The sequence below is a fragment of the Triturus cristatus genome, chromosome 8 (assembly GCF_964204655.1).
Source record: "Triturus cristatus chromosome 8, aTriCri1.1, whole genome shotgun sequence".
NCBI lineage: Eukaryota > Metazoa > Chordata > Amphibia > Caudata > Salamandridae > Triturus > Triturus cristatus.
The window spans coordinates 574646896-574791074 of NC_140591.1; positions in this window are offsets into that span (position 1 = coordinate 574646896).

Consider the following 144179-nt stretch of genomic DNA (forward strand, 5'->3'; position numbering starts at 1 on the left):
CGTGTAAAACGAAATGCAGTATTTCACTATTAGGACATGTAAAACACACCACTACATGTCCGACCTTAAACATACACTGCACCTTGCCCATGGGGTACCTTGGGCCTAGCTGAGGAATGCCTTACATGTAAGAAAAAGGAAAGCTTGGGCCTGGCAAGTGGGTTCACTTTAATTAAACTGCACTCCAGTTCATGTATTGAGGTTCTCATGTTTTTGCTCAACCCCTTCAACCCACACACAATGTCCTTTGAATATATAGCACATCTTACACTAAATCAAGCAGATTCTAAAGTCTATACAACTGAGGAGGCTGAATCCATTTACTCTCTTATTTAAGATGTCAGAACTTTTAACCCACCCCTGGAACAGTTAATCAAATGCTAAATAAATTGGAATAGATCATGCAGAAGGAAATCAACCAAAGACCACATGCCACAACTCTCATACAATACCACTAAGTACAATGCATCCCGAGAGGTCTAAGAATTGCCCTGAAACCGATGCTCTTTAAATTCATCAAACAATTTATGACAAAATGGTACGCAATCCTGAATAAATGCTCCTTAGATCATATCCTTTGAATCATTGAGGAATTATCCAGCATTTTGAGAGATTTATCCGCAGAGATTGCGGATCTCAAGACGGAAATAGAAAAAAGAATGGAGGCACATAACTGGACAAAAATACTAAACAAAATCAACGCAATACTAGACGATCATGCAAAAGAGGTTCACAAGCGAAAACTCAGGAAATTTAAAAGGGACACTATAGACTAAAAACTGAGCGAAGTCTATAAGTGGGCAGAGGCTTATGCCCAAAAATGAGCTTTTCGCAAACCAGGCACCTCAACCGCTGAGGGAAAGTGTAGTTACTGACCAAGACATGACATTATCAAGGACCCCAATTCCACCTACCAGCGGGAGTTCAGATAAACCAGCAGAGGCTGGTCCATCAACAGTTACAATCAAAGAGTTTTTTATAGCCCAGGACCAAACTTCCAACCATTCACCAGAAGAGAAGGAAATGGCACAAGGAAACTAACCAGGAGGGTACAAAAGAAAAATCGCGGAGCACTCTTGGACCATCAAGAATCTCAAGAAGACCTAATCATGAGCATTTCACAGAGACTATTTAACCATGAAAAGATGACAGTGTTAAATAAAGGAATGTCATTTGTACACACGTACAATTCAAACATTCAAGTTCATGAGGAAACTACGGTTACGCCGGTTCTTTCAAAGCTTGTCCTTCCCTGAACACACAACTAATGAGAGCGTTTCTGAAAAATTCAGACCCAAGAGTACATTCATGGCACCTTTATCCCATAAATTGCTGGATACTTATGAGATGTTGGTCAAGAAAGACCTACTACAATTGGAATACCAGCCGGCAAGACAAAATAATTTATCAACGAAGGATACTGAGGCAACTACGTAATGACAACACTGTCATGTTTCAACCAGCGGATAAAGGGGGAGCCCTTGTCGTCATGGACAGTATTCTATGAACAGAAGGTAGATTCATATGTCTTGAAAAGGTATTATCCGTCTTATTGGACAGAGCACTATATTTGGATGGATCGCTGAGAACTTCAGAAAATTCCTATATTCAGAATTTCCTCAGAGACCACATATATATATGATACCGAAAATACATAAGGACGCCAGAAAACCCCATTTTGACCCATCGTGGCAGGATGTGGTTCGATGCATGAACCAATTGAAAGATTTCTAGACCAACACTTGCAACCTTTGGTCCAATCTTAGGTCACATACATAAAAGACACAACTGATTGTCTCAAAAAATTCAATAGCATCCAACAGGAGATTTCAAGCGATATATTGCTATGCACACTAGATGTGGACGCATTATAAAAGTCAATCCCTCATGGCCAAGGGTTAGAAGCGGTTTAATGGATGCTCCTGAACAACGACCAAGGACAAACTGACAATATATTTCTGATGGAACTACTTCATTTCAGCGATTTATTTCACAGTTATTTTGTCTGGAAAAATGAATTCTTTTTGCAAAGAACGGGCACTTCAATGAGCTTTCCCGGGCCACCAACCTATGCAAATATTTTCATGGCTAAATCTGAGGACACGTACATTTTACATAATGCGGCCTGGACAAGAAATCTATATAATCTATATAATATATAATATAACTACTCCTAAACTGTGAAAAATCCTAACTTTAAGACTTTCGGTATACACAGAAGGCATTTAGGAGTCCTAAAGTTAGGACTCCTAACTTCTGTGAATACCGAAATGAGTAAGTGCCTTCTGTGAATACCAAAATGAGTAAGTGCCTTTTGTGAATACCCAAATGGTAAGTTTAGGATTTTGTCTTAAGTTAGTTCTGTGAATCGGGCCTGTGTGCCTGGGGGGGGGGGTGTATGTGTGGCTGTGAAACTCCCCCCTGTGTGTGGTGACTTCCTCTTCCCCTTGTGCATTGGAGCGGATGGATCGGTGGGGAAGAGGCCAAGGTCACAGAGGAAGAGCTGCTTGGAAGGGGGTGTTGCAAGTGAGACAGGGGAAGTGCTTTTGGAGGGAGAGGCATCTGAGGTCTGTGGAGTGCTTGTGGATGCATGTTTGCTTGTCTGTGACCCATCCCCTGTGTGTGTGCCATCAGTCCCCGGAGTGTGCGTGCCTGTGGCTTTTGATTTTGACTTGAGTGGCTGTGTGCTGCTTGGGTCTGTCGTGGTGCATGTCGGTGGCGGTGTGTGTGTGCGTTGGACACGTAGGGTAGTGGGGACTGTGGATGTGGCAGAGGTAGGAGGGGTGAGGGACTGTTGGAGGTGGGACACTGTTGTTGTCTGTATGGAGACCATGGACTGAATGGTCCGATGTAGGGTAGAGATGTTGGATGAGATGCCCTCCATGAAGGACACCAGTTGAATCAACAGTGTGGTGTGGGAATGGAGAACACTCTGCATCGCTGTGTGCCCTACATGGATCTTCTTCAGTAAGTCCACAGACTCCAAACTAAGGGCAGCAGGGGAGACAGGGGCAAGGGGTGTGGTGCCTAGAACAAAGGAGACATACTACCTCACATGGGGGCCTCCACAGACATCTGGGATGGGAGCAGATGGTAATGTGGAGATGGTGGTGGTGGCAGGGACCGACTCGCTAGGTGTTGGCTGGGGTCTGCTGACACCCGCCTCCACAAGGGAGTCCTCACTGGAGTTGCTGTGTTCCTCAGCCAAGGTGGTCGTAGCTGAGGTATCCTCCGTGTGACTCCCCTCACCCTCTGTGCCACCTGGTCCCTCCAACTACTCTGAAGCAGACCCAGTCTAGCTCTGCGTCTCTTCTTGGTCCGAAGAGCTGTCTCCTCCCATAGCCGTAGACGTATCTGCAATCAATCGGGGTAAACAGATCCACATCAGTCACCTGTTTCACCTGACAAATCACAGTTAGAACAGCACATCACAGAGGACACCTTTGCATTAAATGGCAGATATTGCAAAAAGGGCAGACATTTCTTGGAAATGACACCTGTCAGTCTGCCAGTCAACCATGCCCCTCATATCCTGCCGCTCCATGTTCCCATCTCTCTGGTGCATGTAGTATGCCACTTCCCATATGTGGGCACATGCACCACATAGACATGTCTCAGAACTGCATAAATTGTGATTGAAATCTGCCAGTACACACACACACCCCATCTCATGCCACTGACTCAGTACATGTGTCAGGATTAGGGATGGCCAAAATCATTGTCAGTGAAATGGATATGCTTCATTCACAAGACCGGTCCTAGGAAGCTTGTTTCCGGTCCAGGGAAGACATGGCTTGGCAGTTCGGGCTGGACTGTTCCCATGAGGCACAGGGTCAGACTGATTTGCATATGGCCATGTCTGAACTGGGGTGGCAGAGTGGGCTAAAGAACGGTGATGGATTAAACCCAGATCAGTTGACTGGGGGTGAGTGCTTGCAATGTTCAACACCCCGTCCATCATTTCCTTTGGTTTTTGCTTTGTTCGCCACAAGTTGGCAGGGTATGCTCAGACGTGAGTCCCTTGCTCACTTTGCCACTGGATTCAAGCAAGCCTAGCTGAAGACGGCTGAAATGCCAGAAACCGGTCCTAGGAAGCTTGTTTCCGGTCCAGGGAAGACATGGCTTGGCAGTTCGAGCTGGACTGTTCCCATGAGGCACAGGGTCAGACTGATTTGCATATGGCCATGTCTGAACTGGGGTGGCAGAGTGGGCTAAAGAACGGTGATGGATTAAACCCAGATCAGTTGACTGGGGGTGAGTGCTTGCAATGTTCAACACTCCGTCCATCATTTCCTTTGGTTTTTGCTTCATTCACAAGACACCATGAGGTGCTCATGTCTTGATAATCAATGCAACAATAGAGTGCATGCTGTACAATTGAACTTACTGCGGGATACACATCAGCAAGTGGGATACCATGCTACGGCCCAGTATGGGTAAGCAGCCATCACTGGCTTCAGTCTCAGGGGCAGTGCATCCGTCTGCACTGTGTCACAATCATTTACATTTATGAGAATATAAGCCCTGCAGCTGTCAAGTGCACAGGTACCCACATTGCTCCCCACATCTACAGGCATCTGATGATCACACGTAATACAAATGCAACAGTTGAGTGACTGCAAGCACCAATATGTAAGCATGATGACGTCACAGCATGATGGGAACGAGTTGAGGCTGCCCGCACTGTGATATATAATTCAACATTATGCACTGTCAAGTGATTACAAACCTATGCATTGACCCATTGTGATGATCCATTAGCCACACCTCATCTAGCTGCACAGACCAAAATGACCAACACCACAGGAGTCTAAGAGGGTAGGCCACTCCATAATGAAACCGAGGAAGACACCATATTGCACATTTCACAATGCCCAAAATGTAGGCTGACACACAGGAGTAGAAGAACAGAGTGTACTTCATGTCCGGAGTAGGCATACCTGACCAGGAACATGTGCAACATGTGATTACCCTGGACACCAGGCATGTGTTCATGCATGTGTGAAACACATGATGTACATTCTTCTGATGCCCCTTAGATGTTGTACCTGCTGCATGGCTGTGCGGCAAATACCCCTGGCACATATGGTGTGCCAAAACATCAATTGGAACACATATCAATTGCCCACACAGAGTACATGTCTGTTTGCTGGCAATGTGCTGCCACATGGGAATCATTAGCCTCACTTATTAAGACAAAACAAAGCACCGGTAGCCGATGCTGTTCACAACCTTAAGTTTGGACAACAGCAGGGACACACAACCCAAGTTACACAAGTCACAGTCTGGAAGGGGCACACCTGTGTATCAGATGAGGATGGCCCATGACCTAATTTGGGCACATGACTCCTGTACAAGCAGACAGGAGATCGGTGGAAGTGTAACCAGGATGAAGGAGTGCAAAGAGCATGTGAGACAAGGTACACAGAGAATGCATACACTTACCCCTCCTTGCTGCTGTCTGGCCTTCAACTGCCCATCCAGGTCTGGGAAGACCACCGCCAGAATCCAGAGCATGTGGGGGGTCAGTTTACGTCGTCCGCCCCTTCTGCAAGGCGGTGACAGCTTCAGCTGGACTCTGGCAATCCTCTGGGTCCAGCCACGAAGGTCCTGCCACCTCGTCTGGTAGTTGCGGATGCGGCGTCTGTAGACCCCCCCAGAATGAACAGCCCGGGCAATGGTCAGCCAGATCTCCTGCTTCTGATGGGCATCAACCTGTGAGGATGACAAGGATAAAAAAGTCCATTACCACACATGCCACATGTTTGTGCATCACACAGTTGGATATACATGCCTTTCTTGCAAGGGCATATGATGGACACAGGTATTGCAAATATGGTGATTGATAGTTGTCCTGCATTGTTCAAAATGGAAACAGTATTACAACCGTGTGAAAAGTGCTCTTTTCATGCACAGAACCTGTCCAGTACAGGTACCTACACACCTTGGGGGTAACAACTACTCAGTGTTAGACCTGGCCCTTGTGACATAGCCATACCTGACCCCTGCACCTCACACCGCCCCTGAGCCCACGACCTAGCCGACCCTTCCCCCCAGAACACACACACCCGACCCAGACTTTCCCGTCCGTGGCCTTCCTCCTTTCGGCCACACCGGGCCCGCGTGCCCACTTCATGCACCAAGATGGCCGCCTGGCCCCAGCACGACCCTGGCCTAGAGACGCCACTCCGGCTGGAGGACATCGCGCTCGCCTTGGGATGAGAGAGGGAGGAGCAGTTTCTATCACACCTCTGCGCTTCCCTGGGAAGGTGGGTTTCGATCGGCCCGCCGGCCTCCCCGAGGGCTGGCTCCACGCCTGCTGGGTGTCTGGGACTCCTCCCAACCCGGCCCTGAAAGGATCAAAAGACAATGGCAGGAAATCCCGACAAGCGACCCCCAGGTGACAAGACCCCTGCCTGCACAGACTCCGGACATCAAAGAGGAGTCGCCCTATAACAAGGGGTGCTCTGGGACTGTCCGGCAGATTCGCCTTTGGTAACACCTGAGCCCTGCTGAGTGACTCGCGGCTCCCTGAAGATCGTAAGGCCTCCGAACTTGTGCTTGAGCCCTGCTGAGTGACTCGCGGCTCCCTGAAGATCGTAAGACCTCCGAACTCGTGCTTGAGCCCTGCTGAGTGACTCACGGCTCCCTGAAGATCGTAAGACCTCCGAACCTGTACCTGAGCCCTGCTGAGTGACTCGCGGCTCCCACAGACTCTCTTGGTCCCGCCGGACCCCACGACGACAAGCGTATCCCCCAGCTCGAGGATTGTGAGCTGTGCGCCAGGTACGCTCCTGCATTTGATCCATATCCCCCAAAAACTGTCCCGCTACTTCTTACCCCCCTCAAAGACTCTGTGAGCTCGCGCTCCACTTGTATACATTTGCCGTGCTGATCATAAAGATCCTACAACTCTGACCTGATAAAGATTGAGTCTTAAGACCTCCCGGTGTGGTGTCTCTTTGTGGTGTGTTGCCGAGTGTACGATCCTAGATACGAGATTCCTCCCCTGAGGAGTCTCCCGCCAGTGCCCGGCTACGATACCTCGAGGGTTGGTCTCAGGATAGTCAGGGTCTCCTCCGGGCTCCTCTGAGGTCGCCTTCTAACATTGGTGGCAAGCGACGGGATTCGGGCCCATAATCTAGAGATCGTACCGTGAACGGCTGACGCACTACCGACAAAGATGGCAGAAGGAAACGCCGTGGTTCTCACCGAAAACGACACCAGTACCGTGTTCCAGGCGGAACAACTGGAAGAGTACACTCACAAAGAATTGAAGCAATTCTGCAAGGAACTCAAAATCGCTACCACTGGTCTCAACACCAAAGAAGATATGCAAAAGGCACTGAAAGCTTGGGTGGATTCTGGAGCCCCCCGCACAGAAGGAGCGGTGGAGCCCCACGACGAAGCTGGACCCTCCCAAGGAGAACGCAGCAGCAACCAGGCGCGAAGCTTCGTACCAGACGGGGGCCTATCCCCGGAGGAACTTGCAGACAGAGAAAGAAGTCGCCATCACAAACTCGAATTAGCCAAACTCAAAATTGAGGGCGAGTTGAAATTAGCCGAGAAAAAGCTAGCAGTGGAACAGATGCGGGTGCAAGGAGAACTAGAAGAGAAGAAACTCCAACGGGAACACAAAGGAAGGAGACTTCAACTGGAACATGAACGCAGCTTGAAGGAAATGGAGCTAAAAGCGAAAAGCGAAGAAGCGCGGCCCCCGGGGAACCGAGGGGCGGCCTCCCCAGCGGAGCAGAAGGTCCACATCCCAAAGGATGTGGTCAAAGAATACTACAAAACGATGACATTCAACAGTGGTTCCGGGCCTACGAGGTCGCCATGGCCTCCCATCGGGTCCCGCAGAAGAATTGGGGGGCCGGGTTGTGGGGACGATTCCTGAGCGAAGGGAGAGACACCCTGCTCAACCTACCAACCTCCATGCAGACCTCCTATGACCACATGAAGGAGGCCCTCCTCACACGGTACGGCCTCACCCCGGAGATGTACCGCCAGCGGTTCCGGGACTGCAGGAAGATCCCGGGTACCACCTGGGTGGAATATGTGAACTTTTTCAGCCACGCATTCGATGGGTGGATCAAGGGCAGCAAGGTAACCACCCTGGAAGAACTAACAGACCTTATGTTGTGGGAACACCTGGCTGCAAACTGCTTTGTGGAACTACGCCAGCATCTGCTCGACAGCAAGCTCACGGATCCGAGAAAGCTGGCTGTCGAGGCGGATCGCTGGACCAACACCCGGGTCTCCCGGGGCCCTGTAGGAGAGTACCCCCGAGCCAGTCACGGACCACCCCGCCCGAGAGGGGGGGGAAACCAGTCTAGTTCCCCGAAGGCCCAACCTCCGCCTTTCCCGGCACCCCCACCAGCTGTATCCGGCCCCCCCCTGAGACGGGGGCACCGGGTGACCATCACTTGTTTCCGTTGTCAGAAGCCTGGGCATTACGCCAACGACCCTGAATGCCCCATGGCCCCACACCCCACACAGGCAGCACCCCCCGCTAGACAGATAGTCAATGTAGCACTGGGGGAGGAGGTTGAGGAGACCGAAGAGTGGGAACCCGCAGCCATGGCCCTAGTATCCTTAAGAGATAGAGAAATGGTCCCTGGAAGCCTTCTGCCCTCCAACACGAAGAAATATGGGCAGCTCGTAACGATCAATGGCCACCAAGTAGAAGCCCTCCGTGACACCGGGGCCTGCATCACCGGTGTCCTCAGTCATTTAGTCCACGAAGACCAGGTCCTCCCCAACGTCTTTTGCCCGGTCATTTCCGCTGACAACACTGAAAGTCTGTGTAAAGTAGCCCTGGTGCCTTTTGAGTGGGATGGGGTGGTCGGTAAACTGAAGGTCGCAGTGAGAACCTCCCAGCCAGTCGACTGTCTCCTGGGGAACGACCTGGAAAGTTCCCCCTGGAAACAAGTCGAGCGCAAGACCCACCTAGGGATGATGGGCCTCCCTGAGTGGGTGTGCGCCACCACCCGATCCATGGCAGCCCGACTGACCCCCCTGGGGGAAGCCGACGACGCCCCGACCACTGAAGATAGGATGGTCCCCGCCGAGGGTCCCCACATTCCCCCCCAAGAAGGGTCGGTCGCCAGTGACGAACCCCCACCTTCCGACTCCGCCCAGGTCACCGACTTAGGCGATCTGCCCGAACTGGCCCAATGGCGCCACGAAGGGGGCCCCTCCCGAGAGGAGTTCTGCGGTGAGCAGGCTACCTGTCCTTCCCTGGTCGGACCACGGCAACAGGCAGAGGCCCAGGCCGCGGGCGACCAGACTGGGACGCACCGGGTGTATTGGGAGGATGACCTTTTGTACAGCGAGCAGAAGTCGGTGGAACTAGGATCTGGCCGGGTGCTGGTGGTACCCCTATGCTTCCGAAACCTCCTCCTAGGCTTGGCCCACGACGTTCCCCTCGCAGGCCACTTGGGCCAGGACAAAACCTACAGTCGCCTCGTGACTCACTTCTACTGGCCCAGAATGAAAGCCGATGTAGAAGCCCACTGCAAGTCCTGTCCCACGTGCCAGGCCAGTGGGAAGAGCGGAGGAAAGCACAAGGCTCCCCTCCAACCCTTCCCTGTCGTCAGTACCCCTTTTGAGCGGGTCGGGATCGACATCGTGGGGCCTCTGGACACCCCAACCTCCCAAGGGCATCGCTTTATCCTCGTCCTGGTGGATCATGCCACCCGATACCCTGAAGCCATCCCCCTGTGCACAGTCACAGCCCCCGTGGTGGGCCGGGCGTTGATGGGAATCTTCTCCCGCATGGGTTTTCCCCGCGAGGTCGTGAGCGATCGCGGGACCACCTTCATCTCCAGATACATGACGTCCTTGTGGCAACAATGCGGGGTGTCCTATAAATTCACCACCCCATACCACCCCCAAGGGAACGGCCTGGTAGAGCGGTTTAACCGGACTCTGAAGGGGATGATCGTGGGCCTGGAAGAGCCCCTCCGGCGTAAGTGGGACGTCCTGCTCCCCTGCCTCCTATTCGCCTACCGAGAAGTTCCCCAGAAATCCTTGGGGTTCAGCCCTTTTGAGTTGCTCTACGGGCACCCCGTCAGGGGGCCCCTCAGCCTGGTCAAGGAAGGGTGGGAGGCGGCGCCCCGAGGCCCCCCCCGAGATGTGTTCCGGTACGTCCTGACCCTTCGAAACCAGACTCGGAAGTTCCGAGAGATGGCCGAGGCCAACATGGAGGCGAGCCAGGAGGAGATGAAGCGCTGGTACGGCCAGAATGCCACTCTGGTCGAGTTTCAGCCGGGCCAGCAGGTATGGGTCATGGCCCCCGTGAAACCCTGCGCCCTCCAGGATAAATGGACCGGGCCCTTCAAAGTGGTTGAACGGAAGAGCCAGGTCACGTACTTGGTGGACGTCCAGTCACCACGAGACCCTCTCCGGGTCCTCCACGTGAACCGCCTCAAGCCCCACTTTGTGCGGACAGAGCTGAGCCTCCTACTGGCCACTGATGACGGGTCCGAGGAGGAGTCGGATCCTCTCCCTGATCTCCTGTGCACCAAAGAGAAGGACGGCTCCGTAGAGGGAGTGAACCTCTCCCCGTCCCTCACTTCCCAGACACGTGAGGAGTGCCGCCAGCTCCTAGGGCAGTTTTCTGACCTCTTCTCCCTGGTCCCCAGAGTCACCGACTGGTGTGTCCATGACGTGGACACCGGGGACAGCCCACCGGTGAAACACCGAGCCTACCGAGTCCCTGATCGGGTCCGGTCCTGCATTCAGGCCGAGGTCTCGAAGATGTTGACCTTGGGAGTAATCGAACCCTCGGACAGTCCCTGGGCCAGCCCAATGGTCCTGGTCCCAAAAGCTGCTGCCCCCGGTGTCGCCCCAGAACTCCGCTTCTGCGTGGACTACCGAGGACTCAATGAAGTCACCCGAGCCGATGCCCACCCCATTCCCCGAGCCGACGAGCTCATTGACCGACTCGGGGCTGCTCGGTTCCTCAGCACCTTCGATCTCACCTGCGGCTACTGGCAAATTGCGCTCACAGAAGGAGCCAAGGAGCGGTCCGCCTTCTCCACCCCGGATGGGCACTATCGCTTTCGCGTGATGCCCTTCGGGATGAAAAATGCCCCGGCCACCTTCCAGCGACTGGTAAATAGAGTCCTGGCCGGGCTAGAAAAATTCAGCGCTGCATATCTCGACGATATTGCAGTTTTTAGTTCCGAGTGGAGTGAGCACCTCCAGCACCTCCGGAGGGTGCTAACCGCCCTGCGCCAGGCAGGCCTCACCGTGAAAGCCAGCAAATGCCAGATTGGGCAAGGTTCGGTACCTACCTGGGGCACCAGGTCGGAAGCGGTCAGGTCGCTTCTCTACAGCCCAAAATCGACGCCATCCTAGCCTGGGAACCCCCCACTACCCAAACGGAGGTCCGAGCCTTTCTGGGCCTCACGGGCTACTATCGGAGATTCATCCGGAATTACGGCAGCCTGGTCGGTCCCCTCACGGGACTCACGTCTAAGAAACAGCCCAAGAAAGTGCAGTGGACCCCTGCCTGCCAGGAGGCGTTCGATGTCCTGAAAGCGGCCATGTGCTACAGCGCTGACCCCAAGGAGAAGGTGATGGCAGCCCTACACTTTTTTGCCACCGGTACTTTCCATCACACTGTTGCTACTGCTGGTGGGATGTCACAGACTATGATCAGCCGTGTGCTTAGGGATGTGTTGGAGGCGATGTTGCATTTCCTCAACTAGTACATCCATTTCCCCAAAGCACAACAACTCCCTAACATCAAGGGGGACTTCTATGCCCTGGGCAGGATGCAATATGTCATTGGCTCTATCGATGGGACACATGAGGCTTTGTTACCACCGCAGGCACATGAGCAGACGTACCGGAATAGGAAGCATTTCCACTCTATAAATGCTCTTGTGGTTTGTTTGGCGGATATGACCATTTCCCATGTGTGTGCAAGGTTCCTGGGCTCAGCGCACGACACCTGCATAATGAGGAGTAGTCGCATCCCAACGATGATGGCACAGATGCAGTACCATCGTTCCTGGCTTGTGGGTGTGTACTGACTGTTTCGCATTGTGGCTGTTTGTTAAAGTTGATTAGCACACTATTTTCACATTGTACTAATGTGCAATTGTCTCTCTGCAGGAGACTCTGGATACCCCAAAATGCAGTGCTTGCTGACACCCCTCAGGAACCCTGTGACACTGGCGGAGATGCGCTACAATGAAGCACATGGCCGGACCAGGAGGGTGATCGAGCGGACATTTGGCCTCCTGAAAAGCAGATTCCGCTGCCTGGACAAGACAGGAGGGGGCCCTCCCATATACACCTGCGAAGGTATGAAGGATCATCATAGTGTGTTGCATGCTACACAACCTGGCAGTGCGGAAGCGGTTGCCTCTCATCCAGGATGGCGATGACCAACCTCCACCAGCTGTGGAGGATCCTGCCCTGGGGCATGATGCCACTGATGATGAGGGTGATGGTGATGTTCGGAGCCAGCTGATCCAGAACTTCTTCACATGAATGTCAGTATACAGGTATGTGTTGTGTTGTTCACAGGGTACTTTGGATGCTGTATGGTTTGGTCTGAACCCCAAGACCCAATCCTTGTTCCAGAGTGCAAGTACTCGTTGTCCCAAACAATGATGTGCCACACACACCTGTACTTCCATCATTCACCACATGTTTAATATTCAGCTCACTATCAGGTGAGGTTAACGTGCATCAGTTTTGTAATTCTCACATTGTGAATATTTAATAAACCTGCCCTTCACTTTGGGATGTGCTCCCTGTGTGTCCACACATCCAACAGTAATTCACATCCTGTACCTGTGGGCTGCTTGCCACTGACCCAGGATGGGTGTTGTGTGTGATTTTATGTCCAAACATGTGTAAGAATGGTGAATTTGAAGTGCTGTACAATGTGATGGTAATCCAAAGTTCACAGGTGAGTTGGTAGTCTTGGGAGTTGAAATGTCCAGAGTAGAATCCACAGTCATTTGGTGCATTGTAACAACTTTGACCCTCCATGTCAAGTGGGTGATTTGGATGTAGGTCGACAAGGTCAACTGGTTTGCACACAAAGGACGATATCAGGAGCTGGTGTTGGGTGCCTGGGGGATATGCATGGCCATCAGCTTCTCAATTGCCCTTCTTCGGACAACCCATCTTCTTTCTTGGGGGACGCTCATGTGCAGGCTGCTGCGGTGACGAGGACTTTCCACCAGAGATCTCCTCCCTCACTGTGGCTGTTGCAGATGTTGTGGCAACAGATGTTGTGGGCACACAGGGAAATGTTGTCAGGTTGGTGCTGATCTGGCGGAGGCATGTCAGTATGTCCCTATGCACCGCTGTTAGCTCATCCAATTTGTCCTACTTGGACTCCACCCAGGCCATGTGGGAGTGCAAGCGGACATGATGGGCAGCCTGCTGTTCTTTGAGTTCCTTGAGGAGCCCCACGACCTGTCCAAACCCTCTGGTGCTTTCCTGGTACACATGTATGATGCGTTCCAGGTTTGGCTCATCATGCAGTCCAGCCCCCTCGGCAGGCCGTGTCTTCTGCCTGCCCACCCTTCCACCGCCGACCCACATCAGCAGGACCTGCCGTGGCTGGCACAGGTGACACTGGACCCCCTTGAGTGTTTGCGCCGGTGGTGTTGTCCCTTGATCCTGGGGTGCCCTGTGTACCTGTTCCATTGTTGTTCTGTGGCCTGGGCCTGTCTCTGTCGGCATGGGAACTCTGTCTGGTGTCAGATGTGGCAGGAGTAGTTGTCGGGGGTGCTGATGTTACTGCTGCTGGGGCTGCACAATGGCTCACGCCGGAGGTGCCAGGTCGGTCATGGTCATTGTCCAAAGAGGACGGTGAGTGATCCACGCCAAGGAGCTCTGGGCCCGCCAGAGTCTGGGACTGGGACTCTTCCTCAGGTCCTGCTGTGTCCCCAGCATCCCCTGTGTTTGGAGGAGACACACAATGTATGTTATGTTTCTACCAACCTCAACGTTTCACACACATGACATTTGCCACTGGACCTCATTATGAGAACTGTACATTGCATTGCCCTAATTTGTGACAGACAGGGGTTGATATTGTTGAAGCACTTTGTAATGGCAACCTGGAGCATCACGTCAAGCTGTGTGCATGACCATCTCATGTATTGAACAATTGTCTGTGGTTGGCCATTGGCACTCACATTCCACAACATGCCTGACACAGCTGTTTTATCCCTGTCCACATTTGTACTTTAACAATGCCAGACGTACAATTGCATTTGGGATATGTAGCAAGCTTGGGACATGTGTTGTGTGATTCTTTTCTTTCCTGTATGCCTGAGTTCCAATGTGAGATACTATTTTGTTGTCTGTGTTCCTAGTTCACTTCTCTTTTCATACAAGTCATGGTGTTTGCGTAGCTAATGAAGTTGTTGCTGAGTTTTGGAGGTGGTAACTCCTTCTATCTTGTTAAATTCCTCCATAGTGAGAGGGATTGGGCACAGAAGCTCTCTTGCTTTTCCATGCTCATGACAGTGATGGGCAGAGGTGTGTGTTACAGTTCAGCTGCTGTGAGTTGCATGCCTCCTCAGGTGCAGTCCATGTTAGTCATTGTGTTTTGGGTGTCCATGACAGTGTATGATGTGTTGTGTGAATGATGCATACAACGCCGACTGATGTGGGATTGAAATGTAGCTCACAACTGCACATTTTGTGAATGACACCATGCTACAGTGTCAGCTGTATGTGAGTGTCCATTCTAGTCACTGTCAGGTGTCCACTGTCAATGATGTATAGGTGACATTCTGTGTGTTTGGTGCTATGTACTATGTCTACATCTCCCCAATTGTCATCTACGAGACACACCTTCATAGCCAGGTCAGGGGACACCACAGGGACACTGCATCTCCAGAGAGTGGGACGATACCTACAGTTCATATGGCTGTGAGTGTAGATGTGTTTGAGTTGGCCAGTGCATGGGTGTGACTTGCAGCCAATTCATACATCATGACCATGTGTCAGCCATCTTCCCAAGGTATTTACTTTTGGAGTGATTGGTCCCAAGGGTGCACTTTGTTGCAGCTGAGAAGGTGTGCTTTGAGGCTGCATTGATGGCATTTTGAGTCATTGCAGGACCTCCTTCAAACACAGAGGCCAGATAATACCCATGTGTCATGTTTACATTGCAGGGAGTCACAATTAACGTTCAGGCTGTCAGGCATTGGTGTCCTGTTGATTGTTAGAGCCCAAGGGCCAGCTGGGCCTTGCGCTCCCCACAGCAGGGCCTAGTGTCAGCCATCTTGGCAGTACTTTTGCACTCCCTGTGAGGTGAGCATGGTTCAGTGTGAGCTTGCAGGGACATGTGGGTGGTGGACTGGTGGCTGCCACTGCAACTCCCATCATGCTTTTGGCTCCACCCACCTTTCCACAATGCCTGAGCTTCCTTCCTGTGACTCTGCTTCCATGTGAGTTATTGAGACAGCAATGGGAAGATGACTGACAGTGGTATCCAGTTGTTTGTTTGTGCACAATTTCAAAGCAGGGCCTTGTGCTCCCCACGGCGGAGCACATTGTCAGGGTTCTTGGTAGGGAGTTTTCACTGACTATCTTGTGAAGCATGATCCCAGGTGTGTATTTTGGTGTAGATGGGAGGGGTGTGTGCGACAGGGGCTGCTGGTAGATGTAGTCAGAGCAGGCAGTCCTCCTCCCCCAGTCCCGACATCCCACCATGCAGCATGCTTCCATTGCAGGGAGTAGTAGTCACCTTTCAGGCTGTCAGGCATTGATGTCCTGTTGTCAGTTAGAGCCCATGGCTCAGCTGGGCCGTGTGCTCCCCACAGCAGGGCCTAGTGTCAGCCATCTTGGCAGTACTTTTGTACTCCCTGTGAGGTGAGCATGGTTCAGTGTGAGCTTGCAGGGACATGTGGGTGGGGGACTGGTGGCTGCGACTGCAAATCCCATCATGCTTTTGGCTCCACCCACCTTCCTACAATACCTGAGCTTCCTTCCTGTGAATTGTTTTCCCTATGTGGTGGTGTGCCTGTGCTGACAGGTTCGCAGGCAGTGGTGTCCTGGTGTTTGTTTGTACTCATGTCCCGACAAGCCCACGTCCTTTACACAGCAGAACCCAGTGTGATAAATCGTAGTGGGATATTTATTTGGATTCAGAGGGGATGCATTAGTCCAGGTGGGTTGGGTGTGGTTTGTGTTGAGGGGTGTGTGTGTGTGGGAGTGCCCGCTGATAGTTGTAGTCAGAGCTGGCAGTCCTCCTCCCCCAGTCCCAACATTCCCCAATGCAGAATGCTTCCATTGCAGGGAGTAGAAGTCACCTTTCAGGCTGTCTGGCATTGGTGTCCTGTTGTCAGTTAGAGCCCAAAGCCCAGCTGGGCCTTGTACTCCCCACAGCAGGGCCTATTGTCAGCTCTTGGCAGTACTTTTGCACTCCCTGTGAGGTGGGCATGGTTCAGTGTGAGCTTGCAGGGACATGTGGGTGGGGTACTGGTAGCTGCGACTGCAACTCCCATCATGCTTTTGGCTCCACCCACCTTCCTACAATACCTGAGCTTCCTTCCGGTGAATCTTGTTCCCTATGTGGTGGTGTGCTTATGCTGACAGGTTGGCAGGCAGTGGTATCCTGGTGTTTGTTTTCACTCAAGTCCCAACAAGCCCATGTCCTTCACACTGCAGAACCCAGTGTGGTAAATCTTAGTGGGATATTTATTTGGATTCAGAGGGGATGCATTAGTCCAGGTGGGTTGGGTGTGGTTTGTGTTGAGGGGTGTGTGTGTGCAAGTGCCTGCTGGTAGTTGTAGTCAGAGCTGGCAGTCATGCTCCCCAGTCCCAACATCCCACCATGCAGCATGCTTCCAATGCTGGGAGTAGTAGTCACCTTTCAGGCTGCCTGGCATTGGTGTCCTGTTGTGAGTTAGAGCCCAAGGCCCAGCTGGGCCTTGTGCTCCCCACAGCAGGGCCTTGTGTCAGTCATCTTGGCAGTACTTTTGCACTCCCTGTGAGGTGGGCATGGTTCAGTGTGAGCTTGCAGGGACATGCATGTGTTTGGGGGACTGTTGGCTGTGAATGCAACTTCCATCATGCTTTCTGCTACATGCACATTCCCAGGAGCCCAACCTTCCTTCATTTTGACTCAGCGTTCCTGTGAGGTGTTGTGACAGAGGTGGCAAAATGGATGACAGTGTTTGTTGGTTATTTATGGTCATGCCTTGCAGTATTAGTCTTTAGGTTTCTACATGTTAGGACGTAGTTCCATATTACTGTGGGATGGCAGGTATTGTGTTTGTGTAACTGATATACACATCACAGGATACTTGCCTTTCCATTGCTATGGCTTTGCTGTTGGTAATTGGTTTCACAGTGCCCTTGCGAGTTCTATATGTGTGTTGCCAGACAATTTTGCCTAAATTAGTTGTGTACTCACAAGGCTCTGGTATTCCTTTTAATCCATGGATGCTCTCCGGCGGTAGGATGGCCCGCACCTTCTCCTCCCAGGACGTGAAGTGCGTTGGTTTTGCAGGAGGGCCACCGCTAATCTGCCTGCTCAGGGTGTGTTCCCTGTCGATGAGCTTTTTGACCCTCCTGCGCACATCGTAATACCTGTTCTGTATGTCGTCCTTTGTGCGCAAACAAGGTGCTTGTGCATTGACCTTGTCGACAATCCTCTCCCACATCTTGGTTTTCTGTGACATGGGGGTCTGTTGGACCAATGTGCCAAACAACTGTGGCTCTACCCTGAGTTTTCATCAATCATGACTTCCAACTCACTATCTGTGAACTTTGAATTCTTCTTGGGGGGCATGGTGCTGGGTGGTTGTGGGTATTGATGTGTGGGGGGTATATGTGTGTGTGGTGGGTGTGAGTTTGTCTGTGAATATGTTATTTAGTTTTTGAGTGGTACAAATGGTGTAGTGGTTGTGTGTTGTGTGAGTTGTGCTGTGTCTCTGCAGTGTGGTGGTGGTGTCTGCTGTCCTATGCCTGTAATTTGCAAAGGATCATGGTAGGGATTTCTTGCCTTTATATAGGTGGAGTTGTGGGTGTGTCTTTCTTCCTTTTTTTTATTTGTATTTATTGAGTTTGTAATTTGTTTTTGCGTGCTTCTTTTGTGACGTTTCTTTTGCTTTTGTTGTGCATGATAGAGACATTCGTTTGACCGTGTCGGATGCTGCCAGTGGCTCACGCGGTCTAATCCGAGTCTGTCACACTGACATTCTGCTGTTTTTTGACATTGGCGTACGCATCGGACGAAGAGGGGTCTGTTGTTTGCTAGTCACTATTTGCTGTGCGACTTGGTTTTCATGATCGTGCTCTGTGCGAATCGGTCTCAATTCACACGCATTGCATCGTACTGTGTGGCTCGTGCATCGCTGGTACGTTTCGGTCACGTCAATTCCTGATTTCGTGTTGGTCGGCACGATTCCCGGTCATTTTATGGGCGACTCAATGATTTGCGTGCGGTTCGGTCGGGCGGCTCGTTTTCAGTGCGAGTGGGTTGTAATTCACACGCGTTGCATCGTATTGCGCGGGTCGTACGGCGCAGGTCCGTGTCGGTCAGTCTCCGTTCCCGTTCCATGTTGGCCGGTACATTTTACGGCCAGAATCGGAATCGACACCTTTGTGTTGACCGACTGGATCCATAGTTCCCAGATCTTGACGTACTTCTTGAGGGCGCCAACAACGTTATATACTAGTTTCTCCACTTAATTTCATCCAATTCCTCTTTATTCTACCACCAGATGCCTCCTGCCCCTTTATCTCACTATTTCAGGTTGCTACATTTTCTGTTTGTTATGTTACAGGCACTGGGTACATACACTCTGGTACTGTATACTTGGGACTTATATGTAGGTTAAATATATCAATCAGGAGTGTAGCCAATTGTGATATGTTTGAAGGGTCAGAGCACATGTGGCTTGATTAGCAATGCCCCAGTGTGTAGAGTCAAATAACCAGAGGCTAGTCAGCAGCTTGTTAAACACTAGTATGACCAAAAGGCAACCTTGGTGAAATATCACACAGGTCAGAAAGTGTGGGTAGTTGAGCCTTTTGGTCACATGGCCATTAAGGACAAATGGACTGGGCCGTACACGGTCCTGGAGAAAATGGGTGAGATCAACTACTTGAAGCTATATTATGAATACAGAACACTTTCCCTTTTAATGCCATGGCATACAAGAGCAGCCATATTAGAAAGAATGCACTGGTCCCAGGGTCAGCCATGAACTTGCGCTGCCATAATATGGTACAGGCACAGAGGCAAACTGATTCCCTAGTTTGCAGTAGCCCACAACCCTATGCAAATGAGGGAACGCCCTCATGATAGCGCTGGTGCAACATGTGCGCAGGTGCTATATGTATTATAGAAGGGGATGCACAAGCATCTGCGGCCACCTCTGTAATACCATTGTGCCCTGAGGTTGCACAAAGCGGGCACAAGTGCCCGTTGTGCCTCTGGGGCACAATATATAATACGCCCCGGTGGACCCCATGCAGTGTGATACATGTCAACCATTGAAGCCCCACTTTAACAGGCTAACATGACCATGCTCATGGACACAGATGGACAGGAGGAAGACTCATTTTTTCCGGATTGATGCTGCAATTCTTTCGACTCTGCGCATTTGAGACACAGTTAACCAGGCACCAGTGCATGTTCTCCGGCCTCTTAAAAATGTCAATATCAGCAACAATCATGATTAGCATGTTTATCTGACTTATAAGGGTAGTATATAGTACCAAAGTGTACCATAGGCCTGTAAGTTAAATGTTACTAGTGAACTGAAGCACATAGTGTACCACATTTTTTTATTTAAAGAAAACATAGTGTACAATCAGTGACAAGGCAATGCATGTCCCCGGGCCTGTCCCTAAGCCTCTGTAAGCATTTTTAAAACTTCCAATTTGACTTTGGAAAATAAACCTTTGCCAGGTCAAACCTTCTCTTTTAATACCTATAATCCATCCCTAAAGTAGGCCCTATATACCATAAGTGCAGGATGCATGATATTTAAAACGTAGGGTATGTGTACTTATGTTTTACATGCCCTGTCAGTGAAAAATCTCCAAACTCATGGTAAGGCTGGCTCTCACATAGAAAAGAACTGAGTTACATTATAACACCTTTTAATGCATAACTTTAGTTGGGAATTATCTAGATAATTATTCTGGACTCATTTAAATAATTCAACATCCAACTTAATGGTTAAATTAATTTTACATTACTAATTTGAAAATTACACTTTTAAAAAGTTGTCATTTTCTTGCCTGTCACAAATGTTCCTTTCTGCCAGTGTTCTGTGTCACCTGATTTTAAATGTCCCTCCTGTAGTGAGATGTGTATTTCTCCCAGATAGTGGACAAAGGGCTTGGGTGTTTAGAGATGTCTTTCTCCCTTAGCAGAAAGTCCTAGGGGCAGTGTTCGGCACCTTCCTTAGCATGAAAGGAAGCCTACCCTGTTACTGACAGATGTGGATTTTACCTAATTCTGCCTCCTTTTTTCCCGTAGCCAGTCTGCCTTCAAACTCAGTTGGAGGGGAGCTATCCCAGAGCTGGTTTGAAGTGACCACAAGAGGTGGTTTGCCCATTGTCATTGCTACACCCCTGAGTGGGCACAGGGAGCTCTGCACAGGGGAAGAAATCTGTTGTCATGTTAGTTTTCGGTAGAGAGGGGCACTGTGGGATAATTTACAGTTCAGCAAGGAGGAACTGCTGCTAATGTGTGTAGGGTCACCACTAGGAACTTTCACCCCAATGGGTGGGGAGCTGCCAGGAGTTTCTAAGTTCCTTTCCACAGGATGACACTTGACAGAAATGTGGCACCCTAGCACACTCTTCAGAACCCCTCTAAACCTGTGGAATAGAGAAGAAAGACTGCACCTGCTATTGTGACGTGTGGAGACCCCACTCCCATTTATACGGGGAACTAAAAAGTGGACTCCAAGGGTCAGTTGACTGACCTTCTGTTAAGCAACAGGGACATAAAAGCTGCAAGAATCCCACTTTCCTGAAGAGCCAACCTAACCAGTTCAAACTGGACCTGTTGGCAGCTTCAACCAGAGTAAGTACTGTCCCATAAGTGATACTACTTCCGACTAACCTGTAAAGCTGAGACAGTTAAACTTTTTCAAGTATCTTTGCCCAGAGAACCGAACCAAGACAGGGACCACCTGCAAAGTCAGTCTGGCAGTGGTGTGTTGCTGCTTGGCCAATGTTTCAGGTTGCTCCCTCTCAGAGTTTTTCCACATTAACCAATCCATTTCAGCGGGACATTGTGCAGAAGGTATCCAGCCTCATAGAGCGCTGTTCTGCTAACCTGGGCAGCCCTGCCTCTCTGGAGGAATCACAGCTTCAAAAAACTGACCGAAGTCCAAAGATAGAAATCTTCACCAGGCGAAAGCACCAAAAGCATCTGGTTGATAAGGGACCTCCCTTGGTCCAGCTCACAGAACCCATCTTGGTTGCAGCTTGCTGCCTTTCCCCACTGAGGATTTTTGATTGCCATTTCACAGACTAAGGGCTTGATTACGAGTTTGCCGATGTGGGGGTGGGCTTCCATGCCACTGACCTGTACCCACACCAACAAACTCGACCACCGACTACATGCCAGATTAGGAGTTTTTTCCTGGTCTGATGGGCGGTCCTTTGACAATCTCATGGCGGTGCTGTGCTAAGGCTCGTATGTGAACCTTAGCAAACCTAACAAACAGGTAATGCATGCACAAAGGGGGGCACACCGTGTGCCCACTGCATGTACCCACAGGCCTTAAAGAAAGAGGTGGCCCTGTAGGGTCCCCTCTGTTCCCATACCGCCACACTTTTCATGGCAGGGTCACCGCCTTGAAAAATAAGGCGGTGAGGAAACTCATAATATGCTTGGCAGTGCCGCAGGGGCACCGCCAGCATATTGCGAGGCTCTGTCTGCCGCGCCACTTCCAAGGGATCACGGATCCCCAGCAGTTGCGGTGGTACAATGGCGGTCAGACCATCGGCGCGGTGTCTTCCATACAGCCAAACTCACAATCAGGCCTTAAATCAGAAGGTAAAACTTCCTGGTGCCTGTATCCGGCCTGAGTTCCATCTCAATCGGCCTTAAACTTACTCTTGTTCCGGTCTAATGCAACCAGTTGCCCGTGGTTGGTGCTTTGCACTTTTTGACAACTAATATCTCCAGTTGCTCTTAATGATTTTTTGATGCTTAGGTCTCATTTTGTTCATTAAATTATTCTCTATTTTTATAAATTGGATTGGGATCTTTATTGTGTTGTTTTTACAGAGCTTCAACTGTTTTTGCACACATTTTTTAAAGTTAAGACTGTCTGCTGTGTGCGTCAGCTAAAAGGGATTGAGCTCAAATTTATTTTTTGGAAACTTTTCCTGGATATACCAAGGATAGTGTCATTGATGTACTTCATTGATGTAGTGTCATTGATGTTCCTGGCATATTGTTAGTGAAAATTACTTTAATAACTTTTAGCAATTGAACATGAAATGAGAAGTCAGTCTATGTATTACAGTAGCACATTTGAATCCTTGATGAAGCATGTGAGTAACTTGTTTGGTAAAGATAAAAAGTGGATATTTTAGGACAAAAACGTGTTTTGCATGAATCACAAGACTTTTGTGTGTGGCGTGTGTAGTATTCCTGTGCTATGATTCTTTCTCTATGTTACCATGTCCTAGCTGCTCAGCCTGTTTGTCTGTGTTCTGTGTGGAATGTTGGTGAATTTGCCGTGAGTGAAATGCCTGTGTGACTGGATGAGTAATGACAATTGGTGGATGGGGCTGAGCAGCTAGCAGGCTGCTCCTGGTGGGGCTGTTGATAAAGACTTACTGAGGATTTATACTACCTCTTTATCTACCTGAATAAACCTACTTGGATTACAACGTACCAGCGAGTCATCATTACTACATTAATTTTAGCGACGAGTTGGAGAGCTCCCCACGCACTACAGTTGGTATAAGTAGCCTGAAGAGACTTCAAGATGCCTTCTACAACATGTTGGGATGAAGCTACAACAGGGAGAAGACGTCAGGCGCAGACTACAGGAACAAGACGCAAAAAGCAGGAGCCACAAGATGAAATACAGAAACTTAGTGGGCCACAAAGGCAACATAAAGAGCACGCCAGTCAGCCCCAATAGTGTCCATTACAACGGACAGCCCCTACTCAAGCGTGCTGTTCCCAGTCTCAAGTGATAACTAAATCAAGTTCAGAGACTTCAAATAATCAGAAGGTAAAACTTCCTGGTGCCTGTATCCTGCCCGAGTTCCATCTCAATCGGCCTTAAACTTACCCTTGTTCTGGTCTAATGCAACCAGTTGCCCGTGGTTGGGGCTTTGCACTTTTTGACAACTCATATCTCCAGTTGCTCTTAATGGTTTTTTGATGCTTAGGTCTGATTTTGTTCATTAAAATATTCTCTATTTTTATAAATTGGAGTGGGATCTTTATTGTGTTGTTTTTACAGAGATTGAACTGTTTTTGCACACATTTTTTAAAGTTAAGACTGTCTGCTGTGTGCGTCAGCCTAAAGGGGTTGAGCTCAAATTTATTTTTTGGAAACCTTTACTGGATATACCAAGGATAGTGTCATTGATGTACTTCATTGATGTAGTGTCATTGATGTTTCTGGCATATTGGTGGTGAAAATTACTTTCATAAATTATAGCAATTGAATATGAAATGAGAAGTCAGTCTATGTATTACAGTAGCACATGTGAATCCTTGATGAAGCATGTGAGTAACTTGTTTGGTAAAGATAAAAAGTGGATATTTTAGGACAAAAACCTATTTTACATGAATCACATGTGTGGAGTGTGTAGTATTCCTGCGCTATGATTCTTTCTCTATCTTACCATGTCCTAGCTGCCCAGCCTGTGTGTTTGTGTTCTGTATGTAATGTTGGTGAACGGGCCATGAGTGGAATGGCTGTGTGACTGGATGAGTGATGACAGTTGGTGGATGGTGCTGAGCAGCTAGCAGGCTGCTCCTGGTGGGGCTGTTGATAAGGACTTACTGAGGCTTTATACTACCTGTTTATCTACCTGAATAAACCTACTTGGATTACAATGCACCAGCGTGTCAATGTTACTACAGAGTAGGGCTGGGAGCAGAGGATTCCCCTTATTTATTCTGAAGGAAAGGTTTGTATTTGGTAGCAAAATGTGTGAATTCAAAAATCAGCAAGACCCTGCTAGTGGAAAAAAGGATCGTATTTTCACAAATGTGTTTAAATCTGATAGTCTTATGATAAGTCAGCCTGCGTTGGAAGGTTCATTTTCAATATGGCTTTGTTGGTAGCACAGGCTCTTACCAGGATAAGTGTTGTTTCATTAGAGCATCGGTATTGGTAAAGCTTTCTATGACAGTATTGCTCTGTCTCTCACTGAGTAAGCTTTCTGCAGTCTGCTCCTGTAAGGCCTTTGCAAATTTAGTGGTAGGACAGATGTAAGATGTTACATACGTTTTTCCAGTTATGTTTATGGCTTCTGAGAGTAAGTTTCGTTTGAACTCTGGAGCTTGGAAGAGACAGAAAGGAAGAATCTAAAGAAATGAAATGTAGAGGTGAAAAAAGATGCTACATACATTTTGAAAAATAATTTTCTACATAAAATAGGACACTATGAGTTTTTAGCTACCTACAATACCTGCACATATTTAAATGATTTTTTTTAAATTGACCTGAAAAATATATGATTTTGCCAATATCTCTTGGGAAGGTAAAACTTGTTTTGCCCGCCACGAAAGTACTGACGTGTTTAATTATTGCTTCACCGGAGATCCTTTGCTAAAATTGTTCTAGGAAATGCAGAATTCTTGGCCCGTGTTAGACGTTAGACGTTTTGCCTTTCCCCTGTATTTTTTCTGACCTGTTGATGGTGGTTTTATGACTCTGGGCACTTTATCACAGCGGATCAGTGCTAAAGTGCATGTGCAAAACACCTGTTTGGCATATTTAATTTACCTATCAGTCCCTTGTATAGTGGTATCTCATATACCCAGGGCCAGTAAATTCAATGATACTGGTGGGTTTGCAGCACGGCTTGAGCCACCCACCAAAGTAGCCTTTCAAACCTGTCTTAGGCCTCTGTCACTGCAGGGCCTGGGCACGCAGTTTACTGCCGCTGTGACATGGCACATAAAGAAGCTGCCACGTCTGTGACTCCCCTTTTACTACATATAAGCCACCCCTAAGGTAGACCCTAGCCAGCCCTCTGGGCAGGGTGCAGTGTAGGTAAAAGGTAGGACATGTGCCTTAACTGTGTGGCGTGTCCTGGCAGTAACAAATAACTTAGTTGGTTCCTCACTGCTGTGAGGCTGCCCTCTTTTAGGGATGAATTCAGGATTTCCTGATATGTGCTTCAGTGGTAATTCCTGACATGAGAGGAGTAGTGTGATCAAGTGTGGTATGTTTAGAATAGTGGTGATAAATGCTGCGTATTTGTGTTAGTGAATTTATTATCACTATTTTAGAAATGCTACTTTTAGAAGTAGGCATTTCTGAGTGCTATGTGTCTTTGTGCCTGCCTGTTGGATATTGACTGTCTGGCCTTGGAGTGACAGGGGCTGGGAAGGTGCAGTGTCTCCAGAGAGTCTGGATGAGTCAGCGCTAGGCTGAATAGGCCTGTTTTGCATTTGGAGTGGTGGAAGGAGTAGCACCTGCACCTGAATAGGGCTGTGCCTGCCTTCCACAATGATGGCTCCACCCCACTGTGGTGTATCCGGGGCCAGGGCTTACACTTACAATGGGGTGTGTTGTGCACTGTTAGGAGATTTTTAAGTGCCTCCCAGAGCTGGTTTGGACTGGGCTCAGAACCCTGGGCATGGGGAGAGCAAAGACATATGCCCTATAAGTACTGGAGCTGAGAACCCATGTATGGTGAACTGTACTGAAGCTTGATTGGAATTGGGGAAGAAACTGCGCTGGCAGGGAACCGCCACTGGGACTTTGCCTGGGGAGCTGCTGGCTGAAGGGAATGCCCTATGCCCAGGAACCATGTCTTCTGGCCTGCTGCCTGTGTTCTTAAACTGAGTGCCCCTTTTTCTCAAAAAGGAGCCCAGTGGGAGAGGAGTGCAGCCAGCTCCCCGTTTTGGGTCTCCATGGTGGAGACAGGTTGAGGGCTTAATTTTTCATTGTCCTCTGGGTCCAGCGCTTGGTGAGCGCTCTTCCTCTGGGGCCTGGTAGGGGCATTGTGCTAGAGCAGAGTGGGGAGAAAACTGGGGAGTGCTGTGTTTCTCACCCTGTGGTTTTTTAGCAGGGCAAGGGAAGCGCTGGAGGGTGCGTCCCTCATCTTTCTCAGTGCCTGGGAGTGAAGCACTGCAGCTTGGAGATCATGAAGCGTACAACCCCGGTGGCTGGGCCTAGCCGACAGAGACTTCACTCTGTACCACACCTGAGGCCACCTGAGACCAGGAGAGGTCTCCAACATGTGTCCCTATTCCATGTGGGGATATGGTGCTGCTGCTGGAGTTGCGTGGAGCCTGATCGCGGCCCCAGCACATTATCTTTGTAGCAAGGGAGCTACCAAGAGGGTTAGCCCTGCCCAAGTGTGGGTAGAACAATACCAGTGCAGAGGCGGCAACCGACTCCAGAGGCTCCCTGCACTGGACGGCACCGCCTGCCCAGACCGCCAGAGTCTCCCGAAGTAGCAGGGAGAGAAGCAGCCTTCCCCTGTCCTGCCCACCAAGAATGGAGGTGAGCACCTTAGCGGAGACAGAGGGAAGTTCGAGGTGAGCAATTTGCCGCTTCCTCACCGGGACAACGTGCCCTGCCTAACTTGGAAATCAGTAGGCCGAGCAGGGTTGAATCCTCAACGGAGGTCCTGCTCGGCCGCATTGGTTGACCATACCTTTGGGGGGCCTTGCTTTTCCCCCATGATCATTGCTGAGCGAGCCCAGGACAGGCCCCCGTGTGATTGGCTCGGTAGCTGTGCCACGTGTCTATGTTCGGCTGTCCCCCACAATTGATGGTGTTTCCTTGCTGTACAGAGCTGGCTGGATAGGTCCAGCAGGTAGGCTCTATATGTATTTTGGGAATCCTGAGTAAAGGGTTGTAGGAGCGTAGGTGTATTGGCGCCCTACACCTGGTATTGGTGATTAGTGTGCGTTCACCCCCCATCCCCAAGACACAGAACTTGCCCTAATACGATGGTGCTGTTCTAATCTGTTGTAGAAGTGCAGGTGTGCTGCCTCCAAGGTGGTTGGAGCAGTACTCTTACTCCTCACCTGCTGCAGGTGGGCGCTAATATTTTGGTGGTATCTGCTATTTTCCTTGGTTTCACACCACCTGCTGTGATGTTATGAGTTATGTTTTTTCCCTCATCACGTGGTTCATGTATTCATGGCCATAGCAGGGGATGAGGTGTCTCATGACGCATTGGTGTTCTCATAACGTGCACAGATTACAAGTTTGCACTATGGTGCACTGCTGCTGATGTTGTCGATGCATAATGTGTTATGTTGAAAGGAGATCCTACCAGTAGTTACTGGTTGTCCTATATATGTGATGTTTCTGACAGTGGCTCGATTGGCCTAACTGATTTATATAATACCTGAGAAGTCCAGACAAGCGCCTGGTGGCACAGTGCATATATGTGATGGTGTTCTAATGTGCTTTATGGATAATACAAAGGCTATTTTTATATAACCTTGTGTGGAGTTTCTTTTGTGGTGTGCCTAGTGTGTCACTGCTGTGTGAGTGTATTGCGCAAACGCTTTACACATTGCCTCTGGGATAAGCCTGACTGCTCTGCCAAGCTACCAAGGGGGTGAGCAGGGGTTATCTTCAGCGTGTAACCCCCTTGTCCTGACCAGAGTGGTGGGTTCTGCCTGGCTTAGGTGTATACCTAGACAACCAAAAAACCCATTTCTAACAGCCCCCTAATCCAAAAAGTGCTCTGGGGAAAGATTCCAGACATCCCCTGCAAAATAGCTCGATCCAATTCGATGCAGGTTTTTATGCACCAACATTTTCAGACTTCACCAGCTACCACTGTACGTCACTCCATTAATAATTATTTGTGTGTTATCACAGCTTCACACGTCACATAGGAACAACCGGAGATGTGCATTGAAGCCAGCAGAGCGCTCCTCTGCTCAAGATAAGTACCGGTAATTTGGAAGCACAAATGCTGACAAGGTGAAAACGTGAATATCGGTGCATACTGTACCTGTACATGCGAGATGTAAGTCCCGTCAACCTTGAAATAGCTTTATTCAAAATGTTCATGGCTGGAAGACCGTCTTTGCAACTAACGTCAATGTACCTCACCCTTCAAAATTATTCCCAGAATCACTCTAGCCAGCATTGCATGAATGCATCAGGAACTCCCTTGTGCTAAGTGTTCATATTTCAGTGCATGTGACATTTTCAATGTCTTTTGAGCTATCTGCAATTGAACAGTTTATTTACACCGCTCAGCAGTATGCCGCATGCTTGCCCATGCAGGCTGGCTGTCGTGGATAGATGACGGTATGTTAATGCGACAGACCTCATGGATTCGAGTTTCTGCTTTTGATAGTTTTCTAGGTTCCACATTTTAAAATGTGATAAACGTTCAGTTACTTATCAAAGAATGCAGCGGAATCAGCTTTTTTTTCTGTGTAAACGCCTGGCTCAGAGTTTTTGGCATGAAGGCATGTTTTAGGGAAGAGAAATAAAATCCACTCGTTTAAGATGTGATAATTCTCCCTCCGTTTGCTGCAGTCTCTCAAAATCACACAATGACATAAAAGAGCAGTCATGGAGTATACGTAAGCAAAACATGTCCACCCTTCTTTCCTGTTTTTTTAAGATCACGTGTTTGTGATTGGTTCATTTTCTTTAATTCAAGATAAAAGATAAAAACAATATTTGCGTTTCTTCGTGTCTTCTTGATAGAGAGAAACGTGGTATAATAGGGTTGTGCTTCTTTCTAAGGCTCTTCTTGCTTACTCACATACTGGCGGATCCCTGTGTTCAGGACAGATGAAAACACTTGCTTGACATCTAATAAATCTGTAAATTCCATGAGGCAATCAGTCTAGGATGTGTTGATGACTGGCAACGGCCATTATGTTATTTTAAGTTCCTAAATCGAGGCAACACGTTTCAAATGGCCATATGGTCTACATAGGTTGAAAAATCAGTATTGTCGCCAATTTACCACGCAGATTGGACTGATCCTGATGAAGGTGTAAATGGGAACAAAGCACAGATAAGTCGATTGGAGAAATCTACAAAATCCTATCATAATGCACATACATACAAGTGAGAAAGCTACTTCTTTTTTTTTATCTCTAGATGATTTTTTCAGTGTGTGGATCAGGCCTACTTAGGGGCATATTATCAAGACAGGCGATAAAATTATCGCCGCTTTATGAAGGACATCTAACCTGAGCTTCAATTTGAATTCCATAGAGCATGTTATCAAGCCCATTATCGCCGTTTTAGCGGTAGTTTTCTGCCGCTAAAGCGGCGATAATTTTATCGCCTGTCTTGATAATATGCCCCTTGATCGTTCATCGTGGCAGAGGCGACACTAAGACTGTTTTTTGGAAATATTTACCAAGAAACAATGGGCTCAGAGGTTGGCAGTTAATTACACTAAGTTCTATATAGTATGTAAATAGCAACAAGTGCGTCACAGCTGTATATTTCCGCTTAGCACGAGCGGCTACCCCACGGCTAAACACGAGAAAATGCATGTGGCCTAGGTCTTGGATTAAAATTGCTTACACATATAGATGGGAACAATTCATAATGCGTGACAGACCTTTTACAAATATCGCTCATCCGCTTAGAAATAATTTTGGAAACTAACGGGCATATCAACAACGATTAGAGATAAACATCGCTAAGCCCGTTTAGCGATGTTTATCCTATCGCTGGATTTCATCGCCGTGGTAGCGCTGTATCAACAACGCTTTTCACAACGGCGATAAGAAATCTGGCGATAGAGGGGAAATCGCCGTTTTGCAGGGAACATCGCTGGTTTTCCAGCGATGTTCCCTGCAAAACAGAGATAACCTTGCTGATACGACCCTGTGGTCGTATCAGCATAATCCACCCCCTATGTTAAGCATAGGTAAGTCATGATTTTAGCAGACGTTAGTTTTTGGCGAAAACCGCAGTTTTCGCCAAAATCTAATGTGTGCTAAAATCCTGTGGGCTGCCTTGTAAATATCGCAATGTGAACATCAGCGATATTTTACAAGGTAGTCCATCCGGGGTACGCCAAGTGACGCCCACTTTGCATCTCATTAGAGATGCAAAGGGAGGTGTTGGGAAAAAGGGTGCTAACATGCGATTATGCATGGTAGCACCCTCTTGTAAATAGGGTGATAGAAAGCCCTTGTTAATATACCCCTATATTACGAATGTGACATTGTTGTGGGGTCTTTGGTGTGGAGTATTTTCTATAACTCGCCCTGTTCCAAACCATAAACCTACAAAAACAAGCAATGGCAAAGCCAATAAGTGTAACCTGCATTTTGAGTCCTGACTGATATATTTCTTGTTCAAAAACAGTCTGCTGCAGTGCAAAAACAAACAAAAAAACAAACGATTGCTTCTTTTAACCCCTTCGCCGCGGCAGGAATTCCGCCGCGGCGCTGGGGGGGGTTTGGGGGCACTGCGGTGGCGCCGTGCTCATGACGGAACCACTCCGTCATGAGTCACGGTTGAGCTGTGCTCATGACGGAGTGGTTCCGTCATGACTCTGCCCACGGCGCTAATCGCCCGCACAGGCGAGGAATTAGCGCCGTGTGGGCGGAGCAGCCGCCAACGGCTGCAGCATGACGGAACCACTCCGTCATGAGCACACGGCACCCGTGGCTCATGACGGAGTGGTTCCGTCATGAGCAGGGAAGGGGTTAAAAGGCATATATGAATCAAGTAATGTCATATGGTATTATTTAATGTATTTTTTTGTTTTGACATATTTTATTGGATTTTACAATGAAAATACATCAAAAGAATAATGATGAGGAGGCAGTAATAAATAGTGAATAAATAAATGAGAAATTCTATAAAAATAAAAAGTAATGATAAATACATGACATTTGTTGATGAATAAAAGCATATAAATATGGAGCAAATAAATAGGCATGTTGTGAATAAACAGTTAAATAATTGAATAGATAAATAGAGAAATAGTGATAAAACAGAGAAGGAGAAGATAAAAGTAAGGGGAGGGGAGGAGAATGCAAGAAGAGCAATAATTAATGGATATGTAAATGGCATAAATAAGAGCTTGAAATAGCATATATTATTAATTGTTTAAATATAAATAGATCAAATATAAATATGATTTAGTGACTGTATATGAAACCATCATAATAATGATAGAGAAAGGTGTTATCATATGAAAAAAACTCATCTTGCATAACGTTTAAGACAATGTAGATTTGGGAGAGAATAGTAAAATAGTGTAAGTAAGAAAAAAGGAGAGAAGAATAAAATATGAAGGATAATGTGGAGAGTTTGAGCCAGGGTACGGAGAGCTGGGAGAAAAAATGTAAATAGTCGCTTGTTTTGCTAAGCAGTCGCTCGATAGAAAAGGAACTATCTACCACACATCCAACAGTGTAAGATGAGACAGAGATGCTCCCGTTGGCGGAGCCAAAGTCCACCCTTTGTATATTTTAAAGAACTTCTAGTCCTAACAGTAGGTATTGCAGACAGCTGCACTGTCGAGCCAGAGCAAGATGAGCCCATGTATGTCCACATCGTCACCATTACAGAGGCGTTTCATAAGTGAAGTGTAATGGCACATAAGCTTTGATCATATATAAACAACAACTTCATTTGGACATACAGTGATGTGACACATCTAAATCAATTGTCAACACATGACATTTGCTTTGCAGTATTGAGCATAACAATTGCAGGCATGGGAACGGCCATTATACCTAAGCGGCCCCTCCTCCTGTTGAAGGAGTGTATTAGGAGAAAAGTTTTTGCATGCACATTTCTTTGTTTTTGAAAGCATTAAATTCATGTGTCTAAGGTCTCGAATGATCTTCTGGCATACAATTCTTCCTTGAGAGCATCGAGGGAATGTCTAGTCTACTAGCTTATTTGAACATTTCAGAGACATTAGTGGCATCGTACTAATTTAGCAGTATGATTACAGGGATGTTTCACAGACACACTGAGATTATATGCAGTGTTTTTTTCTGCAAATTCGTTTTATTGTACTAGAAAGCTTATGCAATTTTCTTTCAATATCATGCATTCATTTTTGCCTAAGATTACATCGTTTCTGCTCATATTGCAAGCATAAGAAAATGAAAGTGTTCTCCACATTAAAGTGCTGGCTTTTAGTCTCAATTGCAGCATCCGTGAGCCCCTAATCTGAGAAGAGAGAGGCACCCCTTCTCTCCCATGTTTGATTGGCTTTCCTATACTGTGTCACACAGACAATATATCATTACTTACCACAAGTCCACCCTTCTTAAACTTTATCCTAACAACTGACCATTCTACTCTTCCTCTGCCTCCCTGGAGACACTGACCTCCAACCTCATGACTTTATACTTCTCTTGCCCTCCTCTGTATATTGTCTCTCTGCAAGCAATGGATCCCTAACACTTCATCTTCATCCATACAACTTTCCGAACCATGACCTCATGTCAAGCTCTTTTGCTCCATTACGGGCCTGTCAGCCTTCAAACTATCTCACTTTGTCTCTTAGACAACAGATGCAACTGCTTTGAAGCTCCATTCATCAGTGATTTCTTTGAGTTGTGGGTGCACACACACACATATACACAAATGAGTTCATAGCTCTTAGTGATACATGTATTGAGCCCACCTTCCCATCAGTAAACTAACCTCATTAACTTCTCTCACTCAGCCCATTTTTTTTACATATGGGAGAAACAGTTTTCTCATTTACCAAATGCTCCCTTGTCTCTACTCCACTATGAATTTTCCATTTACAACACACATACATCATACCTCACTCATATGGCAGTTCCTTTTTTTTGTTTTTAGGAAAAAGGACCGACAGCAAATTATTGGCTTAATCATCGGACCTCCTGGGACGTATACTCCATTCTACCAATAAAGCCCAAACCTTCTCCCGGCATCTGGGATCACAAGCCATGTCAAACTGGCTTGTACTGATTATATTTTTAATACAGTCAGAGAGACAGGGTATGGCAGTTCTTTTGATCTCTCATCAAATTATATCCTCCCAGACCACTTATATGTTACCCTAAGCCCATATCTTTGTTCACTTCTCTATCAACATATTACTCCAACCTTAAGTCAACACATTCTAGATGAAAAATCCACTGAGTCCATCCCCTACTATGTTGACAATATTCATAAACTCAAGCTACTTCACAATATTGAATTCCTTTATCTCCTCCACAACTTATCCTCAGCTGTCATCTGTTCTCAGCTCTCTACCACACCCTGAATCTAGTTGATAAAGACTCTAACACAGATATTTGAAATCACACAAACTCAAACTTGGAGCAGTCAAAAAACACTTTCAGACCCCAATCCCGCCCTTTTCATGGTCAAACTCAATATTTCCAATTCTTCTCCTGGTCTGCTTAAAAAGCTCTCAAATGCCTATCTTATATGGTCAATTACCTACCCAATCACTTGAAGCACCAAACAATCACCCAATCTATTCAGAAACGCTGGTGTCACTTTTTTCACACAATTAATTCCTCTCCCTAAAACTACAAGTCTCTCCTGGTAACCTCCCACTTCTTTATATCCTTATATCAACAACGCAGTTGCTCTCTCCGCTAGCATCTTATCCTCATTCTCTAAGTTACTAAACCACAAACATTCTACTTCAGCCTCCCATGCTATGACCACTCTGGTAGCTGACCAACATTTTATCCCAATGTCAGTTTATTGGTCGGCTAATCTGGTGTGATCTTTCCATCCCTTGGATTCTCTTATCATCTATATGCAAATGAAACACTCTCCTTATTCCCATCATCCATCACCCAGCTCCACAGCCAGAAATCCAGCTACCTGATTGCTGTCTGTCTTTGCAGAGCCCTACAATATCCCATTTTTGGTGCATCCATTTTTTAGAATTGTCTGATCCTACTCCTTTACCAATCACAAATTCCTGTACCCCCAAAATAAAAGCCTTCCGCTTTTAGCTGGCAACTCTGGAGCACACTTTGATGCTTAGGTGAGTGTAGAATTGCTCTTAGCTTCAACAATAACTGCATCTAGATTCTAGCTTCTAGCACAAACCTGCAAATCACGCATTCAATTCCTCAAAGCCAAAGCACTAACTGAAACATCTATTTGGGGCTAGCTTGAATAATCCAATAGCCCAATTAAAAGTCTCCTTTAATGTTCCTTGTTTCACAATCTATGGTCTTCTTTTATTTGTGTACATGATTGTTTATGCTGTCTCTGCCGTATTCACTAGAGGGAGCAATAGCATCCTCATTTGATCCAAGACATCTTGATATAAAGGTGGAAGACAAGGCATTAGGGGCCAGATGTACGACCCTATGTTGCATGCGCAAACGAGTCTGCTGAACCCAGCAGGCCACCATAACTGGGAGGGCAAGCCATTCCTAATGGGGCCACAAATTGCGAGTGCCTCATTAATATGCATGAGGCATGCAATTTGCAACCCCATTAGGAATCGCTAACAGTGTCTCAGACACTGCTGTACATGTCATTTAGCGACTCGCAAATTGCGACTCACAATTGAGCACAATTTGCGAGTCGCTAAACGACATGGTCGTATATGCGGCCCTATTTCTTGTCAACAGGATGATTATACGCGAGAGATAAGAAATCCATTTTGTTTTCCTCAACACTTGGGATTTTTCTCACTATGGGATTCACTATTGTTCAAAAATCATATTAGCTCTCTCGCTTAGAGACAGAGGAATATAATACCTGGGTGGGTTTTTAAGAATGAATCTGTGCCGTCATGGTTATGTTCTAAATCATGAATCGTTATAACCAGAATTAATAATTTGCATTCTTTCTAGAAGAAACAGTAGCAGAATTAATTTATTGTAGGGACAATTTGTTTTCCAAACTGCTCACTCCAGTCTGACATTTAGCATTGGTAGCGCCCGTTGCATTATTCTCTGTTTGCACCCCCACCCCACACACTAAACAATGCAATTGTTTCCTTTGCTGTTGTCCCTCCTTCCACAGCTGTGACCCTGTTTCACTTTCCATATAATCATAATTTCAATCGGGCTATATGTCACCATCGTTGTCTCCAGAGCTCTTAGTCATGCAGTCGGGGCATTCTCCTTATTGTCTCCCTAACAAGGAGGGCAGTGGAGATGGGATGGATGATGACGGAGTGCAGGATGAGGAGGAAACACACAGGGAACGAACAGGGAAGGGTGAAAACATTGGGCCACATGTGACAAAAGCCTTCAGTTGCTCTGCAGACTGGACGAGCGTTTAGGCTGAATAGTTTCTGACCCAGTGATATGAACTGTGAAAAACATGCACTGCATTCAGTCTCACCTTCAGAGCTTTCTCAGTCATGCCCCATTCTTAACATTCATTCACACTTTGAACTCACACAGACACCCAGCGATGACTCATAAACAGTAAGCCCTACGCAAAACTCATGTGTTGTATGAAAATCAAAACTATAGAAACACAACATCAGGGAAAGGGGAGAACTCACATACCATACGGCATTAACTAAAATACGTGAAACATAACGAGAGACTGCATCACTGAATTGGATTACTTTAAGGCGAATTGGATTACTTTAAGGTGAATTGGATTACTTTAAGGGTTCTTGCTCTCATTGCCAAGAAACAGGTTACACGTTTTCATTTATAAAGGGCTTGAATGTAGGCCCAGTAGAGACATGTTTCAGTGTCAGCTTATAATTACTGCCGGTTTTGACCACTTGCAGGACCATTCCCCACAAAAGTAAATGCTTCCTTTAAATATTAATTTACCTGAATCTATGTTGTCCCCTTTCTCCCCCAATCTCAGAACGTTGAGTGGAAGGGAAATGGTGGGGGTGTCCAAAAGGGGCATGGCCAAAGAACTATAAATAGGAATGTTTTATGAAAAGTGTGGCCTATTTAATTAAAGGGGTGGCTATAAACATTTCAACTAGAATCCTGATCTTTCCATTCAAGTGCCATCTGATCAGTATTTCTGTGCCTCCGTGAGTTTTCTGTAATTGCATCCAGACATATCACAAAGCAACAAAGGCGTCTAAAACAAGCAAGACATATTACCTTTGCCAATGCTTAGTTTTAGTATTATATAAATTAGTAACACTATTGATAATGTTGTGAATAGTTAGGCGCAAAATCGTTTCAATCCTGAAGATATGAAACTGAATTAAATTTCACAAAGCTGTGTGGAAGGGGTCACTTCAGAGTTAATCATTTACTCCAGTTCTTTCAGTTTTACTTTCTTTTGCATTCTCTCATTCTGCTGTAAACCTATATTTTCTAAAATCCTCCGTCTGCATATCTCACAAACTATCTCCTTCTCCATCATCACTGTCATGATGAAGACCTTTTGCATGCATTTCCTTGCGTCATTTCCACTTTATCATGCCCTCGTACACCCACACACAAACTCTCCGCACTTCTAAACACAGAAGAGCACTTTTTGTGACGCACAGGTGGCATAAAATATGTACCACACTGAGACATATTTACAAAGTGACGCATCTAAGCAGGTGCATCACTTTGTAAACCACTGCGCTAAATTATACCTGTGTCAAGTATATTGTAAGCAGAGTGGGCGTTCCCCCGCAAAAAAGGCTCATAGAAGTGTCGCAGTGAAATATATGAGATTTAACTACGACACTTTTAGGGCGCCACTGTGTCAAATCCTTATACCTGCCTCACAGCAGGCGTAAGACTGGTGAACTGATGCAGGCCTTTTCACATGGGGCTTGCCCCATGTGAATGAACACATTGCTGGAGTTGCGTCTTTTATCATACAAACCCCAGCAATGCACCAGTTTTGCACCTACAGGTACGTCGGAAGTACTGACGTATCTGTAAATCCTTGCAACATGGAGCGCCGTACAGTAAATATGGCACATCAATGGTGTCACAAGGAGGGAGCACTGAAAAGTGTTGCATTGCTGTTTTCACACAGCGATGCAACACTTTTCATAAATGAGGCCCAGAGCAACTTTCTGCACCTTTGTACATTCTTCACACACTTTTACACAAACACCTAATAACAATTGAAATCCAAGTAAACACTGCTCTAGTGAGGTAAGGATTGTATGAACATGTAGACTGCATGCCTGTATCACCCACTGACAGGTACTCTGATTAACAAACACTTCCTTTAGCATCAGTTTTGGAGCTCCGAATTGTGGTCTATCACTAACACCCATCTGCACCCTGAAATCACTCAGGCACCTAGAAGTGTATCAGTTCAGCATAAGCTATACACAGAATTCATATGTTGCATGAAAAAACTACAGAAACATAACATCTATAAAGTGCAAACATTCTTAGCGGCAGTATGATGAAGTTAAGTAAGTAAAATGTAAAGAGGGACTGTCCTGTTGACATGCATCACATTAGTGTTATTACTGTATTGATGATAAATCAATGGGTGCTTTTAAGTTAAAAATCATTGACATGAACATAGGGCCTAGTAAGGACCATTTCAAAGTACAACTTTTATTATTGTTGTGACTCTCCTGACGGTAATGGTGTAGCATGAGGCTTTCGCAAGGGCCTCTTGATCCTATTACAGACCAATGACACCTCCTGCCCCATTGGATTCCTCTGCCTCACATCAATAGAAAGTCCAACTTTGAAGCTGCTCGTCTTTTTAAATGATGAGCAACTGCAGCTGTCATAGCCTTTCTCCTGTTGATTGAGTCATGTGACCACTCCCACGCAGTTTCTTAGGCACAGCAAAAAGCAATGTGCGCACACAGGTGCACCTAGCAGGGAACATAGATTTCCAACTTCCTCCCTTTCTGCAGGATCACCTCAGATATTTTACCCTTAGTGCCCTATTTTTCCAGAACCTGTTTTTATTCACTTTAGGACTCGGTGTTCTTTACTCCTGCTAACCAGTGGTAAAGTGCTGGCGCTCTCCTTCTAAACATGGTAGAATTGGTATACACATATTTGGCACATTTATTTGAAATATAAGTCTCTAGTAAATGGTATTACATGGCCTGAGGGCCTGTAAATTAAATGCTACTAGGGGCCTGCATCACTCATCGTGTCACTTACTGAAGTAGGGTGTAAAACAAGTCTCTGGCTTGCCACAACAGCCTGTAATGCAGATAATAACTGCCATTTAATCCTGAAAAAATAAACCTTTCTCTATTCCTAAACCTTTGGTTTTACTATGTAAATGTCATGCAAAAGGTAGGCCTCAAAGGTTCCTAGGGAATGGTTCATGATATTTAGGAACTAAAATGTGCATTTAAGTTTTACTTGTCCTTGCAGTGACAAAATCTAAAAGTCATTTTTCACTGTGTCAAGGCTAGCCCCCCCAGAGACTAACACTGGGTTACCTTTTTGTAATTAATAAGTGAAAATGTCAGTTTGAGAACAGCTAGAGAAATACTTCTTACACTCATTGGAATTACAATTTAAAATCCTCTTTAATGGTAAAGTTGGATCTTAAATTACTTTTTGGGAAATGCCACTTTTAGAAAGCTGGCATTTTTATGCATAAACCAAATGTGACATTCTGCCAGCTTCCAAGGTCACATGACTATTAAACGATGTGTATTCCTTCCAGGCAGTTGACAAAAGGGTTTTGGGTGTGCATATGGTATTCCTTTCTGAAGCAGGATGGCATGCGGGTTGTACCCAGCCTCTTCCTGAGCTTGAAAGGGTAGCCTGAGGGCTGTACTCTGCCTTGTTCTGACTTCAGAAGATGCCTGGCTTGTCAATAGCAAATGCAGCTTACACCTGTGCTTGCCTGCCTCTAACTTACCTAGCCAAGCTGGAGTCAGACCCAGGTTAAAGAGAAGAACTGACAATAACCTGTTTAGGGTTAGACAAAAGGGGGTGTCCCCTCATCTACAGGCTTCAACTGGCCATAAAAGTGGCACCCCACATCCTCTCATCAGAATGTTTCTGGCCCATTGTAAACTCAGAAGAAGGACTGCTTTGCTATGTGAATTCTAACCAAGGACTAGACTTGTTTGGCTTGAACCCAGGACCCCAGAAGGGACTCCAAAGGTTAGCTGGCTGAGCTCCTGTTTGAGCTAATGGGAGACCAAAAGCTTTCAGAGGCCTTTCCCTGTACCTGCCCAGCTGAGCAGTACCAACTGGACCTGGATGAATCCAGCTACTGGCCTCTGATAGAGTTATTTCGTACCTCAAAGAGGTGCCCCCCATGTCCTCAACCGTTGACTTGTGTTAGAGTGTACTGCTCCAACCCCAAAACTGCAAGAACTGAATTTCAGTTTAAAAAGAAGAGGCTCTAGGATCTTTTCATTGAAAGAAAACTTACTCTGGGCTTCTCACAAACACAAGCAGATTCACTGAGGCCAGCGTAGGACATGCATCCAACTGCTATATCAAATTTCTGGGGTTCTTGTCTCCTTTCATAAACTGCTATTGAAAGGGAAAAGTCAGATTTGCCAGTGTTTATGAACAGTTCTCTTATATCAGAGCTACAGCATTGACTTGAAACCTGGCATGTTAAGTTGGCAGGGCCAAAATTGAAATTACATTGGCATAATTTGGGGAATTTTGCAGTATGACTTGTTGGAAAGTGACATTTTTGTATGGTCACGCCCCATTTTTTGCTACAGTGCGGATGGTTATGATTCTGAAAGTGCTCTGGAACCTGCTGCCCAGACCCTAGGGACAGTGTTCTCTCCCTAAAACTTATACTTGTGAATGGGGCGTGGCTTGCGCGCCGCTGCGAAATGGCGGATCGCGCTTGAGCTCCGTGAAGAGAGAGGACCGACGGGAGTATTGCTGACGCTCAATATTGCCCCGCTCTGCGCAGAAGATGTTATCTTTCATGGGAAACTGCCGTGCACGCTACGAGGGAGGTCTCTGGTGGTGAGGAGCGGCCAGAGTTCATTTATCGGCATTTTTAAGTGACGCTTCAGGCTTTCATGAGCGGCCGCCATTTTGTTTCTTCTGTGAGGGAGTTTTTCTCTCGCTTCTACAAGACGACGCTACTGGTCTATCCTGTCAGGAATGGTGGCATTCAGGAGCTGGTGACGTTTTTTCACTTTTCTTGAGCTTATTTTGTGCTTTTTTCTATCGCCTATTGCTGAGAGACCCACTGTGTGAACTTTTTGTGGTTTCTGGTTTTTTTCTCGTCGTCAAACGCACTGCCACTTCCTTATGTGAGGTTTTTTTATTCTTGGCTTGATCCTGGTGGTTTTCGTAGTCGGTGCTTGACTTCTGGCGCCTGTAGCACATGCTTCTTTTCGTGAGGTGTTTTTCTGACTGGGATCGTCTGGGCTATTTTCTGCCCGGCTCTTTCTGATGCAAGTGCATGATTCCTTCCTGCCCATTTTTCCTCTCACACATTGAGGGTTTTACAACCCCTGGCATTCCTTGTTCTCACTCTATCTGAGGAGGTGTATTTTGTTTCTGCTGAGGTGGTCTGCCCTATGGCTGAAAATATGGCCCCTTCACCGAATGCCAAAGACGTTAAGGAATCAAAAACATCTCTTAAGAGGTCCAAACAGGTATCCCCAACACCTGAGTCTGCTCCTAAAGACACTAATTCGACTCTTGAGTCCATTCTGACGCGCCTTAATGAGGTTTATGAGATTGCGCAGTCTACTAAGACTAATACAGATTTACTGCAAGTGGAGGTGTTAGCCATCAGGAATGATTTCAAGGCCCTTTCCCTTCGTGTCTCAGGTACAGAAGCACGGATTAGTGGCGCAGAGGATACCATGCAAAAGCACTCTAGATCTCTCACGCAGATAGAACGTTCTATGGCAGCATTGAGGAAAGACCTCACTGAACAAGAGGATCATAATCGTAGATCCAATCTGCGTATTTTTGGTCTTCCTGAAGATGTTGAGAAAGATGCATCTTCCATGATTGAGTTTCTTTATCAATGGATTCCGTCAACACTACAAATTTCTTTCCACAAAGAGTTTGAACTGGAACGGGCACACCGTGTCCCCTCTTTTCGCCCCAAGTCTGCTACGCAACCAAGAGCGATAATCTTTAAGCCGCTGCGTCACCAACATACAGAGCAGATTTTGGCGCATATGCGGAAGGTTAGAGCTGTCTCTTGGAATGGCCATCGTATTTCAATTTCTCAGGACTTTGCCAGAGACACGGTGTTGAGGAGGAAAGGCTTTCTTAATCTCCGGAAGCGTTTGTCTGAAATGAATATCCCCTTCTCCTTTGCTGGTCCCTCAAAATTCCGCATTACTTTCAAGGGTCGTGTCAGAATTTTTGACGAACCTGCGGATTTGGCCTCGTTTCTGGATAATCAAATGGAGCTACAGATGGATCTTCAAACGGGGGCTTCACATGCTCCTGGTTCTTCTGGCACCTGAGGCGGCTATACATAATGCATTGTCTTTAGTCTCTGTCAGATCTATTAGGTCTAGCTGCTTTTAGATCTGCGTAGTGGTCTTTATGTCCATTGGTCTTGACGTATTTTTGTCGTCTTTGGTGCTCCCTTAGTATCGTTATGGCGTTTTGGTCTTTAGTGTTGTTAGTTTTAGTGTATAAACTTTTCAATTTTTTGTGGTAACTTCTCTTGTTGGCGTGACTTCACTTTTGTCCGCGTAGCGTCCTGTTATTCATTGCCTCCCCAGTTTGTCTTTTCGACGTATTAGGTCACGGTCCTTTTCCTTCCAGGGGTGTGTCTTCGGTATGTGCGTCGATTTTTGTGGGAAATTTTGTTTATCGTATTTTGTTGTGGTCGTTCCTTTTGCTTCATGTTTGTTTTTTGTTATTTCGTACTTTATGGAGTAGGTCATTGCTTGTTCCTTTGCTTTCTCATCGTGTTGTTGCTTGGTCTGTCTAGGTGTTTTATTCATATATGTTTATTAAGTGTTTATTTATGGCTATACTTAGAGTCAATATAGGTTGTTCATATAGTTGCTAGTTATACCTACTTTATAGTTTTTTTTCATTGAGTGATTTGTTTACATTGTGTTACTATTTGTTTTTCTTTCGAGTAGTTTAGTTTTTTATAGATGCATTGTACTTGGCAGTCATATGCCCCTCTTACCTACATGTTCACTTTCTTAGGCATGCATATTTATCTTGCCTGTTGTGTGTATATGGCTTTAATCATTCATGGCCAGTTATCTTTAAGTTTGTATATAGATTTTACATATTTATACATAGTATTAGGTCTCTTATCTAGCTGCCATAAGGGTTTCTCTGACTGTTATATGATAAGATGCTACCTACCGTTTTTTATTATGTTTCACTTATTTTTCCCATATTGTTTCATATAGATACCTCCTTTATTGACTTTCTCATTGCGTGATTTGATTACATTGTCTCCTTAACTGTTTTTTTTTCGAGTAGGTTAGTTTGTTTTAGAGATGCTTTGTTCTTGATAGATTTATGCCTCTCTTATCTACATGTTTACTTACTCAGCCAAGCATTTTTATTCTATCAGTTTGCGTGTATATGGCCTTATGTATTCATGCCAAGTCATCTATGAGTTTGTATATAGACTCTACATGTTTATATATAGTATTAGGCCTCTTATTTAATTGCCAGAGGGATTCACTGATTGCTATATTGATAAGATGCTATTTACCGTTTTTTATTATATTTCACGTATTTTTCCCATATTATATCATACAGTATGCTTTAGAGTGTATTTCTTCTTTTCTCTTCATTATGGCCCTTTCTCTTTTGTTGGAGTCCGCTCTTGTCTGGTTCTACCTAATATTATTGTTCTCTCTTAGTTCTCTTTCCACCAGCTCTTAATGCCTGATCGTGCTTTCTTTTTCTCTCTTTTCCGCTCCTACCGTTCTCTATGATTTATTTTAGTTGTTATATATGCATTAGTTTGGTCAAATGTGTTGCCTTTACAGTTTCTCATTTCGCTCTGTCTTCTAATATGTGATAATTATCTCCGGTTCTTAGCTTTTAGATAGTGTTCTCCTTTTAAATGTATATCCGGTTATGCACTGCTCTGGGGCTTTTTATGCTGTTGTTGTTATTTCTCCTGTGGGTCCCTCTCTCTTTCTTCCATGTCCCCCCTTGTATGAATTTGGTCTTTTTCAGACCTGCCGGTTTGGCTCTTCTCGCTCTCTTTCTCTGTACTCTCCTGCTTTCTTTTTTCTCTTCTTTCCTTTCTTCTCTTCGGATTTCCTCTTTGGTCTCACCCTGTGTTGTGCTGGCTGTTGATGTCTGCTGGTTAGCCCTCCTGGTTGTTGTGCTTCATTTGCCACATATGGAATATCTTTTTTTCCTGATAATGGTTCTATGTCTGGACTAAATATACTTTCCCTTAATGTTAAGGGGTTAAATCATCCAGTCAAAAGGTCAAAGATTTTGGATTACTGTAAATCTCTTTCTTCGGATCTTGCCCTTTTTCAGGAGACAAAGCTCTCTGCCAAGGAGGCGTTGTTTCTGAAGAAAGAGTGGGTCTTTGATGTTGCTTGTTCAGATGCTTGTGGTAAAAGGAATGGAGTAATTACCTTAGTTTCTAGACACTCTGGCTTATCTATCGTTTCCTCTGAACAGGATACGGAGGGGCGTTGGTTACTATCTAAGTTGTCCGATGGTACTGCTGACTTATTTGTCATGAATATTTATGCCCCCAATAAGGATGACCCGGCCTTTTGGAATGCGATTACCAAAAAGCTCGAGGATACTCCTCACTCTGGTAATCTTATTGTAGGTGGTGACTTTAACTTGCCAATGGATCCTATCTTGGATAGGAATTCTGCCTTTAACTTTCGTCCCCCTAAAGCACACAAACAAATGATTAATATGTGCTCTCTTACCCATCTTCAGGATGTATGGCGTCTTCATAATCCCACTGGTAGTGACTTTTCCTTTTTTTCTTCCCCTCATTCGTCCTTTTCACGCATTGACTATCTTTTGGTTCATTCTTCTCTGGTTCAATTTTCTTCTTCTCCGCTTATTCACCCTATTTTAGTTTCTGACCACGCCGCAGTCACATTCACTCTTACCTCCTTTGTCCCTAGGGCACGAGCTCGCTCGTGGAGACTCAACACAGAAATTTTACATGATGAGTCCTTGGTGCGAGAGTTTTCCAATGACATTGAGACTTTTTTTATTGAGAATGTTGGGTCAGTCAGCTCCCCTGTTGTTCTCTGGGACTCTTTTAAATGTACTTTCCGTGGTCAGGTCATTAAATGTATGTCAAAGAGAAACGCAGCCATTAAAAAGGAACTCACGGATTTAGCAGATGAGATCAAACGTCAGGAATCCCTTTTCCGCCACTCTCAGAACAAGTCCTGCCTCCAATCTATTAAAAATCTAAAATATTCATACAATACCATAGTCACTAAGAGAGCTCATATTGGCCTGCAGGCTCAGAAATCTAAGAGACTGCTGTTAAAAAATCGTGCGGGCAAGATTCTTGCTGCCACTTTAAAGTTCCAGGAATCTTCTTGTAACACTTTCCAAATTCCTTCTATTACTGACCAGCTTGGTAGGAAAAAATTTCAAACTACAGAAATCCTTGAGGTGTTCCGCGATTTTTATAACAATTTATATACCCCGTCGGCTCAAGCTTCTTTTGAACAATGTCAGGAGTTCTTGAAGTCGGTTCCTTTGAAAGTTGTTTCGGAGGAGGATAATCAATCATTAAATTGCCCGATTACTGCTGATGAAATCATTTCCGCGATTAAAGCTACTCGGTCTGGTAAAGCTCCTGGTCCTGATGGATATCCTATTGCGTTCTATAAAACCTTTATTCCCGTGATTGTCCCGAAACTCCAAGCCGTTTTTGATGCGTTTATTAAGGATGGCTCTGTGTCTGGTTCTGCGGCGGATGCTACTATTGTAGTTATCCCCAAAGAAGGGAAGGATCACGCAGATCCCAAAAATTTTCGTCCCATAGCCCTCCTTAACATGGAAGCCAAGATCTGTGCTAAAATTTTAGCTAAACGATTAGAGTCCTTTATTCCTCACTTGGTTCATCCCTCCCAAACAGATTTCGTAAAGGGACGTCTTGCACGGGATAATATACGTACTTTTTGTCATATTCTTGGCGCCGCTAAACGATCTAATCTTCCGGCGGCAGCCTTGGCCCTTGATGCTGAAAAGGCCTTTGATAAGGTCTCTTGGCCTTTTCTACGAGCGGTTCTATGTGCACATAATCTTGGTGATCCCTTTATTCGTATGGTTATGTCTCTTTACTCCCGACCTAGAGCTAATATACGGGTGAACGGTGCTACGTCTTCCTTTTTTAACCTGTGTCAGGGCACTAGACAAGGTTGTCCTTTGTCCCCTCTCCTATTTTTGTTGTCCATTGATCCTCTCCTCAGAATGATTGACTCGCATCCAGATATTAAAGGGTTCTCTTTTGGGTCTCACCAGATAAAAACTGCGGCATATGCAGATGATGTTCTCATTTTTTCTGACGATATTGCTCTGGCCATCCCTGCTATTTCGGACACGATTGCTCTTTTTTCAAAAGTTTCAGGATACACTCTGAACAAAGATAAGACAGAGATGTTTCCTCTAAATGCTTACTGCTTCTCCTCTCATATGGGCTCGGCGGGCTTTAAATGGCAATCCCAACACTTAAAGTATCTGGGTATCTATTTTTGTTCCACCCTATATGCTACGGCTTCTTATAATGAATCCCAAACTATTCTTAAGGTGAGACGTCTTTTAGACAATTGGTCTCCGAAGCATATTTCTTGGTGGGGCCGTATGCAGACTCTAAAAATGATGATCACTCCTATTATTAATTTTGTTTCCTCTATGCTTCCAGTAAGGCTTTCTGATTCCTTCTTCCATGAACTTGATCTGCTCACTTCTAAATTTTTATGGAATGATAGAAGGGCTAGGATTGCTTATAAATTTTTACGGAAATCTTATGATATGGGGGGCTGTAATTTTCCTGATTGGGGGAAATATCAAACTGCTTTTCTGGCGTCCCAGGGTGCCCTTTGGTTTTCTTCCCCATCTATTCATGCTCCAGCTTGGTTGACAATAGAACAGGAACTGGCCTCCCCTCTTCCGACTGCATCTTTTTTGACCACAAACACCCTTTCTATTCCATTTTCTCGCTCTATTATTTTAGACACTATTGCTGCGGTTCGTAAGGTTGATAAGAGGGTAGCAGTTCCAATATATAAAACTAGATGGTCGTCTATTTGGCGCAATTCTAAAATCAAAATTAATATTGACCCTGAGTTGATGTCTTACTGGGCTGGGAAAGGTGTCTCACTTGTTAAACATCTCTATGATTCCAACAATGATCCTTCCCCTTTCTCATCCCTTGCTCAACATTTTTCTTTATCTAATTTAGATTTTTATACTTTTCTTAAGATTAAGGTTGCACTTGCTAAAGTACACCTTCATCCTGCTTCCCCGCTGATTACGCTCTTTCAGCTTTGGATCAGGACTGGTCATGTTGCGTCTCGGATTTATAAATTTTTATCGTCCTCTACACTCCCTTCCCATACTGTCACACAGCAAAAATGGTTACATCATTTTGATCATACTGTTACTGCCCATATCTCTTCTGATACCTGGCAAGATATTGGTAAATTTTCTCTTCGTAACAAAATTGCCCCCTCTCTAACGCAGTCTAAGTATTTCTCTATTAATCTTCTTCATTGGACTCCCAGTCGTCTGTATTCACTTAATCTCAAAGATGACAATTTATGCTGGAGTTGTGGGCTTCTACCAGGTGATTTTCAACATATGTTCCTTGATTGTTCCCTTCTCCAACCCTTTTGGGATTTAGTTCACAAACACCTTATGCTCATCTTTAACATCAAATTCCAACTGTCTCTTCCATTAATTCTCCTAGGTCCGTTGGCGGCCCCAGTCCCTCCGCCTTTAGATCCCATGGAGCTCCAGTTGCTGGACCTCTTGTTAACTATTGCAGTCAAGATAATTCTCATGGAGTGGAAATCCTTTTCGTCTGTCTCTTACCATACTTGGTGGGCCTGGGTTTCCTTTCTACAAAGTGCTCATACGTCAGTGGATCATGCTCATCTTTCTCCTTCTATTTCCTCTGGTGTATGGGAAGCCCTAGATTCATACATGAAGTTGGCCTCTGAAGGGGTGGTGGAACAATATCCCTTTGATTTGTCTGGTTAGTGTTGTCTTGGGTGTTGGGTGATTCCTCTGGAAATCCTCTCTTCTTCCTTTCCTTCTCTCTGTCTCTCCTTTTCTTTCCTCTTCTCTTTCCTATTCTTTCCGTCTTTTCTTTCTTCCCTTCTTCTCTTTTCTCTTCTCCCTAATTTGCCATCTGTAGGTGATACTTTTGAAATATATCTTTGCCAGACATCATTTTGGGTCTTCCCTCCTTAACTATTTATTTATCTGATGTTTGCAGATTAATGAATGACAATGAATTGCTCTCCTACCAATTAATTTTATATTAATGTATTTATTATCTTATTGTCTGATATCAATTGTATCACTTTGGTTTATATCTTATGTGTCATATTTGCGCTTTTAAAATAATAAAATTCTTTTGAAATGAAAAAAAAAAAAAACTTATACTTGTGAATTGATAACCCCAGTTGGCAAGGACTTTAACCCCCTTATAACTCCCTAGTATATGGTATCAATAGTACCCAGGGCAAGGGTGTTAAAAGCGGCACCAGGGCGTGAAGCACTGTACGAGGCAAACTGAATGACCCAAGTAAACAGATAACAGCAGTCCTGCCATTGCAGACTGCAGGAGCAATGCAAACAGCTCAAACTCCACTTTGCTCTCACCATGTAAGGCAAAGCCAATGCACCATTTTTAATATATGCCAGTCACCCCAAAGGAAGGCCTACTGAGCCCAGGAGGCAGGGTGCATTATTATAAAGGCGAGGACACATAAGTGCAAGCTGTTATGTCCCCATAGTGGCCTTTTCTATTAAAGGCTACAATAAATGATAAGCAGTCTGTAGGATAACATGGTCTGACACCTGGGCAAACTGCTAAAATACATCATGTATGGTATCAAACAACGTGACTCATTACCCTTGACACAAATCTCTTGTCAAGGATGATGTGGCATGCAATCAGGTGGCTACCTTAGAGGTTGCCCACCTGGTTGCCCCAGCCTTTTTCTGTGCTCTGCCTTCCAGCCTGCAGATGCTACTGCCAAGAATCTGATCCCCTGCCAGGAGGTATGAACTCTCCCAAGAGTCAGAAACAATGGCCTGGACGGAAAGGCCAGTGAAGTGGCACATCATAGCGGTGAGCTCCAAAGCCTTCACCACCTGTGATATGCAACCAGGCTGCCTTCCAAAGGGGAAAACAGCCTTTCCTCTGCCTCAGGTGCATTTGCTCCCAGGCAGGTGGGAAAATTAGGTATTCAGGAAGTGTACATCCCCAGAAGGTTAACCACACCTCTAGAGTAGGCTACCTGATCAGTACAGCTAAGGAAGGTTTCTGTCCTTTTTAAAAGTGGCAGAAATTAGGGTTTTGTGTGGAAAAAGTGACACACACTCCTGTTGTGGTTACCTCAGGGGTGAATTAACCACTGGGGCTAGTAGTAGATTTGGCCAAATCCAAGATCTATGGGTTACCCCTGACATCAGAACCTCAGTTCTGATCTGATTTGCAACACACAACACAGAAGAGACTTACGTCTGTGACAACAGGAGCTGCACAAACCAAACACATGCGATTTTGCACGTGTGGCAACCTGCCAGAAACTGCATGACTGTGACTCGTCCCAGACCATAGACTGGTTCTCAAAGACAAAGGGACCCTTTTGAGAGCCAAAGGCAACTCAATACTCCCCTGGGATAGTGGTATGTTCCCCTGCACACCGCTGGTAAAAATACCATACTGGAACCAAAGAATCAATGCCCATTGGGCCCTCTGAGGGATCGTCCCAAAAAAATGGTCCAGTCCATTGTAAGACATGTAGTCCTGATGTCCAGCAAGTTTCAGGTGACTATCGTTTTTCCTCAGCCCTCCAGAAGTCAAAATAACTTTTTCTGAGCTTACCGCTGCCAATGATTATTGGTGTTCAAACTGGAACCACCACACAGTTGCAGCTCGAGGGAACACCCCAACACCTTCATACAACATCAGCAGTTCTCACTGTTGGCTTTTTGCACCTGTCTCCTCAAGCACCAAGTAAGCAGCAGTCATGGTCCGTGCAGGTATGCGCAGTGGGTCAGGGGCGGGGATTGGGGGGGAGTTGACATACGATGCAAACACAGAGATGGTGGACGGAGCGCTGAAAGTTTTCAGACACTCGCCCGCAGTCACTGATTTGTGTTGAAACCATCCTGATTCTTTAGTTCACTTCACCACCCCACTTAAGACACAGCTATATGCAAATCAGTCTTGACCCTGTACCTCATGGGAACAGTCCAGCCCAAACTGCCAAGCCATGTCTTCCCTGGACCGGAAACAAACATCCTGGGACTGGTTTCGGGCTAGCAGCCCTCATCAACCAGGCTAGCTTAAATCCAGTGGCAAAGTGAGCAAGGGACCCACGTCTAGGCTTACCCTGCCAACTTAGGGCGAACATAGGAAACACAAGGAGATGATGGACGGAGCGCTTAAACTTTTCAGACACTCTCCCCGAGTCACAGATCTGGGTTGAATCCATCATGGTTCTTTAGCTCACTTCGCCACCCCAGTTCAGATACAGCTATATGCAAATCAGTCTTGACCCTGTGCCTCATGGAAACAGTCCAGCCCGAACTGCCAAGCCATATCTTCCCTGGACCGGAAACAAGCATCCTGGGACCAGTTTCGGGCTAACAGCCCTCATCAGCCAGGTTAGCTTGAATCCAGTGCCAAAGTGAGCAAGGGACCCACGTCTGGGCATACCCTGCCATATAGCTGGGTGTGAACTGAGGTGGCGAAGTGAGCTAAAGAATGATGATGGTTTCAACCCAGATCTGTGACTGGGGCTGAGTGTCTGAAAAGTTTCAGAGCTCCGTCCATAGTGTATGGGGAGTTAACATACGACAGGATAGTGAACATAAAATTAATAAATAAAACCACTTAAATTGTGAGTGCAGCATCGCGACTCGGCGATGCGGCAAGCACAAGGTAAGTGGTTTTATTTGTTTATTTATTTTATGTTCACTATCCCATCGTATGTTGACTTTCAACCCTCTGCCCCGCCCCATCGCGCTTACCTGCACGGGCCCCAACTGGTAAGTGGTAAAACCAACTCCCCACGTCTCCTGCTTCAGCACCTAGGACATCCAGGACAGTTCTGCACCTGGGCTTCTTCAGCAAGGTAGAAATAAACTGACTGTTGCAGCTAGGTCCAGTATTACCTTTAGCTTCCATGGGCTCCAACTTGATCTGCAAATGACCGATTGTCACCAGTGCTTTTTTCCCCACTGACCGCAATTATAAGGTTTGAAATACTCTTTTGCACTTCTTTAAATTTGTTTCTAAAGTCCATAACTTCAGTTATACATATCAGATTGACTTCATTTTGGTGTCTTAATATAAATACAAATCTGCTTCATTTATATAAATTGGTGTTGGTTTTTCTTTGAGTCGTGTTAATTACTTATCGGCCATGTTTGGACTCTGAAATGCTTAACACATGTTCCTCTAGGAAAGCCTGACTTCTCTTTGCCACTTTACCAGGAATGAGCTAAGGATGTATTATTGTGAATCCAAGGACCATCTTTGTGGTTTTATGAGAGTATTGCATAGTGAAGCCTCACCACCATCACTACATAATACTCCACCTTCCTACTTGTTTCTTGTACACAATTCCTGAAGAGACATCATTATACCACATCACATTATTATGCAGCATGGAAACAACATGAACAACCAGAATGCAAGCTGTAGTTGTTCTTGAATATTATTTAATAATTTTTTTAGAGTGACATGCATCCTTGCATCAAAAAATAATACGAGAACATATTTCACACTAAAATATAGTGGTAAATGACACTAGTTGTGCACAATTTTCTTCAATTTTCCCAAAATATTGTGTAATTTTATGAAAGCAAATTGCGTGATTTTTACACACCACTAACTAACATGTAGAAGCACAATGGAGGCAAAAGAGTGCAATCTGGATATACATATCACTGTAGCAAAGCACACACATAAAGAGGGAGTGTGTACTGTTCCTCCTCTTCATTTAGTAGCACCTGGAAACATTTCTCCAGTACAATTGCTGTGTAAACTGATAGGTGACACAGTTTCCAGCCCACGAAGTACTTTCAGCTACAATTATTATTTCTAAGAGTAGCCTGCTGTGCTAGGATAGGAAACGACATTTAAGCAAGTACACAGTATCTCTTCACACAACACCGATCCATTTAACTATAGTCTTTGCCTTCCAAGCATGAACTCAAGTTTAGTTTCAAAGATGTTTGCCATAAAATCATTAAACATCAATGTTCATCAAATAATGCCAGGTATCATTTTAACTTGGGCTCTATATTTAACACCCTGAGCTGGAACATGACATCCAGTAAAGTATCAACATCCTAGAAACAGAAACAACATTCCTGAAGACACAAGCAGAACCGAATTAAACTGCCAAAGTATTATAACAACATAATTTGGCATTGGACATGGTGCATCACAGGATTCATTCAGCCACGTTCTGAAACAGGTGATCCATGACATATTAAGGAATGTAAAGTAACACTTAACATTCCCCTAAGAAAGATATGATACGTAAACTGTTAAAATCTGTTTATATTATTCTTCTGGCCTAAAAGTGTTCCCCATGTTACTGATGCTACCAAAAGCCAGATTCCGGTTCAGCAAAAGGAAGATGACCTATACTGGAGGTGGAAACTTAAAATAAAGCCTCATAGAAATATTATTAAATGAAATTAAATATTTCAAATCGCTAGCTAGTCTTAATTACAAAGATTCATGGCAATCGCATAGGACTAACTTCCCACATGCTCTTGGGTATGTATTTGTGGAATAATCTGTTCCTGCAGTAATTACCTCATTATAGTTAAATAGTAATATATTTAATTCTCCATCATACCAATTGCATTGCATGCATTCATTCATAAAACTGTGATAAGCATAGATCATGATACTTTTTTTATAACAATGCCCCATCCCTTTAGAATAATGCTCCGATTGAAAGAAATCATGAGGAATTTTGCATTTGCACTTTTTTTTCTCCAAACAGAATATTTTACCTGTAGAAAAACTCTCTTCCTACACTCAGTGGTTTCGGGTATTGAGAGCGGGAGCGGTTTCCGGTATCGAGCACAGCAGCAGCAAGGAGCAAGCTGAGGCAGGGCCGAGCAGAGCGGAGGGGACTGCAGCAGAGTTTGGTGCGGGGAGAACAGCACGGGCCACGGCAAGAGTGGCAGGTTCAGCACGACGGCTGGTGACTGTAGCGTTTCAATTAGTGCTCATTTGCATACTAGCGCGCTTGCGCTAAAGAAACACAGGAGCCGGTGATCTGGTTCATACACGCGGCTCCGACTGCCCGCCGAGGCCACGCCTCTTTATTTTATATCCGCTAGCATCTGACGTCACGCGTCAGTGCTAGCGCACTCCGGCAGCGCGGTAGGATAGAACGCCTCATCGCGCGCCGGACATTACACTCCTTCCCAACTTTATCAAAACAGCAAACAATAAACAAGATATGCAAATAAACGATGGATCTGTTACCAGTCCGCCAGTCCTTGCGAGTTACACCAGATAGTCAGCCAGCTGGGAGGATGGTGCTGGATTCCTCCGCAAACCATAGTAGGATTGGTCTGCTCTGTACCGGGTCACCTCCGGTGTCCTGCACCTTGGGGTGTTGTGCTCATCCTGGGGCGAGGAGCAGCCCGGCAGGTTACCCCCGGGCGTGGCTGGCATGGACTGGGGGTCACAGTTCCTGGGATCGTAGTCGTCCTCCGGCGCTTCCTCCTCCTCCTGGTCTCCGCACAGTTGGCTCGGGCTCCGTCCTTCTGGCTCAAACCCGGGACATGGAGGTGTTCCAGGATGGGCTTTCTTGAAGAATGACACATCCCTGGTGACAGTTTCAGCTCCTCTCTGGGCGGTCACCGTCGTGCCGGTCCGGCGGGTGACAGTCCATGGTCGTGGTTCAAAAGGAAGTCGAAATTTGCTTCCAGGGTATCGGTCCTTAACATACACGCGATCTTGTATCTGGATCGGTGACTCCTTAGCTCCTCTCCGCCGGCTGGCTTGATCATTTGAGCGAGTCCGATTGGCCAGAGTTTTCTCGTTGCTGGCCTGTGCCGGAACCCAAGTCGGGTGGTGGGGAAGCGTGTCACTCACTATTCGGCCCATGGTGGCCGTTCCTGGCGCTGCCTCCGTTGTGATGTGGGGGGTCATCCTGTATTCCCTCAGAAAACTATAAATCGCCCTTTCCAAAGGAGATCCATCCACCATGGCTATGCGTATTGTCTTATTTAGGGTGCGCATAAATCGTTCCACCTCGCCGTTGGCTTGGGGCCAGCGTGGCGTCACCTTGCGGTGATGGATCCCCCAGCTCCTGAGGTACTCTGCAAACTCTTGCCCTTGAAAAGGGGGCCCATTGTCGGTCTTAACCACCTCAAATATGCCATGAGTGGCGATGGTTTTCTCAAACTTTGCAATCACCTCTGTGGCAGTTTGGCTCCCCATTATTTCGACCCCTGGATACTTTGTGAAATCGTCGATGATAACTAGTGCATGACGTCCATCTGGGAGGTGCCCGAAGTCAGCACTAACACATTCCCACGGCCTCTGGGGGTTTTCTTCTGTCACCACTGGGTGAGGGCGATCCGGCTGTCCTGTCGCTTGGCACCAATTGCAGGTTTTCACCGTTTGCTCTACCATTGTGTCCATGCCAGGGAACCACACCTTGGCTCTGAGCCTGCCCTTGGTCTTTACCATTCCTTGGTGTCCTCTGTGGGCTAGGTCTACCGCCTGCTGGGCGAGGCTGGTCGGCATGACCAGTCTGGGGCCTCGTAGCAGACATCCTTGGCTGTCAATGGACAGTTCCCCTTTTATCCTCAGGATGGACTCCAGTGTCATTTTGGCCTGGGGTGTCCTCCTATTTAGCGACTCTTGGATGGCCCTCCAGTCCCCTGACTTGACTGCAGCCGCCACTATTTGAAGACATTCGTCTCTTCTTGAGGCGTCAATGATTGCATCTAGACTCATAGGAAGGGGTCGTGATCGTTCAGTCACTAGCCGGACATACTCTTCTGTGTCCTCCGCCTCGTCCCTTTCTTCCTTGGTGGCTTTACGCGGGTGCCTAGACAGGTAATCCGCCGGATTTGTGGCTTCCGGTTTGTACTCCACCCGGTAATCGTACCCTTGCAGTGGTAGTATCCACTTCTCGATCCTGGGTGGAGATTTTGACGCTGACCCTTGGAAGAGAGGTATGAGTGGCTTGTGGTCAGTCGCCACCGTGAAGTGATGGCCATACACGTATACGTGAAAATGTCTACAGGCCCAATGGGTGGCGATGGCCTCTCGCTCGATCTGCGAGTATCGTTGTTCCGTCTCGGTCAAAGACCGGCTGGCTTAGGCGATGGGGGCCCACTCTCCATTGCTCTGAAGTTGCGCCAACACCGCTCCCTGACCATAGGGGCTGGCGTCCACCGCCACATTGGTGGGCTTCGCAGGGTCAAAGTACGATAGGGTGGTGTCCGCCGACAGAGCTGCTTTCGTTGCTTGGAAGGCTTGCTCTTGCTCGGGGCCCCATTGCCACGTGGTCGTGGACTTTGTCAATTCCCTGAGAGGCTTGGTGAGGTTGGAGAGGTCGGGGATGAAGCGTCCGCAGAAGTTTACCATGCCCAAGAAACTCCTTGCTTCTGAGATGTTCATTGGGGCTGGGGCTTCTTGAACGTCCTTCACCTTGTCTGGGTCTGGGGTCACTCCTTGATCCGAGAAGGTGTACCCGAAGAAGCTAATTCTGTTCTGTAAAAATTGGCATTTCTCCCGGTGCAGAGTCAGGCCTGACTCCTGGATTCTCTTGAGGACTCCCCTCAACCTCTGGTGATGTTCTTCAACGGTTGACGGGTAGATCAGCAGATCATCGCTCACATTCAGCACTCCAGGGAGTCCGCTGAGGACTTCTCTAATGGTATTCGGGAATACCTCGGTGGCACTCGAGATACCAAAGTTCAGGTGCCGATACCGTCTGAGGCCCACGTGTGTAGAGAAGGTAGTTATGTACCTCGAGTCTGGATGGAGTGGCAGCTGGTGATAGCCTGATCGGAGGTCCATTTTTGAGAACCACCTGGCCCCATTCAACTCCCCCAAGATGTCATCAATGGTGGGCGTCAAGTGTCGTTCCCGTTTTACGGCGGCGTTGGGGAGGCGCATATCCACACAGATGCGGACCTGTCCGGGCTGTTTTGGCTTCCTGGCAATGACGATCGGGGACACCCATGGGGTTGGTCCACTGACCTTCTCTATGATGCCTTGCTTTTCGAGAGCCTCGAACTCCTCTTTGACCTTTTGCGTCAGATGGAACGCAATTCGCCTGTGCCTCAACGCCACCGGTTGGACAGATGGATCGATATGTAAGGACACTTTTTTCCCCTTCAGGCTCCCGATTCCTTTGAACACTTCCCCGAACTCCTCCATGATGGTATCCAACTCCTCCTCCAGGACCGCCATGGCAAACGATATCAGTCTCAGCTCTTCGGCCGATTGCCCCCTCAACAGCATACCACTGCCCTCTTCTGTGACATAGATGGTGGTGCCTATCTTCACCTCCCCGTGTTGCAATTCCGTCTTGAAGCACCCAATGAGTGGGATGGGTGTCTTTTGGCCGTATGCAAATACACGGATCCTTGCTTCTCGTAGCAGGGGTTTGGTGCGTAGTTGGTGATAGACGTTGGCGGCCATCAACTCAATGGACCCCCCTGTGTCAATGGTCGCTTTTACTTCCTGTCGGTGGATCCAGATGCTACATGTCAGAAGTCTGCGCTTCTTCCTTTGTGGCTGGTTGATCGCGAATACGTAGTGGACTGGGTACTCCTCGATGTCATCATCCATGTCTTCGCTATCCGCCTCTTCCCGCACCGCGTGTGCAGCTTCTTTCTTGACTCTGGTGGACCTGCACACCGCTGCAAAGTGGTTCATCCATCCGCATGCGCTGCATTTCTTCCCTCTTGCCGGGCACTCTTGTATGCAGTGGGGCTGGCCTCCACAATACCCGCAGTCTTTCCTTTTTGTGTCCAGTTGTCACTTTCCTCCTGCTGGTCTCACCTTGGGCCGTACCACATTCACCTTTCTGCCACCTGGACTTGTTCTGTCTTTACGGGGCGATGTAGAGCAGCTTCCATGTGCGAGGCCCTCGCCTGCGGCAGCTCCCTTGACCGGCCTAATGTGAGGATGTCCGCCAGGGGCTTGCCGTCTTCCTGGAGGATGGTGACTCGGAGTTTGGATGAGTAGCACCCTTGTATGATCTGTCCTCGGATCTCCTCCTGCTCACCTCGGAACCCACACTTGCTGGCAAGCTCCTTCAGTCTGCCATGGAATGCATCTAGTGACTCGTCAGCCTCCTGCTTGGCTTGATGAAAGATAAACCATTCATAGTCTCTGTTCGCCATGGGTTCGAAATGGGCATTTAGGGCGTTCAGCAGCGTGATGTAAGTCTTTGGCGTTGCCTCCACGATGGTCTTGTAGATGCGGTGGATGTCTTTGCCGCCAAGGTGGAGCAGTAAGGCTCTGCGTCTTTCCCTCGCTATGCCTGCCCCCTCAAAATATATTTGTAGTCGGTCTGTCCAATCCCTCCAGCGCGGGGCAAGGGACGACGGGGCACCATCAACGACGAATGGCTCTAGGACGGGAATTGACGCCATCTTGGCACGTGCTCAGTGTGCTGCGGAGGACGTCAGCTTCTCTTCCCTCGGCGATCGCCAGTAGTGGGCACTGCCCAGTGCGCGTCCGGTGGGGCCCCCCGTTCCTCCTCACCATCAGGTGGGGTCACATCACACAGGGATCCAGCTTCAGGGGCCTCGGGGCCTGGACGCACCCACAGGGCGCGGGTCTGCTCTAGGGTACAGGACGGGCATTGGCTGGCTATTGGTTCTGCCTACTCTGCCACCCAACACGCGTGGGGTAAAGCTCCCGGGCCACTGGGATGGGCCTCTCACCGCGTGTCCCATGTGTAGCACCAGCCGCCTCCTCAGGGCCTCCCAGGAGAGAACACCGATCTCTTGGCCAAAGGCATGGAGGGCAGACACTCAGCCCTGTGAGGCCACATGCATCTAATGCAGGGTCCAGAAACACTCCCACGTCGCCAGTGTAGCGTTTCAATTAGTGCTCATTTGCATACTAGCGCGCTCGCGCTGAAGAAACACAGGAGCCGATGATCTGGTTCATACACGCGGCTCCGACTGCCCGCCGAGGCCACGCCTCTTTATTTTATATCCGCTAGCGTCTGACGTCACGCGTCAGCGCTAGCGCACTCCGGCAGCGCGGTAGACTAGAACGCCTCATCGCGCGTCGGACATTACAGTGACTTCTAAGGGGATGCCGGGTCGATCAGCAGTGCTCGTAGAGCCAGCATCAAGAGGTGAGGCGGGGAGCCTGAAGCAGCAGTAGGTCAGCCCGAAGCTTAAGTGCAAGGACCAAGCACGAGGAACTTAGTGAGTGAGGTGGGCCCGCCTTCCCCAGGAAGCGGCCCAGCCAGGTTTGGGTGCAGTTTGCAGGTCGGCCGACTCTGGCTGGGTTTCTTGCCAGGCTGCATCCCACGAACTGCTGTTCAGCTCCGCCCCTACCAGGCTGCTATTTTTCACAATTTGCCACATTTAGCCATCCTTATCCTCTCACAGCATAACTCAATTGATGTACACGAGCACAACAACTGGACAACTTAACAAATCGATAACCTGAAAACCTGTGGCTACAGGCAGGCAGACAACCAACAGAGAGCAAGCCGAGTGATTCCCAACACAGAACCAACAGGGGCCGGGTACAAGAGGAAGGCGGAAACCAGGTCAGAAAACTAAAAGCTTAAGGCAAAGTGTCAAAAAAAAGAACTTAAAAAAAACAACTAAGTCTGGAGACCCGGACTATATATTGAAAAGAGCCCTCTTATCTCTCCAATACAAAAATGTTTCAGACATTCAGATAAAGACAGCAAAATTAACTCAAGCTTGAGCTCCAGATTCTCCTTTCTCAAAGACCCAGAGCCATAATGTATTCAATGCCAGGAGAGGTACCAGGTCTTTTGATGCCATTGGCCCCTCAGAGGTCAGTCCCCAGCGCAATTAAAAAAGAAACGCAAAAGGACCTTACACACATTACAAGGGATTCAAACGGCCAGGCAAATTCATTAAACTGCGACCTGGCAGAAACAAACTTGGCTATCCTACAGGAGGCATTAAAGGAAAATGGCACCAACAATGGAAAATCATTCTTAAATAAGAGCCGGTCATAAAGGAAACAATAAAGGGCTCAAATATCAACATAGATGATACATTAGAAAATAAGGTCGCAGAAGCCTGCCCTTCCCAGCATGGGGTAGAAGAGAGTACCTATGGAAAAAACACAAAAACAAAAACATTGACAATGAATTCATACACATGCCAAGAAAATCTGATGTATGCCACCCCTAAGATTGCAATAAACACTGGGACAACACAAAGATTAAAAATAGTAGCACAGGAGCATCAGTGTGATCAAGAAGACTCAGAAGGATTGGACGCCTCATGGCTGAGAGCCTGAGAACTCCTAGGCTTACACCGAACAAGGATTCCTCACATGCTATTAACATTAAACCAGGAACAATGACCAGAGAAATGCACAATGTCATTACACAAAACAATATGGACAAAAAGTCCCCAAAATCTTACAAAACGACAAATCATCCCACTCTTCTCATGATTTTATCTACTTACTTAACCAAAATCAATTCACCAAACTAGAATCGAAATCACAATTAAGACATGGGGAAACATTGAGTGACCAAAGCAGCTACTTGGATCTCTTTAGAACTTTATTGCAAACATTGCATACATCAAAAAGGCTCTTAGTATGCAATCAGACAAACTGGACATTCAAATTGAATCAATGAACATCACAGCCCTATACATTGCTGGAATAAATAAAAAACTGGATAATCTGAATAATTTAATATCAAGAGCGCAATCCAAATACTCAGCCCAGTGCACTTGTGGTCCAATAATTGACAAATCGAGCCTACTACCAACGTTACTAGAACAGATAATAATACTGCCGCAGAGCATGACAAGTATAAAGCACTCCCTCCGCAAGGTTCACCAAAAGAAGATCAGAAGCAAATAAAAATACCATCCAACCCACAAGGACCGCTAGACCAATAAAGCCCGGTACACCCTAAGGACATACCTCCAAAGCCTAAGTAAGAAGAATCACGCTTAATAAACCTCAACGGAAATAAATTATTGAAGCAGACCAAAAGACAAAAAAAGCATGAAAGAAAAGCAAGAAAAAAAATGGCCCTACTAACAAAACAGCACCTAGTCAAGGTATTCCCTATATTTAGTTCAACCAGGGTGAATAGGGTAGGAACAGACTTGACTAGGTCTTTAACAAGCACGGCTGACACCTTGAGCAGATACCAAAAGGACGAAGAGGTTGCGTGTGACAGCCTAGTAGAAGATGATCAAATCAAACAAAGTGGAACAGACACTATTACAGCAACGGGTGCTGAACGTGGGGAAAAAAGAATTGTTCACACTAGCGAAAACCTGGAAGCAATGTTTAGAAAAGGAGCAAAACCATATGCCCTTGGTGAAGAACAAACAAAAGTCACGCACAAATACGGAAAAAAGCGACTTGACCAGTCATGTGACATAAGTATGTACAACCACCGAATATAAATTTACAAGGCCCCAACCTTACGGAAAATATTGGAAGGGCGACAACCAGCCAGAAAAAATAGTGCAGAAGACACTAGCCAATGAGCCAGGAAATTGAGGGCATAATACAATAAATGAGAAGAATGGGAGCCAAAAGGATCAGTCATACATCCCTTATAACGGCAAAGGGGTTGTATCGCCTTTGGAAAATCTCAGTTCCCACGCCCATTTCAAAGATGGAGCAAGTACAACAGAAGACATACAATTGAAACCATCACAGGTAAACACTGGAGAGAGCCAACTAGGATACCCTGGGCAGGATAGAACAAGCAAAAACAAAAATGAGGCTAACCAAGCAAATTCGTCTTCATTAGAAATCCAAGTTTATAACACCAGAGAGAGCAGTATGACCCAATATGTAAACCTCAGATTTCATATAAAAAATGATAGGAAGCTAATCATAGCGCAAGACAAACAGGAAGAGTTAACCTGGGGAACAAAGCAAGAGCAAGAACTAACGAAGCAGCAAATAGTTTTAAAACCGGAATATGAATCGGAAGGATGGCATGATATACTAAACAGGGTTTACATATTAAAATTGTTAGCAGAAATCCCAGCCCTAAAACATTTAAACTCATCGAACCTTCTGGCCATAGAATTTATTTAGAAAGAGAACCTTAAAAACAACGAACAAATGCTCACCACATGGTAGTCAGAAGAAGAAGCCCGGCTCATTATGAATTGTAACTTACAATTTGAAGCTTGGGGCATTAAACTGTCCAAACCCATTACACCGCGCTACCCCAGACCTCTGATTGAAAACTCTACCCTTAATCTAAGTCATGGATCAGGCTAAAGGAAAGGAAAACCACCACAGAGCACCTCCGAACGATCTTAGATGCCGGTCAAAGCGCTGCGCTGATCCTTCTGGATCTTAGCGCGGCCTTTGACACGGTATCCCATACCATCCTTCTCAATCGTTTGAAGGCCTCAAGAATAACTGATCATGCCTTGAACTGGTTCAGATCTTTCCTCGAAAACAGATCCTTTCGAGTCTCCGCCCCTCCCTTCCTATCCAAACCCCACCCCATTACACAGGGAGTCCCGCAGGGCTCTACACTGAGCCCATCCCTTTTTAATCTCTACGTCCAGCCTTTGGCGGCAGTGGCCAAAGAATGGGGATTGACAATAGTATCATACGCCGATGATACACAGCTGGCCATCGCTCTCTCAGAAGGTCCTTCCAACCTTTCCTCTAACTTCAAAAACGGACTTTCTGCAGTTGCCCAGTGGATGACAATGAACTGTCTCCAGCTTAACGGCGGAAAGACAGAGGTTCTTCTCCTGGGAAATAACACCAACCTTTGGAATGAACACTGGTGGCCGTCTTCCCTGGGCACCATCCCCCCCCCAAAAAAACTAGTGAAAAACCTGGGCGTCTGGATGGACGACTCACTCAACTTCCGGTCCCACACCAAGAAAGTGGCCGGCACCTGCATTGGCCTACTAAGAAGCCTCAGCTACATTCTAGGCTTTTTCAACGCCAAAACCCGACAACTAATTATTCAAGCTACCATCCTCTCGCGACTAGATTACGCCAATGTACTCCTTCTTGGTGCCAACAAATGTGAGATAGCACGTCTCCAACGTGTGCAGAACTCCGCGGCTAGAACTCTGGTCGGCCTCCCCCGCAGATGCTCAGCCAGAGCGACCATCAAAAGATTACACTGGCTACCCGTTGATTCTAGAATCAAATTCAAGACCCTTGTTATGTCCTTCAAAATTCTCAGACTCAACACCCCTCCCTTGCTTCAACCCCTCCTCACTCCCTACGTCCCGGCACGGACCCTCAGATCTTCCAACCGAAATCTTCTTTGCGTTCCTCGAATAAAACTCAGCCGCATGGCGGCCGCTCCTTTAGGTTCCTCGGAGCCAAGCTGTGGAATGACCTGCCACAACATATCCGTTCTATAGACAGCCTACCAGCATTCCGGAAAGCTGTGAAAACGTTTATATTCCCTTGGCTGTAACCCCCCTAGTCCTACTCTCCTCTCAGACTTGGATCTGGGTTTCTAGCGCCGGGACGCCTCATTGCTGGGGCAGCTGTTGCGCTCTACCAAAACAATAGAATAGAATAGAATAGAATAGAAATCAACAGGCGTACTCAGTTCTGCAGAGTGCAAAAGGTAGCAGCCTATTGACCTCACAGAAGAGCGGGGTGCAGAAAGATCATAAAGCAGCTACAGAATTAGACCTCCTTTCATGGCATATCGCTGGAGCAAAAAAATGGTTGGAAGAAGGCCGCCTCCCTCAAAACTGGGAAACGTGATATAATAGCTCACTGGGAGACATGGGCATTGGATGACGTACCCCTGGCTGGGTATATACATTATACCACACCTGCAGGTAAAACGAAGAAATATGGTCGAAAGGGGGCCTGGCGTCTACGTTTCCACAGTATTAATCATCGGATCAGATAGTTTCTCTGGGACCTGATATGCAATTAATTAAACTTATTTCATGCATCTCAGGCACATTAAAAATAGTTCTGTTGATCAATACATATGCACATCCGAAATCAAGAAGAAAAAAGCACGCAATGCCCTGTTATGTGCCACAATTGCAGACATAAAGAGTACAGACCCCTGTTGGTATATAGTGCTGACAGGAAACTTTAACTCCAACCTAATGCACACTCCGGAAGAAGATGAGAAACCAGCAGCTGATAATATAAACTGGAACGTCCCACCTCAATACCAGCTAAAGACGATGAGTCCGGATTATGCAGGCCAACACCCGGCAAAAGCTTTAGAGTTTCTGGGATTGAGAGTAATAAATGGCAGAACCTCAGAAGATTTCCAGCCTAAACATACATTTCATGGAGGAAAGGTGTGAGCTAGACTGTAGTATACAGCCATCTCATTATCACTGATGCCATTACCATCTAATATTTTGATAGAGTATACAACTAGGAGTAAACACTCTTCTCTGCATATCCATTTCAACTTTAAATTACCTAAACACCAGGTCAACCCCATTATAGAGGGAAGCATTCATGCAATTGATCTAAAACGTTTAAAATGGACAAACAAAACCATAGAAGTGCTCCAAGACAAATTAAAGGGTCTAATAACAGAAAGTGAAAACGAGGGTGTAAACAAGATACAAGCATGGTACATTTTACAACAAAACTAACAACATTAATGTCCAGAAAAAAACAATAGGCTGCAAAAAATAAAAATAAAAACAAACTAACGGAAAAGGTCGGCCCCCTGATACGTGAACTAAAAAAAGCCATCAGGAGGCTAAAAACAACGCATCTTGATCAAACAGCTAGGGACAACGTACATCAGCTGAGGAAAGCCTTTAAAAAATGCTATGGGAGGAAAAGAGAAATAGTAACAATAAATTCTGGTCTAAATTACTCTGTAGTGCTCGGAATACCAACTCTGTCACCTTTTGGGAAATGATAAATAAACTGAACAGGCCGGCGAACACGCTAACCTCAAACATACAAGAACATGATGGGCTAAATTTTTAGGTTTACATAATCCACATTTCTTGATCCCCCATCTTCAAACCTTCAGGAGGTGTTGAAACTATTATCCAAGGGAAAGACGGTATGAGAAATCTAACAATAAGACAGAATTAGGTGCTTACTCAACTGAGGATATCCTTAGGCAACACAGCAAATATGGAACCTTTTACCTCAAAGCAAAAACAGATCTGCCCTTTTACTTGGCAGATGAAATAATAAGTATAATACAGAAAGGTAGAAGAGACGGTGCCCTAGGACCCAACGGCATTCCTCAAGTCATCTTTGAGAATGACATACCATTCTGGAGTGAATATCTAGCCATGATACTTAAAGAAACAGATCTACTAACTTGCATTCCACCCAATTGGCAAGGATCAATAATGACTCCGATCTTCAAAGCAAAATACCATGCCTCACTTATGCTGGAAGATCTGAGGGAATGGCCAAACAAGCTTAACCTGATCCCTGTTAACCAAACAGGTTTTCAGGGAAAGCATTGGGGCTACATCCTAGCTCTCTCATTTTTTGGGGGAAAAATCTATTTATTACATTTTGTCGAAAAACATGCCAGCGAACACCATTTGCTTAAAAACATTTCCATTCAGAAGAAGTCATCACCATGCACTTTTACATAAGAACATAACACAGTGCACAGATATTGTCATCATCCAAAGGACGCCATACCAAGTGTCATAATGTAGATCTTACAATGTTCGTGCAATCATTTTCCCATTGCAAACAATAACATGTGTAAACCTTGATCGCCACATAACAAGCCAAGAGGATCTGTCTGAATGCTAACTCGATAATAAACTTAACTAAAAATAGTACAAGAAAGAAGAAAAAAAATCAATAATCTATAACTGCCAGGAGTGCATGTGGTTCAATTGTATGAAAGGAGTTAAGTGCCGACAATGTAGTGGGGGAGACCTTGGAGGGGGTTCAATCTAGTCCACTGCCTAGAGCAGGTGGTGCAGAGCTTTCGGGGCAGCCTTTATGTGTGTACCTATTCGTCAGTCTCTGTCCCATCACCCTGGGCGCCCGGTCCCGGTCTGATCCATGACGAGTGTCCCATGACCTGGCAATATCACCCCACGGCTCCGCATATGGCTTATGCGTTTAGTAATCTTATTCTCAAAAATTAGAACCTGTTCCTCCGCACGGATCCAACAAGTGACATCTGCTTCTATTGAGGTAACCAGGGGCAGGTTCTTAGCTTTCCAATGAAGCGCAATCCTCCTCTTGGCCAGGAAGAAGGCCAGATCTACAAACCTGTGCCCCAACTTAAGGGATTTAGGTCTCGGAAATAGGCCCAAAAGACAGACCTCTGGGCTGCACGGCAAAGTGTGATTCAGCACTGCATTAACCAGATCTACAATCTTGTTCCAGTAGTTCGAGAGCATCGGACAGGGCCAGACCATATGGTCAAAGTCCGCGTTCCCCAATAAACACCTAGCACAGGCTTGGTCGTCTTTATTGTAAACCACATTCAACAGATGTGGTGTAAGGTAGGTCCTGTGGAGGATCTTGAACTGAAGGGCCTTAAAAGCCGTATTCCTCGACACCTTCTTCTGGCTTGCTAAGACTCTCTGCCATTCCCTATCTGTCAAAGATCGCGACAGCAGTCCCTCCCATCTTTCCCGTAAACCCGGCAATGACCTAGGTTATAAAGCCACCATACCAGGTGCACCTTGGAGCCCAGAGTCACCACCGCTTCCAGTGCCGGATGGGTATCTGGCTCGCCAGTGGCAGCCCCCCAAAGTTCCGACACCGCCCCTCGGAGTTTATGGTAGTTCAGGAATTGGCCCAGGGGAAGTTTATGATAAGTAAGAAAATCAGCCAACAGGAGCCACTCCTTATCTCTGTAGCAGTCTCCCACCGTACGAATTCCCGCCTCCTCCCAGCCCAGTCGCTGCGTAAGGGGGAGACCCAGCCCTGCCTGAGGAATGCCCACATGCGGAAGGCCCGGGGCATACAGCTGTCTCTCCCGAGAAGGGACCACGCATCTGTCCCAGTACTTCACCGCTACCGATAGCGGCGTTCCCATACTAGATATCTTCTGGCGGCGGATGAGAAGCCTGGGTAATAACCTTATATGCAATGACCCAGCGGGAAGAGAGAGCGTAGTTAAGTCTCTACCCTCTAACCATCTTGCCAACCATTGGAGTTGGGCTGCCAAATAGTACGCTTTGAAGTCTGGGGCCCCCAAACCTCCGTCTGTAGGTGGGAGGAAGAGGGTCCGCAACAACATCCCATATGAGATCTCTGAGAAGCCCATCCAACGCTTTAAACCACCATTTCGGTATTAATACTGGAAGATTAACAAAATAATACAGGAGGCGGGGAAGAACAATCATTTTTGATAATGCCAGCCGAGCCATGAATGGCAATTTGACAGTGCGCCAGAAGGCCACTTTTGATCGCAAAGCCCTCGGGATGCCTCCGAGATTATCCTCGCTCTCTCATTAATAGCAAACAAAAGCAAGTGGAGGAAACAACTACTGCACCTTTGTTTTATAGATTTAAAGGCAGCATTTGACAGTGTGGATCGTCACCTCCTTTGAGAAAAACTTAGAGCCTGGAAAATTCCTGGGAGAATTTTACAAGAAATATGGCAATTCTATTCCCAAACGCTGATAAGAATAAAGTTGGGCGATGGCACTCTAGACTATCCAGGAAGTTGCCTACAACCAAAGGCCTAAAACAAGGTTGCGTATTGGCGCTGCACCTTTTAAACTTATTTATGGCTGACCTGGCACAAAGGCTTGATCAAATCAATTCCCACCCACCACAAATAGGAGAGTTATCACTAACACATCTCTCTATGCAGACGACGTGGTGTTAATGAGCCTAACCAAGACTGGTCTCCAAAGAGCTCTCAAAGAAATGACGGAATATATCTCATCTAACAAATTAAAAATTAAAACATTGAAAACTGAAACAATGCTCATCAGTAATCATCAAAGAACTAAACAGAATATTTGGTTTGATGGCAACCAGATAGAGGAAGTAACTAGTTATAAATATCTGGGGTTCTATATGGACAATAGACAAAACTATCTAGAGCAAAAAAATCTATATATCTCAGTGAACCAGTGCACTTACATTCACCTTTACGACCCAAGCAAAAAAATCGAAGGGGCCGTCATACAAACATTTGCTCACGGTGATGGCATTATTACTCTACACTGCAAAGATTCTGATCTTTTAAATAAATTATTAGTCTCAACCTACAAAAAGGTCTTCCAGATACATCAGTCTGCTTCACCAGCCCAGGTTAGACTTGAATTTGGACTTTTAAATGAAACAATAGGGAGAATGTATACTACAATAAAGCTTTGGTTTCGACTGAAACAGAACACAGCAAACTCTCCACTTTGGACAAAACTGGATGAGGGTAAAAAAATCACCATACAACCAATATCTTTTAAGTCTCTACTAACTACTTGCACAGTTGCTCTGTGGAACAACAACCTGCCATATCAGTCCTTCAAGCAAGTAATAAACAAAACAGTAAAAGTCCACTCATTGCTATTTGATAAAGACATCTTTAGCTCGAGGTCGCATGCCTGACTGGTGATTAACAACTACAAGACTCTTGCACCTGCACCTTATCTGAGCATTAGATTGTCAATCTATTTAAAAAGATATTTGATGGCCATATTCTTTGGGAAACTCCCGTTGATTGTGGACCAGCCAACCTGGGTGCACAAAGGGCATATATCATGCCTACTCTGTGGTAGCAACAAAGAGGATTTTATCCATATAATTTGCACATGCCCTAAACTTCACAATGCCCGAGTCACTTTACTTAGAAAAACTCTAAACCTTAGAGAAATAAGGACCTTTAGAGCTGCAATAATAACAGGGCTTTTCCCCTCAGAGCCTCAACTGAATTGAAGACTGATCAAATTTCTTAACTCCTTTGAACAGGCCCTGAAAATTGAAATATAAACATTGAACTAGATAGTGGTTATCATGAATCCTTACAGGATATGCAAGTAACTTAAATTTTTAACTGAAGACAATGTCCGCACACTGAACCTTAAACGGCCGTACTGACAGCAGAAAACTCACGATGCAGCTAGAAATCAGCTGGATGAATTAGAATATTATTGATGTAATAAGACTGTGATCTTTGGTATCAATTTGCGAATGTTTAACCAATAATGTTTTTTAATATATCGGTTCGCAACAAACTTATGTAATGTTCTTAAAAATTGGCAGATTTTATTGACTCTTTTTACATGAAATATTGTTGAGGTTTTAATTAACTAAACAATAAATTTACTTACTTACTTACTTACTCTTCCTACACTCCAATTAGATATGCAGCATTAGCCTTCATGGGGGCGTGGCTTCGGTGCCACTCGAGATGGCCATCTAATGGAGGAGGTCCTCCGCGGTTTGACGAGTCACGGTCTATCGGTGTCAGCTGGCACCATATACGTTTAAAGCATCTGCACAAGATTTTATTTTAAGAAATGTTCCTGGAGATAAGAGACTTTGTGCTAAAGAACATGCAATCTTACTTTTGTCAATTAAATCCTTGGTACAAAAGTTATTTTCTTCTAAATTATCCTCTAATCTTCATGAGTTAATTCAGGCAAAGCTAAAGTTTAATACCATTACTACGAATGAGGCAAATTGCATTTTTCTTAGGCAGAATGCTTGGTTTTATAATGGAAGAAATAAGGCTGGAAAATTGTTTGCAAAGTATTTAAAAGTTAGAAAGGAACAACGTGCTATAGCTTCTATTACTAATTCTCATGGGGATGCTGTAACTAATCATGAAGGTATCTTAGAGGAATTTGTTACATTCTACAAATCCCTGTATACTCCAGAATTGTCAGCTCGATCTTCCACCATTGTGGATTATTTGAGCCAGATTTCCCATTATATTTCCCCAGATTTGGACTTTCAATCTCTTAAAAAGGATCTTACCTTGGAAGAAATCTCTGGAGCGTTACAGAAGTTGAAATTGGGGAAACCACCAGGCCCTGATGTATTCACAGTAGAGAATTTCTCCACTTCTCTAATGTTCTTCTTCCATTTCTATTTTGCCTTTTTACTGGTTTTGTAGATTCTTCTTCCGCGTCTGGAACCTTTCAGAAATCTATTGTTTGTGTATTTCATACGGAAGGTAAAGACTCCCAGGATTATAAGAACTATAAACCCATTTCATTGTTACATGTGGATTATAAGATCTTTGCTAAATTGCTCGCTCTTCATCTGGAGTCCTTCCTTCCACATCTTATTGGCAAGGAACAATCGGGATTTATTAAGGGCAGACTTATTTCTGATAATACTCGTCTAATATTTAATGTTCTTTGTAAAGCCCCATTGTTTAGATCCTCGCTTGCGACTATAAGAATTGATGCGGAGAAGGCCTTCGATAGGATTAGTTGGAATTTATGTTTAAATCTTTATCTTGGCATGGATTTGGGCCTAAATGTATTGATTTAATATCCCTTCTTTATCATTCCCCTTAAGCTTCTGTTGTAGTTAATTGTAAGGTTTCTTTATATTTCTCTTCAAAGTGGAGTAACGCAGGGATGTCTGCTTTCCCCCCTATTATTTGTGTTGACGCTGGAACCCTTTCTTTCCCGCATTCGTCTTAACTCGTCGATTACTGGCTTTTCCCATGAAGATCATCATTCGAAGTTTGCAGCTTATGCAGATGACATTCTATTGTTTATATCCTCTCTGGAGACTTCTTTGCCCTCTCTTTTGGCTGAAATATCTCTTTTTTCTGAAGTATCTGGCTATAAAATAAATAATGAAAAAACAGAAATTCTTCCTCTCAATAGATATACATTCAGTCACCCTTATTGTATAACCGGTTTTCAATGGTCAGCTTCTGCAAAAATAAAGTATTTAGGAATAAGCATAACAAACTCTTTTGTCGATACGATTAGAGTTAATTTTCAAGATCTCAATTCGAAGATTGAAAACCTTCTTTCTTCCTGGAATCCCTTGTTTCTTTCCTGGTGGGGTCGCCGAGACGTGATTAAAATGATGGTCTCCCAAATCTTTTTATACCTTCTCTCTATGTTACCATTCCATATCCCTAGATCCTATTTAAAATGTTTTAATTTGTTACTTATTTCCTTTCTGTGGTGTCAAAAGAGAGGTTGTGTGGCACTATCTACTTTACAAACAACCAAAGTGTTGGGAGGGGTAAACTTTCCTGATTTTTCTCCATATCATAGAACCTATTCCTTGCGTCAAGCTGCTCTTTGGACTTTGGATGTTAATTCACCATTTTCTCCTCTGTGGGTAGAACTTGAGCGGGCTTTTGTGATGCCCTTCTCCTTTAAGGACATTTTTATTTTTTTCCTCTACAACATCAATCCTTCAATCTCCTGTGTTAAAACATTCTACTTCACTACTTCAGTCTACTTTTCTCCAGACCCAGTTTACTCCTTCCATATTCCTTGAATTGCCACAATGGCATAATTCCTTAATTCAGATTAATAATATACCTCTTTTTGGCGCACGGGGAAAGATAGGGGTCTTATGTGGATTCATCAGCTTTTTTTTCTCTAATAATGTTCCTATTTCCTATCCCCAATTTTGTGAAACTTACCATTGTCCTAAGTCTTTTTGTTCTTGCTATCTATTATTGATGAATGAGGTGCTTTATAAATATTTTGCTCTTACCGATGCTTCTTCTGAAATGGTTCCTCTTTCCTCAGGATTGACCGAGTTTCTTAAAACTGCTCCTAAAGCAGCAGCAATCTACAAATGCCTTTTGTTGCCGGATCCTTCTCGAGTCAAATCCAAGGTCGAACTCTTGTGGGAAACTGATTTGGATGTAAACTGGACAGCTGGATTTCGGAATAAGATTTGGGAACGTATATATAAAATCTCTAGATCAGCTAGTGTTATTCAATCCCTCTTTTTTATTTACCATAGATTAAATTACACACCTATACAGTGTTCTAAGTTTTCCTTGTGTATGTACACGAAATGTTGGTCCTGTAATTTCCTTCAAGCTGATCTAATGCATATGTTATTCAGATGTCCCAATACACTTTCTTCTTGATATAAAATATGGTCACGAATTCAAAAGATTTTTCATATAAATCTCCCTTTTAATATTCTTAATTTACTTGTACATTTCTGTACATTGTCCCATTCTATCCATTGCTCATTTCCTAGGGATACATTACTGGATATCCTGTTAGCAACTGCATTCCAAAAGATTCTCTGTAATTGGAAATTCTCAGCTAAGTTATCATTTAAAGTATGGTGTGACTCTGTCTGTTCCCACTGGATACAATGTATATGAGACAATTTTCCTTTTCTACTAATGCTCAAAATGTATTGTTACCTCTTTCTATATTTCTTTTGCAAAAAGATGTTAATGTGTCTTGTATGGATCCTACATTGTTTGAAAATTTTGATCCTCCATAATTATATTGCTTTTGTGTTTAATGGAACTGTTGTAATCTCTAGATGTATATGATATCTTTGTTTGTCCATTGACATAGTAATAGGGTATATATTTCAGAAGTTATTTTCTTTATATAGTCGAATATTACCGATGTCCCCCCCACAACTCCCCTTTGTTTCTCCTTCTCTCCCTCCCTACCCAAAATTATAAAGACTTTAGTTTTCTACATATGGTTTAAGATTGATATTGCCTTATTATATTGTTCTTTAATGCCATTGTTACTCTATCTTGAAACCTTTAATAAAATCTTTTGAAAACAGCATTAGCCTTCACTCCCCCCCCCCCCACACTCCCCCCCGGAAAGGCACTAACTCCTGCCTGCCACATGAATAAAATGAATGTGTGCTTCCAGGGTGAGAAGCTAACTGTAGCAGGTTTGCGAACACCCACATACTATTGAAGAGCAGATGATAGCTTTCTATAGCAGGAGTATTTGCCCTGGAATGTTCACCCTGTCTTATTCCTCGTCCTCAGTTTATGAAACTTCTGCCATTGCATTTCCATTGTCATAAATGTATTTTTGGTGGTAAAATTCTGCAAATCCAGCTTCTGTGGCTCTGTCGATTTTACCATCACGCATTATTTTTGTCTGCATCTTCACAGAAATATTTTAAGACAAGGGCTAAATGGACAATCGACCATGTCCCTCACCTTCCAAGCGATCCCTGGGTAAAGTGAATAGTGCAGTCAAAATTCCTGTCATACTAATGTTGTTAAAACCAGCATTTTTTTTTTATTTGACAGCTGATATTGCTTAACAGAAACTTAGGGCAGATTAACTCTGGGTTTGTGCCAGCCAGGGAAAAGTCACACAATGTGATGAAAGCAGCACAAACTGTTGCAAGAGTATTTATTTTCTAGCGCAAAATAAATTTTGCACTGGAAACGCACACTTTTTTCAGCTGTAATAGCTCTGTGCGCTGCTTTGCAACACTTTTCATCAAGGTGTCATTACATGAGTGTAACTTGTTGCAGATTATTGTACGCACCCATGGTTTATGACACAAAACCTCATCTACTACAAGAAGCAGCCTGGGCTTTGTGTAAAAAATAAAAAAAAAATCCTCCTTGAAGCAGGCGCTAAAATGAAGACATGTTTTCATTTCTCCAAAAATTCCAGATTTTTTATGTGTGCTGCACTGTACATCACACATACAATGTTTTCAATATTTAAAAATTGTGATGGCATGGGATTTTGTACTCGAAGGTTTTGCTTCCAGTACAAATCCTATGCTAGTCAACAAGCAGAAACCTCTGCCCCACATTCAGAGGTTGTTCTCGATGTGAAGGTGAGCAGAAACTGACCATTATGAATAAATATGCCTCTGCACTGCTTTCTCCACCGTGAGCAATGTAGGCAGCAACTTTGGTTGCTGGCCTGTGATGTGCTAAAAAATATTAAATCTGTCCCTTCATGTGCATGCTAGGCAAGCAGTCTTAACCCTTGCACTTGAAAGATAATGTGTCCTTTCTCTCCCCTTACTTTACATCAGTTCCTCTACCTTAACCCTCTCTCTTAGCCTCTCTCCATCTATACTCCTCTATGTACCTTTATTTTCTCTCGCTATCTTAGCTCTCTATGCCTCACCTCTCTCTCAATATGCACAATATACTTCACTTAACTTTATCTCCCTCTAACTCTCTCATGACCTTGCCCAGTCTCTAGTACTCTATGTGCTTACATCTTTATCTATCAGTCTCTTTCCTCTCCACCTCATCCCTGTCCCTGTAAATCACTGCCTATTTTATCTGACATCCTAGTATCTCTCTTCCATCCACTTCACTTCTCATACAACCTCAGCTCATCTCTTTCTTTACTTTTTCCTCTCTATACCTCTCTACATATGCCTCACTACTCTAAGCCTCTAAGCCCTTTTCTCTACCCCACAACTTCATGTCACCTATCAAACTCATTTATTTCTGTACCTTACATTTCCCTCACTACATCACCCATTTGTACCCTATCACTGTCTCTCATTACCAAACCTCTCAATTTACCTCACCATTAGTTCACTTCCTTAAGTTTCCATCTCTCCTTTATGTCATTCGACCAGTATTACATTTCCTTCATCTCTCTACACATTTCCTTCTCTCTCACACAAACACGTCTGTTGCTGGACCTCCTGCTCCTTCTCTTTCTCACAATGTTCTAACTCTGTGTGAAGCGCACCTCTATTTCTCTATTTCATGTACGTCTCTCAACTTCCCATTTTCATTCTACATCACATTTCTGTTTTTATCCTTCACCCCAACTTCTTTCTTCCTTAATACCTTCTTTACCTGACCTGGTTTTCTAAACCTCTTTTCATTTTGCTCTTTCTCTAACTTGCATCTCTTTGTTTTACCTTAAGTCTCTCTGTCCTACTCTACCGGTGGTAGCCTTTATCTCTCTTTAGTTCACCTCTTCTTCTATGTTACCTCTCTCTCTACCTTATCTGTTGGGAGCACTGTACCCTTCTGTCTCTCTCCATGTTTTCTTCTCATTATCTTTAGCTTTTTCTTCCATACCCAATCTTACCTATTTGTTTATCTATCTTTCTCTATGTTTCTACAGCTCTTTATCTTTCCTTCTGACAATCTCAACTCTCCCTATTTACTTTACATCTCTCCTTATCTCACATATCTTTTTATAACATTTCTATCTCTGCCACCTTCTCCCTCCTTTTCACCTCTCTTGTTATGTTGCTCTCTTTATGCCTATGTCTATCATCTGTATCCTATCTCATTCCATTTCTGTTACTCAGCAGGGTCACAGTTAACTGTCTAGCCAGAGAATTGCACACTTATAAAGAGGAGTAGATAGACAAGGCAGGGAAAGAGAAGTTAGGACAACGTTATTTGATGTTAACCAGTGGAATGGTGAAAATACTGAGAACAGTTCTTTGATTTTCTATATTATATCAAGAACGTAAGTGATGAAGGAGCATACATTTGTGATTACAAATATATGGCAACTGAAACTACTTTTTCAAGCACTTGGTGTATATGTCTTATTTTAAAATCATACACTGGTCCACTGAGTATCCAATACATCGCACGTTGAATGTTTTTCGGAGTAAAAAGCTATTCAAATGCTAAATTCTACTTAAATGTTGTTGAAAGTAGGGGCCGTGGGCAATTTGGTGACCAAGATGGCCACAAGGTATTGAAGCTCCACTGAGCTTAGCCCGCAATGCCTGCTCATTGAACAATCTACACCTCACTTAAAGGAGCTTCTTTCCTGCTGGGCTTTGAATGCCCCTACTGGGGTCAGAGAGCAGAGGGCTTTGGCTGGACGTGGTGCTCATCCTACCATACCTGTGGTGGACCACGTGCTGTGGCCTGACGCATCCTTCGGCGGTCTTGCAGGTGCAGTGCCCTCAGGCAAGCCTGAGGGCAGACCCGAGGTGTGTTTGGAGTCCAAGGCAGTGGATATCATTGGATATCACCTGCCAGCGTCCCATCTGCTATGGAGACTTGGGCTGGGACCTGCCAGTGGCACAGCAGATTGAGGTGATACGTGTGCTCGCCCTGTCTTGCTGGGAGAAAGGATCCGGTGTGCAGCCTCTATTGATGGGGGCATCTCACAAGCCCATCAAATCCAAGAAAGATCCAGATTAATGCACAAATTCCACAACCTCGCGCAATGCCAATTCACTTTACTGGGAAAATACGGAAGGGTGCGATGGTAGGGGGAAGGGGGGGAAGGTGATCACCCCGGCCGAACACTTGCCCACTTGCTTCACCACCCATTTCATGCCACATGAATGTATGATGTTACTATGCAAACTTTTACCCCGCAGTAGGTTAGAACACGGACGTTACATCGTCCGCGTTGTTACCATGCATGGCTTTACATCGCAAGTTGTTTCTACGACTTAAGCTTGATGGCGCGCTGGACTTAGGAATAGTATAAATTACTATTTCTACTCCAGTTAGCGCAACAGCAGGGAATGTGTTGGATTTCAAAATCGAACACATTCCCTAGTGTTGCGCGCCATCTAGCGCAAGTCATTGAAACGACTTGCGATGTAATGCCATGCATGGTAACAACGAGGACGATGTAACGTCCACATTGTTATCTACCCGCGTGGTATTACCAGCGTTGTAAACGCTGTTTCCCATGCCACATACGTAACCCATTTGCACGGATGATGCCTCCATTCTGGCAGACTTTACTGATTACTAAAAGGCACTTTACACGTCTTCCCTAGGTGTCGTTGAAGAGGCTTTATCCAAAAATTTGTCTGAAGTTGCCATGCGAAGCATGTCAACAACAATTTCATGCCTCCCCCATCACCTGTGAGGAAGTCTCACAGGCCATTCAGGACCTGAGCGGATCCACAGCCCCCAGCTCTGATGGGTTCACTGGCGACTTTTATAAAGCTTATATACTGCTATCGGTTCCGCATTTATTAGATATGTATGCTGAATCGCTAGAATGTGGTTCTTTCCCCCCCATGATGCGGTAGGCTGTCATTACTTTCTTCCTTAAGCCGAATAAGCCTCCGTTCCACTTCTCCTCCTGCTGCCCGGTATCCCTTATAAGCTTCGACAATAGAATACTGGTTATAGTTTTAGCTATCCACCTTTTTCTATTAATGGATTGTGTAATTTCCCCCACGCAATCTGGTTTTATGCTGCACCGTTCCACTTCAATCAACCTTCTCACTTTATTCAAAGTGATCAACCAAATCTCTTCCACGGTCCCCTTGTTAGTTGAGCTATAAGATGCCAAAAAAAGACATTTGATTCACTCGAATGGTCCTGCCTCCATGGCACACTGACTAAACTGGGCATGCCTAATGGCTTTTGTAAACTAATCCTTCTGCTTAACCAAGACCCATTGGCTTGGTCACACCTCAATGGTACACTCACAGAACCCTTCTCTTTAACACATGGTACCCGACAGTGTTGCCACTTTCTCCCCTCTTGTTCATAATTGCCATGGATCCTTTAGGTCACCACCAGCAGGAAAAACATCTTCATAGGGGCCTTTGATTTCCACATAGGACATTACTAGCTTCCCTTTATGCAGACGACATCATGTTGTTCGTCCTCAGCCCTGCAGTCAATTTACCTCAAATTGTGCGCTAGGTGAAGCGATTTGGGGTTTTCTCTGATTTGCATATCAACAGGAGTAAGTCTGAGTTATTCCCACTCATGGATTCCACTGTGCCTTGTGACCTTGATTTCCCCCTGGCGCGGTGTACATACTCCATCAGGTATTTGGGCATTTATATCCATAGGGAGGACTTAGAGGTTATGCGTTGCAACTATGGGCCTGCTTTAGCAAAACTTGAAACACAGGTGGAAAAATTGAGTAAATCCCCGTTGGGCATGACTGGCTATTCAACCATCATTAAAATGGTTACCTCACTTTCTTCATCTTTTTTTTTTTAATATTCCCATTGCCCTGACTAACACTTTTTTATCTCTCTGTGAGGGTTGCTCATTAGGCTCATATGTGCTGGCTCTCAGCCTCACATTTGGTGGAAAGTCCTCACACTCCCCTATGATCGCAGAGGCTTTGGTGTCCCTGACTTTCAACTCAATTTTTATATCGCCTAAGCGCATTACCCTTACTACTGCCATCACTCAGATGCTCGGTTACCTTTCCTTAAACCATAAAGGGCACAACTATCTCATCTTCCACTTGTTGCCATATCGCCCCAGGGGCTCACCCGTGACCCTAATATAATACAGGCACTTGCTGCTACTAGTTGAGCATGGTTTAAACGTTTACGCTATCTTGGAGGAGATGCTTTTTACTCCCTTCACATTCCACTTATAAACAGCCCATGGCTTCCACTGACTCGGGAGCAAATAGTACAGCGCACTCTCGATGCCCACGACTTGCGGATTGCGGGTGACCTATTTATAGATGTGTACTCAAGCCCAGCTTTACGATGGCCAACGAGGGGCCATCACCAACGATGGACAGAGACACATTTCTTCGATTGCATAGCTTGTTTACGGGAAGTGCTGCCTGCCTCTGCAACTAAACCTGAATATTTCCCACCGCATACATTGATGATTACGTCGCTAGACAATATTCATCCGGTCTCTAAACTATATCATACTTCCCTACAGTTAAAGCCTATTGGAGCAGAAAGAGCCAGGGCTGCGTGGGAACGCGACTTGGATACCCCTATTTCGGACAAGGGTTTGCATCACTTCTGTATATAGACTAAACTCGTCTCAGGCAATCGCCAGCATAAGATATTACATTATAAATAGCTTCACAGAGCTTACACTACCATCGACGCGCTGGTGAAATTTGACCCAACTAGTTCACATAGGTGCCCGAAATGTCAGGCAGATCATGGCACTTCTCCCACCTGACATGGACTTGTGTGATGACAGCGTCCTATTGGAAGGATATTTTTTCAGTCTGTTGCTTATGATCGAGTGGCCACTCTCTGCTGACCCTCTTATGGCTTTATTGGGGTATATTTAACCATTACCACTGGCACTATGTCGTTTTACTGCCATTGCTCTATTATTACCTAAATGACAAATCTCACTACATTGGCGAAATCGTACCCTGCCCCCACCCACGGTGGCAGCGTGGCTAAAAGACCTGTCCTTCTGTGACACTAATTCTGAATTGTATGCCTCTCAACAGCCCGTCACATCCAGGCCTAAGGATATTTGGAAACCACTGCACAACTATTTGCTACCTATGGTTGACTCTACAGATGATGAATCAACAGATTAACAATAGGTCCTTTTTCGCTGTTTATACTACCGGTAATATGGTTGTATTGCCCCATGGAGCCTAACTTTTTTTTTTCTTTAGTATCATCTGCTTTGAGATATATCATGCCTATTAGAGTGCTGTCAAATGTGTCTCGTGAATATCATGTATTTGTTTGCTTTGGTGGATCAACTGCTGTACCACATATACGAATGTCATTTTTATGGATCCAGTAATTGGCTTCACTGTATGTGTTTGTTGGAAAAATGATAAACAATATTAAAAAAAAAAGTTGTTGAAAGTAAAACAAATTGGATCCAAACTCTAAAAGAAATGACTTAAAAATGCTTGTTGGATCTTTTTGGTAGTATTTAGCTGGCAGACACCAGACTGATTGAGCTTTTGGTTATATTTTGTTTGGCATCACGAGGGCTTGATTGAGCTGAATGATTTCTGTAAAGTTGCTCCAAACATGAGGGCCCAAATATGTATTGCCCAGAGCCCCACACATCTTTAGGACAGCACTGCACCTTTTGCCCATGCAGGTGTGTAAAGAATTTTTGTTAAAGGGAGGTATTTAAAGATTCATGAATAAAGGTTATTAAATGGGCCCAAAGACGCATCGAACAATAAGCAATATTATAAATAGAAGCAAAAACTCATGGCATCAGTTAATATAACATCCACTTTGACGTTTGAGACATGTAATTAACCTTCACGTGTTTGTAAATATCCTGCTGTAGCTGGAGTCTGTAACTGGTGCTGGTAATCTGACACTATTGAGACAGGGGACTTTTGAAAGGCCTAGTAGCAGATAACATACATTTTCTGCACATATAGGAACGTACTATTTAAATGAATACACCAAAAATGAGGAAGGATTCGACAAATGAAATGATGACATAAAAAAACTCGAGGTCTGGACAAAAGATGATATGTTTACATCAGTATATATTGTAAGTAATTTTAATCACAACCCATAGCTTCGACAACAAATAACATTATAGTGTCAGTCTGAATGGTGTAATTAAAATAATATTTTTTCTTATTATCTTTAAAATAATATTTGACCCTGTGCTATCATCCCAGTGTACCCAAATGCTTCATTAAGCATGTCCTTTGACATCAGAGAATGGTTCTGCAATGCATCGTTATCCACCAAAATGCTGCTGAATCTCTTCTCAATACAAAATGAAATGCTATACGGTTCAGTCAAGCGGGTCATGTATAGATATCAAAACCTTTATAAAGCTTTTATTGAGGATATGCTAATGTGATATTTCTACTGAGGGTATTGTTACTTTTGCTTTTGATCGTATTATGAATCTAAAATCGCATTACCATGGGAATGCATGGACGGGTTTTATTTAAAATATTCCCTGTCCTGTAACCTTTAAAGCAATGGGTTATTTTGTTATTACCTATAACTTCAACTAATTTTAAGCCATCAAAAGCCCAAGAACTACAATGCTTTTTCATCTGCAATAGTCCCTAAGTCTTAATGGTATGCTGTAGATGTCTGACCTTTTCGAAATTCTGTTTATTCTGCTTTGACTGACTGGGCATTCAATCCTACCTCAGTTATGAATCCACAAGAGAAGATAAAAAATAAACTATTGTATTTATGAATATGTTATATAATTTAATAGCAGAAAAGCATATTTTAATATTTCTGTATGACCTTTTCTTTCAGTTTTGTATAAATGGTGCCTTTCTGTTTGTAGAATGGGAAGCCAATTTCGCATTAATATACCCATGGGAAAAAAACCAGAAGGTGCCCCTATTTATGAACAGGCCATGATACTGAAGAGAAAGTGAAATACCTGAACCAAGGTTGTGCTCGGACGTGTACACAATATGTGATGAAGAAACCATGGGGCAGATTTATGACGTCTGGCGCATCTCTGCTAATCAGCAGAGACGCGCCAGAAGAGTTGCGACGCATCTGCCCACCCGTGCGCCACCATTGATGCGCCGCATTTACAATGCGGCGCACCGTGGCACTCGGATGGACAGATGCGTGACGCATCTCCTGTCGGAAAGGCGGCGCATTGCTGGAGTTGCGTCGCAAGCGCGACGCAGCTCCAGCAAGGCTCGGGAGTGCCCTATCATTACAATGCTGCGTCAATCCTTACGCCTGCTTCAAGCAGGCGCAGGGTTTTGACGCAGCATGGGCTCAAAAGTGACTGAGTGAAATCTTGTAGATTTCACTCAGCCACTTTTAGGAGGCGTTTCTGCGACGGAACGCCCCCCCCTGCACAGGTACGCCTACTGCTGGCACAGGGCTTTACAACGTGACGCATCTCCCAAATGCGTCACGTTGCAAATACCCCGCAGCATGGCGCAGGATTTGCGCTGCCGCTGCGTCACAAAAGTGACGCAACGGCGGCGTAAATGAAGCGCAAGGGGCTCATAAATCTGCCCCCATGTTTCCAATGAAGTCACTGGTTAACGTGCTAAGGCCCCCATTGCCATTTGCCATGTTACGGGGCTAATGCTCCTGGCATCTATGCATTTCCCAGTGTCTCAGGGCCTCCAATTATCCAGAACCACCAGACCTGCTTAATTCAGGCCCAGAAACAGCAGACCCAGACTTGCAGACAGAGATGAGGGTGCTGCGGGCAGCTGCTGCATCCAGCCCCTACTGACTCGCATACTTCAGCATGGGGGAGCATAAAAAACTTCCCCTACCTGGAGAAAAATCCACACTGCCCAGACGCTGCACTACCCCCAGCCCCCCAACCACAGCTGAGAGAAAATGACCTCCACCCGTTTACCATATGCTCAAAACAGATAGTAAATGGTTGCAGGTTTGGATACCTTATTTCCCTCAGAAGGGAAAACACATGGAATTGGACCCAGAATTCGAGGTCTATATGTTACTCCCCCTTTCAGGAGAAATCATTCATAATGCCCCAATACAGCTGCTGGGATACGGACCAGAAATGGAGATTCCAACCTCCAGTATTCCCCCACGTAGCCCCTCATAAGATGGCCCAAAATAAAAATATATATTGTATCATACTCAGCTCATATACGTTTGCTCCAGGAAGCATAATCCAATGCATAGTGGTCAATGAAGAGGTTGGCTGATAGATGTAAGTGTTACTGTCTTTTCAAACATGGAAAAGGTGGTCAGAATACAGTGCTTGTACAAAGCCTAAACCACCAACAATCATTCTTGAATGCAATACAAACAAGGTTTTTCACATATTGTGCCACTGTAGACAGAGGTCCACCTTATGGATATCCTAATCAGAACTGACCCTGCTCCTCATGGGAATAGCCCATCATGCACTACCAGGCACGTTGCCCTCCAAAAGAGAGTACAGGCAACCCCAGACACGCCTCAGCCTTGATATACCTTGTCAGTTAGGTGTTACTGGGATCCCATGATTTGTTGCTTTGCTATTAACATATCTCCATTGTCTTACTTTTAGAAATGGGGTTTCTGGTTGGCTAGAAAATACAACTAAGCCAGGCAGAACCCACCACTCTAGTCAGGGCAAGGGAGTTACACACCAAAGATAACCCCTGCTCACCCCCTTGGTAGCTTGGCAGAGCAGTCAGGCTTATGCTAGGGGCAATGTGTAAGGCGTTTGGGCAACACACTCACACAGCAGTGTCACACTAGGTACACCACAAAAGAGACGTTTATATAAAAATATTATTTGTATTAGCCATAAAAACACATTAGATCACAATCACATATATTACTGTGCCACTAGGCACTGGTCATGACTTCACAAGGTTTACATAACTCACTTGTTCAATCGGGTCATGGTCATAAACATTAAAGTTAGGGATAACCAGTAACCACTGGTAGGACTGTGCTGAATATAACACCTTATGCATGCACATTATCAGTACTGCACTATAGTAGATACTTATAGAGTGCAATCATCATAGCAAGATCAGTACGGAAACTGTACATAAATACCACTAAGGGTACTGCAAATATCACTGGAATCACCCACGCAGCACCAGCATTTCACACATCCTCCCATCAGGTCGTTAGAGGCAGTAGTTCGCACTGCGGCTACTGTGCATTGGTTCTGGCAGTAACTACTGGAACACAGGGCACCAATCTGCCTGGTGTTTCCAACAACCTCAACTGGATGGGGACCTCCGTGGAGGCTTCCTTCCCATCCGGTCTACTGAAGCCATGATGCTCTCTCCAGCACGAAGCCTCCAAATCCATCCGAAATGCAGCCTAGGGTGTACCAGGCCCGGTCCAGCCGTACAAGGTACACTAAGGGCAGACACCATGCCTCCAGCTGCACGGGCATGATCAACTACAACAACACTCTCCAAAGGTCCGGAGACACAGTCCCAACTACTGGCGTGGGAGGGAAAGGGGCGGACGTTCCCGCCTCCGTAGGCCCTACTCACTGTGACCTTTCTGCGGTGATCTCCCTGGGACCACTTCTATCCCCCCCTTGGTCTCCTCGACAAAATCTCAAGGCCAACAGCTGCTCACTTCTCCCGGAGGCCCACAGCAGATGGGAGTCCATGAGGATCCAGCCTCCGCTTTCAAGTGTGGCTGGATTTAGCCCGTGAGCTCCGGCTTCCTCCGGAGTGCGACTGGGCCACACACCCCCTTACATACATAAACAGGAACTCCTTGCTGCGGGATTTCGACATGCAGAGCTGCCTACTTGTAGCCCTCTGCCAAGTACCAGAGCCCCGGCTGGCAATAACTGTAAGAGATGAAGGGAGCGCGACAGGCAGTGGGAGAGCACTTCCTTTTCCATGGCTCTCCCCTCCCGTTGCTCAGGCCCCCGAGGAGAGTGTAGCGCTGCCCACGCGGCAGGTCGAAAAGCGCTCTGCTCTGGGTCAGCACCGCCTAAGCCCCGTCTTTGGGCAGCAGGATTGCAAGTGCTCACCAAGAACGCTTTGAGGGCAAATGATAAGGGAGTACTCACCAGTGATATGATTTATCCAGTACAGAGTAGCCCTCCTGGGAGAACACTTGGGTGCACCAGCAAGGTGCACACAGGTAGGCCAGAACAAGGGTTCTCTAGGCAAACTGGTATTCCTTCCCATAGCCCAACAGGCAGCAGGGCAATACTTCCAGCAGTTCCTCCTGTAAGTCATCTGGCCAGGTGCAGTCCACGCAGTGTCTTCTCTTTTTTCATGGGGTCACAGCCCCTTTACTTATAGTCCTAGTGTCTTTGTTCTGGGGGCATTTTAAAACATATTTACAAGCGCACAACACCCCCATTCACATTGTAAGCCTTGGCCCCAGACACACTACAGGGGACGGGGCCAGCATTGTGGAACGCAGGCACAGCCCTATTCAGGTGCCACTCCTCCCACCACTCTAAATTCAGCCATGGTCTATTCAGCCTAGCGCTGAGTCAGCCAGGCAGGGCAGAACACACCTCAACCCCCACAGGGGCTGGCTGGAGTAAATGTAAATCCCTGCTCCCCTGTCAGTCAGAACCACACAGTCAATACACATCAAGGCAGGGCCCAAAGACACATCAGCACACAGAAATGCCCACTTCTAAAAGAGGTATTTCTAAAATAGTAATAATAAATCTGCTTTCATCAATAAGCAGGATTTGTCACCACTATTCCAAACATACGAAACATGTTCACGCTACCCCTCTCATGTCAGGAATTACACTGAAGCACATATCAGGGAATCCCCAATTCACCCCTATGAGAGGATGTATGACGTTACAACGCATACATTTACATCGCGGTACACTACATCGCGGTTTTGACAACGCAAGTCGTTACAACGAATTGCGCTAGAAGGCGCTCTAGGACAAGGAATCGGATTTAGGAGTAGTATAATTTACTATTCCAACTCCAGTCTACGTTCAGTAAGGAAGGTGTTGGATAGTAAATTATACTATTCCTTGTCCTAGAGCGCCATCTAGCGCAAGTCGTTGTAACGACTTGCGTTGTAAAAACCGCGATGTAATGGCATCGCGATGTAATCCCCGCGTTGTAAACGATGTTTCCCCTATGAGAGGGTGGTCCCACAGCAATGAGAAACCAAATAGGCTGTTTGTCACTACCAGGACATGCCACACAGTTAAGCCACATGTCATACCTTTTATCTACACCGCACCCTGCCCATAGGGCTAGTTTGGGCCTATCTTAGGGGTGACTAATAAGTAGTAAAAGGAGCATTGCTGCAGTGGCAACCACTTTATATGCCATGTCACAGTGGCAGTAAACTGCACGTGCAGGTCCTGCAGTGGCATCGGCCTGAGACAGGTTTGAAAGGCTACTTAGGTGGGTGGCCTAAGGAGCGCTGCAAGCCCACCAGTAGCATTTAAATTACTGGCCCTGGGCATAGGAGATACCACTCAGGGGCGTAACACAGGCCCTCGCAGACCCTGCGGTGCGGGGGAGCCCCAAGCTCCAGGGGGCCCCCTCGCCACTGCACTCTGGCCAGAGAGCTCGTGATTGAGCCTGGAGAGGGCCCCTCTTCGTACCATGCAGGGAGGCCCCCTCAATTTTCGTTACACCAGTGATACCACTGCACAAGGGACTTATAGGTAAATTAAATATACCAAACAGGTGTAGACCAATCTTACCAACTTTACCAGAGAGAGCACATGCACTTTAGCACTGATCAGCAGTGATAAAGTGTCCAGAGTCATAAAACCACCAACAGCAGGTCAGAAAAAAAACAGGAGGAAGGTAACAAGTTTTGGGATGACCCTGCAGAAAGGGCCAAGTCCAACACTTCCCATGTTCAACTGCAAACCATGCCTCTGAACATCATATACAATAACAGAAAAGATACACAAAAACAGGCAGGTGATAGAAATACGGGGTGCTTTAAAATCCCTATGCAAACATCACAGTTTCTGTATGTACCAATTTCATCTGAACTTTCACACAAAAGCCACTAATATTGTGATTCACACACAAAACATGAAAAACATCAGCATGCAGATATGAATTGAATCTGCTTATGTTGAACTTATCAAATGCTTAAATAATCTACTGTCCTTCTAACCCAACACCTCTTGGCTCTCCTACTCTATTCGCTTCACTCACATTACCCTGCCCGCTTCATTAGCCAGTGTCAAACTCCAAATTACTACTAATCTGGAAATCCAAATATTGCTGCAGGAATGATGGGAGCCAACAGTCACCTTCCCCTTTGACTGTGCTAAACATGCCCAAGACTGTGGTTGATAACTGATGGTGAAGTGGTGGTAGGGAAATAGAGATATTGAAGAAGGCCCACAAAAGATGTTTTTGGGTAGTAGTCATGCAGATCGTCTCATCAATAGAGGCTCTCTTGTGTTCTACACTCTGTCATTAGTGACATTCTACAGAAACTGAAAAAACTTAGTAACAGGTGCATTATAGTAAACCCTCAAAGTATCAATGGCACAGCATGCTCAAATTCTTCATTGAATACTTGAATCTTGTTGTAGCTTTCCACACAGATGAGACATGCACAAACAGCAATTGGGGAGCCCGCATGAAGATTAGCTGTGCTTTTGATTGAGGGGTTACAAATGATAGCCATAATATTGTGTGGCAGGTCTCCTGTTATGCCAGCGCATACGACATCCGAAGGAACAAATGTCAAAAGCAAGAGATGAAGGGGTGACCAAAAATGCTCAGCACCAGAGGTGGATAGGAGCAGGGGTGAGTACCTATAGCAAGCCCTAAAAGGCTGAAACCTCGGAGTACATTTTAGTACCTTGATGAGCATGGAAATAGTCATTATAAACACAGCTACACCATCCAGATCTCATTAAAATAACTTTCAAAACTCTGTTTCTACCTTTCCTTATGTACCGCCAAGACACTGATATTCTCACTCGTCCTTGAAAAACTTGACTCCTGTACCAATCATCTGGGGTCCTCCCCACATTCCGTTACCACATTAAACAAAGTAGTAATCTTTTTAACAAGGTCCCTTTATAACCTTCCAAAAACACCCCACCCGCAAACTGTCATCACAAAAACAACTTAAAATGACTTGTAATAAGAAGGCTCTCTACATGATACTCACCATGGTCATAAAAGTGAAGAACAAATCTTTCCGTGAATATCTTTCCCAACTCATAAAGTGTTTGCGCTTTGCTTATCTTTGGTCGCTGCATCTATGTACAACTTCAAAATGGTGGTCCTTCAGTTTATTGAGAACATTGCACTGGAAAGATTGCCTAGGAGAATTTATTCTATTTCTCTATTAACTTCATTAAGGAGCACTCTCAAGGATCCCCTCATGCTAAGTGAATTGTAACTATCAACTACACACCCAGTGCATCTTGTCAATTTAACTAATTCTGTAAATATGTATAAATACATCAGTTGTATTGTTATGTCCAATCTAATAAGCCACTACCTATTAATTCAATTACCTCCTTTAAATTTTCCCATTATAACTAATTATCTCTTACTTATTCTCCAGGGGTTACAACGAAAGTAAATCTAAATCAAACACAAAAAGCTGGCAAGTGAGTAAATGGCTCCCTGTCAAACTCGGTCCCTATTTCCCGAGGGACTAGGCAGGGCTGCCCCTGCCCCCCTGCTTTTTATAATAGCCATGGATTTCCTGTTCCGACATCTATGAGAAAAACATCTGTTCCGTGGCCTCCAGTTCCAGTCCGGTCCCCTATTAATGTCCCTGTATGCAGACAACATTTTATTGCTTATCAGACACCCTAACACCAACTTACAACCCCTTATCGATGAGGTGACTAGATTTGGGGCGATGTCTGGGCTGCGGTTTAACTGGAATAAATCGGAACTACATCCAATCAATCACTGAGTCTGCTACCCCGGGTGAGATGGAGATGCTTTTACGTTGGGCTGGGGAGACTACCAAATCTCTGGGCGTTGTGTTACAGAGGCAGAAAGACCAAGTTATACACCTCAATTACGGACCTGCTATTCAACAACTTAGCTTACAAGTGGAGCGGTGGATTCAACTACCTATCTCCATGGCCAGGCGTATCGCCCTTATTAAAATGACTGTTCTTCCCCGCTTTCTTTACTTGTTCGTTAGTATACCCATTCTACTCAACAACGTTTTTTTACGGAACTAAGGGGGCTGCTGGTACGGCTGATTTGGGGGGGACGCAGGCCGCGGATAGCATTTGACACACTTACCTTCCATATGTTAGGGGTGGGTTTACAGTCCTCGACTTTTACCTGTACTACCTGGTCGTGCAGGCACAGTTTGCCCGTCACTGGTTTCATCCAAATGCCCACATACCCTACACCAAGCCGGAACTGAATCTGGTATCCCCCACCCCCTTGGGGGTGTTATTTCCACAGGGTATCCCGCTGGATCCCAACGATATCCAACCTCTTTTCCCTACATGCTGGACCTCGATTCAGCCGGAAGCTTGGCAATGGCTCTCTCTACTCCCCAGAGCTCCCATTATGTCAGAACCCACACTTACTGCTTACAACTGAGGTAGTGGTACAACATACCCGTGTCAAACTAAAACTGCATACTTTCGGCTCCCTGTTCCCAGACGGGCGGGCGATAACTATGACTGAGCTCACTACTCGAACTGAATTGACGTACATGGACAAGTTTGTTGTCACGAGGCTTCTTGGGGCGCTCCGCTCATCTACTACTACATTTCCTGCTCCCCATGAGGAATTCCAGCCACTCACACTACTCATAACTGATAAAGAGGGGGATCACCTTGTCACCAAACTATACCGAACTCGCTTGGTGCTAAGGCCGGCTCGAGATTTGGGGGGTAGAGAACGGTGGGAGAAAGACTTGGGTCACCCATTAACTGACAGGGACTGGGCGTGATGCCTGGAACAAATACGTAGGGGTATCCCCCAACCATAGGCACAAACTCTTCCTCCTCTGTTTTGTACACAGGACTTACATCACACCGTGTCAGCTGCTCAAGTTTGACCCTATTAGGCTGCACGTCTGTCTGAAATGCCAGGCTCCCGAAGCGGACTTTGCCCACATGACCTGGGTATGCCTCCGGATAGTGCCCTACTGGACTGCAGTCTTCAAATTACTTTCAGATATGGTAGCCACCCCTTCCCCCTTTATACCGAGCTGGCCTAATTGGAAATAGTTGATAATGTAAAATTATGTTATCGACGGTTGGTTGCTCTTGTGCTATTACTAGAAAAAATGGAAATTGCTGTGCACTGGGGGGCAAACACCAGCCCGATGAAAGACATGTGGATGGGTAGTATGGCATACTGCGATACACAAACTGAAATGTATGCTTACGCTTCAGTCCCCAGCCTCCAATCCCAAGGACATCTGGCAGGTTTCCCCCTGCTATTTGAGGCAGACGCAGCAGCCATCCCCACCTGTCTCCAGGTTCTCCACACTCTGACAGACAGCAAGGGCCCCTGTCTCCATTAGCTCCCACTGCTCTTCTGACACCCTAGGGTGGTATCTTGCTCCGCCGTAGCATGCCAAGAGGAGAGCTGCTTGTAAAGACATATGAAAGCATTGTGTTGTACTCACTGCCGACTGTTGTCCTCTAATGCACTATGAGACGCTTATGATATTTTTACGCTTATTTTCTTCCACATATTCCTGAGAGAGAATTTGACAATTCCCCTCCTATCCCCACCTTTCCTCTCCCCCTCCCTATTTTTCTGTTTCTTGTTTTTCCCTCAAAGCACATGCCACTCTTGATATTATTGTTAAAATATGCTAGAACTCCTAAGAAGCATATGCTTTGAAATGTGTTGGAATGTGTGTTATGGCAAATGATTTAATATCTCATAAAAAAAAAAAAGATAATTGCACTTTTAGAATGCGTTTAAAATGTTGTTGTAACAGTTTCACATAGAAAATTACACGTATTAATGAGGTGCTTGCTTTAAACATTTAAAATAATCACTTTAAAATGCATTTCAGCTTTAATACAAAAGATATTTTCACATAGAAAATGACACCTATTAAAATGTGCTTGCTTTATAACATGTAGGAATTAATTAAAACACAATATGCTAAAAGAATAACTTAGTAAATCACAGATAGGGAAAATGTGCTGGCTTAACTGTATAAGAGGATAACATGAAGACATTTTGGTACCCAGCTATCATACTTAAATGTGCCTCTTTGCTTAGGCCCAAGCTTACTTCTCTCGACTCTTGCTCATAGCCAAATATGTACTTAAATATGTATTTAGGACTGTTGGAAAGTCTTCCTGTGTCCCGGGCACCCCCCAACATTTTGCTGACTGGTACTGGTGGTAACTGACTCTGACTGATCCTGGGCTCTGCCTAACCAGGCCTAGGGCCAGTGCTATGCTGAAAGAGACACTTAGAATACAGTGAGAACATCAAAATACACTAGGGTGCACAATGGGTTGGGGTACCCCTTTGATTATAAGGCCCTAGTACATAATAGGGCAAGGGGGATTGAAACTACCTCTCAGTACCTAGTATATAATAGGGAATGGCAGTTTAGAGGCCAGCAGCCCTCTCTGTACTTGCATGTGTGCACTACTGTAGCCTGAGGTCTGTTTAAAAGTAGCTCGTGTTGCAGGACTGCTTTTAAAAAGTACATTGTGCCCAAACTCGACTTTGGTATTTGGAGCACTTAAAATAGATAACCTACAATGGTTGAGCATTTTACCTACCCCCAGGGACTTCCCTAGGTGTCCCAGGGGTGGGGGTCAGACATGTATAAGGAGGACCCTTATAAAATGAGTTTTATATGCCCTGGGTTAAGTGAAATTGAACATTTCACTTCCCACATTGTTATAAAGTGCAGCCAAAAATTGACTTTGGTGCTAGGAGCACTGTGGAGGGAGGATATGCAATATGTTTACATATTCAGAGCCCCTAAAGTCTCCACAAGGTGTTCCAGGGGTTGGGGTCCTGTATATATTGAGTACTTATTAAATATGTTTCTATAAGCCCTGGTGCTGGAAGAATGGCCCACGTCATTGTTCCCATTGGAAATCCCTTGCCACATGGCAATACATTATTGACTAATAGATCCTGCTAGGAGAATGATAAAAATAGCATTCAAACACTTCCCAGAAAGGTATTAATAAATACAACAATATGATATTGTTGAATTTATCCTAAAATGTTCAGACAAGAAGTCATAACACTTTCTTGTCTGTAAGCCCAGATTCAGCCTTCCAGTGGTCTGTCCTGATTGGTCATAGCTAAGCGGATTAGCCAGGCTCCTTTGAATAGGTGACAAAAAGCCCCTGGGGTTAAGCAGGTGTGCTGGGATGGCAGTGTTCTGTTACACAGGAATGCCTGAGCAGGGGGAGGATTCACAAACAATAGATTTCAAGGTAAGGGGAAGACACCAGTGTCATTTACAACTCTACTCTTTTGAACCCAGCCAAATGCTAGGCTTAAGGAAGGAATGAGCAGATGCAAGGGGGAGAGACTATGGGTACTAGCCATCCTAGGGGTGTGTTGAGTCAGCTCTTCTCTCCCAGCTAGAAAATCAAGCATGATGGATTTTGAAGAATTGGTGCGCTCTGGGACAAAATAGGGTCACACTTTGCAGGATGTGGTCATGCCTTTGGGTGGGACCCTGCACCCTATTGGACAGGAGTGACCTCCTGCTTGACCCAGAGAACTTGGAATAAGTATCTGAGAGGGGCAGAGCCTCTCAGATCTGCAGCTTGAAACCTAAGAGAGCAAGAAGGACATTGCTGAGAAGTTTGTTGTGCAATCACTAAGGCCTGCACTCTGAAGATTGAACTTTCTGCACAATCTGGAACTACAGCCATGTGGACTACCTTGCTATAAAAGGAATAAATAGTGGACTCCCTGCAAGCTACAATTTAACAGAGCTCACCTGGAACATCACCACCAAGAATCCTCAACCTGGAGCATTACCAGTGGATTTGTAAGGAATTTGTCCAAGTGGATTGCAGGAACTGAAGTCCTCAACTCTCCAAGACCATTTTGGAGTTTCCAGACCCTTGGAGTAAATTTGAGACACTTCAGGACCCTTTGGGGAACTTCAAGAAGAAGTTCCAGGAGTTTGGAGAAGTTTGGAGCAACTTTGGGAAAAAGCTCCACAAGTGGACCGACTCAACCTGGCCAGCCAAGCCACCTGCCTTCAACCGCAAGCTGGCCTGCGTCTAGGGTCGTTCTGCAGAAAAGCTCCATAGGTCTGACTTCCAGAGTTTGACCGGGAGTAGGCGAAATCTGAGGCCAGCGAGACCTCACCGAATCCGTCCTGCTGAAGAGCATCGAGGGACCCTGCAAGACAAAGCTCAGTAAAAGTTTCTAAGTTCGAACAAGGAAAAGGTGACCTGGAGCAACCGCGAGAGCCAAGCCACCTGCCTTCAACCGCGAATCTGCCTGGATCCTTGGTTTGTCCCGCGGGAACGCTCTGGATGTTGGCCTTCCATGAGTTTGACTGGTAGCTCATCACAAGGCAATCTGGCGAACCCTCACCGAATCCATTCTGACTGAGAGTTTCAAGAGACCCCAGGAGGAAAAGCTCCAGAAAAGTTTCTAAGTCATACGGTAAAAACTTTGACCACAACCTAGCGCGAGGGGTAATTGTGCAGGGCTTCATCGCGGTCGACCTGAAACTTTGACTTTGACCCGGTCTATCACGACCAGATGTCCCGACAAGGCGCTATAGGTTTCTATGTGCTAGATAATGCTAAATCTTTGAAAATTCATATCTCCGGTTACCTCCATTGGATTTTTGTTGATTTGGTGTAATTATAAAGATACAAATATTTCCTATTTTCCTCAATTGATGTTGGATTTTTATTGTGCATTGTGTCTTAATTATTTACTGAATTGATGTTTTTAAATGCTTTACATACCTGTCTTTGAAGTGAAGTCTGCCTGCTTGCAGCCAAGGTAACAAAGGTTTTGCATAGGAATAATATTCTAAGACCTATACTGAGCCCTGTATTGAGTTAGTGGCTTTATTGCCAGTGGCAGATATACATTTGCACCTACTAATAATACACCTTCCAACATTTGATGCTCAGCAGTGTGGATGAGGACTTGTGGATGAGGACTTGTGTTTAACATTTTTTTAAATTTCAGTAAAGTGAATTAAGATTGTAAAAATCCTCTAAATTGCCTTAGAACAAAATAATGAGACAGCTCGAGGCTCAATTCGTTTTGATAGCTTTGGAGCAGCAGAAACTGGAATTGGCTGAGAAGAGATGGGAGAGGGAGTAGTCATTTAAAAGAAATGGTAGCAGTGAAAATGATGAAGATTTTGAGATGTCTAGGGTTGGTGGATTTGATCACAAACTTCCAAAGGGTAAAGTGCCCAAGTAAACGGAGCAGGATGAAATTGACAAGTGGCAAGCAGCATTTATGAGGGCTCTCAGAATAAGTAGGGTCCACTCTAAGTATTGGGGTGCACTCCTGTGGCAGTTGATTCCAGTAGCTGGGTGGGATAGGCTCCTGACCTTGAGGGGGAAGGATACAGAATCATACCAGCAGATGAAGGCATGCTTAGTCAAGAAATTTGGTCTGACTCCAGAGCAGTACAGGGTGAAGTTTAGAGGCACCCAGAAGGTGAGTTCAAAGTCTTGGGTAGACTTTGTGGATGTTTCAGCAAAGGTACTAGAAGGCTGGATCGTTGGTAATAAAGTTGACACATATGAGGGATTGTATAACTTGTTTTTGAAAGTACATATTTTGGCTCATTGTGCAGAAGAGAAGTTATGCCAGTATCTAGTGAACTCTAAGATGACAGACCCCAGAGAGAAGCAGCTGATGAGTGGTGAGAACCCGGGTTTCCATTTAGCACCAGTGGGATGACCAGAAAAAAGGAGGACAGGTCCCTGCCCAGGGGAAAGCCCAAGGAAAAGAAGGTCAAAAACAGAAGGTGTCCTCCAAAGACCCACAACAACCTGAACAAGGAGGGGGACTCCGAGCCAACCCAAATTCAAACGGAGGGGGTATCAGGAAACGAATGGCAGCTTCTTTGATCCCTCAAAGGTGGGTAAGTGCTTTGAATGTAACCAGCCAGGGCACAGAAAGGAAGATGTTGTCTGCACCAAGAAGCTCCCCCTAAGGGGCCATCCACAAGGATTGCCAGTGTAAGTGTAGGGGTGGAGAGTGGTGTCCCACAGAGGGGTGGTCAGGTGGTGGAAGCAACCTTAGTGTCCCTGGGTGGGGTGAACAAAAGATTGGATTTTTACAGTAACAGCTATTTAAAAGAAGAAGTAGACAGTCTATGTTTGATTCCCTCAGAACATGGAGAAAGCAGCTAGGCAGAGACTAGTGAAAATGGAAAAAGATGCACGGAAAGGGAAGATGCAAACATTGACTCAGAAAGCTGTAGCATATGATAAAGAGAAGCAAGAAAAGGGAGTTGAATGTGAAGATAGGAGATTTCGGTTGCAAATTTATAAATTGTATTTGGCTCAGGGGGAAAATTACACTGTTAAATACTCGACCCCCACCCCCATATGCCCCGCAGAGGATATATCATGTTGTTCCCTTGTAATCCCAGCAGCCTGTTACAACTGCTTCAACAGTCTCTGTATCTACTGCTGTTGTTTCGACAGCTTTGCATACAGCACCCCCTGCTCCCTCTTTGGCTTCATCACCTGTGGCAACTATAACTGTTAGTAAACCTATTGTTTCAACAGCTATGTCTCCTGCTCTCTCTACTCCGACGCAACAGCCAGCAGTGATTGTGCCTGTTACATCTGTCGCTTCTCCTTCTATGGTTCTTTATCCCCCAACAGTTGCAAGTATTGAGGCACCAGTTTGTGGATTTGAGGAGAGTATGGGCCCATTTGTTCAATCTGAGGTGGGAGATGAGGAGAGGAAGGTAGTAGCTAATAAGGCTGCGCAGTGGGATCGTAACCCCATTTACAGTGTGGGGGATATTTGGAGTGTGATAAAAGATTATGAGCCTTTTATACAGCAGCACACCCTTAAGCATATGTCTGCTACATTAATTAATGTCTGGCAGCAACATGCTGGGGATGATGCACCACAAATTTTGTTTGATATTAAAGATCACGTGTATGCCAGCGGTATGGAGCTTGGCCAAGTTTTTGGGAGTATTATGACGCTAATCGCTTATAGGGGTAGGTTGCATGAGAAGAGTCCTACCCCGGTGTCTCAGTTTCCAATGCAAGAGGCTCATCCTATATATCATTCAGAAATACTAGAATTTATGGACCAGCATGGTTTTATCACCAGAACGGGTGTAGCGGCCCGTTTCAAAGAACAGTGGGTTTATACTCTGTGGAAACGGAGTGAGGTTCTGGCCCTTAAAGCTCATTTGCCTGACCCTAGAAAAACTCCTACTGCTTATTATAAAGAAGTGACTGAAGCTTACTCTTCTACTGAAATGACTCTTGCTGACATTGAACTGTTCTTTGGTCTCCTTGTTCCGGTTGATATTTGGAGACATGTTCATACTAAAGACCATGTTGCGTAACTGGGTGGTACATGGGATGTGATTAAGGGATCAGGAAAGGAAGCCAGGTGATAAGCCCTGAGCCAAGATACTTGATTTGTCAGGGTGCATTATTGCATACATGCATTCACTTATTCCGCCAAAGAAAGTAAGTTGGGACAAGCTGACAACTTCTCAACTGAGGAAGGATGAAAGCGTGTCTGATTTCTTTACTCGGTTTGAAGATACGTTTTGGGATTATAGTGGGCAGGATATGTCTATTGAGGGAGGTGTTTGATTGTTTTTTGACAGGTTTGGTTCCAACCTACTTCCTGAAATTGCAACTCGTTTGAAGGCATCTGAGAGTACTTGGACCACCTCTTCCCCTTCTGTTATTTTGAATATGTCTCAATATTATGAGCATCATGATCAGCAAGAGAAATAAAAGATAGATAAGAAGAATAAGGATTTAAATACGAAGGTGTTGTTGCAGCAAGCGTTTAGAGGAAATGGTAGAGGATGTGGTGGTCTTGCTAGGCAGCTTCCTCGCACTAGTAGGCAGCCTGCCACAAATCCTTTGGGGCCGAATCAGTGTGCATATTGTAGGGAGGAGGGCCATTGGCTTAGCGAGTGTCCAGATATTTTGCAGAAGGTGGTGGTTCCGAGAGGGCGAGGTCCTCGGGACATGGTCAAGGGACGGATAGAGCTCAGAGGGTTGCGGTCTCACAGGGTTGTTCCGATAATAATTACTCGGATGACCCTCATGATGGACAGTATTACCATGATGATTATGACATGGTTGAGGTGACAGGAATGTCTTATAGCTAAGACAGCCAGGGGCAGAATGAGGGACCAGTTCTGATACCTGCGTGGTGCTTATGTTACTGCAGATTTGCATGGCTCAACTATGGAATTTCTGGTGGATACAGGTGCAACAAAGAGTTCTGTCTCTCGATCTTTGGTCCCTGGGGCGACTCTTTCTGGTCACAATAATGTTTCGGTAGGTTTTTTAGGACTACCCGTTGTAAGCCCCATTTTGCGCCCCTTTGCATTGACTATTGGTTGTTTTACTGTGGTTTCTCCGTTTTTGTTGACATCCAATTGTGGTGAGAATTTGATGGGTTTGGACTTGTTGAAGAAACTGCATGCTACCATTTATTGTTCCCCGGAAGGTGTTCATATGATGATGTGCCCAAATTTGAGTACTAAACAGTGCCTGTCTCTCCCTCTTCCCGCTGAATTTGCTGACATACCATCCACTCTATGGGCAACGAGTGATACGGATGTGGGACTGCTGTATTTAGCACCGATTTTGATTCAGCAATTTTCCCTCGTATTCCTCAGTGTAAAATATCCCAGGTGGGAGAACGGGCCCTTTTACAAATTATTCAGGATTTGATATGCAAAGGAGTAGTTAAGGAGATGTCTGCTAATAGTTGTAATAGTCCCATCTTTCCGATTCTTAAAAGGACACCCTCAGGTTCCTCTGATGACCATGAAGATGTTTACCGTTTTGTGATTGACTGGCCCGAAGTTAATAAAATAGTGGTTCCCCAGTTTCCAGTTGTTCCAGATATTACCAAAGTTTTGACAATGATTCCTTCTACTGATAAATTAAAATCTATCATTGATTTGAAAAATGTGTTTTTCAGTATTCCTATTCATCCAGATAGCAGATATCTGTTTTGGTTCACCCTAGCTGGTAGGAGCTTTAGGTTCAGTCGAGCTCCTCATGGCTATACAGAGAGTACAAGCATTTATAGCCAAGCATTAAAAGGTCAGTTGGATTCCTTGTCGCTTCCGACAGGTAATGTATTGGTGTAGTATGTCGATGACCTCCTTATTGCTTCCGATATTGAGCAAGGTTGTAAAGACAGTACAGTTAAGTAATTGCTACATTTAGCTCAGCATGGACATAAAGATTCTGTTTCTAAATGTCAGTATTGTCGACAGGAGGTCACCTATTTAGGTCACCTACTGTTGAAGGAGGGTTGGAGGTTGACCCCGGAGCGTATCAGTACCATCGTTAAAATGCCCATTCCACAAACTCAGAAAGATGTGCTCGCTTTTATAGGTATTGCCTCCTAGTGTTGGCAGTGAATAACGAACTACTCCCTACTAATCTTACCCTTGCTAGCACTAACAACGAAAGAAGTGCATGAGCCCTTGCCTTGGACGCCGGAATGTCAGCAGTCTTTTGAGCAATTGAAAACTGAGCTTTGTTCAGCTTCAGTACTCAGCTCACCTAATTATGGCAAACGGTTTGTGTTGTACGTCCATGAGATGGCTGGTTGCATGCTTTCTGTTTTAACACAAACATTTGGAGATAAGCAACAGCCGTGTGCTTATTTCTCTGCTGTTCTTGATCAAGTCGGGAGAGCCCTCCCGAGTGGTCTAAGAGCGGTCATGGCCGTAGCCACTTTAATCAGACAATCGGCTGGACTTGTATTGGATACTGATCTCACAGTCATGGTACTCCATGCTGTGGATACACTTCTGAATAAGACAAAGACACAGCACCTTACCAGTGCACGTCTTACTGGCTATGAATTGACATTGTTTGCTAAGCACATCACGATCAAAAGATTTGCTACTCTGAATCCAGCCACATTACTATCCCTCCCTTCTGAGAGTGATCAAGTTGACAAACATGACTGTATCTTCCGGAAGGAAGAAAAGATGAAAGGACGAGTAAACTTGACTTACATTCTTGTATTTGACCCACAAGGGGAACTATATGTCAATGGCTATAGTTTTAAATTACCAGATGGCACTACAACTGCAGCTTATGCTATTACCACATTGTGTACAGTAGTAGAGACATTATGGGTCCCTTATCAGTCGGCTCAAGCTGCTGAGCTTGCCGCCCTTATTTGAGCTTGCGAATTGGCTGAGGTGTTGGTTGTCAATATCTATACTAACAGCCAATATGCCTTTGGGGTCGCACATAATTCTGTGCAACTCTGGGCTGAGAGAGTGTTCCTTACTTCCCATGGCACAAGAATCCAGCATGGGCACCTTATATTGAGGCTTTTGTCTGCTTTAACACTCCCCAAGAAATTGGCCATAGTGAAGTGTAGCTCCCACCGGAAGGTCACTGATGATGTAGGTAGGGGAACTTCCTCTGCAGATCAGACAGCTAAGGAAACGACCTTGACAAAGATGAAAAGAATGTTTGTAGCAGGTCCGGCTAGGTGGGTGCCTGAGGTTGTCATATTCGAGGACACCTTCTTTTTTTTGTGAAAATGTATTTACCATTTTCATGCTAAATACAATATGTAGCATTTTCTCAATGTGGCAGTACAGAAACATCTTTTCTGAGCAGATATCATCTCAGAAATCACAAAACACAGTTAGCTAGGGGTTTCATGTATCTGAAACACTTTGATCACAGCAACCCTCACATTCTTGCACGACTCCATATCTGTTCAATCGACATATGGCATATATCAATATATAGCATGGAGATTGTGGATCAACCCACCCCAGTGGGAACTCTCCCTGCAGGTAGCTGTGACAATGGAGCTGTCTCAACTTTTAGCAAATAACTCTTCAGAGGGCTCCAAATGTATTTGGGCCTTGATGTCAAGGGTTGGGTTGTTGCAAACAGCTTGCAGTTTGTGTTGCAATAAATGAGGCTATTAAGCCAAGCTTTTGTTGTGGGAGTGATTTTATTGCTCCATTGGAGCGCTATCTCCCGTTTGTCTATCAATAAGCAATAGAAACAAATCTGCGCAGTTGCCTAGGGAAATTGTGCACGAATCCCAGCAGAGCTACTTCAGGCATAGGATTGATATTAAGGTGAGTCATACCTGAAAGGGGTGTGTAAACAGCTCTCCAATATCACCCTAGCTTCACACAGTTTCAGGTCATGTGAGCGAGTCTGCCTGATGTGTTCTGCACTTACGGCATGTGTGTGGTCAAGAGGGATCTTTGGAGTTGAGTTTTGCTGGGGACATGTATGTCCTCCACAGGAACTTGAAGTGGATTGGTTTATGTTGACTATTCAAGGAGACTTCTTTAGTCTGGGTACAGCAGAAAGACCAATGGGAGTCTTCTATAGAGTGCCCCAGGTCACGTTCCCAGGTCTCTCGGACCTTGGTGTCTCTGCTGGGGATTAATTCCATACAGGCTCTGTATAGTTTACAGATGAGGTAGTCGCCCCCTTTATTTGTGATCAACAGTGTGAGTGATGAAAAAGACTCCGGTTCCAAGGGGAACTCAGTGATTTCTGCTCTCAGTGCACGATGAATCCAGCTGAAAATGAAGTGGTCTGTAAAGGATGCTTCACTGAACCTCACTTCCTCTGAGTCAGAAAAAGGCATGTCCTTCCAGAAATAGATCCCCAATCGTGTCCAATGGGTATGAAATAACTGTGTGATTTGCCAGCTTTTATTCTGTGATGGGCAACCATGGGTTATTAACTATTGGCAGTGCAGAGGAGTATATTGTGTGACCGCCTGTCACACGCGCTAGTTTCTTGCAGGCCTAGCTAGTAGTGGACACAGTCGGGATGTCTCGGGGATCCCTGGGAAATCCCTTCGGCAATGCTGTTCTAAGTTGAGCAGGACTAGCTATGGTTGGCCTCAGGCTTAGAGTAAGGAATTTGTGCGTCAGGGTGGGTCGAGGAATGTACAAAACTGCATTGTGCAACTAAGTAGCAAATCTGGAAATTGGGGAACCCAAACGCCTCCCTCTAATGTGGCAGTGTCAATGTGTCCCAACTTACCCTGGCTCTGACACCTCCCCAAGCCATTCTAATGAGATGGGAATGAAGCATTCAAAAGAATATGTTAGGCAATGGAATGGGAATATTCTGAAACAAATATAAGAATTTGGGGAGCACAACCATTTTAATGATCGCTACTCTACCGGCTAGTGAGAGGGGGAGTTTTATCCAACGTTCAAACTGTTGTTCTAATGTGTGTATTGCTGGGCCATAGTTCAGCAAAATGATCTGTTCTAACTCCTTATGGATTTGTATTCCCAAATACCTAGTGGATTCGTTATACCATGTCAGGGGGAACTCACAGTCTCACTAAGTAGTACAAGGTGTCAATGGAAAGATATCCGATTTACCCCAGTTTATGACTAGTCCTGAAAACCCACCAAATCAAATAACCTCCCTAATGAGTGGGCCTCATTTCTCTTGGGAGGGGAACATACAATACAATGTCGTCGGCATAGAGTGAGATTAGAAGAGGGCCTTTAAATTGAAGCCCCCTATGCAAGTGCCGTTCTTGCAATTGCTTGACCAGGGGTCCAGTGTTATGATGAAAATCAATGGTGAGAGCAGGCAGCCCTGCCTGGTGCTGCGAGTAAGTTTAAACTGGGAGGATAATGTCCCATTTAGTCTGAGTCAAGGTGTAGAGCAATGAATTGAGATCAATGAAACCCTTCGGCATTCCCATCTTCCTCATGACGGCCAGGAAAAAAGGCCACTCCAAGGAGTCGAAGGCCTTTTCCCTATCGAGTAGAATGGCTGCTGCCGGCACTTCTAGGGCAATCCTATGGATAACAGCAAAAATCATACGGGACATCAGAGCAATTTATCTGTGTGGGATAAAGCCCGACTGAGCTGGAGAAATAATCCGATCTAACAACAGAGCCAGCCTCAGCGCTATTATTTTTGCCAGAATCTTGTAATCAAGATTTAACAATGACAGTGGCCTATATGATCCACATAGTAGCGGGTCCTTGCCAGGTTTCGGGAGCAAAATAATCACAGTTTCCCGCAGCGTGGAGGAAAGTTCTTGCTGTTCGAGAGCTTTGTTGCAAACCTCCAGCAGGTATGGAGCTACCAGGGTCTTGTAGGCCTTATAGAAATCTTCAGTGTATCCATCAAGGCCTGGGGCAGTCGAGCCGTTCATAGCATCAATGGTGATGATGATTTCATCCGTAGAGAAGGGTTCCACTAAAAATTGCTGCATAACTTTATCAAGCCATACCAGTGCAATTTCTGCAAGGTATGTATTGCCGTCTTCCTCACAGTGTGTTATGCGTGTAGTGTACAAATTAGAGTAATAACCTAGAAATTTGTCTCGTATGTCAGGAGTGCCAGTCAATGTCTGCCCATGTAATGAGTGGAGACAGGCTATATATGATCATTCCGCGGGGCCTCAGAAGCCGCACCAGTGTTCAGCCAGGCCTCTCTCCCTCACCATACTGTTATTCAATAGCATATTTACTTAGAAAGTGTGCTTCACATTCTGCAGCTTCCCTAAATTCCGTTAAAAGTGTCAGCCTGCGGCCATGTTCGGTTGGCATGGGCCGTCCGACCTGTTCTTGATCAAGCAAACCCAGCTGCTGCTCCATGTTTTTAGTGTAGGTCTCAAGTCCCTCAACACCCCAACATGCTTGGAGATAGAGACCCCCCGCAGATATGCCTTTAACGCCTCCCATAGCATGGCCCAGGATTAAACCGACCCTTATTTAGGTCAAAATATTCAATAATATCATCAGCACCAGGACAATACATTATATTGTTGTAGTACTTGGCCCTTTTTGGCTGAAGTCCCTAAACTTTTTGCTTTCCCCCTAGACCTTTTTTCTGACGTGGTGTTGTCAACTTAGATGCTTTGGACACTTTGCACTCCTGATCAGTGTCAAAGTGCAAGTGTTCCCTGTATAAAGTGTAATGGTAATTGGTTGTCCATGATTGGTATGTTTGCCTTACTAGGAAAGTCCATAGTAAAGTGCACTATGTGTGCCATGGCTGGTAATGCAAATGCTACTAGTGGGCCGGCAGCACTATTTGTGCCACCCACACAAGCAACCTTAAAAATGGAACTCAGGCCTGCCATTGCAGGGCCTGCACGCAGTTTGTTGAACTGCATGTTGTTCTGTCAAGTGCACTCACTTGCCAGACCTTACCCTTCCCTTTCTATGCACATCAGACACCTCTATGGCAGGTCTAGGGTACCCTCTATACAGGGTGTAGTGCATGTGAAAGGTAGGGCATGTACTAAAGTACTAAAGTGTGTGTCATGTCATGACAGTGAAATAATCTCCATTTCGTTTTTCACTGTTGAAAGGCCATCTTGCTCATAGGACAGAATGGGAAGGCTGTGTAATATGTTTTCCAGCCTATCTTCCCAAAGGCTTAAGATGGAAAGGTGAAGTTTAGTATGCCTGAACTCACAATGTAATAACACATCTTTTTATGAAGGTGGTTTTTGCATTGTGTGTTCAGAAGCCACTATTTTAGAAGTGGCTGAGTTTCTGTGCTCTGATGTTTCTGTGTTTCGCTGCCTGGCTATGGATTGACTGTCTGGATTTGAAAGTGATAGGATCTGGGGAATGTCTTGACCCAGGGGAGGAGGTGAGACAGCAACAGGCTGAACTGCATCTGGAGTGTAGGGGAAGGAGAATTCCCTAGAGGTAAAGAGGCCTGGGTTGCTGTTATGAAACAATTGGCTCATCTCCTGCTGAGTGATTGAGAATCCAGACCCCCATTAATCAAAGAAAGAAAGGTGTCACTGGCAGGGAGGCACCCAGAACTGGTTTGAACAGGGGTCAGTGCCCCTTGAAGCACAAAGACTTCAAATCCATTGAGAGGTATAACTATGAGAGCTGAAGCCCCTGAACTTTGGAGAATGGCTTGATCAAGTGTGAACAAGACTGGAACTACTTCGTGGTCAAGAGGACCTTTGCCAAGGAAGAAACAACTGAAGAGACTGAAATGATAGGACTGACCCTTGCTGTGTGTTCTAGGGCCTACCTACAGTTTGCTGTATTAGCAAAGGAAAGACTAAAGGGACTTTGCTGTGTGCTGTGTCCCCCTGCTTCAAGGACTTTGCTGTGTGCTGTTTCCTGAAGTAACATATCCCCAAGGGCCTGAGGTGAGCTGGCTCACGGCTGCCGAAACACAGGAACACAAAAGTTTCCATGAGAGTCTCAGCGGTGCTGTGGGAGCATTCTTGTTGCAGCCTGAGACTCTCGTAAGAACTGCCCTGTGATCATGGGTGCCTGGAGTCCAAATGAGCCTCAGCGACGCTGTGTGTGTGTGCTTTGTGCAGCCTGAGACCTTCAGGAGGATCGGCCTGTGATCGGGGGCACCTGGAGTCCAAGTGAGGATCAGCGACGCGGTGTGCATGTGCTTTGTGCAGCCTGAACCCCTTTGTGAGGACCGGCCAGTGATCGTGTGCATCGGAATCCACGTGAGTCTCATCGAAGCTGTGTGCATGTGCGTTGTGCACCGTGAGACCTTCGTGAGGATGGGCCTTGCTATCATGTACACCAGAATCTGAGTGAGTCTCATCGACGCTGTGTGCGTGTGCATTGTGCACCGTGAGACCTTCATGAGGATTTGCCTTGTTATCGTGTGCACCGGAGTAAAGTGAGTCTCAGCGATGCTGTGCGTGTGATCTTCATGCAGCCTGAGACTCGTGTGTCAACTCATGGGGTGGGGCGCGGGCTCGAACGGAAACACTCTCGGCCTCTCTCTCGTGTTGGCAGTGCAAGCCTCTGCTTTGGCTTGTATCATGGCCCATATTGCGAAGGGAGTGGTGGTACAGGATCAGAGTGCGAAGCTGCACTTTGATTACATCGTACCGTGTTGGGGGAACAGTGAGAGGCTGACTTTAAGTCAGAAGGAGAGGTGGAAGAGTCCGCCTAAGGCCCGGTGATCTGGGCCTGAGTGTATTACGCATTATTCAATTTTCTGCAGAACGGAGTACCTGGCTGTCGTATTACACATTGCATCATTTCTGCCGAACGGAGTACCTGATTGGAGTATGACGCATTGCATTATCCCTGCATAACGAACTACTTGATTAGTGTATGACACATGGCATTTTATCTGCATAACGAACAACCTGATTGTCGTATGACACATTGCCGTGTTTCTGCATAACAAACTACCTGATTAACGTATTGCGCATTGCAATATTCCCGCATAACGAATTACCTGATTGGTGTATTATGCGTTGCCTTATTTGACCTTGCAAAGTGCCTGATTGTTGCGTTACGCATTGCAATATTTTTACATTGCAAAAGTGCCTAGTTCTAGCATTACGAACTGTATGACATGATCTTACGAGTACAAGAGAATGTTCAGAAGTGCTCATTAATACTGGCAGAACTTAAAAGGGCTGGCTAGCCTAACAACCGGCCAGGAGAAATATTACACAACCTAATATGTTGGATTTATATCGTGTGGTCTTATTGTATATCTTTTAACATAAAATTTATACTCGTTTTTCTAAAACTTGTGTGGAGTCTATTTGTGGTGTCATCATTGGATTATTGTGAGCGTGGTTGCAAATACTTTACACATATGACTTGAAAATAAGCCAGGTTGCTCATGCCAAAATACCGAGGAGGTGAGCAGGGTTATCTAAGAAGGTGACCTTCCTTTCCCTGATGTTGGAAAGCAGGTCCCTACTTGGCCTAAGGTACCTACCTCAGCCGACCAGGGACCCCGGAGCTAACAGATGTCATGACCATTGGAATGATACTGTCACCGAGCAACCATGACATGAGTAGGATTCCATTGCAGAGATCCTGACACTGCCCATAGTCATTGAACAAAGACCATAACACACAGTTCATTACATGAATTAAGATATGATGATCCCGCTCTGGGCCACAGTTATAACACCCAAATACAAACAAATTGAGCATTGCTTAACCTTCCTGTGCCAATCACTGCAATGTCACTGACCTAGTTTGTGCCTGCAAGGTGAGGACTTTCCTTTCTCAACATATGCATAAGGATCTCCAATCCTTACTCCAGTCATTCACAACAAAAAAGCTTTCTAGGATAATTTATCACAAGCCTCTGTGCTAAACTGCTCAAATTTACTTTTCCTCATCCCCATTGAACGTAGGTCAATGCCACTGCAATAAGTTAATACTGCTGGTATGTTATAATATATGGGGGAAAAACATTTAAAAATAAAGTAAAATAAGCAGAAAATTTAACTGTCCAAGATGTGGGCTGCTGGATGTAGATAGTAAACATAAGTTTATTAGCTACCTCTTTTTCTGCAAGTATTGGACAGACATTGTACAATTTCTTTCTGAGAAGCTCCATAGTGATAGTGTGCTTTCTGCTCGGAATATTATGTTTGGGACTGAAATAATTACACTCAAATGGAGTATAGAGATTGTTTGAATTGCCATTGTAATAGCTTGATTCTGCATAGCATGCAATGAGCTCCACTTCACCATCAATGAGCAGCTGGTGGGTATGGATGAAGTCATAAATATGAATTGAATTCTGCCATCCTTAACTTTAAAAGAATGCAGTCCAACAGGGTCCTTCTAGAACCATGGTCACAACTTGTTGAATAATATGTCTTTTATACCCTTCCTTACCTTTTCTATTGTTTTTTTCTCAGCGCTTACACTGTGGTCTTAAGTAACTAATAATATTTGAATAGATTCAACAATTATAATTGTTTCTGTGTATGGCCGAAGGACCCTAATTCAAAGAAAATAATAATTAAGAAATAGTTTGAGAGGGAAATCTAAAATTAATGATTTAAACATTTTCTCCAGTTGATTTACACTCATTTGAGGCATGGTTACCTAGTTCAAAATCAGTAGCCATCTTTCTTCATTTAACATGTAGTTCTTTTAAATTCTGCCTCTGTGGATGGTGTTTAGATCATCAATTCAATGGATTCTGGAAACATCACATTTGGTTAATTAATTTGGTTTGGAATACCTAACAGACGTCAGATCCACTAGCCCTGCATATGTCAACTCTCCCATCTAATGCAGATGACACATGAACTGTAGATTAATAGTTGATTATCTTTCTGAGCTCCTTTTTGTGATGTCTCCAAACTGTGAATGACAAATTTAAATGAACTATTTCCTTTTATCTTAGTAATAGCGGGCCCGATTCACAGAACTAACTTAAGACAAAATCCTAAACTTACTACCATTTTGGTATTCACAGAAGGCACTTACTCATTTTGGTATTCACAGAAGGCACTTACTCATTTCAGTATTCACAGAAGTTAGGAGTCCTAACTTTAGGACTCCTAAATGCCTTCTGTGTATACCGAAAGTCTTATAGTTAGGATTTTTCTCAGTTTAGGAGTAGTAAAGTTAGGACTCCTTGAGGACCGCCAAGTCATAATAAGTCCCTTAGTCTCCATTGCTGCATGATTCCAGTAATGCAGGCTTTGACTTTTCCACTCACTGCACAGGTCTGAAACTACAAAAGTGCTAACCACTGTGGAGACATCTTCTTCACAAACACAAGAAAAAATTGACAGAAATTCACGCATTTGAAAAACACTTTTACAAGAGCACCACACACCATCCAACACAGCTTATAAATTACACATCGCCAGAACGATTATGGCCATCATTACGAGTTGTATGGTACTGGGAGGGTGTAAACTGCAACCCCGTAATTACCAGTACCTTGCTGTAACACCCTGCTAGTACTTTACAATTACAAGTAAAACACCATGGGATGTGAAATAACAGTGCACACCCACTTTTGCCAGCTGCAATACTGTACAGAATTTCCTGTTCTGCTGAGTTCAATGCTCACATTTACCACCTGCTAGGAAAAATTGAACAAACATTGGCAGTGAATTTGACACTTTGAGCAAAAACTTACTGCAAAAGCAGGGGAGCAATGTGAAAAACTGAGCTATAGTGGCTGTTGTTCACAGTGATTTGTTTTTTTAAGGTGAAATGCATCCTCATGCCCAAAGTGTATATGAGGACACATTTAGCGCTAACATGGAGAGTCACATACCAATTTTGGGTTTCAAATAATTATGAGTAACTTCAGTTAATTTTGCAAAATGTTTGATTAGTTAGGCAATGCAAATTATGTCCATTTTTCACACCCCTAACGTGCACCTAGGGTGGAGACCGCCGCATCTAATGCGGAGACCTCCACATAGAAGGCAATAGAACAATTACACACACCTGAAACAAATCACATACTCCTGACACCCATACTCTTTCAACACATAAATATGCCCACACCATAAGATCTGCCTTTTTCTTCCTCAACTTTCAGATACTACAGCCACCAAATTCTTTTTGAAAAACACAAACTAAATTTCTGAATAGGAAGATAATTTCACTGAGGGGGAGCCCTTGTTGTCACATTTGTGGTAAAAGAATAAAAAAAACTTGATGGGATGCCTCCATTCACCCACAGTGGAACACGGAAAGTATCCTTGTAGCAGGAGGTGAGATACTCTGCTAATGCATTGGGATGAATTCACACACAATGTGGGATATTAAAAAGTGGCAAGATGAGAATTGGTGGGTGAAGGAGAAATTCTCCAGGATTCAGCTTAGTGATGTTTTTTCTGAAGGTGCTAGATCCCGACCTTGTCTCAACTTTCTCTGGAAGGCTGCCCTCTTCATAACACACATCCTCCTGTTATACGGGCAGTTCGTGTCTGATAGCACTAATGTGGTGCCAGGTAAGATTCTAAAACTCTCGCTCTCTCACTAAAAGCAAACCTCCACTCGCCCATCAACATCTGGCATTCCTCCGTACCTACATTGTTAGGCATGCCTCACACACATACCCCTTTAAAAAACACTCCCTAAGCCATACCATATAAATATTTGAATATTGTTTACATTATTTGTATATTACTATTCTTTTCATACAGCATCTCTTTTGAGTATTACAAAGTACATTGGTTGCTTCAGCTGGGGCAGGAATAATTGCAAATGTGAAATGGCAATACACAGAGCAGAACTCTCAAGACAACCTACCTACGGTAACATGTATGTCCTTATGCTAACAATTTGAGTATCACACTATAGAGGATTTCTATCACTTGTTTTGTTAAATAAACCCTGACATATTTTGCAATGTGGTTTGGAATTGCTTTTAATTATAGTCACATATAATCTTGACATATAAACTACTGTTACACCAAGTTAGACCCATACATTTATTTTAACCTTTTTAAGACACAGGGCCTGATTACAACTACAGCAGTTCATTGGACCGTTGTAGTCACAGCGGCTGTCTGTGACTTCTAGACTGGAGGTCCACCCACCATATTGTGACTTTGGTGGTTGGAACACCACAGGACCTCTGTAACTACTAGGGATCCACGATCCTGCGGCAGTTCTACAGTGGTCAAAGTCTGCAATATGCTGGTTGTACTGCTGTAGCACGACAGAGCATATTACGAGTTGCCTCCCCGCCATCCTTTTTATAGCAGTGAGACAGCCATGAAGAGGGTGGCGGTGAGGCAACAAAGGATGCCCTAACAGGATCTCTTGTGCCTCAGGGCCTGTGGGTGCATGCTGGGGGCACATGTTGTGCCCCCCTGTATATTTGCAAATCCAGTTCTTGCACAGGAAGGAATGTACGACATGGCACATTTCTTCCTGTGCAGGAACATGCTGCGGCAGTCCCATAGCAGTGCCTTTCTGATGCTCTCCTTTGAGCCTTAAAAAGGTGCCGCCACAGCACCGTTCGACTGACCTGGATTCCAATCGGAATCCGGCAGGTGGGCTCACTAGGTGTTTGGAGTTAATCTGCGGAGTGCTGGCATGGTGCTACATGGGAGGGCAAATTCATAATCAGATCAACTGTGTTTTTGTCCCTTCCACCACCTGGCAAAACTTCAACTTCTACTCCTAGAGGTGCACTGGTACAACACAGCACACAAATGGTATCTACTAGTAAGGTAAATTTCTGCTCTTTTGTCTTTGAGTCTAACCTCTATTTATTGCTAACTAGGTAACAGTGTGTCGTTTGTCACACATCTCTGTTTGCACCATCCTCAACATGTAATGCAATTGCTTTTAGTATTATGTATTGGATTATAATTTTGCCCTTAGACTTGCAATGCAAGCTTAGCAATATAAGATATCCATTAGACCTTGTCTGATATTGCAGAAGAGCACTCTTTGTGGGTCTCAAAATACGTGTTGAAATCATTTAAATAACATATTGTTGTTCATTTTATGATGATATATTTCCATATGTATGTCTGTCTCCCCTGTCAGGTATTATCATACATTTATCATACATCAGTCGTGGTGTCTACCTTGAGGACATCAATGCCAATTATATTAGGGGACATCCTGGCAGCAGCTAATGGGCCTTTTCCCATCCATCGGTCAGGTAGCTTTTTGGGAGCTATAATCTTAACTGCTGCATTTCGTCTTCCAATAACTCATTTATTTCAATATTTTGTATGCATAACAAATGTTAAAAAGTATTTTTCTTAGTGCTGTTTATTTTATTTTATTACATGTTTTTCTAAGATATCAGCATTTGTGGTCATGATGACATTTATAAATTGGTAATATCTATTGAACATAACTCATATCTTTAAAGTTGCTGGATCTGGAGATACTTCAGAAACACTATTGACAGGGACACAAGCACAGCAGCTCACGTCATGGAGATCTCCAGAAATCAAATCTCAGTAGCTAAAGCTAACGAGTTTTCATTGTTAAGATATACTATTTACATCCATGGATCAACCCTTAATTTCATATGTTTCTTTATGCTCACTTGGTACTCGGTACTTACTTAACATTTTATTTGCAGAGTAATGTTTATTAACCACTTAACTGCTACAAATGGAATGGTCTTGTCCTCAACACAGCCATTTCCAATGGTCCTGAAGGTGAGACCTATGTATCCTTAGTACTCTAGGGGATAAAGTACTGTATTAAAATTGTGTAGGATGGGGGATAATCCAATGAGAGAACTCAAAAAGAAGATGAGGAGGAGAAGTAACTGGTTGAGGAGGAAGAGACGGTCCGGAACGAGGAGAAGGACATTCTTGCCCCCACACAGAATATCTTCAATAAGGCTACTTCACAGTTGAACAGCTGTGTCCCTGCTATATCTCTTTTGATGATTATCAGTCCCCAACCATTAGCTAAGAAGCCACAGGTGCTTGTTTTGCCCCTGCAACACTGACCACCGCACAGCTCTCAACTCACATGTACCTCTATACAATCTCATGCACACTCCTCCCATAAAGGTGTATCTTTCATCATACTCCCCATCCATAACCATCCAGATCACACCCTTCTCAGTGCTGGACAAGATACTGGCCATACCAGATGGTCATGTATTTGGAGGGATTGGCTTGGCTTAATACTGGTCACTGGGTCGAACTTACCAAAAGCAGTCTAATGTGGCACAGGATATTCCTGCAATGGGGGCACCCCATGTGAGATGACTTCCCCCTTAAAGCACTACCTTGATGACTGATGGGCAGACCCGTGCCTTGGACAAAAATGCACAAAGAATATCTTCAAACTTTTAGAGAAATTAGTGCACAGGAACATGTATTGGACATGAAGGGGCCGATTCCGATGGCCAGTCGAACAGCTGTCCGTAGCCTTACCCTGCGACCAACACTTCCCCGGAGCTGGTCCGTCCTGTAGAGTAAGAACGATGCACGTAACTGCCAAAAACATGACCGACACGTAGGCTGTGAATCAAGACCCATTCTCAGTCCGAGCCGTAACTCCTAAAGAGGAACCATGTCGCCCGGAAGCAGTATCCATAACAGTTTCCGGCATGACAAGTACGATGCATACTTCCTACGCGCCGGACTGGTCGTCACGTACGGCACGTCACAGTATCCGGAAAACAAGCATATCAGCTATGATTCACGCCACAACTCAATACACGGCTACGAGATGGACCAGCTTGCAGCGGGTACGAGACGGAGCAACAAGCAGCATGTACGACACAAACACATCATGAATCCCTTCGCGCAGGTCATACCAGTACTCTGCATCTATGACCGGCTCATGAACCGACGCCGACGGCGCAGGTGGTAAGTCAGACACCTACCACATAAACAAACGACACGTACCCGCAAAATGGCACACACACACAGGGGATCCACATCCTGGCCACTAACAACAGCCCACCATAGGGGTTGCATGGCCAGCACCATTAACACCCCCACCTATAGGGGTCCTGTTGCCCATCACTACTGCCACCCCCACCCATAGGGCTATGTTGCCCATCACCCCTGCCACCCCCACTCACAGGGGACCTGTTGCCCATCACCCCTGCCACCCCCACTCACAGGGGACCTGTTCCTGTTGCCCATCACTACTGCCACCCCCACCCATAGGGACTATGTTGCCCATCAACCCTGTCACCCCCACTCACAGGGACAGTACGGACAGGTGAGGTCGGCAGGGCAGGGAGGGGGGACACGGTCCCCACATCAGTGGCACCAACTGTCTGACCAGGTGTGGAGGAGCAAGTGCTAGGGGGGATGGCCTTAGCATTTTGGGGATGGTGTATCTGTGTGTGGGTGAACTTGGGGCAGGGAGTGGCGGGGGAACCTCTGGAGTAGTGGCCTGGGGGATAGAGGACGGAGACTTTGCCTTGGAGCTGCGTGGTGGTCTTGCTCTTCTTGCGCCGGGGAGACTTGCGAGTGGGCGTCTCGGTCTGACTGCGCCTGGGGGAAGGTGTCCGGGAATGAGGAGCACTCCCTTCTGTGTGTGGGGACTTCCTCTTCCCCTTGTAATCAGGATCTGCTGGGTCGGTAGGGAAGAGGCCAATGTCACAGAGGAAGAGCTTCTGGGGGATGGGGTTGCAGGTGAGGCAAGGGAAGGGGGCTGGGAGAGAGAGGTCTCGGAGGACTGTGGAGTGGTTGTGGATGACTGTGTGTGTGTCAGCAAACCAGCCCCTATGAGTGTGGAATCAGTCCCCTGCGCTTGCTTGTGGGCACGTCTAGCCCTTGGTTTGGGGGTTTCTGTGCTTGGGACAGGTAGGCTGCTAGGAATCATGGGTGATGCAGGGGTAGGAGGGGTGTGGGATTGTTGGAGGAGGGACACTGCTGCCGTCAGGGAGGAGACCACGGACTGGTTGGTCCTCTTTAGGGCAGACATGCCTGAGGAAATGCCCTCCATGAATGACACCAGTTGTGTCAACAGACCTGTGTGTGCATGGAGGACCTTCAGCATTGACGTCTGCCCTACATGGATCTGTCGAAGTAAGTCCACAGACTCCCCACTCAGGGCAGCAGGGGACACAGTGGCAGGGGGTGCGGTGCCTGGCACAAAGGAGACATGCTCATGAACACGAGAGCCCACGGGGACCTCTGGGATGGGAGCCGATGGGAGGGTGGTGGTGGTGGTGGTGGTGGTGGGGGCGGTGGCAGAGACAGCCTCACTAGCTGGTGTTTGGTGGCTGCTGACACCCGCCTCCACAGGGGAGTCATCCTCAGCGCTGCTGTGGCCTTCAGCTGGGGGTGATGGAGCTGACGACTCCTCTGTGTGGCTCAACTCGCCCTCCGTGCCACTGGGTCCACCTGACTCCACTCCTTCTGTCCCTGTAAGACTCTGTGGCTCCTCCTGGTCCGTGGAGCTGTCCCCTCCTGTGGCAGTGGATGTATCTGGATAGGAATAGGAAGTAACATAACAACATCAGTCACCTGCACCAACTGCACACACCACAGTGAGTACATCATATCACAGGGCAAGCCCTGGCATCATCAGCTGAACACAGCTCAAAGTGCCAATACTGTTTAGGATTAGACAAATGTCACTCTCAACACCAACCATGGCACACATATCCCTCCTTGACTTTCACACATATGTCTGTTGCATGTTGGATGCTAACACACCAATGTGCCAACATGCACCACCCACACATTCGTTGCACATGCAAGTGAACATGTAGGAGTATGTCACTAGACACACAGCACATCTCTTGCGACTGACTCAGTACAGGTGTCCGGATGAAGGGATGGGCAGAGACTCAATTCACATGCTTGGGATGCATGCCAGCAACACACACTATGATGTACTCATGTCCTGGTGGGCAAGGCCACAATGGGGTGCATGGTGCACACTTGCACACAACACAGGCTCACTCATAGCAAGTTCAATGCCATTCTATTCTATTGTTTTGGTAGAGCGCAACAGCTGCCCCAGCAATGAGGCGTCCCGGCGCTAGAAACCCAGATCCAAGTCAGAGAGGAGAGTAGGACTAGAGGGGTTGCAGGCAAGGGAATAGAAACGTTTTCACAGCTTTCCGGAATGCTGGTAGGCTGTCTATAGAACGGATATGTTGTGGCAGGTCATTCCACAGCTTGGCTCCGAGGAACCTAAAGGAGCGGCCGCCCATGCGGCTGAGTTTTATTCGAGGAACGCAAAGAAGATTTCGGTTGGAGGATCTGAGGGTCCGTGCCGGGACGTAGGGAGTGAGGAGTGGTTGAAGCAAGGGAGGGGTGTTGAGTCTGAGAATTTTGAAGGACATAACAAGGGTCTTGAATTTGATTCTAGAATCAACGGGTAGCCAGTGTAATCTTTTGATGGTCGCTCTGGCTGAGCATCTGCGGGGGAGGCCGACCAGAGTTCTAGCCGCGGAGTTCTGCACACATTGGAGACGTGCTATCTCACATTTGTTGGCACCAAGAAGGAGTACATTGGCGTAATCTAGTCGCGAGAGGATGGTAGCTTGAATAATTAGTTGTCGGGTTTTGGCGTTGAAAAAGCCTAGAATGTGGCTGAGGCTTCTTAGTAGGCCAATGCAGGTGCCGGCCACTTTCTTGGTGTGGGACCGGAAGTTGAGTGAGTCGTCCATCCAGACGCCCAGGTTTTTCACTAGTTTTTTTGGGGGGGGGATGGTGCCCAGGGAAGACGGCCACCAGTGTTCATTCCAAAGGTTCGTGTTATTTCCCAGGAGAAGGACCTCTGTCTTTCCGCCGTTAAGCTGGAGACAGTTCATAGTCATCCACTGGGCAACTGCAGAAAGTCCGTTTTTGAAGTTAGAGGAAAGGTTGGAAGGACCTTCTGAGAGAGCGATGGCCAGCTGTGTATCATCGGCGTATGATACTATTGTCAATCCCCATTCTTTGGCCACTGCCGCCAAAGGCTGGACGTAGAGATTAAATAGGGATGGGCTCAGTGTAGAGCCCTGCGGGACTCCCTGTGTAATGGGGTGGGGTTTGGATAGGAAGGGAGGGGCGGAGACTCGAAAGGATCTGTTTTCGAGGAAAGATCTGAACCAGTTCAAGGCATGATCAGTTATTCCCGAGGCCTCCAAACGATTGAGAAGGATGGTATGGGATACCATGTCAAAGGCCGCGCTAAGATCCAGAAGGATCAGCGCAGCGCTTTGACCGGCATCTAAGATCGTTCGGAGGTGCTCTGTGGTGGTTAAGAGAGCTGATTCAGTGCTATGACCTGGTCTAAACCCGTTTTGCGTTGGGTCCAGGATGTTGTTTTTGACCAAGTGCTGGGACAGGGAGCTGTTGACATGAGCTTCAGCGAGTTTAGACAGCCATGGGAGCAGGGAGATAGGACGAAAGTTCTCCGGTTTAGATGGGTCTAGAGTGGGTTTCTTGATGATGGGCGAGACCCAAGCTTGCTTCCAGGCTGAAGGTACGCACGCTGAAGTGAAGGAGAGGTTCAAAATGGCGGTAAGTGTTGGTAGAAAGAAGTTGAGTGACTCCAGGAATTGGGCCGGGCGCATAGGGTCTGCAGGGGAACCAGATTTGACCTTTTTGCATAATCTGAGGAGGATATCATCGGTGATTTCTGGGATGTGCGTCATGTTCGAGTAATTGGGGGAGGAGGAGGTGCTGGTAGTGCTAGGGACGGGCTGAGGGAAAGAGGTGTAAATCTTCCGTATTTTATCGACAAAAAAACTGGCGAGGTCTTCGCACTGCTGCTCGGAGGAGATAGTAGGGAGGGGGGCTTTGCTGCTCTGCAGTTCTTGTACTAGTTTGAAGATTTCTTTAGCAGGGATGGGGCTAGAGTCGATCTTGTCGGCGTAAAAGGCGGAACGTGCCGCACGGATGGCTTTGTGATACGTTTTCTGTAAACCTAGATATTTTGCTTTGTTTTCTAAGTTGTAGTCTCTGCGCCAAAGGCGTTCTGCCTTTTTGCATTCTTTGCGTAGATTTTTAAGGATATCGTTGTACCAGGGATTAGATGGAGAATTGCGGCCTTTGGCCCATTTAGCTGGAATGAGACTGTCTAGTCCGCCTGTGATCCATTTTTGAAATGCGCTGTAGTTAACATTGATATCGGAATGGGTATCCAGGTGGAAGTCCCCTAAGGTCGTATGCAGGTCGTTAGGAGATAGTTTATGCCATGGCCTTTTTAATCGGCGAGTCGAGGCCGTGTTGTGTCTGATTTTCCTAACCGGAGTGGCCACTTTGATGAGGAAGTGGTCTGTCCATCCCATTGGTAAGGGTGGCTCTGAAGTAAGTTTCTCTAGGTTTGAGAAAACTGGGTTTAAGATGTGGCCGGCTGAGTGGGTTGGAGTGGAGATGAAGGAGTTGAGTTGCAGTGCAGAGAGATCTGCAAGGAGCGTTTTGATCGTGGGGTCATTTAGCTGGTCGAAATGAAGATTAAGATCTCCCAGAATTGTGAAGTTGGAGTATTTAGTTATTAAGGAAGTAGTTGTCTCGAGGAAGGCCTCAATGAATTTTGAGGTAGGGCCAGGTGGGCGATAGATGTAGAGACCCGATACCGTGAAGTTAGAATTTATGGTGATTTTAAAATGGGCGCATTCGGAGTTAGGCAAATCTTCCTTAACAAATGTACAAGAATATCTTTTTTTATAGATTATGGCGATACCGCCTCCTCTTCCATCTCTGTTAATGGTTGACATTAGATAGTCGTCTGGAAGCGTGAGGTTGGGGATGGTGGAAGTACCGTCCCATAACCATGTTTCACTTAGGAAGAGGATATCTGGATTTTCCTCTAGGGTGAGTGTGTTAACCTCAGGGTGATGTTTGGCTAGTGATCTCACGTTGAGGTGAAATATCGAGACGAGGGTGTTATTTTCCGGAGCTAGGAGCTGTTGGATGGGGTGGGGTTCAGTCGTAGTGAAGGTGCAGGTTTGGCATTGTAGGCAGGTGCGGCCGGGACTACCTACCATGTTGGCACAAGACCGTCCAGGATTCAGTCCAAGTAGTGGTTCTCTGTCGTAGGAAAGGAGTGGTGACGAGATTAGACCAGGGGGACTGGCGAGAGGCGATGACTTGGCGATGACGGGCGCAGACTGGCTTGCCTTAGGCGCGCCTTCGGCGCGCAAACGGCGCTCCCACTGCGCTCGTCCGCTGCGCTTCCTGTACTGGCACATATCTAGGAGAGGAAGGGGGCGTGGCCTGAAAGGGGGCGGAGTCAGCGCACACACCTGGGATGATGGCGGCAGCTGAGAAGCGCGAGGTAGGGCGTGGCAGCTCTCAAATCAGCTGTGCGCAGAGGGCAGAGGAAGCGCTTGGGTGCGTGTTATTTAAAAACACAAAACAACAGTGACACCACACAAGATAATGAAATTAGCAGTTTTTTTTTAAAAACAGAACAATCACAAGAGTACCTCCAGCTCCCGGCTTCCGCCTCAGGACTGGGTCATAGGTTTGTCTGAGATCGCCAGGAATCGGCGGTTTAAGTACAGGCAGCAGGGGGCGTGGCCTGAAAGGGGGCGGAGTCAGCGCGCACACCTGGGATGATGGCGGCAGCTGAGAAGCGCGAGGTAGGGCGTGGCAGCTCTCAAATCAGCTGTGCGCAGAGGGCAGAGGAAGCGCTTGGGTGCGTGTTATTTAAAAACACAAAACAACAGTGACACCACACAAGATAATGAAATTAGCAGTTTTTTTTAAAAACAGAACAATCACAAGAGTACCTCCAGCTCCCGGCTTCCGCCTCAGGACCGGGTCATAGGTTTGTCTGAGATCGCCAGGAATCGGCGGTTTAAGTACAGGCAGCAGGGGGCGTGGCCTGAAAGGGGGCGGAGTCAGCGCGCACACCTGGGATGATGGCGGCAGCTGAGAAGCGCGAGGTAGGGCGTGGCAGCTCTCAAATCAGCTGTGCGCAGAGGGCAGAGGAAGCGCTTGGGTGCGTGTTATTTAAAAACACAAAACAACAGTGACACCACACAAGATAATGAAATTAGCAGTTTTTTTAAAAACAGAACAATCACAAGAGTACCTCCAGCTCCCGGCTTCCGCCTCAGGACTGGGTCATAGGTTTGTCTGAGATCGCCAGGAATCGTCAGTTTAAGTACAGGCAGCAGGGGGCGTGGCCTGAAAGGGGGCGGAGTCAGCGCGCACACCTGGGATGATGGCGGCAGCTGAGAAGCGCGAGGTAGGGCGTGGCAGCTCTCAAATCAGCTGTGCGCAGAGGGCAGAGGAAGCGCTTGGGTGCGTGTTATTTAAAAACACAAAACAACAGTGACACCACACAAGATAATGAAATTAGCAGTTTTTTTTTAAAAACAGAACAATCACAAGAGTGGAATGCCCTGAAAGTCAGTCAACACTGTCTCCTGTCACAGGGGCAGGGCATCCAGACAACAACACTGACTCACAATCCTAGCTCAGGAGTAAATCTGACTCTGCCGATGACTGGCGCACTTTCCCATCCCATGCAAACAACATATCTAGGACCCAAAAGACCCCACATCATGCAAATCATTCATATGAGTCTCAGCAAACACAAATCCATGTACATTAACACATCACAGTCTGCCATGCATATAACCCAGCTGAATGAGGGACACAGTTGCATACACCATTGTGCGCTGTCAGATGATCACACACCAATATGTCACACAGGTCTTGTCTCCCACAGTCACATAGCACATGTCATGCTGACCCTCTGAATCATGGACACCCCAGTTGTACGTAGCAACAAGCCACACCCTAATGACACAGAGGCACACACCTGAGGGCACATGTCACTAAGCACAACCTGCAATTCCATACACAGGAGTGGGATTACAGAGTGTTTCTGAATGACCCTGAGGGGGCATGAGTGGGCAGGACTAAGTGAAAAAGTGTATTGCCCCGGACAGTAGTCAGGTGGCTAAGCAATTGTGACATACTTGATATACATACTCCTGATGTTAAAAAATTGGAGTCCCCTGCTGCATGGTTTTGTTTTGAATACCCCAGAAACATGTTGCGAGTCAGACCAGCAATTGGCACACATCTCAAGGGCACACACAGTTCACATGTCAGATCTCAGGCATTGTGTAAACAATTGACCCACCCATGAAACACACAACAGAGTCACGGGAACTGATGCTGACTGGTACCTGAAACATAGCTGACTGCTGGGACACAGTGCCCTAGTGATACAAGCAACAGTCTGTAGGGGCCAGACCTGTGGAACAGATGAGGAGGGTGCATCACACAAATGAGGGACCTGATTTTGGGACTACAAGACCTACGTAATGTGGAAGTGTGACAAAAGACTGCTATTTGCATGTCAGACATAGTACACAGATCAGGCATGGACTTACCCCCTTCCTGCTTCTGTCTGGCCTTCAGCTGCCTATGCAGGTCCGGGAAGACCACCGCCAGTATCGGGAGAATGTGGGTAGTCAGGGTCCGGTGTCCGCCTCTCCTGCGTGGAGATGACAGCTTCAGCTGGACTCTAGCTATCCTCCGGGTCCAGCCACGAAGGTCCTGCCACCTCTTCTGGCAGTTGGGGATCCGGCGCTTGTAGACCCCCACAGAACGAACAGCCTGGGCGATGGTCAGCCAGATCTCCTGCTTCTGGTGGGCATCAACCTGTGAGGATGGCAAAGTGAAAAGTACATTAACACACATGCCCCAGATTTGTGCAGCACACTATTGGATATACATGTCATCATCACAAAGGGAAATAAATTACACAGGTAGTGCAACCATGGGGAATGAAAACTCACATACATGTCTGACATGTTAACAATGCGTGGATAGTTTAAGCTTGCAATAATGCACTTTAGCAGCATGAAAACTATTCATTAAATGTACCTACACACTTTGGTGGATGAAAGTAGTCAGTGAGAATGCTTGCCACTGGTGTACACACTGCTAGTATTGCTAGTCAGACAACATGCATAATTAGGAAGGCAGTGGACAGAACACTCACCTGCTCCCCTGGTGTCCCATAGAGCTTTCTGTACTCTGGAAGGAGCCCGTCCAGCAGGGCCTGGTTCTCCTCCTCAGTGAAGGCTGGGGCCCTCTCCAGTGTACGTTCCATAGCAGGAGCCAGAGGATGCATAGACAGCAGCAGTGGTAGAAGGGATGTGGTCCAGTAGCATGTAGTGCAGGCAAGTGAGCTCCTTGGGGGCCAGCCAGCCTTATATCTGTGCTGCAGAGGCAGACTCTGTGCCATGTGTCCCAAGTGATAGGTCCAAAACGGTTGCATCCTATGAATCTGGCCAATCCATTCAAAAGTACGACTCGTACACGCTTTCCGTATCGTTCAAATCTTCACCTTCATGGAACACTTGAAATTGCAACATTGTTGTAGGCATCCAACTGAATTTCGAGTCCACAACTCGTACAAGTTTTGAATCCGCATCCGTCTCCATGACAGTCCTGAGCCAATGGGTGCGCCTGGCTCGTTCAACTGACTGTACAACGCGTATTTTGAATATACACATGCACCCATCTCCATACAATTCAATGGCCAAAGCGTACGCCTGTCTCGGACCATGCCTGTCCGACGCGTATGCATGATAGTTACCCGCTTCGGACCTCATTGTATGCAATGACAATGCGTATGCACGGCTCGGTCATGACCCGTGCAATGCATACAAATTGTCACCCGCGTCGGACCTCATTGTATGCAATGACAAGGCGTACGCACGGCTCGGTCATGACCCGTGCAATGCGTACGCATTGTCACCTGCGTCGGACCTCATTGTATGCAATGACAAGGCGTACGCACGGCTCGGTCATGACCCGTGCAATGCGTACGCATTGTCACCCGCGTCAGACCTCATTAGTGTGACTATTAGACGGATGCAACACACATATACTGGCCATGGACACCTGCACACACCTGCCACACAATAGCATTGGCCACACAGTGTCCCATGGCATGTGAGGCTGCATTCCCTGGGTGTTTGAGGGGGCCACAGCTGTTTTTTTTTCTGGCACTTTGTGCAGCCACTCCCAGGCTGTGCACGTGTACATGGGGGCAGAGTCCTTTGTATGTTGTGCACATTAGCACTGTGATGTGCAATTGGACAGTAATGGGCATGAATGAAGGCCACAGTGTCAGGTTGGATATGTTTAAGACATGTCACATACACCCTGAGTCCTGGGGGTGATGGCATGTGCATCCCAGTGAGACCTGTAGCCCCAATACTGATGTTCATCCACAGTCTGTGTGCATATTGTGTCTCAGATGTGTCTGATCACATGTTACCTATGGGTGACAGTCTCCACATCCATGTGGTATATGCATCAACCTTGATGGGGTGTTTGTCTGAGAGGCGTACATATAGGGCCGGCAGGAACAGCAGTGGTCACAACCTGTGGGACTTACGCTTGCCTTGAGGTGTGTACGTGCTACGCCATGTCCATTGCTGTGTTGATGTGGCAATACAGGGAGCCTGGGTTTCTGCATGGCAAAGATCGGTGATGCCTGGGAGACATGAGTCCTCATTTGTCACTGGGGTGGGTATTTTGAACGTTGCAGCAGCACATAGGTTGGGTGACACAGCCAGATGATTAGCCCATTGCACTACATGCACTCATGTGGACATGTGGAATTGAGATGTGAGGTGGTGGTCTTGTAGGTGACATATGTGTCCATGCCCAACAGCACACACCTCAGTACATTGTGTAATGTCATGAACTAGCATGTGATAGTGATCGTGGTCATGGCCACATGGCTGGATGTACTGATGATCTTTCTTTGTGCATCTCTGTACTGCAGAACACCAGCTGTCCATCGGCCGTTCCCAGACCTTGCAACCAAGCAGGAATGCGACTGCATCAGACGGTACCGCTTCACCAGGCCCCTGATTGAGGAGTTGGCGGAGCAGTTGGCGCCATATCTGCTACCTGGCCGGACACACCCTACAGCACTGACCCCAGAGGTGAAGGTGATGGCAGCCCTGCACTTCTTTGCTTCCGGTACCTTCCAGTACACTGTGGCTACTGCTGGTGGTATGTCGCAAACGATGTTTAGTCGGGTGCTACGCGATGTCTTGGAGGGGATGTTGCAATTCCTCGACCTGTATATTAAGTTCCCGAGCCAAGATGAACTCCCTGAAATTAAGGATGCCTTTTATACACTGGGGAGGATGCCAAACGTCATTGGATCCATTTACGGGACACATGTTGCCCTAATACCACCACAGGCACATGAGCAGGCATACCGGAACAGGAAGCACTACCATTCGATCAATGCTCTGGTGGTCTGTCTGGCTGACATGTTGATCACACATTTGTGTGCACGGTTCCCTGGTTCGGCGCACAATGCCTACATTATGAGGAGTAGTCACATTGCAACGCTGATGTCACAGATGCCAGCTCAGAGTGCCTGGCTTGTCGGTGTGTACTGACTGTTTCTCATTGTGTGTGTTTGTCAGTGTTGTATTCCGCACTCCTACAAAACTCAGCTACTTGTTCATTTTTGTGTGTGTAGGTGACTCTGGATACCCCAACATGCTGTGGTTGCTGACACCCCTCAGGAACCCTGTGACACCAGCCGAGCTGCGCTACAATGAGGCACATGGTCGGAGCAGGAGGGTGATTGAGCAGACATTCAGCCTCCTGAAAAGCCGCTTTCGCTGCTTGAACAAGACCGGAGGGGCCCTCCCATATGAGCCTGCAAAGGTGTGCAAAACAATACTGGTCTGCTGCATGCTACACAACATGGCAGTGCGGAAGGAGGTGCCTCTCATCCAGGATGACGATGACGACGACCAACGTCCGGCACCTATGGAGGATCCCGGCCTGGGCCAAGATGCCAGTGATGATGGAGATGATGGTGACGTCCGCTCCCAGCTCATCAACAATTTCTTCACCTGAATGTGAGCTTCCAGGGTTGTTATGTCAATGTATGGAGGTAGCCTGGAATGTGTTGAGCCAGCTCTGTTGCTGTCTGAGTGTGTCTGTGTGCCACTTGACTGGATGCGTGCTGTGATGTGTCCATTCAGGTGGTGTGTACTCCACAATAGGGCAGTACTGCTAACTAGTGTTTGTGTAGGTGTTTTGCAACATGTTTTGTGCATGTGTATTGCATTTCTCTCCTGTTCGTCTGTGCTTTTGACTGTATCTTGTCTGTCCTTCCCAGGGTCCTTTGCCTGTTGTGTGGTCAACACTGACCCCCAACACCCAGAAGCCAACATCAGTGTGGAAGTTGACAATTCCCATCAACTGATGTACCACACATCCCTGGACTTCCATTCTCCAACACATTGTGAGCGTATGTCCACTGTTACATAGAATTAACATGCAACTAGTGTGGAATAAACATGTTGCTGATGTGTAATGAACCTGTGCTACGCTTTTTTATGTGCGTTGTCTGTCTTCCCACATCTGAGTGACATCTGCTTACCTCACCTGTGGAGTTGTTGCCACTGACTGTGCTTGGTGTTGTGTCTGTGCATGCCAATGTGTTTCAGGTCAACATCATTGTGTGGGATGAGTAACATGCAAAAACAACAATTGATGGACAGAATGCAGAACAATGTCATACATTCACCCCAGTACAGAGATCTGGGCCTAAATCCATCGTTTTTTTGCTCACCATGCCTTTCCAGTTTGAACCCAGCCGTATGCAAATCAGTCTTGACCCTGTGCCTCATGGGAACAGTCCAGCCCGAAATGCCAAGCCAGGTACTCTCTGGACTGGAAAACAAGCATCCTAGGACCGGTTTCGGGGTTTCACCCCTCTTCAGCCAGGATAGCTTGATTCCAGTGGCATGGAGAGCACGGGACCCACGTCTGGGCATACCCTTCCCACTCGGGGTGACAAATGCAAAAACAACAAATGATGGACAGAATGCAGAACAATGTCATACATTCACCCCAGTACAGAGATCTGGGCCTAAATCCATTGTTTTTTTGCTCACCATGCCTTTCCAGTTTGAACCCAGCCATATGCAAATCAGTCTTGACCCTGTGCCTCATGGGAACAGTCCGGCCCGAACTGCCAAGCCAGGTCCTCCCTGGACTGGAAACAAGTACCCTAGGACCGGTTTCGGGGTTTCACCCCTCTTCAGCCAGGATACCTTGAATCCAGTGGCATGGAGAGCACGGGACCCACGTCTGGGCATACCCTTCCCACTCGGGGTGACAAATGCAAAAACAACAATTGATGGACGGAATGCAGAACAATGTCATACATCCACCCCAGTACAGAGATCTGGGCCTAAATCCATCGTTTTTTTGCTCAGCATGCCTTTCCAGTTTGAACCCAGCCATATGCAAATCAGTCTTGACCCTGTGCCTCATGGGAACAGTCCAGCCCGAACTGCCAAGCCAGGTACTCCCTGGACTGGAAACAAGCATCCTAGGACCGGTTTCGGGGTTTCACCCCTCTTCAGCCAGAATAGCTTGATTCCAGTGGCATGGAGAGCACGGGACCCACGTCTGGGCATTCCCTTCCCACTGGGGGTGACAAATGCAAAAACAACAATTGATGGACAGAATGCAGAACAATGTCATACATTCACCCCAGTACAGAGATCTGGGCTTAAATCCATAGTTTTTTTGCTCACAATGCCTTTCCAGTTTGAACCCAGCCATATGCAAATCAGTCTTGACCCTGTGCCTCATGGGAACAGTCCAGCCCGAAATGCCAAGCCAGGTACTCTCTGGACTGGAAAACAAGCATCCTAGGACCGGTTTCGGGGTTTCACCCCTCTTCAGCCAGGATAGCTTGATTCCAGTGGCATAGAGAGCACGGGACCCACGTCTGGGCATACCCTTCCCACTCGGGGTGACAAATGCAAAAACAACAAATGATGGACAGAATGCAGAACAATGTCATACATTCACCCCAGTACAGAGATCTGGGCCTAAATCCATTGTTTTTTTGCTCACCATGCCTTTCCAGTTTGAACCCAGCCATATGCAAATCAGTCTTGACCCTGTGCCTCATGGGAACAGTCCGGCCCGAACTGCCAAGCCAGGTCCTCCCTGGACTGGAAACAAGTACCCTAGGACCGGTTTCGGGGTTTCACCCCTCTTCAGCCAGGATACCTTGAATCCAGTGGCATGGAGAGCACGGGACCCACGTCTGGGCATACCCTTCCCACTCGGGGTGACAAATGCAAAAACAACAATTGATGGACAGAATGCAGAACAATGTCATACATTCACCCCAGTACAGAGATCTGGGCCTAAATCCATCGTTTTTTTGCTCAGCATGCCTTTCCAGTTTGAACCCAGCCATATGCAAATCAGTCTTGACCCTGTGCCTCATGGGAACAGTCCAGCCCGAACTGCCAAGCCAGGTCCTCCCTGGACTGGAAACAAGCATCCTAGGACCGGTTTCGGGGTTTCACCCCTCTTCAGCCAGGATAGCTTGATTCCAGTGGCATGGAGAGCACAGGACCCACGTCTGGGCATACCCTTCTCACTCGGGGTGACAAATGCAAAAACAACAATTGATGGACAGAATGCAAAACATTGTCCTACATTCACCCCAGTACAGAGATCTGGGCCCAAATCCATCGTTTTTTTGCTCACCATGCCTTTCCAGTTTGAACCCAGCCATATGCAAATCAGTCTTGACCCTGTGCCTCATGGGAACAGTCCAGCCCGAACTGCCAAGCCAGGTCCTCCCTGGACTGGAAACAAGCATCCTAGGACCGGTTTCGGGGTTTCACCCCTCTTCAGCCAGGATAGCTTGATTCCAGTGGCATGGAGAGCACGGGACCCACGTCTGGGCATACCCTTCCCACTCGGGGTGACAAATGCAAAAACAACAATTGATGGACAGAATGCAGAACAATGTCATACATTCACCCCAGTACAGAGATCTGGGCCTAAATCCATTGTGTTTTTGCTCACCATTCCTTTCCAGTTTGAACCCAGCCATATGCAAATCAGTCTTGACCCTGTGCCTCATGGGAACAGTCCAGCCCGAACTGCCAAGCCAGGTCCTCCCTGGACTGGAAACAAGCATCCTAGGACCGGTTTCGGGGTTTCACCCCTCTTCAGCCAGGATAGCTTGAATCAAGTGGCATGGAGAGCACGGGACCCACGTCTGGGCATACCCTTCCCACTCGGGGTGACAAATGCAAAAACAACACATGATGGACAGAATGCAGAACAATGTCATACATTAACCCCAGTACAGAGATCTGGGCCTAAATCCATCGTTTTTGGCAGGGTATGCTCAGACGTGAGTCCCTTGCTCACTTTGCCACTGGATTCAAGCAAGCCTGGCTGAAGACGGCTGAAATGCCAGAAACCGGTCCTAGGAAGCTTGTTTCCAGTCCAGGGAAGGCATGGCTTGGCAGTTCGGGATGGACTGTTCCCATGAGGCACAGGGTCAGACTGATTTGCATAAGGCCATGTCTGAACTGGGGTGGCAGAGTGGGCTAAAGAACGGTGATGGATCAAACCCAGATCTGTTGACTGGGTGTGAGTGTTTGATTGGTTCTGATGCTCCGTCCATCACCACCCCCTTTTGTACCGCTTTGTTTGCCATAAGTTGGCAGGGTATGCTCAGACGTGAGTCCCTTGCTCACTTTGCCACTGGATTCAAGCAAGCCTGGCTGAAGACGGCTGAAATGCCAGAAACCGGTCCTAGGAAGCTTGTTTCCGGTCCAGGGAAGGCATGGCTTGGCAGTTCGGGCTGGACTGTTCCCATGAGGCACAGGGTCAGACTGATTTGCATATGGCCATGTCTGAACTGGGGTGGCAGAGTGGGCTAAAGAACGGTGATGGATCAAACCCAGATCTGTTGACTGGGTGTGAGTGTTTGATTGGTTCTGATGCTCCGTCCATCACCACCCCCTTTTGTACCGGATGAGTAAGATGGCCATGGTGAGTATGTTTTGTGTTGCCATAGTGGTGTGTGTCCCTCACATGTGTCACATCCCCATGTATTTGGCATGCACTGTGTTGTGTAGCAGATCGACTTCGCCCTGAACACGACAAGTTGAAATCACAAGTGAGGCAAGTAGGGTGTACTGGTGAGTTTATTTACAAACATGTGTGAGTGAAGTGCACAGGACGGTGGGTGCTGTACAGTGGTTTGGGAATCCAAAGTTCACTTTGGAATTGGAAGAGCTGGTAGAGGAAATGTCCAGAGTAAAGTCCACAGTCGTCTGCTACATTGGCCCAACATGAACCCTCCATGTAATGTGGGCGAGTTGTGTGTGATTGGACAAAGTGAACGGTTCGCGCACAAAGAAAATTGTCCAGAACAGATTTGTAGGCCCTGGGGGATGTGCTGGGACATCTGCCTCTCACATTTCCTTCTTCGGACGACCCCTCTTCTTCCGGGGGGGATCCTCAGGAGCAGGCCTCTGCGGTGAAGGGGACTCTCCAGTCTCCACCAGAGTCCTCCTCCCTCCCTGTGGCGCTGGCAGATGGTGTTGCAACAGATGTTCTGGGCAGGCTGGTGTTGATCTGGCGGAGGCATTGTAGTATGTCCCGATGCACCGCAGTAAGGGCATCCCACTTTGCCTCCATGCGGGCATGGTGGGCGACCTGCTAGTGTTGCATGTCCTTGAGGATCCCCACTACCTGGACAAATCCTCCGGTGCTATCCTGGTATGCATCTAAGATGTGTGCCAGTTGGGGGTCATCATGCAGTCCAGACCCCTCTGCAAGGCGCACCCTCTGCCTCCCACCCCTCCCAGCACCCCTCTCCACACGGGCAGGACCAGCGGCGGTACGCACAGGTGACACTGGGACCCCTTGGGTGGTGTTGCTGGTGGTGTTTGCTGTAGCTTCCGGGGGGTCCTGTGTCCCTGTGCTGTGGGTGCTGATTGTCCTTGGTCTGTCCGTGTTGGCGGGGGTGCCCTGTCAGTGTCCAGATGCTGGAGGCATGGGTACAGGGGGGGCAGATGTTGCTGCTGCTGGTGCTGCATGATGGCTCACACCGGAGGGGCCAGGTTGGTCGTCGTCACCCGAAGAGGACAGTGAGAGAGACAGACCAGAGAGCTCGGTGTCCACCAGAGTCTGGGACTTGGTATCCTCATCATTTGGTGCTGGGTGCCCAGCACGACCTGTGTTTGGAAGAGACACACAATGTGATTTATGTTTCTACATGCATCGTTGGTTCACAAACATGACATTTTCTACTTTTCAAACAGATGCCTGCCTGTACACTGCTTTTTCCCAGCTTGTCACAGAAAGAGTTTGATCTTGTTGTTGGCCATTTGCCAGCATGGCCGTATGCTCCCCACAACAGAGCCCAGTGTCAGACATCTTGTCAGTCCCTTCCCGCTCCCTGTGGGGCGAGTATGGTTCAGGTTGATCTTGCAGGGCCATGTGGGTGGGTGCAGGTTGTCTGTGACTGCCAGTCCCATCATACTCTTGGCTACACCCCCCTTCCCAGCATGCCCATGCTTCCTCCCTCTTGACTCTGCTTCCCTGTGAGGGAGTGTGACATCAATGGCAAGATGGCTGACTGTGAAATCCTGGTGTTTGTTTGGCTACTAGTCCCAAGTGATCCCCTGTTCTTCACACAGCAGCACCCAGTACGGGGTATCTTTTTCTGATATTTCAATGAGGTGTGTGTCAATGCATTGTACCCGGTGAGTTGTGTGGAGTTTGTGTTGGGTGGGTCTCCCCATGCTGAGTAGTATGGTCAGGGCTGTCAGTCTTCCTTCCCATCATGTAATGTGCTTCCATTGTAGGGCGTGCAAGTTGTCTTTCAGGATGTCAGTCAGTGGTGTCCTGCTTGTGATTTGCACACAAGCCCTAGCAGTGCCTTGTGCTCCCCACAGCAAGAGCCAGTGTCAGCCATCTTGTCAGACATTTTCCACTCCCTGTGATCTGGGCATGTTTCAGAGGGGTCTTGATGGGCCAATCAGAAGGGGGAGCATTATCTGTGACTACAGGCCCCATCATGCTTTTGTCTACACTCACTTCACCTGCATCCCCACTATTCCTTCCTGACAGTCAGCTGCACTGTGAGGTGGTGTGTTTGTGGTGGCAAACTGTCTGGCTGGGTGTATTTGGCTTAGTGCCACTGGCTTGCTGTATTTGTTTGTAGGTTGGTGCATGTCATGACACAGTCCCCAGTCACTATGAGATGGCAGGTATTGTTTTTGTGTGACTAACATACACATCTTGGGTAGATTATCTATTGGTTAGTGTTGCTTTGCTTGCGGTGCATGGTTTCACTGTCCCCTTGCCACACAATCTTGGTTATGTTGTTTGTGTACTCACCAGTCTCTGGAATGTCTGTTAGGCCATGGACACTCTCTGGTGGTAGGATGTCCCGCACCTTCTCCTCCCAGGTCCTGAAGTAGACTGGTTTGGCAGGAGGGCCACCGCCGGTGCGCTGATTCAGGGCGTGATCTTTCTCGATGAGTTTCTTGACCCTCCTGCACACGTCATACCACCGGTTCTGGATATCGTCCTTTGTGCGCAACGTTGGTGCTTGTGCGTTCACCTTGTCCACAATCCTCGCCCACATCTTGGTTTTCTGTGAGATGGGGGTCCTTTGAACCAATGTACCAAACAAATGTGGCTCTACTCTGATGATCTCGTCTACCAGCACTTCTAACTCACTATCTGTGAACTTTGGATTCTTCTTTGGAGGCATGGTGATGGGTGGTGGTGTTTGGGAATTTGTGTGTGTGAGGGTGCAAGTGATGTTGGTTTGGTGTTGGTTTTGCTGTGTGTATGTGTGTGTGCTTTTGTATGAGGGCTGATGGTGTGTGAGTTGTGTGATGGGTGAGTTGTGAGTGTGTCTGTGGTTGCTGTGTACTGATGTTTGCTGCTGGCTGTGTCTCCTGTTTGCAAGGGATGATGGTAGTGATTGTAGTCCTTTATATAGTTGGAGTTGTGGGTGTGTTTTTGTCCCATGGTTTTGTTGGGGGTATTTATTGGCTTAGTCATTGCTTGTTTGGGCCTTTTTTTGTGTTTTTTCCTTTGTGTTTTGTAGGCGTGAAGGAGACGTTCATGTGACGGAAACGGACGCTGCCGTTGTCTCGTGAGGGCTTCTCCGCCTCGTTCATGCTGCCTATCTTCTGTGTTTGGTACGCGTTGTTCGCGGCGGTCTCTATTGCTTGTGTGCCGGGTTGTCTGTGCATGTTGGTCGTGCGGCTTGGTCTCCGTGCGAGTCAGTCTGGTTTTACACGCATTGCATCATACTGTGCTAATCGTACATCGTGGGTACGGGTCGGTCGGGTTCATTCCGGGTTCATGTCGGTCGGTGAAATTCGCGTCGGTTTTCCGGCCGGATCACTATTTTCCCTCCGGCTCGGTCGTTCGGCTTGTATTCCGTACGTGTCGGTTGTAATGCACTCGCGTTGCATCGTACTGCACGGGTCGTACGGCGCTGGTCCGTGTCGGTCGGTATTCGGTCTGGGTCCGTGTCGGTCGGTTCGTTTTGCGGCCGGAATCGGAATCGGCCCCGAAGTTGAGAGATGTAATAAGCAAAAATGGCAATGTTACTCTTCAAGGCTCATGTATGCAAGAGATTCTACAGAGGCACTTCAAGTGGGAGGGATACACCACCTGCCAACCTCACGTCTCTACCACAACTGTCTGCACCAATTCCACTCCGCGCCACAACCATAACCTCAACTTCAAATGTCACCAAATCAACCAGCCCCAGCTCAATGCCCCATAACCCAAAACACAAGCATTGTCTCAATCAATCTCACCACCAGTATTGCATCGGTGTTGTAGTAGGAAAAGACCCAAAATAACTTTTGATATGTGCAAAATAGCAACTCTATTCCTAACACAATCTTTGTAACCATTTTTGTATAATAGACATCTGTACCTTTTTTAATATTAAAATGATGTCTATGGGGCCGATTCACAGAACTAATCTGAGACAAAATCCTAAACTTAATAATTTTGGTATTCACAGAAGGCATTTAGTAGTAGTAAAGTTAGGATTTTGTCTTAAGTTTGACTTAAGACAGACGTAAGACAAACTTAAGACAAACTTAGGATAGATTTAAGACAGACTTAAGGCAGACTTAAGACAGATTTAAGACAAAATCCTAACTTTACTACTACTAAATGCCTTCTGTGAATACCAAAAGTAGTAAGTTTAGGATTTTGTCTCAGAATACTTCTGTGATTCGGGCCCTATCTTTCTTCAGTGTTTTGTTTCTCTAAAGTGTAATGCATTTAAAAATGTCATTTTGATATTGAGAGCATGTTCTAACCAACAAAGCATTTCTGAAATACAATGCATTGAACTGTAACATTTCTAAATAGCAAGAAAGACAATAATATGTGTGCTTGTGCTCAGTTTATTATAAATGTACAAAGCATCCTCTGTTTAATTGGTGCTTGGACAAAATATCAGAAAATAAATATTGTGTAAAGGATATTGGGATTTCAAAAAATAATTGGACATGAATATCAAAGATAAAAATATAGTTTTTAGTATTGATTTTAATATCTTTGTAAAAATATTGATTTAGAAAATGTTGTATACAATATTGTGTTATTTTGTGTGTAATTTATTGTAGTGTGTTTTATTGTATGTTTATTAATTTTTCAAAATGTTTTATTTATTAAGATAATTTAGTAATTAAGAAAGTGTTCACATTTGTCTTTTTAGTTGCATGAATGCATAAAAATAACATATGCAGAATTTTTTTGCAACAGGATATTGGATTTGTAGGAGATAAGGGTGGAGTGATTTTAAGCAAATGTATTGTTAATTTTTTTAATTATATGCAAATTAATGTTATAAAATGTATAAGTTTATTTTGTAACAGTAATTGCTTTTATTAAATTGGATTTATAATTTCTAAAACATATATAATTTATAATAAAACAAAATAAATATTAATTTATTGCAAAGCTTTAAATTAAAATGTGAATTTAAACATGTTTCAAAATTAATTATTGTTTATAAAAATACATTTTATAAAGGTTAATAATTATGTAATTTTATTAATAAAATAATAATTTTAAAACATTTTTTAACAAAACATTTTATGAAATGAATTGTAGTTCATGTTTTTCTTGAAAAGTATAACAATATTTTATAATATGTATATTTATTTTGTAACATATAATGTTAATTTGTATTATGTTTATGATTGTTAATTTTGAATTATGATTTTATTGTTTAGCTTATGTTTCTAAGTGCAGAAATAGTAGTAAATAATTATAAACATTATAATATTGCTTAATAGTTTTGAAATAAATAATTGTATATTTTAATTTTTAAATATGAATATAGAGGTTTGTAGATTTGGTTTGCTTTTTTTATAAGTAAATTGTTGTATATTTTATACATTTAAAATGTTGTGTTAGTATGGAGTAATGACTGTATATGTAACATTTTTAGTTTGTACCGTCTTGCATAGTTTTATATTGTAGTCACTGTTAGACACTAATATAAACTAATGTAGTTTATATTAGTGTCCAACAGCTCCCTCAAATTGGTATAGGTTGGAGGGGGAGTAGTAAATGTCACCTCTTTAGAGTCCACCACCTTCCTTAAACTGGTATAGGTTGGATTGGGAACAGCAAATGTCACCCCTTTAGTGTCCAACACCTTCCTCAACCTGATAAAAACTGGAGTGGGAATATTAAATGTCAAGCTCAAAAAGGTAGTTTCCGCTGTTCCTCAAAGTTGAAAGAGGGGAGAAGAGTCAGGTGGAAGGCTAGAACCAATTGTATCCACTTTGTATTGGAAATTGGTAATCCATTTGTCGGATAATAATGCCCTCACACACCCTTGCAGGTGTCATGCTTCATCATATGGGCTAGCTCCTCGTCGGGCCGGCGGTGCAATGCCCAACGGGCTCCCTTTATAAGGGGCACTTTGTCGGAGATCTTCAATCCGACAGCCGTATGGTGAAGTGCGGGTGAGGGGGCCTAAGTGGTGTAGATGTGGCTAAGTGGTATAAAACAGGGTTAGAGTGCCAGCTGGGAATCAATTTTATTCTTGGGGCCTCCTTCCCTGATTAAAAACGTGAAAATGTGGCACTCAACGGAGTATAATGTCTCATGTGTGAGTGAACTAAAAAATGGTCAACATGTTTCTCGCTATGAGTGTGTGTACTCGCGATTCTTCAGGACCTAAGAAAAGCACTATCTACAAAGGAATAGAAATAATAACAGTATTCTAAACTGGGTCGTGTCACGCCAGTTGGTGACTTTTATTGAAGTACCTGTCAGTGTCTGGTATTACCTGTAAAGGAAATGATGCCAGTTAGAGTAGGACACCGTTGACACATTGGTACAGAAAAATAGCCAAAAGGTGACTCTTCAACCATGCTAAAGGTAAAAACTGTGGTGGTTTCCTAAAGCAAAGAATTGCAACTGGACAAATACATTGGTGATGTGTCCCAATGGTGAACTAGAAGTGGCTATTCACCTGTGTGGACGATATAAAAATGCAGTAGGAAATACTCGAGAAAGGACTTACCCTATTTGGTATCAGTTAAGACAGCAGCAGTACTCGGTGGGTGTACATAGGGCTAGAATTTCTCATAAAGTAGAACTGCACACGAGACCAAATAATGATATGGGTAAAACAACAATTAAAAGCAGGCACTAAGTAAGGCAGTACAGTTGTGGTCTAATGTATTAATGTATTAGCAAGCATATCCCTTAGGGGTAAGAAATATATATATATCGAGGTAACAATAGCGATGTAAAGGCAGTCATCCTGTAAGGTATAACAATCGCATCCAATATGTAAAGAAACATCACAATTCAAAGGTTGTAGGCATAGAGTGTTTTAACCTGGCGTCCGTGGAATTGCAAAGTAGACTACGCTTAAAGGCAGTTGGCTGGAGAGACCCCTCATGTATGTATGTGGTACGAGCTGTGCGTCGTGTGGCCGCACAGTGATCCTACGCAGAGGATCATTGGATGGGTGGAAGCCGGTGTTGCAAATGCCCGAAGACAAGTCCTGTAAGCCCCACATCGCTAAGCGGAAAAGAGTACAGTGGGAAGAACCTCCCCAACGAGGGATGGAGACCAGGAGCCACTTCAACAAGAAACAAACCTAGTCGTGAATTTGTCGTCCAGGCAATTGACACAGACAGAAGATGACGTCCTCCAAAAAGGACTAGGTTTTGTCCCTACCCCCAGAGTTGATCCATTCATGCAGATCTGCGAATTACACCAATTTTTTCGCAAGATCCGCCTAAGATTTTTCTTTGAAGGAAAAACAAGGATACCCGAGACGGATTCAGGTCTTCGTAATCCTTCTACTTTCACCCCACATGCGGGGATGGTACCAAATGAAGTCCTGACTTACGAACAGGCAGTTCTTAAGGAAGTGAAAACAATTCAAGGACGCCAAATTTTCAATAACATCAGCAACAAAGAAAGACTGGCTATTGAGACATTGGCCAATGACCCGAGTATCACCATCAAACAAGCCGACAAGGGTGGGGCCACTGTCATAATGAATACAACAGATTATGACACTGAATGCCTACGACAGTTGGGGGATAGGAAATACTATACTCCGATTTCCAAAAATCCTACAGAACGCCTGAAAAAATCCATTACCAGCCTGGTAGATTCAGCCGAAAGCCAAGGATGGCTTAGTGAGAATGAGGCTTCCTTTCTAATTAAGAAAGAACCTAAAACCCCCTACTTTTACGTCTTACCTAAAATCCATAAGGGGGTCACACCAGTACCAGGTCGTCCCATAGTGTCAGGCATTGATTCCATCCTCGAACCCCTTTCGCAATTCTGCGACTATTTCTTGCAACCCTTGGTTAAAGATGCCCCGTCATACATACAGGACACAACTGATGTATTACGCCTACTTGACCAGATTCAGGGGACTGATGACATCAACTTCCTCATTACCCTTGACGTTGTGGCCCTTTACACGAACATCCCCCAAAGGGCCACACTGGAGGTTATAGAGGAGGTTTTGATTGCAACCCCTTGGGAGTCTCTTACCCCTCCATCCTTCATCACAGCCTGTGCTACACTAGCACTAACTGAAAACTTTTTCGAGTTCAAGGGCAAACTCTATCACCAGACACAAGGTACTTCCATGGGGAGTACCTTTGCTCCTAGTGTAGCTTGTTTGTATATGGCTTCCTTTGAGGGGGAACACATCTTCTGTGACACCAATCCATATCGCGATAACATCCGCCTATGGAAGCGCTTTATCGACGACATTCTCATCTTTTGGACAGGAGACCGCGTGAGCTACACTGAGTTTTTTACATGGATAAATAACCTGAATCCCTACTTACAGTTCACTATAACTGCGTCTCCAACACAGATTGCCTTCCTTGATTTAACCATTAAGTTGACACAGGGTCACTTCTCAACAACCATGTACAGGAAGGCGACTGACCGTAATAGCCTGTTGCACTTCCAGAGTCACCATCCCAGATCACTCAGAGAAAATTTGCCCTTTGGGCAATTTCTAAGAGTTAGGAGAAATTGCAGCACTTTAGATTCATACAAAAGTGAATCAGCAATCCTGGCCCAGAACCTGAAAGCGAGAAACTACCCACAGAGGAGCATCACTCTGTCTAATAAACGTGCCCGCAACAACAATAGAGAAGGACTCCTGGAACATAGAAATGAGCCAAGTGTTTCGACAACACTAACTTGTGTCACTACCTTTACACCGGTTTCCACACAATTGACTCGCGTGTTAAAGAAACACTGGGATATCCTTAATACAGGAACTTTACACCTTGAAACACCACGCTTTGCATATAAGCGATCCAAAAACATTAAGGATATGCTCATACGCACAAGGCCTAAACCTGAGATCAAGTCCCTACAACGCACACTCTGGCAACTACCACCTGTGAAGGGACACCACCCTTGTGGCACATGTAGTGCTTGTACCTTTACTTCAGTACACAAAACAGTCACACTGAACAGCACTTTTGTTTGGGAATTGAGGACCCACACAAATTGTAACACACCAAACTGCATTTACCTGCTTATCTGTCCTTGCGATCTTTACTATGTGGGGATGACGACTCGCCCTATCAAATTGCGTATTACTGAGCATCGCAGTAGTTTCCGGTGCCACAAAAACAACACCAAACTTTATGCTCATTTTCACGAGAAGGGACACTCACCGGACTCGGTAAAATGGCTTATTTTAGAAGCCAATCCCCTTCTTACCAAATCGAGCCTTTTCGCAAGAGAGCAGAGATGGATACACCGTTTATCCTCTAACACTGGGGGCCTCAACGATGATATCCCTTGGAGCTCGATAAAAACCTGAGCTATTCTACACTGTACCAGGAGTATGACCCCCATGTTGGATGAGGCTACAGTCCCAGTATGAGACCTTTACTACATTATATTGGCATACATTTCCGGACCCGATATGTACCACCTACATTGTCCTCCCGAGTAGTACCTCCAAGAATCACACTAAGTGCTTCAAAAGTAGCCATCTTTCTACTGGTTTTCCCAGCCATTATGCAACTGTGACTATACAGCTAGTGTTTAACCCTCCGTTTTAAGATGGCCGCCACATTCACAAACTTTCCTGGTCTACTGATCGAGATCACATCCCTATCCATGATGGCCGCCATTCTACCACAGTTCCACCTCCACCCCCGCCCATAGTCACCTGACTTCGATTTCCTCTTTTTAGTCCCACCATTCTGATGCACTAGTCACCTTCCGGACTCGGTGGAGAGGGTAGGTCAATACGGCTGACATGAGCGGCACGAAATGTAAGTAGATTTACGCCCTAATTATAATACCGCTAACTTCTAGCCTCACTTTCTCTGAGACCTGCTTTCCCTTCCCTTCCCCTCCTAGTATTTGACTTAAGAACGCCGGCGCACTTAGGTCTTCAATTAGTAGCTCGCGCCACTTCTGAATATATTTTTATTCATCCCAGTCCACCCGATCGGTCACAACCTCCTTCGGTGACCCTTCATATTAACTTGCGACGGCTCAGCTCTTGCCGCTTAGCGATGTGGGGCTTACAGGACTTGTCTTCGGGCATTTGCAACACCGGCTTCCACCCATCCAATGATCCTCTGCGTAGGATCACTGTGCGGCCACATGACGCACAGCTCGTACCACATACATACATGAGGGGTCTCTCCAGCCAACTGCCTTTAAGCGTAGTCTACTTTGCAATTCCACGGACGCCAGGTTAAAACACTCTATGCCTACAACCTTTGAATTGTGATGTTTCTTTACATATTAGATGCGATTGTTATACCTTACAGGATGACTGCCTTTACATCGCTATTGTTACCTCGATATATATATATTTCTTACCCCTAAGGGATATGCTTGCTAATACATTAATACATTAGACCACAACTGTACTGCCTTAGTTAGTGCCTGCTTTTAATTGTTGTTTTACCCATATCATTATTTGGTCTCGTGTGCAGTTCTACTTTATGAGAAATTCTAGCCCTATGTACACCCACCGAGTACTGCTGCTGTCTTAACTGATACCAAATAGGGTAAGTCCTTTCTCGAGTATTTCCTACTGCATTTTTATATCGTCCACACAGGTGAATAGCCACTTCTAGTTCACCATTGGGACACATCACCAATGTATTTGTCCAGTTGCAATTCTTTGCTTTAGGAAACCACCAAAGTTTTTACCTTTAGCATGGTTGAAGAGTCACCTTTTGGCTATTTTTCTGTACCAATGTGTCAACGGTGTCCTACTCTAACTGGCATCATTTCCTTTACAGGTAATACCAGACACTGACAGGTACTTCAATAAAAGTCACCAACTGGCGTGACACGACCCAGTTTAGAATACTGTTATTATTTCTATTCCTTTGTAGATAGTGCTTTTCTTAGGTCCTGAAGAATCGCGAGTACACACACTCATAGCGAGAAACATGTTGACCATTTTTTAGTTCACTCACACATGAGACATTATACTCCGTTGAGTGCCACATTTTCACGTTTTTAATCAGGGAAGGAGGCCCCAAGAATAAAATTGATTCCCAGCTGGCACTCTAACCCTGTTTTATACCACTTAGCCACATCTACACCACTTAGGCCCCCTCACCCGCACTTCACCATACGGCTGTCGGATTGAAGATCTCCGACAAAGTGCCCCTTATAAAGGGAGCCCGTCGGGCATTGCACCGCCGGCCCGACGAGGAGCTAGCCCATATGATGAAGCATGACACCTGCAAGGGTGTGTGAGGGCATTATTATCCGACAAATGGATTACCAATTTCCAATACAAAGTGGATACAATTGGTTCTAGCCTTCCACCTGACTCTTCTCCCCTCTTTCAACTTTGAGGAACAGCGGAAACTACCTTTTTGAGCTTGTATACCCCAGGGGCATCTTCTCCTGCTGGACCTCCCGCTCCCCTGAGAACAGAAATAGCCCCATTTTGTCCCCCCTTTTTGTAATTTAATATTAAATGTCACCCCTTTAGTCTCCAACACCTTCCACAAATTGGTGTAGATTGGAGTAGGAATAGTAAATCTCACCACTTTACTATCCAAATACTTTAAAAAAATGTTTATGCTGTAGTGTGAATATTTGATTGTATAATATTAGTGCGAACACACATTTTGAAAATAGTTTTTGTATGTTGTAGAAGTAGTTTCTTGTATTTAATTAGTATTGCTGGTGTTTAGAAATATTAGCATGTTCGCGATATTATTAGTAATTGCATTTTGTTATGTAATAAAAACAAATATGGCATTTTTCTACATTTATTTAATTATATTTTTACATTTTTAAACATATATTTCAATTAAAAATAAACAAGGTCTTCGCCTTATGGTAAGTATAGTTCACATGAAAATACTTTTCGGGTTTCACAAGTTTGACAGTGCAAATTTCTTAGCAGTTAAATATTCGTTTGTGGATGAAAACAATTGGTTGGTGTATCAGGTACGTATGCCACTTACAGGTCACGTCCAGTGTTCGGGTGTTTGAGGCCAATACTGCGGGCAGTGCTGGGGGTCACCCATAAGGGGCGGGATCCAGTATTTATGCTGAGCTGGTTGATACTGCTGTTGATATTTGCTCTTGCGGTCCGTGGAGTGTAATGGTGCGGGTTGATTTTCAGTAGGCTGCCAACACAGTTACCGTTGTGGTCACTGACGGCAGGCTGTTGCAGTTCGGATGGTGGGGTTGCACTGTCATCTGACCGTCACAGGGAGGTCGCAGTTGGGCGTAGGGGGGAGGTGGAGATTGACAGGACCACTTGCAGGAGGGTATGGGCTATCATGCACATGGCAGGGCACAGCTCAGGTCGTGGGTCCAAGAGGGTCCCTAAAGGTCGTGAAGGCCGCCCTGCTGCGGGTTGTTCTTCTGACCGGATAGAGTCAAGTTGACACAAGTGCTGGTCCTCTACCACTGCGGTCATATAGTTCTTTGGTAGCAGTGAGTCATGTCGCCACAACGGTCAGTCCTCTCCGCTGTGGTTTTGGTAATGGCAGATGACGGGGACTAGAGACTCTAGCCTGAAGGGAGGTTCTTGGCACTTTAGTGGAGGTTGAATGGTTCACGGGGCTTTTTACAGACCTTGCAGAGTTTCTTGAAGAACAGCAGGTCTAGTGATCAAACTGGCTGAAGCTGGTGAGGTTCTTGCCAGGGATGTCTGCAGCAGTTCAGTTCCTGGTCCCCAACGGTCTTCTTCCTTCTTCCTCTTTGGCATGCTGAATCTGAGAACCAGGTCTGGGGGTGCCACCTAAATGCTAAATGTAGGAAGCGTTTTAGGGGAGTAGCAGGTAGGGCCAATAGGCACCTTATCTGGGGTGACTAAATCCTCTATTATGCCACCCTACTGTGGGAGGGGCCATAGACCTAGCCCTGACTGGAAGGGTCCCCCCATCTTCGAGATGATGGGGGCTGAAAGCTGTGCTTCACCTCACTTCCCCTACCTTAGGGGTGGGGTTGGCAAAGGTGGCCACACCTCCTATCTTTTTTAATTTTGCCATCCTGTTTTTCTGCCCAATGTGGTGGTGTAAACCAGGGGCTGTCATCTATTGCTAGTAGCAGAGGCTGGGGGTTACGTTACGCAACAGGCCTTTGAAGCTTCCTTCTTCGAGCACTGGCCCATCCTGGGGCAGGAGGCAAGACACTTCTGCCCAGGATGTGCATTGTGTCTGGTATCAGAGAGCAGAGGCTCTCTACCCAGGGGTCCAGAAACATGTCTGGTGGTGGCTGGCTGTCTACAGCTGGTCAGAGGTCACACCAGGGTTGGTAGGGATTCAGGGGCACCTCTGAGGTTTTCTCTGGGTGCAGGGTGCAATAAATCCCACACTGGCATCAGTGTGGATTTTTTGAGAGGTGTAGCTTGGTACCAAACACTCTAATATTCAGAGGAGCAATTATGGTGCTGTGGGACTCGACTTGTCAAGTTCCCAGCCCATATGGATTCACTGGCACTTACAATATTAGGAATGGTGCCCAATTTTGTAGGGGCACCTCTGCTCATGCAGATATACCCTCACCTATAGTAAATTGCACTCTGCCTTAGGGCTGTGAGGCCTGCTAGAGAGGTGATTTACCTAGGCAGTCAGGCAGTGCTAGCTGGCATGGCACCCGGGCAGGTTGTCAGGTTGGCTTTCTCATTTTCTCCCTCACAGGGGCATGCAGGCTGCGAGGGCAGGAACTTGGTCCCAGTGAGGTGGTCCCAAGGGACCCTCTTCAGCTCCCAGGCCCTATGTACCCAGAATACCAGTACCAGGGACTTACAGGGGTCAGAAGTACCAATTGGGGGTTTGTTTTATGGAAGAAGCACTGGCATGTGGGACCTGGTTGGCAGGGACCCTGTGCATTACATTCGAAACAACATCACGCCCAGGCAAAAGGTGGTGGGCTAACAATAAAAATAGGCACTTTCTCACAAGACCCCCCCTCCCCCAAAATGAAAGAGGATGAAACTAACCTTCCCCTGGAGAGTCTTCCTCTTCTAAGTGGAAGAACCTGGAAAGGCCATCTGCATTGGCATGGGCAGTCCCAGGTTGTGTTCCAGTGTGAAGTCCATTCCCTGTAGGGATATGAACCACCTTAACAGTTTGAGGTTCTCACGTTTCATCTTTTGTAACCACCTGAGAGGCCTGTGGTCTGTCTGAACTAGGAAGTGGGTGCCAAACAACAATGGCCACAACTTCTTCAGGGCCCAGACCACTACAAATGCTTCCCTCTCTATAGCACTCCAACACTGTCTCTAGGGAGTAGTCTTCTGTTTATAAAAGCAACAGGTTGGTCATGTCCCTCATCATTTATTTGGGCTAGGACTGCACCTATCCCATGCTCAGAGGCATGTTTGAAATTGTTAAGCTTTAATCAAACATCCAACTCAATCTCTCTTCTTTGCGATCTGGTCCACAGCTAAATGACGAAGATTTTGCTACCTTCTTCGTTGAAATGACAACAAAGATGGAACATAATCTGTGGACTGCAATGGAGCACCTACTGATTTTACCACCTTTCAGCCCCCAGCTGCTTCAACCTTTGGTGCCTTTAGTCACTCCAGTTAATTCCTCCAAGAACAAGGCCTCTTGGAGCTTATTCAAAACTTTGGATGAAAACGCCATTCTAAAAACCCTTACATCATTGAGACAATCTAACCACTTTAGTGACCGGTTGCCAATGAAATTAAACCAAGATAGTTAATGCCTCATTGCTTCAAGGTTCTATCACAGACTGTCTGAAGGCTGGACAGGTCACCCCTATTCTTAAAACATTTACTGTTGATCACACTGTCCTACACAACTTCCACCCAGTCTCTAATATTCCGACTCTGCCAAAGCTCATATAGAAATGCGTTCATGTCCAGCTATGTAACCACAACGAACAATTCTAACTACTTGACCATTTTCAATCTGGCTTCTGTCACCAAAGTATCACCTACCCGCACAGTAAGAAACTGACACATCACGTCCTCTTTAGTAAGACAGTGATGCATCACCTGCCCTGCGTGGCAGTAAGGAACGGACGCACCTCCCCTGGTGCAAGGAACCCACAAAACACCTTCCCTGTGCATAAGGAACCAACACATCATCTTCACTGCGGCTGTTTTTATTTATGATTTTGACGCATCCAAGGTACTTTGTGTGGAAAGTGTTGCATCTATAGTTTCCTATGGATAGAACTGTTTTTACCTTTTAAAAGTCATATCTTGATAACGGTAAGTTGGATTTTTGTCATTTTGGTCTTGTTTGTTTTAGATAAAGATTACTTATTTTTCTAAACTAGTATGGTGCCCATTTGTAGTGTTTTCACTGTATGTGTGCACACATGCTTTACATACTGCCTCTGATATAAGCCTGTTTACTCGTGCCAAGCTACCAAATGGGTGATCAGGGGTTGTCTAAGGGCTTACCCCTTTACCCTGACTAGAAGCAAGAGTCCCTACATGGGCAAAGGGGCAAACCATTGCCAACTAGAGACCCCCAATTCTAACAATATGAAACAAGGATACAACAAAAAATTGCCTGCATGACCCATAAAGCCTTACGATTCATCACCCCGTTTTTCTTTCACAAAATCCTGTGCTATCTGGAGGTTCTAGACCCTTCAGATGACCCAGCACTTTATTGCTGGAACCACAGAAATTCCATAAAAGAAAATGTGTAATCGAGCTTTCTCTGGTTTCACCCCAGGAATTTGGAACTCCCTTCCCTCCAGAAATAAGGATGAACCCTTCAAGTGCATCCTTCAAAAAGCAAGTTAAAGAGCTATTGATGAACAAATTCTTGTCCTAAAACCCAATCGCCCTACAAGCACTCTAAGACTTGTCCTCCTCACCCTTGTTTATTACATGACTTCTATGATAGTATTTTGGTATGTGGGTTCAGTGAGTTACTTCTTCTATGTTTTTCATATTTACCATGTTGTTTGATAGTCTTGCTTCCTCCACCCGATGATTTATAAATTGCTTCACTTAATCTTGATCCTTAAGTCTCTATGCCCGCTCTGACACTTTTGCCTCACCCTTGTATAGTATTTAACTATTTATGATCAACCCCTGGTTCTGTTGGCCTAAAGTTTTCCCCCTCTTGTATCTTTTCAATTGCCTAGTTACTGGATAAGCCTCTCCTTCTCTATCTATTGTAAAGCGCTCTGACACCCTCACGGGTCTTTTTCACTCTATATACAACTTTTTAAAGAGAAAAATAAACCTGTCTGCACAATGAACTGCTTGGTATAGTTTGGAGCTTTCAGGACTGTGGCAGAGAAGATTGCATCCTTCAGAGTGTCAAAAGCCCAGTTTTCTTTCTTTGGCATCCTTTTGGAGGTAAGTTCTTTGAGGGGAGTCACTATGGACCCATAGTCCTTCACAAACATCCTATAGTACTCAGTCAATCAAAGGAATGCCCTGACTTGGGTCTGGCTGGTTGGAGCTGCGCAGTCCAGAATTGTCTGGATCTTCGGTTGGAGTGGCTGAACTTGGCCTTCAACTACCAGGTGACCCAAGTAAACAAATTTTCCTGCGCTATCTGGAACTTAATTGCCTTGATAGTGATGCCTGCACTTCTCAGAGCCTCAAGGACCTTGCTAAGGTGGATCAGGTGATCCTGACAGGTGGTGCTGTAGACAACAATATGGTCAAGATAGGCTGCCCTAAAGTATACCAGCCCACAAGGAGTTTGTTCACCAACCGTTGGAAGGTGGCAGGGGCACTCTTTAATCGAAAGGGCATCACAGTAAGCTGGAAGTGCCCATTTGTGCTGGAGATTGTTAATTTTTCTTTTGCTCCACGGGTCTGTCCTATCTGCCAGTACCCAGATGTGAGATCAAATATACTAAGATATCTGGCTGCCCCTAACCTGTCAATTAGATCATCTGCTCTGGGGATTGGGTGTGCATCAGTTTTTTTGTCACAGCAGTGAAACCCCTATACTCCACACAAATCCTCGTTTATTTCTTTTCGCCCTTGGAGTGAGGTTTGGGGAATAAGACAACTGGGCTTGCCCAGGGGCTCTCTGAGGGTTCAATGACACCCAATTCCAGAATCTTGCTAACTGCAGCTGGGATGTTCTCTCTGACACTATCAGACTGCCGGTAAATGTTGTTTTTGACAGGTAGGCTGTCACCAGTGTCCCCATCATGGGCACACAAGCTAGTCTGACCAGGGGTCAGAGAGAAGAGCTCAGCATACTGACGTAAGAATAGCCTACAGTCAGCTTGCTGTTGGGCAGTGAGGGTTCCCAAAAAGACCACTCCATCCACATACCCATCTTGGGGATTGCTGGAGAGGAAATCAGGGAGAGGTTCATTCTCATTTTACTGTCCCTAATCTGTGACCGTGAGCATAGACATGTCAGCTCTGTCATAGTAGGGCTTCAGGCGGTTGACATGTATCACCCTTTTGGGGTGTTCACAACTGCAAAGGTCTCCCAGATAGGTGACATCTTGTGTTTTTTCAAGGAGAGTGTATGGCCCACTGCACTTGTATTGGCCCCTAGGGCCACAGGCTCCCATACCCTTACCTTCTGCCCTAGTTTCAATTCTACCAGAGCAGCCTTTTAGTCATACCACAGATTTGTCATTTCTTGGCTTGCCTGAATGTTTGGTTTGCTTTCACCATTTACTCAGCCATCCTGGAATGAAGGCCAAGCGCATATTCCACTGTGTCTTGTTTTGGCCCTTTGAGAGGCTTTTCCCAACCTTCGGTCACTAGACTCAGGGGACCTCTAACTGGGTACCCAAATAAACATTTAAAGGGTGAAAACCCTACTCCTTTCTGTGGCACTTTCCTGTAGTAAAACAGCAGGCATGGAAGTAGGACATCCCATCTCCTTCTGAGTTGTTCAAGGAGACCACCAATCATTCCTTCCAATGGCTGGTTGAATCTCCCCACCAGGCCATTGGTTTGAGGATTGTAGGTTGTGGTGAATCTGTAAATCACTCCACACATATCCCATATGTGTTTTAGGTATGCAGACATTAAGTTTGTACCTCTGTTTGACACCACCTCCTTTGTGAAACCAACCCTGCTAAATACACCAAGGAGGTATTTTCCACCACTGGAGCAGTGGTGGCCCTTAGGGGGATAGCTTCAGGGTACCTGGTGACATGATACACTACTACCAGAATATATTTGTTCCCTGAGGCTGTTGGAGGGTCCAGGGGAACAACAATGTTGACCCCTACCCTTTTAAAGGATACCCCAACCACTGAAAGTTGAATTAAGGAAGTCTTTCGCTGGACTCCTGCCTTGCCACTGACTTGAGGACCCTGGCATGGGTCCTTAGTTCAACTTCAGTTCAAGAAGAAGTCTCCAAGTCATTTCCAAGCAGACAATCTACAGGAACATCAGGGGACAAAACCACTTATTTTTCTCCAACTACTCCCCACAGTCCAAAGTGACCATAGCCATGGGATGGACTGTGGTAACATTGTTAGCATGTGTGACTAGATAGGACCTTCCAATCAGCTACTGATTGCAGTGAATTGGCTGTTGGGTCACCATTATGACACTAGACCCAGTATCACTCAAGACCTCTATCCTTGACCCATTATTCTTGGGAATTTGTCTATATTTGTCCATGTTATCTGACCAGGAGGCACAGACTACATCTACCTCTCCCTCAACGAATAATGTTGCCTCAGTGGGGTTACTGACATGGCCAGGCCACACCTGGGATCCTATCTGAATATTAGCAACTGCAGGTACTGCAGGTGGACTAGAGGCATTTTTCTTTGTTTTACAGCTAAGATCTCCAGTTCAATATCCTAGTACTTTACAATCATGACACCAAGCCTTGTTAAGATTCCAGTTCTTACCAGGAATCCACCCTTAGACTGTGTAGATACCCTGGGCCCACCCTCCTGAGCAAGCTTTTTGGGGCCTGTAGAAGACTCTTCATTATTTTTAGGGTTACCCTCTTTCCCTTATGGGTGCTTTTTGGCCTCTTTCTTTTGGTCTCCCCCACCAGTGTAAGTTTTGGTGACCCTTGTTTTGACCCAGTGGTCTGCCTTCTTCCCCAATTCTTGAGGAGAAAGTGGACCTAGGTCTACCAGGAATTGATGCAGTTTCTCTTGGTAACAATTAGTAAAAAGGTGTTCCTGCATAAGTTAATTAGACAGCCTTTCATAATCATGTATATTGTTACCACTCAACCACCCTCCCAGTGTTTTACTGAGTAATCTACAAAATCTACTCAGGATTGGCCTTGGGCTTTCTTGGCCTCCCTAATCTTGATTCTATATTCCTCAGTGCAAAATCCAAAGCCCTCAATAAGGGTATCATTCATTAAGTCATAGCATGTAGCACCTTTTTTATTGAGTATCCGGAGTCTGTCCCTGCACTTTCCTGAGAACATTCCCCACAGGATTGCACTCCATAGCTTCCTGTGGACCTCTCTACTAAGATAGGCTCTCTTGAATGCAATGGACCACGTAGCGATATCATCACCCTCAAAATATTTAGGGACAACCCTTTGGGGATTTAAATTCAACGAAGTTTACATCCCTATTTATTATTTTGCGGCCACCAGAAATAAGACCTTGGCCCATCCAAGCTCTTTCTTTTTCTATGGCTAGGAGTTTAGCTTCTAGAACTATCCTCGTGGCCAGTTTCTGAAGTTCTGCATCTCCAGTATCTACCTTATCTGGGACACTACTGGGGTCACTTCAACCAGTGATGTTGTTATCTGAGGGGACAGTGACGGAGTCGGGGGCT